Here is a 144,179-nt window from a genome sequence, read left to right as displayed (position 1 = left end):
TTCAGCTACCGCCTCTTTCTACTTAAAAAATTAATTAAACCAGTCTTCCTGGACCAAAAACAAACATTTCACACCAAAGTAGTTGCAAGACGGATCGACCTGAACCAGATATGGAATCTGGAAAATTCATCTGCTTTGCAAGTTTACAAAGATGCATCACAAAGTAGCATTTTATATCTTCCTTTATTTTCAGAGTTACTGATTCTGGGCTATACACTGCTTTCCACATTATTAAGCAAATTACATTTTTCTCTTATTATCCTAAATATTAATGCAAATGACAGTCAGAGTATTTTTCAAGTCATCAGCCATTAGAGCATAATTCAAATGTTTTTGAACAAACTTCATAATGATAACCAATATTTTTTTTTTAATAAAAACCTCAAAATTCACTTTTCCACATTATTAAGCAGACCACAGGTTTCAAGCAATATGAGAAAGAAAGGGATCTCTCTGCTGAAGCAAAGTGTCAAATAGTGTAATGCCGTGGACAAGGAATGAAAACCTTAGATATTTCATGAAAAATTAATCGTGACCATCATACTGTGAAGAAATTAGTGGCTGACAGGTTCGTGCAGATAAAGACATAATGAGGAAGGTTTCTGCCAGACAAATACATGGGATTAAGAGAGCAGATGCTGGCCTGTTAAGATGTTTTTGATTGAAATAGCTTTGATTTCAGTAAATATGACCTCTTAATACTGCAAATTTAACAATTGACTGTTTTCAGTTCTTAACAACCAAGAAAATGTTTTAAAACTCTGTCGTGCTTAATAATGTGGAAAAGTGCATTTTGGGGTTTTTATTTAAAAAAAAATAATAGTTATCATTATGAAGTTTGTTCAAAAACATTTGAATTATACTCTAATGGCTGATGACTTGAAAAATACTCTGACTATCATTTGCATTAATATTTAGGAAAATAAGAGAAAAATGTAATTTGCTTAATAATGTGGAAAGCAGTATAAAGACAGACTGTGAAAAGACGGAGTCAATATATTCAACAGCAGCCGGCTATGTACCGTCACCTAGTTACATAAAAGTACCCTGATACTGCACTTTTGATGCACATTTTGATTCAGTGCTTTGACCCCTTTACCATCTGTTAACATGAAGGAGGCGGAGTTTATGGGCTACAGCCGGTCAGGAGAGAGAGTTAAATGTTCTGGCTTCACTTTTGTGTAGTTTTAATGCTGTTCCTCTTTATATTCAGTCTATTGTTTGCTGAAGCTTACATTCCTCTTCCTCCTGCATGAACACACGAGGTATCATCAGGTATCTTTCCAACCCCTGTCTGGTTCATATACACTACATCTGTCCATTGTTTACTCATAAAATCATCCAGTGGAGCTCCATGATGTTCACAGACGCTGTTGGCAGGAGATTCTCAATGCAGCTGCAGAGTCTCCACAAACTCTGCAGTGAATCCTCACCTTATCACCATCTACCTGACAGGAGCAGAGATTTCCTGCAGTGTTCATGAAGTCACCTCTGATATGATTCTGGCCCTGAGAACAGTCAGATCTTTCCCTCTGCTGGGAAAGCACTACACCAGGTGAACATGGACATTCACATGTGTTTAAGTCATCCTCTGACCTCATGTAGGTGTAAAGTTTCCTGCTGTTAGAGCCAAACACATACATACGGTGAAGATCTCTGCGTCCAGCTGGAGACTATTAGTGTTTCTGCAGCCCACAGGAAGTCGGCCATCATTTCAGCCTGACAGGTACATGGACGGATCTTACCGACTCTCTGCTCTGCTGTTCTGTTCAGACATCAGCTCTGCAAATCTTTACAACATCCTGGCTTTTACTCTCATCATCTGGACCATCAGCGTCCATCATCTCAGCTCTGAGCCTGTAGAGAAGACGGATGATATCAATGCGTTAAAAAACTGGAGCCTAGACATCAGAGCTCCCCCTGCTGACAGGCTGAAGTATAGGTCAAAAGCCTCATCTCCTCCATGTAAACAGATGGGACAAGGGTCAAACTATACTGAGTCAAAGCACGCCTAAGGCGAGGTTTTCTTAGCCTCATCTGACCATATTTTAGTCATGTATTTTTGTGCACATCATTTAGTTACAGTGCCCTTTTATTGATTTTTGCAGTCAATATAGTTTGGCTTTTGGGCCAAAAAATTACAGTAAAACCTCTTTAATGTCAAAGTGAAAACATATTTCTATGAGGTAAAGTCAATTAAATGAAAATATTAAATGTAAAATAAGTGACAGAATAAATATTCACCCACTTTACAGTGACCCCTGTTTCTGGAAGGTCCAGTCACTGGTTAATCAGTATTCTTGGCTACCATTACACCATGAAGACAAAAGAATACTCCAAGCAACTCAGAGAAAAGGTTATTGAAAAGTATAAGTCAGGGGGTGGATACAAAAAAATTTCCAAGGTACTGAACATCCCCCGGAGTTCAGTTAAATCCATCATGAAGAAATGGGAGGAATATGGCACATGTGCAAATCTTCCTAGATCAGGTCGTCCTCTCAAACTGAGAGACCGTGTAAAAAAAGGGGACTAGTGAGAGAGTCCACCAAGACACCTATGACTACTCTGAAGGAGTTTCAAGCTTCAGCTGCTGAGATGGGAGAGACTCTGCATACAACAGCTGTGCCTGGGTTCTTCACCAGTCAAAGCGTTATGGAAGAGAGAGCCACTGTTAGAGAAACTCAGATTAAACTGGACTGGAGTTCAATTAAAGGCATGTGGGAGACTCCATGGTCAAGTGGAAGAAAGTTCTTTGGTCTGATGAGACCAAAATGGTACTTGGTGGACACCAAACACTGCCCATCACCACCATCACCACTGTAAAGCACAGTAGTGGCAGCATCATGCTGTAGGGATGCTTCTCGGCAGCTGACCCTGGAAGGCTTCTACAGGAAGCGGGGGAAATGATTGTGGCAAAATATAGGAAAATCCCAGAGGATAGTCTTAATTCAGTCTGCAAGAGAACTACAGCTATGGAGAAGATTTATTTTCCAGGAAGCCAATGAGCCAAAGCATACAGCAAAAGCTACACAGAAATGGTTTAAAGACAACAAGGTGAATGCTGGAGTCAAAGCCCAGACCTCAGTCCAGTAGGGAAATTGTGGCTGGACTTGAAACTGGCTGTTCATGCACTCCCCATGCAACCTGACAGAGCTTCAGCAGTTTTGCAAAGAAGAATGGAGTAAATTTCAGTGTCCAGATGTGCAAGCCTGATTGAGACCTATCCACTCAGACTCAGTGCTGCAATCGCATCTGCTTAATACTGACTTGAAGGGGGTGAATATTTATGCAGTCACTTATTTCACACTACATATGTAATGTGAGTGGCTGCAGAGTCTGCAAGGTTGAGCAAGACACTTTGTTAAGGCATCCCTGTTCAGTTCCCTAAATCCAACAAATTGGTGTCTCGTTAGGGCAGTAAAGATGAAAAACGTGGCTGTAAATTTTAGTTAAATCAAAGTAACCTGACTTTTTTATTCCCAAAATGTATTTTAGATCCATCTTGGGACAATTTGGAGCTTCTTACTCTGAAATTAAACACTTCAAATCCATCCTTCAACCTCTTCCTTAAGCCTTTTCCCCAGTCATCAATATTTCTTTTTGCTCTCCCTAGAACTTTCTCTTGTAATCCTGTCATGTATGTTTCATGGCGCACACATCCGTTCATCCTTGTTGCATGTACAATCAGTTGCTTTGATCTTTCAGGCAAATACTGCAGCGAGTCTCTGAGGGGAAGAGACGAACATTTGTCTCAAATATCCTGCATGCATCCAAGAGTTTCCTCAGAGGATAAACAACCAATACATCAAATAGCATGTGGAAATGGTTCCTAAATCTGTAAGAAAGTAAGTGAGGTGTCTTTAGAGTTTAAACACATTTTTCTTCCTTCTCTCGCTTTCTATTTTTTTCATCTGTGCTGCTTTACCCTAAAAGGAAAGCAGAAATGTTTTAACCCAGGTCTGATCTACACAAACAAGAGGAAAGAAGCCATGTTGAAGTCATTAGTCAACCTGCACGCTTTGGGCTCTATTTCTCAGCCTCGTGCAGGTAAGATCTCTAGTCAACCCTCGCTGCATACTTGAGATATCTGGCTGCAAGAATGTGAATGTGTGCCGTGCTGCTTTCCATCCTGAGGTGTGTTTTCAGGGTCTCCAGGCTGCATGGAGGTCCCTGCTCCTGGCCTGCTCCACATTAAAGCCACATGTCTCTGTTTTTCTTTCCAACAGGCATGTCATACCTGCAGCTCTCACACACATGCACGCTGCTGTTGTAAGGTAAAAGCCTCACGACTCCACGCTGCTGATCATCACGATTTAACTCCATATGAAAGATTAATTGGTTCACAGTGGTTTGGGGGGATTTTATAGCCAAATGAAACCTTTTTGAACCTTCATGATGAGTCAGAGCTGTGGTGAGGTAACCAGGAGTGGAAAAAATGACAGAATACACTCAGTGCATTTCATGTATTTATTGAGGAACATACCATGAAACACCTGGCAACAAAAATGTTAACCACTGCTATAAAACTACTATTAAAGCTGTTTTTTAGAATCTTATGATTAATGAATGAAAACATAATACCTTTTGGCCTTCCTGGACTCCTGAAAATGAGACATCTCCTCTTGGATAACTCTTTAGAGGTGCATTTGCTGCTTTTTTTATGGATTTGGCCACTAAAGGACAGAAAAAACATATTCCCCCTGCTTTAAAGTTGTTTGGACAAATGTTGGGCGAATTCACGTAAGGCATGAGCGCATTTTCTTCCCCTCTCCCCCACTGCTCTGCTTTCATGGAAGTAACTTTGTTCTCTGCCTGAGCACACTTGCATGTATTCACAGCCTGATACAGTAGTAGGTGTTAGACACATGGGTGGTCTGCAAAAAAACTTCCAGGAAAAAGAAAGAAGAAGCATCCATGACAGCCACTCACATCACCATTTGTTCATGCTCCATGCAAACAGTAGCTGCGTTTCCATCACAGTTTTTCACAAAATAAAAGTGATAAAATTTTGACTATTACTATTCTCATAAATTCTCATCTTGCAAGACTTTACTTCAAGGCTGCTGGACGTACAAAACCTATTGCATGTTGGTACTGTTATGATTACATCTACAGCGGTTGCCTTGACAATTTTGAACAAAAAACAAAGGCAGTTGATAGTTCAGAGGCAGTCTGCATGTATGGCAAAAGCCAAGGATGTTAAAAAAAGTCTCGTCTCTTCTGTCCACATGTACTGCACCATGTTGAACTGGTCATGTGACTCCGTACATTAAATCCTGTGACTTGTAAATGTGGAAAAGGTGTTTCCATCACACTTTTGCGATATATATTTCTATATAAAAATGTCTGAAAAACTTCCTCATGAGAGCTTAAAACTTTTAAGCAATATTTGAGAGGTTTTTTGAAATTCAGGTGTTTCCATTACCAGTTTTTTATTGCGTATTTCTAAGAGTAATGAAAACGCAGCTTGTGACGTCCCTCCTCCAGGCTGCTATGGATTTTTTTTATCACTTTTAAGCTCCGAACAACAATCAGCTGAGCGTCATAAGGTCAACCTTACATATTACATCTGATGTAGCGATGGCCAACTTCTAGGCTCAACTTCACACCAAGTGCACCAAGTGTAGCAAAGAAGTAACTTACAAAGCATGTCATCAGGCAAATGCATCCTGAAAAGCTCCTATCTACAACATTTGTGCCAAACCAAAAAAGGTATGGACCAATTAGTGTCATTTGAGGAGAACGAGGTGGTAACTATGGCGGGGTTAAGTTGTACTGTAGGCCGCTAGCAAAGGCTGCCTCCAGACCAAAGAGCCACACTGGGAGCTTCTCTTAGAGGCAGGTTAGATAATATTTTTTCTTCTCCCTGCTCCTTCATGGACATGGAGTGTTATGAAGTTTTAGGTCTGTGTATTGGCAAGAATCTAGTGATACAATTAGTATCATGATACAGAGGTGCCAGTAACTATATATTGCAATATATTGCAATACAATGAGCAAGGCAATAAATTGCAATATCTTTTATACATACATATTATATTATATTATATTATATTATATTATATTATATTATATTATATTATAGATTATATTTTATTGTGTTATTTTACATACTGCAATATTGCCATTCTATCAAGGGCAAGTTGACATGTTGACATTTTTTATGGCATACATACATATTCAATAATGTATCTTACACTGAACAAAAATATTGACAACACTTGTTTTTGCTCCCATTTTTCACAAACTGAACTCAAATATCCAAGACTTTTTCTATGTACAAAAAAGGCCTATTTCTCTCAAATATTGTTCACAAATCTGTCTAGATCTGTGTTAGTGAGCACTTCTCCTTTGCCAAGATAATCCATCTACCTCACAGGTGTGGCATATCAAGATGCTGATTAGACAGCGTGATTATTGCACAGGTGTGCCTTAGGCTGGCCACAATAAAAGGCCACTCTAAAATGTGCAGTTTTATCACACAGCACAATGCCACAATGACACAGCAAGTTTTGAGGGAGCGTGCAATTGGCATGCTGACTGCAGGAATGTCCACCAGAGCTGTTGCCTGTGAATTGAATGTTCATTTCTCTACCGTAAGCCGTCTCCAAATAACCTGACACACTAAGCGTTTGGGAAAAGGCAGAAGCTTAGAAAAAACTCAAAGTGTGATTGGATGAACGTTCTGTCTGTCACATCTTTCAATAAGGGCAACAAAACACGTGACATAGCCGTGACTGAGAAAGTGTTGCATTTATATTTTTGTTCAGTGTACATAGTGTATAAACATTTTTTATATCTAGGTTCACCAGAGGCTTTCCCGTTTCTCCATTATTCTTAATCTTAAGAATGCTTTGTCAGAGTTTCATCAAATTTAGCAGAAGTTTTAAACACAGGAGTTTCAGTACTTCTTTCTCATCTTCAGTTGCACATTTTAACACACACATAATTGATACAATACAATCTCTTGCACACACATGAACACACACCCTGGGAGTGGGACAGGAAGGGGTTGGGTTTCATGGTTCCTGTGCTCTATTCCCCCGGCTGTTGGCTCACGTCTTGATGTCAAACACTCCCAGTTTCCTGCTGCTCCCAGGTGTGTGCATGTGTGTGTGCTGTTTTTACTAGGAAATCAGAAATCTCCTACTTTCACCTCCGTTTCAGAAGCGACTTGGTTTGGTTTTTCTCTCCATTGCTCTCTCACACATAATCAGCCTTTAAGTTTCATCTCACCCACCCTCACCCTTCTCTGTACAGAAATATTCTGTGTAATTGTTTAAAATATTTATTTAACACTTAAAGTTAATGAATTTATTGCACAGAAGTATGTATTAGATTTGATTTGAAGCTCCAGTGTTATGAATTTCAGATTTTGATTCCTTTGACTCACAGAACAGTTTTCCATTTTGCCTCAGGTGCTCAGTTGACATATATGATTTCTGGAAGTGTCCCTGAGCTCATACAGTCTGTCTTTAATGCAGCGGCCACTAAGGGCCCAAAGATCATGAGCATTCAATAGTGACCTTTAGTCTTGTCCCTTGCACAGAGATTTCTCCAGATTCTCTGAGTCTTTGTTATCATTTTTTGTACTGTCGATGGTGGGATTTTCAAAGTCTTTGCAGTTTTACATTGAGGAACATTTTTCTAGAGTTGTTCCACAATTTCAAAGATGCAGTTTTTCCACAGATTGGTAAACCTCTGCCCAGACTCTGCCTCTCTAATATGCTCCTTTTATACCCACAGAGCTGTTGGCAGTTGACCTGTGGGTCCCTGATAAACCCAGAGAATGGGCCCTCCCCTGTTATGATTGACCAATCAGTGCATGTGTGTTTGATCAGTAGCATCAGTGTTAGCGACCTGGCCAACAGCTACTTCATTCAGGACCTGAAAAATATCAATCTAACGTTGGGTACTGATGTTCACATTAGTTATTTATGCCACTTAAGGCCACTTTTAATCTGTGTTTCCATCCATTTATGCCCTATTTTTATAAAACACATTTTTGCCGGTTTTACCCTTTTTTGCTGTTTTAAAACCCTTTTTCATTAACTCAGAAATCAATTTTTGCATATTTCTGCCCCGTAACCCATTTTGCCACTTTAACCTGTTTTTAAACCCATCTTATAGCCCATTATTCTTCCTTATTGCCTTTCATAGCCCATTTTTGATGCTCTTAACCCATTTTTTCCTTTGTTAACCAGTTTTTGTTTTTGCTACCACTTCAACACTTTAAATCTATTTTTACCCACTTTTTCAATTGCTTAAGATGACTTTTTATTCCACCCATTGCTCTCCCTTTTTGCCTACTTTAGCCAATTTTGACTCTGTCATCGGAATTTTGTCACTTTTAACCCGTTTTGCTTCTCTGTAACAATTTTTTTAACCTATTGTTGTAATTTGAAAACCACTTTTCACAATTTTTCTGCCCATTGCACCCCCTTTTACCTTTCATAGCGTATTTTTGCCACTGTTACCCCATTGTTGTCTCTTGTTAACCATTTTTTTTTGCTACCTTTTGACTCTTTTACACTGTTTTGGACATCCATTTTGCCACTTTTTTCACCAGTCTAAATCATTTTTCATTTTTTTTACATATCTTTACCACTGATTACCCATGTTCCACACTTTTAAACCAGTTTTCACCATTTTTCCACCCATTTTTGACCCTTTTTGTCTTTCTTAGCCAATTTTTGCTACTATTATTCCATTTTTGCCACTTTTAACCTATTTTCATCATTCTGTCACTACTTTTTCACTACCAATTACTGCCACATTTAATCCAGTTTTGCCAGTTTTCAGCAATTCTTTTTGGCCCCTTTTTGAAAAGATTGAATTAATGTTCACTCGAAGTGATTTAATTTCCTTCTCCTTAATTCTCTAGCAGCCTGACGTTTGTGCATATCATGGCTTACCTATGAAGTCTGACATTACTTTCTAAATGGTTTAGTTCAATAATTACATCACTAGAAATAAAGGTATTTCTGTTTTAAGAAATGGGGGGTTTATGTTGTGAAAAGGGTTATTGTACACTACAGCACAAATAAACAAATAAAATTCATTTTTGGTGTTTGCTTATGAGATTTGCAAATCAATGCATTCTGTTTTTATTTACATTTTATAAACCCAACTTTTTGAAACTGGGGTTACATATGTGGAAACAGCCAAATTAAACTTAATCATTTATATTGTGTCTAAATCCCTTCTCAGTGAATATATCCAAAGCTCTCCAAAGTGCTATAGTTCACATTTTTGATTAGAAGATTCTGCACACAATTTAAAGTCGAATAAACTTTGAGTGAATATTTCAGTGCATTTACTCACAATAAACATTAAAGCAATAAAAATTACGAAAGAATTCATTTAACTCAGGTTTTTGCTACTTTCCTAATTTTAAGGCTGCAAGTTGCTTGTGAAATAAAGTCATCTATTTCAGCTCCTGACACTGGAGTGAAGTTTCCTCTGACAATTATGTTGCTCAGCCAAAGATAAAGGAATTCATTTTTTCAGGGTTTATGTGTGCATTGATTTTTCATTCTGTAAATGTACTGACATGGATACTGGTGGATAGGAAAACACATAAAACACTGAACTGAACTTCCTGCTCTATATGGACAATTTGGTCCTTTTGCTGCAGTTTGGCTCAAACATTTTCTTCTGAAACTTGCTTTTTCTTGGTCTCTCTTTCTCCAAACTGTAAGTCTTAAAGATCTTTCCCCTTTTCCCTCCATCTCCTCCTCCGCCTGTCTTTAACTCGGTCCTCTCAGCAGTTTTAATGCTGCTGAGGTGGAGTCGTCCGTCTTTACAACGTGCTGCTTACGATGCCTGCGGGCGCTCCGTCTCCATGTTGCTCCTCTCCTCCAAACAACGCGGAGCTGCTTGGATGTGCACAACATTTGATGGAAGTGTTACATTACAATACCTGCAGTAATGTTGCAGCGTGTAGAGAGGGAGTGTTGATGTAAGGACACTAAAATATATAGTCTCATGGGTGATGCCTGCAAGGCTGGAAACTCAGCAACAAAACTTTAAATGTATTGTTTCACTGAGTGATTCCTGAGGAATTAAACACAAAGGTTGCAGAGTCGATGTTGAGCTTTGCAACTTCAGGCTTCAAGAGTCTGTTCTTGTTTTAATTTGCTGCTGCAGCACTGGCACAATTCAATATCATGTTTTTATAATTAGGAATGAGAATATAATGTCCTCTGAGGCATGTCAGTAATTCTGATAGTATCATAATTAACATTCATCTGTTAGAGGTAATTTACTGCAACCATTGTTTAGTTTCCAATCAGGACAAAGTGCAATGATATTCAGGAGAGAAACCAGAACCAAGCAGGGATTCTCTGACATATCATAAATGTTTGTTTGTATGCAGACAGCTGAATGAACTATGTGGCAATGAACAAAAACATGTTTGTATTTACTATCATAACTCTGATTTAGGTCAGCATATAGAAATACATGTGACATTGATGTAAACCATAATAATGAGTGCAGTCTTTGCCCTTTAGCTATTTAAGACTATTTAGAGAACATGACCACATATAGGCTGAACTCATTAGCCACACATTATTCTAATTTATTATTTTATTTTTTATGTTTTGGTCAGCCTGAGGGAAAATTCAGGTTTACACTCCAATAATGAGAGCCATGTTACTCACATGGACAGGGTTGAAATACACACATGCACAAAGACAACCTATGGACATGCACCACGCTGCCTTGCTCAGTGGCATCTTAGCAGTTAGAGATCCACTTGCACCCCTGGCAATCTGGTCCTCAATCCAAGACTGGACTCAGCTACTGCAACAACAACAAATGTGCTCAGGTCTGAATATTATTTTTTTCTTGTAATGGGACATCAGTGACTTTGCAAAGCAAATGGATTAGCCAGATTCCATGTCTGATATCAGGCAGATCCTTCTTGAAAAGCTTCAAGCTGACAGGCTACTTCCTGGTCAGAGAACGACTGGACCAGTAAGAGCCATTTGAGTGGAAAAAGACACTAGGGAACAGTTTAGTTGTGCTGCAAGCCTGTAAACAATGGCAGCCACTGAGGAGTTAGCGTGGATGTAGCTATGGCAGCAGTTTTCTGACATTTCTTTAATATTGTTAAAAGGTTAGGGCCCAAAAGTTAACCTTGCAAAGCAGATGGATTTGCTCAATCCGTGTCTCTCACTGGCAAATCCATCTTGCCAAGCTCCCGTCTGAACCATTTTGGCCTGGTTAGAAAGTGACAGGACCAATCAGCGACAAGGGGCAGTACTTTCTGGTGCGGCGAAGTCGTGATGTATGCAAGCAAGCAACAAGAGGCCAGTGCAATTATGGCAGAAGACACTAGCGTGGATGCTGCTAGAGCGCCAGATTAATCAAAACTTGATAACATTTCTTCATTAAAAGAAGAACAAAGAACAGCAGTGAGTTGTTTTCTTTTCAGAAAATGACAAAAGTCATGTACTGACATGTCTACAGTAGACATGGTTTGCATTATACAGTTCTCTATGGAGTCTACTCGTTCATCCAGTCACCCTCAGAGTTTTTTTTTCAAAGGCTCTGCCCTTTCCCAAACGATGTCTATGAGTGGTTTACCGGATGGATATGTGAAACAAATCCATCTGGCGGGTCAGGTTACCCAAAAGTAAGACAAAAGTAAGAAAAAAGTCTACACGCACATCCAAACCTAGGTGGGCAGGTGCTGAGCCGAACCTAGGTTACCCAAAAGTACCACAGCATTGCATCATATGATGTACCTCAATTGCCACCCCAGCACACACCATCAGTAGCACATCAACGGTCAAACCCCCACAGAGGCCACTGCTGGACCGGTAGGTTGATACCAGATTGTTTAATTTCTAATTTCATTCGTTCTTTGCATCAGCAGGGAGGACCCACTGAGGCCAGGGGTGCCCTGCGGCAATACAATAAAAGAAAGACAAATACAGAATCAGCAACTAAAAATACCTTGTAATCCCATTTCACTCACTTTCACCAGCACCCAAGGACCCCCATTCATTCTAAACCTCTAACAGAAGATGGCACTAAATTTCTTCAGTGCTCTCAAACAGAGCTGCTACTCTGCAGCCGAGGCGTACAAAACAGCTGTTCTCTCAGGAGATTATTTAGCCTGCTGTGGTTGGCCAGGCTAGATACAGTGGTGATGTAAATCACCTTGGCGTGGCATGTCTAGCATGGTCGGCGTGGGTTGGTACATAAAAAATAATGGGGCTGATTGTTTGGACACACATCATTCTTGAGTGTGAGGAGTGGTCGGTAGGCAGCCATTGGGCTGACATATAAAGACAAACAACCAATCTAGAGATGACAAAGAAGACAATAAATTATAAATCTCTGAGGGGGAAGTTCAACCCTTCACATTCTTTTTTCTGTTGTTTCACCATGCTACACACACAGGCCGGGACTACATGCATGCATTAACAGGGTCCTATGTCGATGCACTTAAGGAAAAACATCTGACTGGGGGGGCTGCACAAGAAAAAGGACCCCAGCAGTTGAGGGTTTGGCACCTAGCTCAAGTGGTCCTTGGCGTCAAACAGACCAATTCCAACTTTGGTTCCCATCAGGATCTGAACCACTGGTCCTTAAAGACTCTGTGGTCTGAGTTGCTAAGCTAACCTAATGATAATGTCGCTGGACAGGACTCAAAGACAGAGCATGTTGGCCCAAAACGTCACTTGTTGCTGCTAAATGAATCCTTAAACAGGAACTTCCTGCTGTGCAGACGTTTTCTACCTCTTCATAATTGTTTGGTTCGGGTTCAGGATGCTCGTCTTATTCTGATTGATAGGGAGCATAAAAACTATAGCATGGGGGTTTTGAACCAGGAATCTTCCTACTGTGAGGCACCAGCACTGATACCCCACAGGAAGATAATAATAAAGTGTGTTTAATTAATGAGTTCTGATTGAGGACATTCTAGTTTTATGACAATGGATTTTGATTTAAACAAATATCTGTATGTAACCCCCAACAAAGTGTATGATCAGTTATTACACCTGGAAATAGTTTTATGTGTCCCCTTATTAAATGTGTGGCACAAACCAGGTTATAACAAATTTACATCTCCACCACCTCAGCATTATTTAGGAGCAGAGCCAGGCATGTTTAAGATCTGGGGCTAAACCCAAACAAAGGACAGTCCAGGGGTGGATGCTCCCCCAGAAAGTTTTTGCTTATCTGACAGTTTCATGCACTTTAAAAAAAAAATTGAATATAAAATGCCATCAAATCCATGCATTTTAAGGCAAAAATGATACCGTTTAACCTGGAAAAATTCTTAATTTATATTAATCTAACTGTGCTAAAAGTGTCATTATCATTCTAAAGTCATGATACATCATGTTGAAGATCAATAATTTTTACTTCTACCTCCTAAAAATGACTAAAAATGTATTTTTTTTAAAGTAACAATGCATAGTTAGGGTAGGAATTTTGTGAAAGTTTACAACGGAAACTTTGGATTTTTAAACAAAGAACATAACAATTTGGGTTAGAGATGTTGATTTATTCACAAACTTGCAAAAAAAAATGTATTTGTTAAAAAAATGTAAAAAGTACTTATTTACACTGCAAACATATTATTGTCATATTGTCATGCATTTTTTATGTATATATATTCTAAGAGAAAATCAGAATTCTGATTTTAAAATTTAAATTCACACTTTTTTCTCAGACTTAAAAAATGCATGCCATTTCTTTTTCTTCTAAAGCAATAAGAAACAACACAAGAGCCACAACCATAGCTAGAACTCTGCCTTTACTAACTTCAACAACAACGCAAAATCAGTTCTACTTTAAATAATCTGGTATCTTCATGTTGTTGAGAGCTTTTTGGTGCCATTCCTCTGTACAGTCTGTTCCTTCACATTTAGTTTGGAGTCAGATGTTTCAGGTAATGGAAACACAGGAGGGGAAAAAACATCCAAGCAATGGAGGAATGGATCCTGGATGGTCTGAATCCTTCAGCCTGCTAAATATAGAAGGAGATGCATGTCTGTCAGCCCCCCTCCCCCCTTCACCGTCCCCTCCAGCCCCTTATCTTAATTATTTCCAGACCTTTCAGGCTGCATGCAAACACAAACACACTCTCACAACAACACACAGCTGATAAAAACAACACTGGCGTTGTGTTTACAGGCTTTCCTGCAGCTCTTTAACTCAGGCCGGGGCGTGACTGTCTCTGTCTGTGTGACAACATGCATTCATGTTTGTTTGTGCATGATTTTCTTAGATCATGTGTAGGAGCATTGATTTGTGTTTGTTTCATTGCAGATCTTTTCCTTTATTTATACAGAATTATGACAGAGAGGCACTGGAAAATATGTAGCTTTTAACAACCATGTAAGCAAGCCTTCATTCACTCATTGGTCACTTTATTAGGTACACCTTGCTAGTTTCAGGTCGGACACCCTTTTGCCTTCAGAACTGCCTTAATTCTTTGTGGCATAGTTTCAACATGGGTTGGGAACTTCCTCAGAGATTTTGGTCCATGTCGACATGATAGCATCAGACAGTTACTGCAGATTTATTGGCTGGACATCCTTGATGAAAATCTCCCGTTCCACCACACCCCAAAGGTGCACTTTTGGATTTAGATTTGGTGACCAGATTGAGATGATTTGAGCTTTGTGACATGGTGGAAGAAGAGTATGAAAGGCATAATTATACAGATTGAATTTGCTTGAAATGCATAAATAAATCCTCATCAGATATTCCCTATCTTTTTCCTTGTAGCCCTCCACCCCCTACAATTGCATGGACAGTGTTTATTATGATGGTCATTGTGGCCTTAGGGTAACAGGAGTGTGTACAGATGGGCCTTTGTGTTTGAAATGATTACATAAAGTCCATTCTTGTGCCTCTTGTTTGCAGAGAGCTTGGAGTAGTTAGGTGCGAGATCCAAACCTGAATCTCCTGAACACCTGAGGAAACATTTCAGCACACCCACTCATCATTTTACAGCACAGACGCTGAGTTATGGCTGCTACTGCTGGGTCAGAATCTCACATCTGCAATCTGGAGACAATCAGCCCTAAACTAAAGTACCTCAGATCTGCAGGGTGCACGCTCAGGAACATGATTTCACATAATTGTCTCTTCACATTTTCTGAATACCTGTTGATTTTTGGGATTGCAAAACGCACCTGAATAGCTTTAGCACCACTCATGGCTGTGTGTGCCTTCAGATCGAGCAATAACACGAGATGAAACTTTAATGATCTCAGAGGGGACATTGGGTTAGAAGAGAAGCAAGAAATAAAGGCACTAAAATATAAAATGAAGTTTTAATAAACATAATATGAAAAACCATGTTTTAAATGCTTTCAATGAACTCTTATAACCCCTAATGGGATCATTATATTTCCGTCTCATATTGAGACAAATTCCCTGACGGCACAGACAACCACCCATCAATAATTCATCCTGTCATTCTGCTAATTGGCAGCTAATTCTGGGAAAACACTCTAAATGTCAGATACAGACAGATTATAAGAGTGTGTTACTGTACAGAGGTGGACCGAGACAATTGAACATGAAAAAAAACAGTTTAGTTCACAAAGAGCATAGATGATTTCAAATAAAATAGGAATGATTTTCTTTAACTAATGCACTAATGAAAAAAACATAAATAAATGAAGTGATTCTGTCTCTATGTACAGACACTGATATCTTAATTCAGTGTGTATTAAGCCGGTGTCAATACCCTCTGAAAGGAGCAAATGTGGACTATCCACAGCTAAAAGTAGACTAAGGAAACACAATGAATAACACCTGCAAAAAAGCTGCAATAACCAGTGTTTTGTGTATTAAGCGCATTTTGATGTATTATATTGTTTCCTGTTTTGCAGGGTGAAGAAGTACTTGACTATCATACTCAGGTAAAAGTACAGTTACTCTGTTTAAAATTTACTTAAGTACAAGTAAAAGTACTATAAATCTACTCAAGTAAAAGTAAAAAGTATTAAATTCAAATTTTACTTCAAGTACTGAGTAGATAGTTACCTGGGGTTGTAGGTGTGGATCTCTCTTCAAAACTTTTAAATGAAGTTTCTCTGCTCTCTCTTTCAGCCCGCTGACTCTCCATCTGTATAAGTTCTTCTTTGTGTATTCCGGTTTCAACAAATATCCTCCTGCATCCACAGTAAACTGCACATCATCATCACTCTCCTTGAAATCACTTGTATTATCTTTCTTTTAGCTTGGTGTGGTGTTGTTAACCACACAGCTGATCAGAGGATATCAGTGCGCTGTGGAAAAATTACAAATTGTCGAAAGCTGCATCGTAAATTAGTGCCTGACTCAGAGGGTTTTTTTTGCGGGGGGAGAAATGATGTGCTTTGTATGTTTTCGATAGAGCGTACAAGCAAGCCGACATATTTTCTCGGCCTATTTTGACATAAAACATTTTCATCTACAGCCGCTATGCCGCGGGTCTCTCTGAGCTCGTAATAAGACCAAGATCAACTTTCACAGAAATCACTGGAGGCTAATGCCACTACTACATATAACCAAGTACCTCATATGACCCAACTTCAAATATACCGAAATATCCCTTTAAAATTTGTTTTTATAATCAGCATCACATTGCCACACCTGATTTGTTGATTATCTTGGTAAAGAATTGATTTAATTAAGTTTAATTAATAGATAACTTCAATTCCAGCAGATGAGAGGGGGTCTGGCTGCAGACCGTCAAACTTAAACGACCCTCCAGCAGACCGCTTATGTGAGACACCGCATGTCTCAGACGAAAGCGAAGTAGCCTACTGGTAATTGAAGAAGGAGGAGGAGGATCCAACCACATATAAATACCAACGAAGAAAAAGAGGAAGTGACGTTGTTAGTCGTAGACTTTTTCACATGTAACGGTTCTAACAAACAGCACACCTCAGACGTAAAACAATGGCTTCAACTGCATTATAAATAGATGTATAGCTAAAACACTTAATCTGGAAGTGTAATCTGGTTTTATTTTGAAAGGTTTGTGTTAATTTCAGCCCTGACAGTGGTAGATTTACAATTTAAACTGATTTTATTTTTGGAGGCTTTAGCGTGGTCTGAGATGCACTGCGTCTCAGATGTGCGGTCTATGACTCGGAGATGAGCGATGAGCGGTCTACAGCCAGACTGTCTTGCAGCAGATGAGATTCAACCTGTAGACAGCACTCTCTAGGTAGACATATCTCTAATACTATTGAGTACCCATATACACGAGTCTTTAGTAGAAATAAGAGGCCTCAGGGTTTAGTTGCTCTTTTACTGAGCTGTATTGTTTGTGCATAAATCCACTAAACGGTGGAGTCATTTAGAAAATATTGCTGTTTTTAGAGACATAGATTTTCAGCCTGTCTTGTCAACTAAGTCTGAGGATGTGCTGTGGTAAACATTTTAAAAGAAGTCCTCTAAACACAGAGGGGTCAGACAGAGCTGTGAAAATGCCCTCTTTCAGAGAAGAAGCTTGGTTTTGTAACCAGAGACTCCATTATTTTCTCTTTTCAAGAAAATTCAGATTTTCCCCCGAGTCAGGACGGGTATTCAGTCTAATCATGAGCTCAACAGGGAAAACTGCATGTTTATTATTCCCTTTATAAAGACTCCAACTCACTGCTGCTTTGCCATTCTTGGTAGTTTTATCCTTCACCTAATTTACTCAAGAACAAAAAATCCCCACTTTCACAGCGAGTGACTCCCTTTGTAGTTCATCCTCCTGCCATGAAAGCGCCTCAGTCATTTGAAGGTGTCATTGCTGTTGTCAGCCCTCATGATGTGATACTTAATGAAACGTTTCCCTCCTGACTCCTCCTCATCCGTCTTTCCTTTCTTCTTATAGGAGTCATTATATAACTGCGGTGCTTCCTCTCTTTCAGCTCTGTCTCGTGGCTGTCACAAGCTCACAAAACGAGGTCAGAGCTTCATCTGATGCACAAACACACGTAAACCTTTTTTTAAATGCAGTTTTATCTCCAGCACAGGACTCATGCTGTGTTTACTGCATTCAAAATCATTTGTAGATATAGTTCTCAAGGAAAAACTTTGAGGATATAAAGCTCACAGCTTTCTGTCTCAGGTGAACATTTTGTTAATTTAATCCAACTTTGTCTGCTGGAGTATTTTGTAAATATGTGTTGCTGTTCCTCCACAATTTTTGAAGAATTAACTCTTATTTATGCTTGAAAGAAGAAAAACTGAGTATTTCTTCTAGGTTAATTCTCTAATTGCACAAATCCTTCTACATTAAGAGTCTTTAGTTTGCTGTTCTCTTCAAAATAAAACTAGAGTCATCATCCTTGTTAAATGGACCACTGATGTTGTCATTGAGCTCAAATTGATTACCTATAGCACCCTCAGGTGGATGTGCATGGTATTATAAAAATTACAGGCACATTTTTACTCCAAAGGGCTGAAGATAGCGCATACACTGAAGTAAATCTCATGTAAACTATGGGGTAAATTCATATATTTTTAATTTGCAGAAAGTCAGAAAGTTTTATGGAAATTTCATCAAAGACAGATAAAACCTGAGTGCCCCTTAATCTCCTGCTTTAATGCATTAATTAGCTGCATAAATATTGAAAGCATTATGACTCAGAAGTGAATAAATAATCTGCACTTTCATGCAGTGTTGACAACTAGAACTCTTTGCAGGACCTCCATGTTTCTGATGCTCAGTGAACCCTCAGAGGTCTAGCTGGGATCTGTTTAAAAGGCTGATCCCGAGGGACAAACAAGCAATTTTTATGCCTTTACCAGAAACATGAAAGCTTTGATCCATTTTTTTTCTAAAGCCAGGCTCACACGATTTTGTCGTCTGCATCTTGGCGAAGGCCCGGGGAACCCTGCCAAACACACGGGCCGCTGCACTGCCGGGGGATTTGAATAAATGTTTCTGGAATGGCTGCTTCCTCTGGTCCTTGTTAAATGAATTTAAAGGAGATGATACGGCTGCTCTGCTTGTTTTGGATGTACGATGCTGAGGGAGAAAGAAGACTGTAAATTAAAGAAGGTTTATAGGTCGCGGTTATGGAAATGAAAAGGTAATTAATGTTGATGTATGAAAACAGTGGTTTCATGCTCCATTTTCTTCATTAACACCATTTATTTATGTAATTTCCTGGCATACTGGATCTTTTACTCATGTGTTGTTATGAACTAAAATCATTCAGAAAACGTTATGGTTTTTCTTTGAAATAAACCACCAACATTGCCAACAACTTTAGTTTGCAGCCAGAAACTTCCAGTCAGTACATCTATATGACATACATTTGTGCTTTTAGCAACCTCAGAGCAGCTTATCCGGATTTTATAGGCCAATATTGTCAGTATGTAATGGGCACAATCACATAAGACTAGTACAGTAATCTTTCCCCAAAGAAATCATTTTTTTGGCTGAGTTAGTGAAAAGATTAGTGTAGATGTAGCTACGGCAGTAGATCCACCAGAAATGGATATTGTAAGAATTCAGTTGTGACCGACAATGGCTGCCTGTCGAGCCTGCGTTATGTATTTTACTTCCCAGCAGAGGTGAATGTCTACTACGTTATATACTGTGCAGAAGGCCTATAATGACAGTTAAGCCCCCTGAGGGAACCACCAGGTGGTAAGGAGGATTGGCATGCCAGATAGACTGTTGCACATATTCCTGGCATGCAAAATACAGTCATGTCATGTGCATAAGTTTCAGGCATCTAGAATGCTTCCTGGGGCTCAACTCAAGTCGACACACATGTATGTCATTCAGCAGCCAAGGCCAAGCTCAACGGCATCTCCTTTGTCTGGGCCTTTTCAGTGATACACCCAGAGACCACAGACCCTTGGGGCATACACAACATGCCCAGGGGCTCGTGGCAACCCTACAACCCACCTGAACAATACCCCAGTAGGCCAGTGTTACTCAACCCTGCTCAACCAAAAAGCTGAATTGTTGAAAAATACCTTTGCAAGAGCTGCAGTCTAAGAGGTGAAAAGTGGCAAAAAAGGGTGGGAGTGGCAATAAGAATAAGTTCAAAGTAAAATGGTCAAAAATTGGCTAAAATGGGTGAAAAGGGGCAAAGTATAACCTGACATACAGATGGATTTGTTTCACACATCCATCTGGAAAACCTCCCATAGACAGCGTTTGGGAAAGGGCAGAGCCTTTGAAAAAAACTCAGAGAGTGATTGGATGAACGTTCTGTCTGTCACATCTTTACGGGCCAATCAGAGCAACAAAACATATGACGACATAGCCCCAAACCGAGGTGCACCGCTAATGATGAGTGAACTCCATAGATCGCTGCATAACGCAAACCATGGCAACTGTAGACATGTCAGTACACAACTTTCATCGTATTTAAAAAGAAAACAACCCAACGCTGTTCCCTGTTCTTCATTTAACAAAGAAATGTTGTCAAGGTCTGATAAAACTGATGCTTTAGCAGCATCCACTCTAATGTCTTCCGCCATAGTTGCACCGGCCCGTTGTTGTTGCTTGCTTACATCACGACTCTGCCGTGCCCGAAAGTACTGCCCCTCGTCGCCTGTTGGTCCTGTCACTGTCTAACTGGGCCCAAATGGTTCAGATGGGAGCTTTGCAAAATGGATTCGCCAGTGAGAAACACGGAAACGGGTGTACCTATCTGCTTTGCATGGTTAGGCGAAGTAGTCATAAAGTGACAAAAAAAGGCAGAGTGGCAAAAATAGATGAGAAGTGACAGAAAAATGAGTTATAGGGGGTTAAAAGGGTCAACCAGTGGCAAAAAATGAGTGAAAAGTGACTTATAAAGGAAAAAGGAGCAAAAAGATGGAAAAATGGGCAAAGAGCTAACCTGACACGCCAATTAATTTGTTTCACGCATCCATCTGGGAAAGCTTCAACAGGAAACGTTTGAGAAAAGACAGAGGCTTTGAAAAAAACTTGGAGTGTGATTGGATGAACGTTCTGTCTGTCACATCTCTACGGGCCAATCAGAGCAACAACACACGTGATGTAGCCACTATCAAGCTGCACATGCGCAGCTACTGAGGAATAACGTGAAACATGGCGACTATAGACATGTAAGTACTCGGCTTTTGTCATTTTTGAAAAGAAAACAACTTCCTGCTGATCTTTGTTCTTCTTTAAAAGAAGAAATGACATCAAGTTCTGATAAAACTTACACTTTAGCAGCATCCATGCTAATCTCTGCCTCTTTAACTGCACCGGCTCTTGCTGCTGCTTGTTTATGTCACGACTCTGCTGTGCCCGAAAGTACTGCCCCTCGTCGCTTTCTAACCGGGCCCAGACAGTTCAGATGGGAGCTTTGCAAGATGGATTTGCCAGTGAAAAACAAGGAAACAGCAAATCCATCTGCTTTGCAAGGTTAGCAAAGAGCAGCATAGACTCGCAAAAACGGGGGTAATGTGGTAGTTGATGGCAAAATGCAGCTAAAACGAGTGAACAATGGCAAAAAAAAGGGTAAAAATTGCAAAAAGCAGGATAAAACAGGCTGAAAATGTTTTAAAAAAAAGGGCAAAAACAGGATAACGTAGCAAAAATGGGCAAAAAGTGTCAATAAGAAGTAGCAAAAGTGGACTTAAAGCAGTAAAATGGATTAAAAGTGGCAGAAAGGAAAAAAAAGGGGGGCAAATATATGCAAATAAGTGCAATCAGTTGACAAAGCCAACTGTGTAACTGTGGGAACCTAACTGAATAATGTGACTTGTAATGGAGGTCAAAGTTTCCCTTTTTTATGTTTTCTGGGGAAACAATATTTCAAATTAAGACATAAAAAGGCTACAAATCTTCACGAAAGAGCCCCATGTGGCTCAAGAGCCACGCGTTGAGTAACACTGCCTAGGCTGTACTTACTCCTCACATTCACCCCTTACTCCGCCCTCAAGGTGTGCTCTTTGTTAATTTTTCAACAGATTATTTTCCCATGCACCTAGTAAAGCCTAAGGACATCCAGAGCATGGCCGGGTTTGTGTCAATCATCTTTCCTATCCAATGTAGCTCTCAGACAGCTTACTCGCCACATCTACACCTTATATAAACCTCAGTTTTTCGCCCAAACATGTCTGAAAGTTCTGCACAGTACCGTTAACTAAAGCCTTCCTCTATCATCACTTAAAATGACACTGAAGGGTACCTCAAACCATTTTTATACCATCTATCCATACTTTACCATTCTGTTGTTGTTAAATCCTGAAAGAAAACTGTATGTGGTCTTTTCTTGTACGCAAAGTCAACTCATCTCAAAGTGACAAAACTTTGGCACCAAACCTGACGAGGACATCTGCAGGACTAAAATATCCAGTCCTGTCTGTTGATGCTGAGAACCAAAATGCAGCCTGAGCTGCTGGAGAAAAGGAGGCTGATGTGTGATGCATTATTGAGCAAAGTGCAAGAGACTCTTCTTAACTTTCAGATAGAAGAATCATGGCTCTCAACGCTTACAGTAGTCTGAATTTAAAGGACAGTTGGGTCTTTTAATGTCACCCTGCCCCATCTTTTCATGCCAACACCTCCTTTAACAGTCAGGAAAACAAGTTACATATCATCAAGACATCATTCATGTTACTGCTTCTCTATTTCATACAGTGAATTGAACTAATGCATAAATCTACTCCAGTCTACTCCCATCTGCTGCTGTCATTAGCCTGCTGAGATAATTACACTCTGTTTACTTCATGTATACAGCCTAATAACACAGGAGGTGACACTAAAGCCTGCTAATTTCCATCAGCTCAAACACATCTTTGCTTCTTTCTTTGTTTTCTACTCCAGCCAACGAGAAAGAAAAGACATGTGGTGTTTTAACTGGTGTATCTGGTTGATGGTGGGATGCTGAGTAAAATAAATGTGGTGGTTTGCAAAACATCAATCCCATATTTAACTGAAAATAGCACAAACGCAAAGAAGTGCAGAAGTCACTAGATTTTGTCATCCTTAAGTTTTACCAGGGTCACACTGATAAAATACAATTTTTCTTTGGAAAAAACAGAATACAATTTAGCTGGATAGCATTTTTTGAGTTTCGTCATTGCTGTTTGCAGATGATACGGTGCTGCTGGGGACCTCCAGTTGACAATGGGACAGTTTGCGGTGGAGTGTGGAGCAGCTGGTATGAGAATAAGCACCTCCAAGTCTGAAGCCATGGTCCTCCGCTAGAAAACAGTTGGTTGCCCCCTCCGCAGAAAAAGTTTAAGTATCACAGGATCTTGTTAACGAGTGAGGGTAGAATGGACCATGAGATTGACATGCAGCATCAGCAGTTTTATAGGCGCTGTACTGTACCGCTGTGGTGAAAAGGCATAGCACTCTTCGCTAAGTATGAATCATGCGGGATGAGGGTCAGCACCTCCAAGTATTCTGCTGGACAATGCTGGATTGCTCCCTCCGGGTGGGGATTGAGTCCTTGCCTCAAGTGAAGGGGTTCAAGTATCTCCTGGTCTTGTTCATGAGGGGGTAGAATGGACTGGAGATTGACAGACGGATTGGTTCAGCGTCTACAGCATTGCAGACGTATCTTACCATTGTGGTGAAGAGGTAGCTGAGCCAGAAGGCAAAGCTCTCAATTTACCTGTCGATCTGTGTTCCCACCCCCATCTATGGTCATGAACTGAGTAATGACTGAAAGAATGAGAGTGCGAGTTCCCAGCCAGCTGAGGAGGATCTGATTAGGATGCCTCCTTGATGCCTCCCTGTGGAGGTCTTCCAGGGATTTCCAACTGGGAGGAGACCAGCTAAAAACTAAAATTCAAGTTACCAGCAAATTTTCTGTCAAATTTCCTCAGTTTCATTATTTCAGGGGTGCTTCGATGAAATTTGGGGATGCTTTGGTACCTGTAAAGGGTCTAAACTTGACTGTACAACCACTGAGTTTCATGTACAGTCGTGTGCATAAGTTTATGATAAGTAGGGTGCTAAGGATTCATCTCAGGGGTTGGGGGGGGGGGCAGGGTCAAGCTCAATGGTACCTCTTGTCCAGACCTTTTAACCCCTGGTAACACACCCAGAGACTGCCTCTGCACCTTTAGGATCTTTATCTCAACCCCCACCTATGGTCATGAACTCTGGGTAATGACTGAAAGAATGAGATCCCGAGTTCAGGCTGTGGACATGAGATTCTTCAGGAAGGTGTCTGGGCTCAGCCTTAGATTTAGGTTGAGGAGCTCGAAGTAGAGCACCTGCTCCTTCGCATCAAGAGGAGCCAGCTGAGGTGGTTCAGGCATCTGATTAGGATGCCTCCTGGATGCCTCCCTGAGGAGCTTCCTCCAACTGGGAGGAGACCCTGGGGTGGACCAAGGGTTTCCTGGAGGTATTATATATCTCATCTGGCCTGGGAATACCTCAGAATCGCCCAGGAAGAGTTGGGAATGTTGCTAGGGAGAGAGATGTCTGGGCTGACTTGCTTAGCCGGTTGCCATCATCACCCAGCCCCAGGTAAACAGAAGAAATAGATGGATAGATGGCTCTGGGTGCTGGTTTAGCTCAGTGGGTAGAGCAGGTGCTCCTATACACAAACTAGAGTCCTTAATGAATCCTTAATGTAAGATTTTTTTTGGTCTTCTGCTAGTCTTTTCCCCTAACCTAAAGTCTTTTAGGTCATTGATGAAAGATTTAATACTTTTGACCAATATGATCTACAGTCCATGCACCAGACAGAATCTTGAATAATCTTTCCTGGGACTCAAAGCCGGGTCAATTCCTGGTCCCATTTAAGTGTGGTAGTTTTCCCTTGATACATAGGTCAGATAGCAGATCTATCACTTTTGAAACCTTGTTATGGAGAGTATATTTTTTTATATGTTTTAGTCTTTATTAGATAGGATAGCCAAAACAGGAAATATGTGGACAAAGACCTGCACCAAACAGTGCCAAGACCAGGTTTCAGTCTTGCAACCAGTACATCAAGGAATGTAGCCTCTGTAACCGGGCCCCTGCTCTACTAACGGATCTTAACCAGCCCCCAGAATGTGTATGTTAGTATTTCTCCTTCATCGCAGCCTCCTGCGCCCTTGTCATTACTACTCATTAAAAATACAGCACTGGTAGCTCCTGACCACACGTTGCCTGCAGCCACAATCACAAATAACAGCATCATGATGGATCTCCTGTTAGAGGAGGACTACCATTTGTTCTCAATCAGAAGAGATACAGCAGAGCTCTTTTGGATTGTAAAAGATTCAACTTTAAATCTTATTTAGTGTCAAACTAAGTCTCTTATGCTTGTACGTCTCTGCAGTGAAGGTACAGTGTAAGAAAAAATAATTCTGCATCTCAGGACCCAGAGGCTGATGGGAGCTCAGTCAAATCAAAATGACAGAAAGGGAGCAGTCAGATACAAAAGCACAAAGACCAGAGGATGGGTGGAGAAAGAGCTTTTCAACAATGCAGCCTAATAAATACAGGGCTGGTGCTGCTATCTTGATAAACTTGCGCTGTAGTGAGCGTGCTCGGACCAATAACGTGTTATCTCTCGTTTCTCAGGAGAGAGCTGCACACAAAGATCAGGGGGAGATAGTGACCCAGAAGTCATGTTTGCTCCCCTCCTCTCATATCCTCTGACTCTTCCTCCATCACGTTTGCCCAAAGTTGTTTCAGGGTGAGGGATGGCTGAGTTTCATTTTTTCTTTCCACTGGTGCAGAAAATGATCTAAACACAGACAAAAAATGAGGGAAAAATATTTCATAGGTGAGCAAAAGCAGTCTGAGTGAGAGGAGAAGGGCTGCAGGAGGAACCTGATGGCAGGATAGAGCTGGAAAATCAAGCTGTTCCTTGCAGTTCCTTCAATGTCCACTTGAGGCTGGCTGTGAAAGTTAAAGGCACCTCATTAAGTTCTGTATTGAACTGCTCATTTTTTACAGCAGCTATTAGAGCTCTTTACAGCATGGTTCATAGATAAATTTGGTATCAATAGCTCATTTCTTGTGCACCAGTGGTTCCAACGTTATTTCAATTGAGCCCCCCCCTTCACATCACTAAGAAGAGCTGAGCCCCCCAGAACCCACACAAAAAAGTGACATACTAGTGTCAAAAATACACTTAAATTTGAACTGTTTTCATCATTTAAAGCCAAACACAATAGCCCAAACCACAAGTGTTATTGGAAAAAGATCTTGGTATGAACCATTTATATGGATTTATCATGATTTTAGGTGGTTTGAGTGAACCTTATTTTAACAACCTCAGCGCAGACGGGCCATTGCACCCCCCTAAGATCTCTGGCACCACCCCAAGGGAGTCCTGGACCCCAGGTTGGGAGCCAAGGATGTACACTATTAAAGAAGAGCTGTTTCAGTATGCTAGTGAAATGTGGTTACAGCAAAATTTAAGGTTTAATTTTAAGCCAAGACCTTTGCTGTTCCCCTCTTTTTTTCTTCCTATTCATTAAAGACCAAAAATAGGCAAAATTTCCCCAGTGAATGTTTAAAAAATAAGGACAAACGTGACTTACAAGAGGTAAAAATGTAGTTGTCTTTCTAATCCTAACTGAAGAAATGCATGCAATGTATTCAAAGGCTTTATTTGCATGAATGTTTTGAAAGTAGGAACAATTCGGTGAAGCATTAAAAGGCCTGCGACATTCTGTCACTGATACATTGACAATGCTCTAAGATCAACTGCACAAATCAATGGAACAGATGGTGCAAAAACAAACATTATAAAAAACAAAAAGTAGAGTATAATTTAACCCCTTAAAGCCTGTTGTATCATACTTTTATGATACCTCTATCTAATCAATATGATCATAAATGACCAAAAGAAACCATCTGGATACAATCTTAAAAATGCTAAAAATGCCTTCAAGTGGATTATCAGATACCAAAAACACCTAATGTATCAAATGAGATACAAAAATATTTATGTTCAATTTTATGGAAAATTGGATTTTTTGGATTTCAGTAGAAAGTGAAATAAACATTTGAGTTCCAAAACATTAGAATTTTCTGGCCATAGTTTGTGTTTTCAGGCTTTAAGGGGTTAAAACAAGGGTAACAGTTTTAGTGGGCCCTAATTACCTAGTATTTTTATATTAAGTGTAATTATCAAGTAATTTCTCAGGAGTAAGGTGGTAATTATCTAGTAATAAGATTGCACATTACCAAGTAATAACTCTGTAATACTGAGAAAGTATTTACCTAATAATAATTTATTAATTGTCAAGAAATCCTCGATGTATAAATATCTTGTATGCTTTGGCAATTCTCTGGTAATTAGATTGTATTTTACCCTGACCCTTGTAATATTGAAGCATTTCTCTGGTAACTGGGTAATATCTCATCAAGTAATTTCTTAGTAAAAAGCTGATAAATTTCCATACAAGTCAATAATTACCCAGTAAAGTGAGGCCAGGGTTCTCCTGCCTATCAGAAAGAACTCCTATTCTACTGTAATCCAAAAAGCAGACAATGTGTTGGACTTGGCTGCAACATTGTTGATTTTAAGGTGACATCAATGAACTGCTCCTCTTCTGCAGCGTTGCATTGCCCCGCCCCCCTGTCATGATACCACGCACCCCTGGAGGGACCATGGCCCACTTTGGGATCCACTGGAACAAGTGTCATCAAACCTGTAATAGTTTGTGTGAGGAATCTTGGAATGATTTACATGATTATGATTATGTTATGGAGCAAAAATGAATTTACACATTTTCTGTATCATTCTAGTTTAATATAACTCCTCTAACATTGAGGGTTTGATCCTAAAATGCTCCAAAATGTTTGCTTCTCTTCCCAGCTTAGTGGTTTTCCATCCCCCACAATAAATGCAAACCGCTGTAGTTTGAACATAAACCACAGTTTATTGTTAAAATTGCTGTTTGTTGTCTTTAAGACTTTGTATTTCTGTCACTCATAGGCACGCTTATTTAGAGGATTACATCGCCATCTAGTGGCTGAAGTGATGGCTGACAAGCTTTTGTAACACACCTTTGCATGAGAATGAAAGTACCAGGTGATATCAAATATGTGGAGGAAGAAAGACAGAGACAAAAAAGAGAAAGATTATAGCAATTTTTAATAAGCTTTTACATGTGCCTTGTGGCATTCATTTTTGATTTCACATGTTTATACTGTCATGTAGACCTGTTCCTATTATTGATTATGGTTTCTGATTTTGACTGTTCCATGTATGGCACAATCAGGCTTTTATTTAACATTTACATTTATGTTAAGGCTCTTATTCAAGTTTGGCTTTATAGATGCTTTCTAATCATTTCATGTTGTTAACATGGGCTAATTTCCCCAAATTTATTTTCCCTACCTGTTGTTGTATAGTAGTATGTTGTGTTAGGTTATGATTTCTTCTGTTTTGATTTTTAAAACATTCAGTGATCAGACATCCAATTAAACATTTATTAGAAAAAAAACACAATTTCACAATATATATGCCATTATTTCTTTTCTTCACATCTTAAGTGAGTCCTGAAGAACTCCTGGACTCTCCTCCACATGTCAACCTCAGCCAATGCATGGGACCGAGGCTCGCCCCCCCACAGGATCCGTTGACCCCAAAGCCCATGATAACTGGACGGGCAGTACGGTCCATAAGGTGGCTCCAGGTAATGCCCCGCTTTAGGGTAACACACACTCTCAAAGTTGTCCTTCCCATGATGCTTCAGTCTCTCCACTAACATGTCCATACAGGTCTTACTGTCCCAGTTCAGATCTTCCTCTGAGGTCAGAAAGAGGAACTTTCCCTTTGCTTTTTCAACAGGAATCAGAGTCGCCTTGTTCTCCTCCAGTTTTGGATTATTCATAGCATATTTGCCAATGCTAGCCCCTGATTCGGTGGGAATTATCCTGCCTGTATCGAACAGTAAAGCAGGGTGGAGCAGGCTCTTCTTATAGTGGAGAGGAAAGATTGTATTTGAACAGTGGCCGTTAATCCACACTGTAGCCTCAACTCCTGAGAGGTAAGTCGAAGCTGAAAGAGCCAGGTCACCACTTTTAGAAAGAGATATGATACCGACTCCTTTACCGCCCACCTGTGGAAGAAAATACAGGCATTTAGCTGCTTTTAAATTAATTTAAAACTGCCCATCTTGGCACCCTCTCAAAGCAGCACTTCTCATCTTTTTGCTGATCTTGTTCTTAATATAATTTATGTTCATTTAACCTTCTATTATAATACACACTATGAATATTTGCCATAGAAACTGGTCAAGAAAAATGGCTGATGCTGCATCTTTGTTCAGTGACTACCTCATAGCAGCAAGAGACATTAAAACCAACTACAATGAAATAATCAGCCTTTTCGCTACTGGTCTTGAATGCTTTTGCAGCTCAAACAAAGGCATCAGGCATATTTATTTTAGTCTGTTTTATAACCAGCGAACATCTCCTCCAAGATTCTTCAACAAATATTTTTAAAATACCAAACTTTTATGCATAAACCAAAATAACACAACCTATTCAATCTATCTTTTACAGAAATAAAATGAAATTCTGCATTTTAAGTTTTTTAAATAAAAAATTACGCTGTGGGAGCAAGTTTAATTCCAATAACTCACCTTGTCTTGTTTTCTCAAAAACTCTATTGCTTCTTCAAAATAATCCAGATTGATTTCTTTAATGTCTTTTGGCATGTCTTCATGGCCGTACAGCGCTACAGTCAGGACAACATATCCTTTGTTGGCCAGCAGAGAGGCTCTTTTCTCTGACAAACCTCCACCGAAAGTGTACAGATCTAACACAGCAGGGAAAGGACCTGGTCCTGAAGAAAAGACAGACAAAATACAACAATTTTATGACACAAAACAGGGAAAAATAATGTAGAAAAGCACAGAGATCATTTAGAATATCAGTGGTAAAAAGTAAGAAATGCTTCTTGCTTGAGAAACAAGCAAGAATGAGAGTTTGAACGATAACAATAAAAGTAATTAAACTAAAAATGTGATACACTGTCACCTTAAAAGTCACACATTATGTAAAATACACTTTTCTGGCTTTTCTAGCAAAAATATGGCCTGTCCATAATCCCCCCAGAAATCAGAAAAATTCCCCACCCCACCCCCTCTCTTTCTTCACCTTTCAGTCCAGGGTGTACCCCACCTCTCGCCCAATGACAGCTGGGATAGGCTCCAGCAAGGACAGTTGCCCCATTGAATGACCCATCGAGCTATGACTGAAGCCCGACTTAGCTGAGCACATGTATGTTCAGACAGATATGGACCTACCTGGAGGAGTAAACATGACTCCACGTATATTCCCATGTTTGACAGGAAGCCTGCTGACCCCGTCTCCAATCAGAAGTCTCTCATTGGTCTCCTCTGCGAGCGTCCTGCCCTCCTCTTCATGAACAGAAAACTTGACCACATGAGGGTTTAATGCGTTGTTCTTTTGAAACCTCTTGTGCAAACTGTCTGCTTTCATGGACCAGAGCAGACCCATTGGTTCAACTCCGACGTAGCTCCCACTGAGTGAGGGGTCTTTGTCCAGGTGGACCTCTCCACTCCCATCAGCTTTGTAGGTCGCAGAGGAGCTGAAGACCATCCCCCTCTCATCGGTGGCTCTGGCCTTCATGGTGACCACTTGTTTGGACCTTAACCCGGCCACCTTCACCTGGATGGGCTCATCAAACAAACATCTGGCATTTGGCAGCAGCCTTAGTCTCACCTGAGAGGCCATCTTGTCCTAAAGTAAAGATCCTTTCCTTAAGAGCTCAGACTTCAATCTGTATAAAAGATGAAAAATAAGAAGAATAAACAAATAAAGGTGGTTAAGGTAGGTTATATAATCCCATCACTTCATATAATTCTCATCAACAAAATTTAACCCATAGTTAGGTTTAACCATTGGATGCTGGTGAGCTAAAAAAAAAAGGAGCAGGCCATCAAGAGGAAGCTCGGCTTTGAGTTTACAAAGTCTGACAGTAGAGAATCTGAGAGACACCTAAATAAACAAAAAAGGTTGCAGTCATTATTATTCTAGTTCACATTGTTGTTTTTTTACTTTGAGGAGGGGGTGACCTTTCTGGATAACTCAGCTCCCCTTATGAACACTGAAAAAACCCTTATGTTAGGACCCACCTAACCACTTTAGAAGAAACTCTCTTTGACATCTTATGCTTTAAATCACCTAACATGCCATGTAGTTGGCAGTTTTCATGTCTGGGTCTGTCTGTATCCGAAGGAGGAAGAACCTTTTGTGAGTATTCCAGAGATCTTGAGGAAAAGCCAAATGCAGGCTGAAGATTCCCAACAAGAAGAGTTGAAACTTGTGACTGCTGGAGTCTCAGCAACACCCTGGAGAGCCTGCCAGTTTACACCATTGCAATAGGAAGGGACTCTGTTCTCAAAGTTTTATCATTTTTGCCTTTAATTTCATTTTTAGGCTGCAAGATTCCTGAATGAGGATGAGTGTGGCAGCACATTTTCACAGCACATATGACACAAATATGCTTTGATAGTTCAGTCTTGTTATGGTTAAGATATCTACTTAAAAACAACATATTATAAAGACAAATACAGTAATTATGGCCATGAATTTCTAATGTAATGGCAAGTATAGCTCTGTATATCCTGCTTACGTGCACAGAAATATACAGGTGACAGGACAGCTTATTATCAGGCTAAAGTTTCCATGTTAGTAGTTTTAAAAAATGGTTGTAATAATTTCCAAAATGTACAGCATGATTTTATCCAATGAAATATTCTACTTGAACAAATACGTGTTTGTGTTTACAGTCTATCAAGACAACAATTTAATTTCTTATTTATCCATATGAAAACTGCAAAAAAAACAAGTGTTAGCAATGTGGCAAACTATCACAAACAACACCATGAGCCAGCCTGATCTAAGCTGTAGTGGCTCAGTTAACACTGCTGCAACTGTCACATGTGACGATCTAAGACAGTCTTCAGGTGAAGGTCTTTAAGCCATACCTACTGTAGAATCAGATCGAAGGCTGGTGAGGGGCCCTTCAGTTACTGTGGTCCTTCTCTCTGGAACTAACTCCCTGCAGACCTGCGGCCTGTTGCACCAGCCACGCGTAAGTTCTGCCTTGAGCTATGATACAAACTCTACACTAAACCCTACATTGACACTAGTTTAATTCTAACTTAAGTTGTGTCATTGTTCAGTTGCAGCACGGAGACCTGGGGTTGATCTTTGCTAGTAGAGATTTACGTCCAACCCAACCAAAATATTGTTGCAGGTATGACGTTTTCTCTCACTTTAACCAACCACTGAAAAGCATTTTTTACCCCCAGTGTTCGCTACAGGTGCCAACAGCTACAAATAACTTATGCTAACTGCTCTTAATCCTCAAACTGCTTCCAGTGTGGATGAAAAATATGACAAGGCATTTTGCATATATGAGTACTGAAGCCTAAACCTAGAGCCAGTATAAAATAACAACACTGATACTGAGTGGTGAAATCGATAATAATAACAAAAGATAATCTCATAGTGGACAGCAGAGATTATCTGCTCATGGAAAACAGTGTTTCTGATCATGGAGAACGCAGTGCTAACATAAAATTGCCAGTAAAATCCAAATCCTCTGGCTGGTTATCCTGTTCCTCAGAGCTATCACTGACAGACATATTCTACGGAGGACTTTAAACCTAGTAGGAAGTAGGTGTAAGATTTAAGTCATAACTTAAGCCAATGTTGAAACTATCTCAGCTGGTGCAATAATTTAAATGTTAGGAGAGTTTTCGAACTAGGCAACATTTGAACTTACACACAGCTGGTGCAACCCATAGATGAGGTCTATCACCACTGTGTCTTTATTTAAAACTAAACTTAAAACCTCTCTATTCACCAAAGCATATAAATACTGTATCTGTGTGTGTTTATGTGGTCCTTGTGTTGTTGCATGCCATTTTTATATTACTTTCCACTGTTGAATTTCTGTCTTGTTTCTGATGTAACCTTTCTCAAAGTGTATTTTTATGATAGTAACAATAATTGTTGATGTTTTTAAACCTACAGTGTAAAGAGCATTGAGCTTTCCTGTAATGAAATGTGCTCTACAAATAAAATTGCTAGCTTGCTAATGTTTTGTCTGAGCAGGACTTAAGGGAAGGAGATGAATAAGTTAAATTCTTGAAAAAACAACTGAAATTTACCCGTTAACACTGTGCATAAATTTCCATGGACGTACACCTACTTAAAGACTTCTGTACATTATGGACTTTTTTGTCGCTATTTTTCCTCCACCAGCTGAGACCAATTATTTTGTCCAGCTGAAGTTGGAAATTGCTAGTTGTGAGTCATTCACATCATCCTGAACACCCTCTGAGGTCAGAGCTCCCCTAAGAAACTACGAAGAACTTAAGTCACCACTTGCTCAAAATCTAATATGCCTGCAAGAACAGTGACTAAAAGCTGTATTTTATTTTTATTTATTAGCATTTTAATATTGTTTTGTGTAATTAAACCTGTCTTCCTAGGGTAAGTTGTATCTGTTGTTAAAAAAATTAATGGGTATGTTGCAGTCATCTGCATATCATAACAACATGAGCTAAAGGCTGAACAGCAGCCAGTATCATTGGTCCATAAAGCGCGACCAACTGTTAACAGCTTCCGACCCATTTTAGGTCGAGCCCCACCCGACGAGAACCACGGATCTGCACGATTTTAGTTGCAAGTAAAAAAATAAATAAATAAAAGCAATGATCTGCGCAATATTGGGAGCATGAAACTTCTATTCATGCTGTGGTATTGGGACCTGTGTCCTATCAAAGTTTAAATTCTGTTACAACAACCCCTCCGTGACCTTTGCTCTACTTTCAGCGTTTCATTTGGTTTCTCGTGCTCTCGTGTTGAGCCAGGGCAACATTAACATGTTTGCACCGTAACGTCAGGTAATGGTAACTGAAACTGATTTTACTGAATAAGTAGACTCTCTGATTTAGCCTAACTGATTTATTTCAGTGTCACACACGTCACTGTACATCTCTTTCCGTTTTCATCATCTGTTGTTGCCAAAACCACAGGCACGTTCTGGTCAAAGTCGTCAGTTAACACGGTCACTCTTTAAACCATTACACCTGCCTAAGGGCTGCTTAGTATGTCAAATGTGAAGTTTTTTGACCAGTTGTGTCGCTCACCTCTGTGCAGCATGACACCTCCAGATATGTAGACGTTGTTGTGTCCCGGTTTAACGTTAGTCCTAGCGGGCTTTTGAAGCTTCCACGTTGTTTTCATTTGGTACAACGCTTAAATTTTCAGTCGCAAACCTGCTCTGCAGTAAAATGTATAAAAGAATGTATGGAAGACCTCATCCTTTCGTTTGTTTTCTAAGGTTGGTAAAAAGCTTCTGAGTGCACGACTGACACCTACTGTTCTGGAGGAAGAACCATAAAGATAGAGCAACTTAGAAAGGAAAATAACTGGCAGTATACAAAATTTTAAAATCTAAAACTGTTAATTTCCATTTATGTCCCGGCTACATTGGAATGGATTGCAAAAAATTAACTACAGTATAGTGCTTGCTTTTACTCCTTGCTACATACTTGAATCTTTATCCCTGTAAATTAAGCACAAACCTACATCTAAATAATTAGTTTATTAACTTATAAATAATCGTATGAACCACTGACAGTTTCTTAATGGTTTGTAATGCATGTTATAGTTTTATTAATAGTGAATCCATTATTCATTTAGTGTGAAAGTAAATTTACTATAGTCATTTATGATCAAGAAAAATGTTAAGGATAAGATGAATGTGTAAAACAATCAACAAACCTTTCAAGAGGGTTTATAAATTGCATTAATGTAGGTATACACAGTAGAAATATCACCTTATAGATCAGTGCTTCCCAAGTTGTGGGCCGGGGCCGTCTGATAGGCAGGTACCCTTGGTGTCATGAGAGGTCATTTACAAAATTAAAAATCATAGAAATAGTGAGGGGAAAAAAAAAATTTTTAAATGATAATAACATATCTGGTTACATGTTGCTATTTTAAGACTAAAAAGAACCAAAACACAGCCAGATGTTTTTAGTCATGTCATCTTTTCATTATGTATTCAAAGTTGTCATGGTTTGACTGGTGTTAGATTAACTGGTTCCCCCCTGGTTAAACATTTGATTCACTTCCTGATTTTAAAAATTTAGCTGTTTTTGGAAAGATTAATGCTGCTCGGGAAGAGTTTGCAGGCCCACAACATACAAATACATTAGAAAAGAAAAATTAAGTGACTGCAGACTCCTGATTAAAACAAAGTAAACTGCAGTGGCTCATTAACTGTACTTTGTGACCCCATAACACTTTGTGAATACTAAAAAAATGCATTCAAATTCACTTTTCCTGAAACAAAAATATGATAAATCAAAAGTAAATATTTGAGTCTCATGTTTTGGTTGTACAAGGGTTTTTGGTGGGCCCCAGAAGATGTCCAGGTCTCAAATGAGGCCATACCAAGCTGAAGTTTAGGAAAGGCTGTTCTAGATTGTCATGGTCTCAATGATCATACTTCTTACTGCAGCACAGACAGATCCACAGTTTACTCATATTCACATTTAATAGCTTATTGTATTCACAGAAGAACAATTTAGACTAGTACAACAAATCTTTAGACATTAGAAAACTCCCTCTTTTTCAAATTTATAACCACAGACTCTACACTCAACATGTTTTTAGATACATTTTCCTGACATTCTTTTTCATTCTGGCACAACTTTTGATTGTCTAGTAATCACAACATAAGCTTATAACTCAACATAATAAAAGTGAAGTTAGGCAATATAAAGTTGTCCCTTTGCTTGTCAACTGTAATTTTGTACCCTGTAGTTCAGCATTATGAGAGTGTTTTTCTTTTTTGCAGCAGAAGACATGATAAGACAAGAAACTGGAGCTATGGTTGACAGAGGAGTATGCTATTGTTACAGGAGTGGTACAGTTTGCACAAGGGTTACTGATTAGATGGATAATCAGGTAGCAGAAGCTTTACATAGCATGAATATACAGAACATAAAAATAACTGGCCCTCTTAATGATATGGAAAGCAGTAATGTTCAAGCAGAGCAAAAGCCAACAACACTCAAGTCCTCTAAGTGAATAATTCAGCACATTTTGAACACAGACCAAGTGAACAAGCCAAAAAAATAGAGCTCAGACGCAATGTGCTGATTAATATCAGTGTCTTGGTGACTAAATCTATCATTGTGTCACAACTATATAAAAAAAGAGTAAGTCAAACATTCAATGGGTTTGTTGTTCTTAGCTTTGTGGTCACACAAATGGAACTTGGCAATACTCACTTCTTGGCTAATGCTCGACTGAACACGCATGTTAAGGTATAGCTATGACCACTCTGTGTAACACTGTGAAAAGTTTAGCCTAGAAGTCTATCATAGCAAAGTCCAACCTAGGAAATAAGACCAACTTTATTCACACCCAGCTGGTGTGTTCAGCTCTCATTAGACTTATTCATACGTGAGGACCACATGTAAAGCTGATATATCAGTGTTTGTCAACGCCAACAGCGCTTTGTAGCAAGAGTTGAATTTAAAAGTTGAATTTAAAACCAGACTTTCCAAACAGATGGAAAGACTATGGGGTCTATACTTCAAAGAAATGGAAACCCAGTCAGCTTTGGGCTCTCTGCCTCTGGCAGGATCAGTCCTACAAATAGCTCACTTGCATCAGAACAGAGGAAAAGGTTGGGGTAGTAGGGAAAGCAGTGCGAGGATGGACAGGGGGAGACATGGGTGAAGAAACAGTTTGTTTTGGCCTAAGAGACTGGCACTAAAGTGCATCATCTTTAAGAAATTCACTTTAAAATTCATATTAAACTTTTAATGTGATTTGAAATAGTGATTTATATAAAAGTTCTTTTCATGCATATTTGTCATAAGTGAAATTAGCAAATCACCTTCAGTATAAAGACTATCAAAACTTTTGATTCGACTGTTAAATAAGTAACAAGGCCTGGCACAGGTAACTGCAGTTAATTGGCTTCTTTGCACTGGCTAAAATCTTCAGCCTCTCGTGTTGCTAACTGCTTTCTCATCAACCTCCTCAGCTTTCTCTCTCTCCTCTTCTATCTATAACTTGGCTGTTGCCTCTGCAGCATTGCAGCTCAGATTGGCTCTGAAAAACTCCTGGATCTTCTGCCACATATGAACTTCAGCAGCCGCATGAATCCTGGGCTCACCCCCCCACAAGACTGTCCTTCGCACAACCCCATGAAAGCTGGAGGGACAGTAGGGCCCATAAGGCGGCTCCAGATAATGCCCTGCTCCAGGGTAACATATACACTCAAAGTTGTCCTTCCCATGATGCTTCAGTCTCTCCACCATCATGTCCACATAACCCTTGCTGTCCCAGTTCAGGTCGTCCTCTGCAGACACAAAGAGAAAACGCCCCTCTGCTTTTTCAACAGGGATCTGGGTGGCTTTGTTCTCCTCTGTGCGGGGATCATGAACTCCATACTTTATAATGCAGGCTCCTGACTCGTGGGGGATTATCTTGTGAAAATCAAACATTAATGGAGGCAGGACCTGCTTCTTCTTATAGTACAGAGGGAATATTGTGTTTGCAGAGTGGCCGTTGATCCATACAATAGCCTTCACACCTGACAGGTAAGAAGCCACTGAAGCAGCAAGGTCTCCACTTTTTGAAAGGGAAATCACACCGACACCATCACTGCCCACCTGTGGAAAAAGAACAAACATTTAGCTGCTCAGACAGCTGCTTTAGCCATACCATGAAGAACATAAATGAGTAAACAGAGTTTAAGCCAGTGTGAGCTTAAACATTTTGCAACAAAACTCTAAGAAATCCTATTAAAAAAAATAACACTTGCAGATTAAAAAAAACTTACAACACAAGTACTAAAAAGGAGTTGAAAAATTCTGTACTGTTTAAGATAACTCACCTTATCATGGTTTCTTAAAAACTCTATTGCTTCCTCGAAATAATCCAAATGCATCTCTGTGATATTCGTTGGCATGTCATCGTGGCCATACAGCGCTATAGTAAGGACAACAAATCCTCGGTTTGCCAGAAGAGAAGCTCTTTTCTCCGACAGACCTCCACCAGAAGTGTACAGATCCAAAACAGCAGGAAAACAACCTTCACCTGGAACAAGACATGAATTCAGACTGAATTAATTTAAAATAATTTATTGCAAGAGTGGCACACAGATTACATTCCTGCTACAGCAGCACAAGCCTTGCACTTTGCTTAAAGTCGAGTTTATCCAAACTTACAAAAGTATTTACTTCTTAACGGCATTAAAAATGTTTTGTTGCTAATTAAACCTCATATAATTTCAGCTTTCATTTTCCAATAGAGCCATTCCTGCAAGCTCGCTCAGACAGGCAACTTGAGCTGCACTGGTTTTACTCTCCTGATAACCACCTGATAAACATACTTCTCTTCTGCTCTGCTATTTCTATTTCTGGCCTACATCAGTGCTTCCTTCCAACTTTCAACTTAGCCACCAATGCCAGCATCCACCTGCTCAAATATTGTGTCATCAGGCTTGAAATTTCAGCGTGGAAAAAAATTGTGAAGAGTGATGAGGCCAGAGCCTATGTGATAAATTAAAATGAAGTTTTTCTGCCAAATAAACATTTGATAATGACTAAAATCACAGAAGAGACACAAACCAACCTGGAGGAATAAACAGGACTCCGCGAATATTTCCCTGTTTGACAGGGATCCTGCTGACTCTGTCTCCTATCAGAAGTCTCTCATTGGTTGCCTCTGCCAGCATCCTGCCTTCCTCTTCCTCCTCATGAACAGAAAACTTCACCACATGGGGATTCAGTGAATTTACTTTTATGAACCTTCTGTGTAAAGTCTCAGGCCTCATGGACCACAGCAGACCCATGGGTTCAACTCCAGTGTAGCTCCCACTGATGGCAGGATCTCTGTCTAGATGGATCTCTCCATTTCCATCAGCCCTGTAGGTTGCAGAGGAAGTGAACACCACCCCCTTGTCATCACTCGATCTGGCTCTCATAGTGACCACCTGTCTGGACTTCAGGCCGGCCACCTTCACCTGGATGGGATCATCAAACAGACATCTGGCACTCGGCAGCAGCCTTATTCTGACTTGAGAGGACATCTCTTCTGATGGTGAGGCTCCTTAATTTATGACCTCAACTTTGAAACTGTAGGACAGAACCAAAAAGACTTATATATTAAGTCATTAATATCTAATCATTATGTGATTTACTTTTCTGCACCAAGCTTTGCCTGGGTTCAACTGCAGCCAAAGGTGGAAAAACTTGGAAGATAATGGTTTAAAGAGGGTTTTACCTGCTGTCTGGTATTAGCAAGTTTGTTTGTTTTTTTTGCAAAAATCCTTCCTTCGTTGTGTTTATATTTGCATGTCTTGCTGAAAATTAAAAAGCATAAAATAATCATTCTCTTCAATACAGCAATTCATTTTGAAATTGTTTAGCATTATTGTTAATTTGGCAAATATTGTGTTCTTTATAAAATAGAATGATTTAATGCTTGTTTGTTTAGAAATACATAAATGAGGAACTTAAAAATAAACTCATAATAAGATTATTTTACCAACTTGTACAACCCTAGTTTTTTTAAATTATTATTATTAATTTGAGTAATGACAGACCGAAAACATTTTTGATTTGACAGTACTGGTGGAGTGACGTATTTTGATCAACTTAACAGATTTAATCGAAAAACCTGATTGGACTAGAGGTATTTCATTGTTCTGATAAAGAATGCAACTTTTAACAATATGTATCACTCCGCCTCATCAAGACGTTTGAAATATTGTAAGTTAATGTAAAAGCAGACGACGTTTGTCCTGATTAATTTACTTCTATAATACCAAAACAGAACCTTGTTGAACTTGCTTTATGTTTAAATACACTAATAACGCTCAAACTGATCTGCGGTAACAATAGTTACAAAAACAAAAGAGTGAACGTGAGAGTTAATTTCGGGGTTGCCTAGAAACAGGTGGGTGTCAGTTACACTGTGGAACTACTTGAATCGGCGAAGTGACAACGTATAAAATCCTATAATTGGTTTCGTCTTCTGTCACAATATGGCGGTTAAACTTTTAAACAAAAAGCAGGGCGAGATGGTCAGGGTACCATTGGACAGTTCGTTTTCCTGTGATTACATGCTGAAAATCACTTCCTACTACTTATTCCGTTGCAAATCCCAGAGAGGCACGCGCACAGGAATGAACCGTTGGACAGTTCCCTGTCATTTGTTTGACCTCGCGCTCGTCACTAATCAGTCATGAAACACGATAAGAAAGTGCTTTGTTTTAGAAGGAATTAATGACATTTGTTTTCAGGGTTAATCTCCCGTGGTAATGGAGAAAAGTTTGTTGGCAGACCTCAGTGTTTCCCTCTGTTTGCCTGGTTCGAACTATACTTCCTGTCCAGTGACGTTACTTACTTCAAGGAGAGGGATTCTTGCCGTCTTCTCTGTTTTCAGGTAGGTTTCGGATAAAGAGGTTTTCTTGTTAGTTCCCCTAAAAGGCGACGTCGACCCAAAATAGGTCTCCGCTGTTTGTGAATTTCAACAACAATAAAAACTATTCCTCTTCTTTTGGGTGTAAGATGGGTGGGCGAACAGTTCCGGGTACTTTACCGTCACCCAGTGGTTAGGAGTGGGAACCCATTCCTACTATTCTATGATTTATTTAACCTACAAAATATAATTTTAGAGAAAGCAGAACCGAAGTTCAAAATGAAGAACCAGATATATTAACAAAAAGGGCAAGCAGATAAATGGATGGGTAGGACATAGAGGTAGGCTTCTTTGTGTTAAAGGTAAAGGAATAATAAAAATTTGACCTGGGCTTTTGGAATGAAACAACACAACAGTAAAATAACGATATTAAAGGCTAAAAACAGCCGTACTCTTGTATTGATAACCCATAATATCTCATTTGGCCTTGATATTAATCATCAAGCTGGATGGGGGCAAATGTTGCTCCAAAACCTTTATTTACTTTTCATCATAGTGATAGTGCCTTTCCAGATGTGTAAGCTGCCCACACCATAGGCACTACAGCAACCCCATATCATCAGAGATGCTTTATAACTGTACGCTGACAACAAGCTGGATGGCCCCTCTTGACCACATCTGTGTTTCCAAAAAGAATTGTAATTGTGATTCATCTGGCCACAGAACTCTCAGTCCATTTTAAATGAGCGCTGGTGTTTCTAGATGGAGCCCACATATGGCTTCTTCTTTGCATGATACAGCTTGAACTTACATTTGTGGATGACATGGTGAACTGTGTGATTTCTGAAAGAGTGCTTGAGCCCATGCAGTGATTTCCAGTAGAGAATCATGCCTGTTTTAATGCAGTGTCACCTGAGGGACAGATGATCACAAGCAGCTGATATTGACCTTTGGCCTTGTCCCTTGCACACAGAGCTTTTACTAGATTCTCTGATTTTTTTTTTTTTTTTTTTTTTTTTTTGATGATATCCTGTAAGATCTTTTCAATTTGAATTTTATTTCAAATCATGTCTGCACAGAAGAGAAGCCACTAATTCATGTTTGCTTTATATATTACAAAAAATAGACCCCGGAAAGAGTAAAGATGTGTATGTTCATCTTACACACCAAAAAAAGAAAACACCAAAGCCGTTATTCTTGGTGAGTGAGAAAAAAAAAAAAAGGTTGGGAATCTGTTTTAAAATGAAACTGATTTAAATCTGCTCTTTTCTCTACTATAACAGTATTTTTATCTATAATTTGGCTTCAGAATTTGTCACTTCACATCACAGATTGGCTTTGAAAAACTTCTGGATCTTCATCCACAGGTGGACCTCAGCTGCTGCGTGGGACTTGGGCTCACCCCCCCACAGGACTGGTTTACCCACAAGCCCATGAAAACTTGAGGGGCAGTATGGCCCGTAAGGCGGCTCCAGGTAATGCCCTGCTCCAGCGTAACACACACTCTCAAAATTATCCCTCCCATGAAGCTTCAGTCTCTCCACCATCATGTCCATGTACATCTTACTGTCCCAGTTCAGGTCATCCTCTGCAGCCACAAAGAGAAAGCGTCCCTTAGCTTTTTCGATTGGGACCAGGGTGGCCTTGTTCTGCTCTAGGAGGGGATCAAGAGTAGCATACTTGGTGTTACAAGCTCCTGACTCCAGGTGAATGATCTTTGTAACATCGAACATTAATGCAGGAAGAATCTGGCTCTTCTTGTAGTAGAGGGGCAGAGCTGTGTTGGCAGAGCAGCCATTGATCCACACCGTGGCCTCAACACCTGGCAGGTAAGAAGCAGCTGAAAGTGCAAGATCTCCACTTTTTGAAAGTGATATCACACCCACTCCTTTACTGCCAACCTGAGACAAAAAGACAAGCTTTTTTTAAGCTTTTTTTATCCAGTGTTTTGTTACACAACACACTTTTGGTGAAGTTATATACTGTATCTCCTCCACTGGTAAACTCACCTTATCCTGCTTTTTTAAAAACGCTATTGCTTCTTCAAAATAATCCAAATGGACCTCAGTGATTTTTCTTGGCATGTCGTCATGGCCATACAGCGCTACAGTCAGGACAACAAATCCTCGACTGGCGAGCAGAGCGGCTCTTTTCTCTGACAGACCTCCACCAAAAGTGTACAGATCCAAAACAGCAGGGAAAGAGCCTTCACCTGGACCAGAAAACACGATTACTGAGTGTAAAAGTCTTGGAATTTATAGAGTAAAACATAAGAAACACAGTAATGCATTTAGTTTTATCAGCTCTGAAGGACAATCTCAGAGCATGACTTATCAACCAACCTGGGGGGATAAAAAGAACTCCACGTATGTCCCCCTCTTTCACAGGGATCCTGCTGACTCCATCTCCAATCAGCAGTCTCTCATTGGTCTCCTCTGCTAACATCCTGCCCTCCTCATCCTCATGAACAGAGAACTTCACCACATGAGGGTTTAGTGCATTTGTTTTTATGAACCTTTTGTGCAAAGTCTCAGGTGTCATAGACCACAGCAGACCCATTGGCTCGACTCCAGTGTAGCTCCCGCTGAGTGAGGGGTCTTTGCTCAAGTCAATCTCTCCATTTTCATCTGCGCTATAGGTCGCTGATGAGCTGAAGACCATCCCCCTCTCATCGGTGGTTTTGGCTCTCATGGTGACCACCTCTCTGGACTTCAGCCCAGCCACCTTCACCTGGACAGGCTCATCAAACAAACACCTGGAGCTCGGCAGCAGACTCAGTCTCACCTGAGAGGACATCTCTTCTAAAGTTCTAATTTTGTTTAGACCTGAAAAAAAAATTTACAGTTACCAAGATTCTTAAAGTCAGAAAATAGGATCTCTTTTGAAGTAAACTCAGTCTTAGAACCACTTTTTTTGGTAATAAAGTTTCTGTCACAAATTTAATTCATATGCTGATGACAATGTTATTTGATGCACTGCTCCTACATAGCATCAGGCTTTAAATCAGTGATCATCAACTGGCGGCCCAGTGGCTTCATCAGGTCCCCATGCCTTCCCATCAGGCCCCAGAACGTAATCAAATTCAAAATTTGTGCACTAGAGGAAAAATGTTGGGGAATTTTTAAATTTATTTTCATTCTTTTTTCTTTAAAATAAACTCCCTATAAATATTGAAACGACTCCAAAAACAACTGAGATTGAAACAACGTTATCACGAATGACTTTGTGTTGAATTTATTTTTCAGAAATCCACCTATAAGCCATAATTAGCAAATATAATGCATGTTATATACGTATTTATCAGTTCATTCTTGATAAAAAAAAAAAAAACTGGCCCTTATTATGGAAACTTTTGGATTGAGGTGTTTTGGGAGTGCAATTTTCCTTCTTTTGCTAAAATATCTCAGTCGCCCCCTTGTGGCTGGCTGCGATATAGGGACTGATCTCGCTGTTGGAGCCTAAAAATTGCATACATTTGAAAGAAAATACAAAATACATAATGAAAAATATACTAACTAGACCATTAAAAAAATTCTTCAGTTTATTTGGAAGTTCAGCCCCCAAAGTGCCTGTTTAGGAAAACACTGGCCCTTGTACAAATGTAGTTGATGACCACTTCTCTAAATGATTACAATAATAATAATTTATTTATATAGCACATTTAAATACAAGTGTTTACAAAGTGCTTTGACATGTGCAGAGAAAACAGAAGAACAAAACCCAACAAAAGACAAACAAGCAACATCAGCAGAACCCAAACAGTTAAAAAAAACAATCAAGATAACAAGCCAACAAAAACATAAGGCATCAGGAACCCAGATGTCATGAGATACAAGAGATCACAGGATATCAGCACAGACGTTCCAAAGTCAAGGAGCCCCGAAGGAAAACGCTCAATCACCTTTGGTTTTAAGTTTCGACTTTGGGACTTTGGGACTGTGTGTTTTGGGTTGCCCATGCAACCTATGAATGGCAACCAGTTGAGAGCTACTGTTTCAAAGTTTCAGTCACATTAAAACCATTGTTTGTGCAACCACAAAGATGTCACATTTTAATAACAAACTTTCCAAAATTTTACAAACATAAATGCAGAAATGACAAAGAAACTTTCTCTCCAAGTGTCATGTTTTCATATCTGCATTATTATTTATTATGTATAATGTATTTTCTCCTCTTTCCTTTAAAGAAATGCTCAACAGAATTAAATTTACTTACTTTAAATTGAAGGAATATTCTCTACACCCTTACTCCCGTCCTTTTGATATATCACGTCCTGTTTGCATGGCACACTCAAGCTAGATTGTAACTCAGATACTTTGACCTTTACCCTCTAGAAAGCTGTTTGAAAAGAAAAGCTGCGATTGGATACCGTACAGTTTAACAGTCACATGCTTTATCTCAGGGACTCTGTGTGAAGGAAAGAGAGAGGAAAGAGTTGCCTTTGGAACGTCATGGACAGGGCTGGGACAAACCACAGCTGATCACTTTATTAGGTACGCCTGTTCAATCGCACATTAACACTATAAGTAGCCAACCTCATGGCAGCAACCAAAGCATTTAGGCATGTAGACCTGGTCAAGAGTACCTGATTAGATATCTGTGTTAATAACTGGCTGCTGAATGTGAAAGAAGACAAAGGATGACACAAGGTTGAAGTTGAGCATTATTGTGATTTAATTCACTATGTCTTATATCACAAAGAAAGTCTTTAAAAATGCAGACTAGAATTTCTGTATATAAACTGTACACAAAAAGCAAGGCACTATACATTCAGATTCATCAAAGCTGCTGATTTTGTCTCGTAAAAGTCAAAGGTTTAAAATTACAACTCTTATATCTCAGTGAGTCAGAGTCGCTTCAGCAGATGAACAAAGTCGAGCAACACGACCCTGTGACGGCATCGAGACACAATTTTTCTCACAACATCTGACGGGACAGGGTTTGTTTTTACATAAATACAAAGTCACAAACGCACCTACACACATTTACACAAATAAACATCACACACACAAACATTATATACAACCGCACACGCATACATACACACCCATAGCATGGCACTCCGACACAAAGCGTCCTAGTGTGCACATTTTTGTTAGCAAGTCCATGATTTCAGTGACTGGAGGAGACTCCAAATACACAAAAACACCTCTTAAATACCAAAGCGAGGCATTTTTACCTTCTTTTATGATGTTTGGATTTAACTTTGTAATGATAAAGATGAAAGGTGAAACATGACTATAAGCAAGGCGAGGGCATCTCCGGTCTCATCCTCTGTGTTTCTTCTCTTTAATTTATATCCAAAATATCCATTAAAACAGGTTAAAGTGACTCTTTCTGCATCTCCATCCTAACAGTCCATGTTTTATTCACTTCACAAACCATCTTTGTTAGAAAACTTGCTTAAAACAGTCCTTTGGCCTTCTTTAAGTTCACTTGCTTCCAACCTGGCAAACGTTCGTATTCCTCTCTCTTCATGTCCAAAGCTTTCTGCAAAAAGAAACAAGAGAACCATGCAGAGCTAGTTAATCTGGAGGAAAATTTTGAGATCATCTGACACAGTCTTTAACTTTGAAAGAGTATTTAATAGGAGGTGACCTGATGTGATTGGTTGGTGTGGCTACTATGGACTATACCAGTGGTTCCCAACCTTTTACTTTGGAGCCATCCAACAAAAGCTGAGCCTCGCAAGACCAACACAAATAACAGTGAGACATTGCTGTCAAAACGCAACATCAGCTTTGACTTTTTTCATTGATAAAATCCTTAAAGAACATGCCCATGTGCACTTGATCTTACCAAATGATATTTGAATCAACTATTCACCATGATTTTTTAACCATTATTGTAGTTTTATTTGCTTAAATTTAATTTGATAACCTCAGACATAGCCCTGAAATCTTTAGGGGTTGGACCCTGGATCAGGAACCAATGGGCTACACAGACCCAGCATTATTTTTTTCTCTGTTTAGCTGCTTTCCTTTAAAATGTGGTAATTTGTGCAAGTTTTTTTTTTTTAGCTTTTATATTCATCAGCCTTTAATACATGTTCCTGAATGTCAAGGGTACAAGCTCAGCAAATATGACATGGACAGGTTTTTTTTAAACACTAAAGTCTTATTTTCTTGTACCCTTGCAAAGCAGATAGATTAGCCAGATTTTTGTCATCAGGTAAACCTATCTTCTATCTTGCAAAGCTCCAGTCTGAAATTATTGTGCCAGGTTTTAAATATCAGGCCAAATCTGGCAATTCAGTTTATTTTAAGAGAACGAGGTGGTAGCTATGGTGTGCTTTAGTTGTACTGGAAGACAATAGCAATGGCTGCCATTGGTATAGCGATAAGCTCAGATGTAGCAAAAATAATACTGAAAATACTTAATATATATTATATATATAATACACTGAAAGTTTTATCAGAACTGAACCACATTTCTTCTCAAAAATGAGCAAAGACGAGCACTGAAAGCTTTTCATGGCATAAAAGATGTCTACGCTCTTCTTCAAACCTGCTTCAGCAATAATTACAGGTAGGATTTTGTTGTACTGTGAGCAGGTACACATTAGGTTCCCCTACTGTAGTGATTAGCTTGGATGTAGCTACATTATATTGCCAAAAGTATTTGCTCACCTGCCTTGACTCACATATGAACTTCAGTGACATCCCATTCTTAATCCATAGCATTTAATATGACGTCAGTCCACCCTTTGCAACTGTAACAGCTTCAACTCTTCTGGGAAGGCTTTCCACAAGGTTTAGGAGTGTTTTTATGGGAGTTTTTGGCCATTCTTCCAGAAGTGCATTTGTGAGGTCACACACTGATGTTGGACGAGAAGGCCTGGCTCTCAGTCTCCGCTCTAATTCATCCCAAAGGTGTTCTAGGGTCATCAGTGTGTGACCTCACAAATGCGCTTCTGGAAGAATGGTCAGAAATTCCCATAAGCACACTGCCGTACCAAGCTGGAATTCACTGAGCTCCTGAGAGTGACCCATTCTTTCACAAATGTTTGTAGAAACAGTCTGCATGCCTAGGTGCTTGATTTTATACACCTGTGGCCATGGAAGTGATTGGAACACCTGATATCAATGATTTGGATATGTGAGTGAATACTTTTGGCAATATAGTGTATAATATAGTGGAAGTTTTATCCAAAATGAGCCACACTCATTATTTAAACAAGAGCAAAACTCCTCTTGCTAGGTAAGATGTTTTTGCACTTCTACTGACTAGCCTAACTTTAATCCACCATCAAAATCCACAGTATACCTGAGTTTTGCAATCCTACTACCTCTTTTTGTCCTTTTCTCTGATTGGCCTGTAATGAAAGTGACAAACAGAAAGTTTATGCAATCACTTTCAGAGATTTTTTTTTTTTTAAGTCCTGCCCTTCCGAAACGCAATGTATAATCTATTATGTATATTATATATCTATATAGCAATCAATTGCATGAATATATTATGTATTAATATACCCATACAGTTGATATATGAAACAGTCTATCTGGTGTGTCAGATTAGCAAGGTCTACAATGTGTCTCATTAAAGATTGCCCTAATGATTTTATAGTGATGGAGGCCAATTTGAAGTTATTTATTTTGTTGATTATAGTCCTATTTACATTATTATAAGATGCAAGTATGATAAGCTACAGATAGGGATAAAACAATACTCCACAATACTATTAAAAAAAATACCAGAAAAAAAAATTTAGTGTTATTATTGTAGGAAAATTTATAAAAGAGTAATTCATCAAAAAAATCCACTTCAGTCTCCACTCTTTCTAATTTAAAACACTGCCAAAAACAATTTTAACTGCCACATGTATGGTAATACAAGCTATCGATACATCCCTAGATATAAAGCAAGATACTTTGCAATGCACATCCAACCTCTTCTAATATAATCGCTTCAGGCATTTTTATGAGGACACAGAGATATCCTTTGTACTTTTTAGGAACACACTAGTAGAGGAAGTAAAGTACCCTTAGCTTGAGACAGTACAAATTATAAAATAAAAGCATAACTAACAGTTTCTTAAGAATATCTCTGAGCTTAATCATTAGCCTTAACTGGGTTTTTTACACAACTAAAGAAGCTAAACTTGAACTCCTGAAAAGTGTAAATGCTGCCACATTTACTAGTGATCATCAGACATCAGTCATTTTTTAAATGCACTCCTACATATTTCTTCATATAGAATATGTTAAACATAGTAACTGAAATTCAGCAAGTATTGCCATTTAAACAATGATCATTTGATAATGATCATTGTCTAATTACTTCAGGTGTTTCCTCTATCTTGTATTAAAGTGCACCACTAACCTTTAAGAGGACACAGAAACCCTGTGAACACACTGAACTCTTCAAATGTTAATTCTTTTATAACACACTTGTTAAATGATAACTGCTGGATGTTCTGTGATCCAGCAGACATGTCAGGTTAATAATTATCTGATCCTCTGTGGGTTGTTATTGTGCACAAAAACACAAGGCAAACCATTAAAGGTTTAGTTTTCAGTGTTCTCATGCCTCCATTTTGTGCTCCGCAGGCAGACAGTGAGTCAGACTGCAGTGTAGCTGATGGTGAATCATGAGTGCGTTTATTTGAACTGAGAGGAGAGACTCTCAGGTGTGTGTGTGTTCATGTGTGTAGTGAAGAGCAGCAGCAGTACAGAGGTGAACAGGAGTGCTGTGTTGTAAAAGGTGTTGAATAGAAACCTTTAAAGAGGAGAAGAAGAAGGAAAAAAACAACAGCTGCACAATTTAACATCCCAATTATCACTGAAGTGTAAATTTCTGATTAAACAGCTGATTTACAGGCTCAGCTGTTAACTTACTAGGGAGGTGTGTTAAAAGCTGTTGATTCTCAGATTTTCACAGAGTGTTTTATGAGAGCCAATCCTGCTGGTGGAAAAAGCTCATGAAATATAAAATCATAGTATTAAAGATAAGGAACTTTTATCGACTGACTAAGGCTGTAAGCAATCAAATGATAAGAGGTCAATAAAATCCACAATGGTTTCATTAGTGCATGATGGTAAAAGCTTGATACTAATGCATTAAACCAAAAACTCACAGACAGCTCAGTGGAGGAGTCAAAAGGAATCGGCACCTTGTGAAATCAAACTTGCTCGCTTTTTTTTGTTCTCTTTAGAATGTTTTCTTTCCCATCCATGGCAAGTTCTTATTTTTTCATGGTTTTCATGGTTAAGCTGTTATATGTTCCAGTCTACAATAAGTTCCTTGTTTTGTTCACAATAAAAGCAGGGTTTTATCCTAACAGGAAGTGAAGTGCACATAACTTAAGGCAGTAGAATTTAAGGTTGTACAAACTTTCAACACTTCAAACCATGTGCTTTGAACAAAGCAATATCTGTCACTTTTATGTTCAATAGTATAGAAAGTATCAAAGGTTAGAAGAAAAAACACATGTATGTTTGTATTTCAACCCAAAGATGTCATGAGTGGATGGAAACAGAGACAACGTGCAGCCATTGGAGATCAAATGACATCAAGTGCCAGTGTCCTGTTCCTAAAACAGAGCACTGATACAGAGAGAGAAGATGTTATTTCCTGATTGTTTCACAGCGATTACGCTCCAAGGAAGTCAGAAACATGCCAACACCTCTGCACAGACATGAGTGAGATTTAGGATTTTGTTTCACTAAAGCTGAAGACTCTTTCTGCCAACTGTGTGCCTTTCTCTGCTTTGACTTGATCACGGCCTCTACCCTCCTGAATGTGCAGATTTCTGAAGGGGTTTGCGACCTATTATCACGTATATTGGCCAAACCCATTCTATTCTCACCAAATATTCTTCTGCTTAATGCCAGCTCTGATTTAGAGCTTTAAATTGAACTGAAACATGTCCTTTTGGCTGGCCTCGCCACTGCCAAAAGACTTACAGCCTGTAGATGGAAACCTCCTCTTAAGGCTTTACTATGAACAACTTCATCACTTTTTCACTCCATCCATGGGGTCCTTGGGGTGGGTGAGTGTTTGGGACAGGAGAGGTAGTGGGTGTGGGTGGGATGTGGTGCATTTTATTTTACTTCTAATGTAGATATTTGTATTGTGATGATCAAGAACAGAGACAGTCCTGTCTTGGTTTTGCTTGCCGTTTCCGTTGGCCTGCCTTCCATCTATTCTTTGTTCGATATTACTGCACATGTGTGCAAACAACCCTTCTCATCTGTATATTGGTATCTAATGTGAAAAACACTACATTTATCCTTATTGGGAACTTTCATGAAAATCATATAAAATTGATTACAAAAACAGACAATGGAAATGTTTGCACTAATCTGATTTATAAAGTCACTGTTCATATTGTCAATTTAGACTCAAAATTTGCTTTAAAGGCAAAATAATTGAATTTAAAAATTAAAAATGTGAACATTTTCAGCAATGAATCACAAAATCTGAAGAAATGATGCTTTGATAGCCCTTATTTGACATATACATAATGGTGCTGCCATTTACAGTTTTGCATTCTATATTTATTTTAAATTGCTAAAGTTAACAATGAACTCATCTGTGAGTTTCTTTGTCTTTTTTCCCCAGCAGGTATGGGATCTAAGTTTGGACTGTCCAATCATATCTGTGTGAAGAAGCTGCAGTGTTCAAAATCTTTTGTGACTGCAGCTGATAAGAAAAGACCTGACTGTTTCGTCCACCAGAGCGATCAGGACGATCTCTTCTGATGTAATTGTGCAGCTGAGCGAGAAATCTTCCCCATCAACCACCACCACAGAGGAGACAGGAGTTAAACAGGAGATAGTCAGCGGTTTTAAAACCACAGAAGGGAAAAACAAAGTGCTGGCGTGCTGGAGAGAAGGAGAGACTCTCTGAATCGCATGAGATGCTCTTCTTACCTGAATCCACCTACAACTTTGTCTGTGAAGTGAGAGTTGGATGGAGTTAGGATGGATGATATGAACAGGGCTAAAAATAACTACATTTAAAAATCTGGTCTTTCTCTATGTGTTTCAAACATCCAGAGTGGAAGTATGACTTTGTATTTTACTCAGTGTTGTCTGCTTGAATGCTGGAAATGTCCTTTAAAAGTCTGATTTCAGGAGAAACTCATGTTAATCCATCCTAAAGAACAGAAACTGGGCAGCAATGTCTGTCATGTAACTGACCTCAAAGTCCTGGTCTGACAGGTAGATCTCCAGCCGCAGCGGGTCAACTCCCTCAGGCAGTGGCCGGGCCTGCAGCTGTTCCAGAGGAAAGGTGTTCTGACAAAGCCGAGCCAACACATCCTCCACTAGGATAATCTGATTGCACACCTCAGCCTCCTGCAGCCAAAACAAACAGAGGTACATCAAGTTCTTTATAATGACAGTGGGGGTATGGATACCAAGCTTACACAAACTGCAGCATTTATATATTATATAAGTAAGAAGACAGGAAAGAGGCTGAGTGTAAAACTAAAGATTAGAAGAATTTTGATGTTTTCTACAGGGGAATTAAGCCTGGGAGTAGACTAGACAGAAGTAAGAAAAGATAAACTAAGAAAATGACAATAAAAATGCATGCATGTGTGTTGCAGACCCTCTCTGTGATCTCTGCCACATCCTCTCTGTGCTCCCAGCTTGGGAACATGTTAGTGAAAGTGAGTGGCTCCAGACCGGCGTGGATAAGGTACGATTTCAGAGGTTTCTTCTCATTCTTCTCTGCAAGAAAAAATCATCACAATGATTAGGACCTAACTGCACAAGAGTTAACAATATTTCTAAAATATTTACTACAAACTGGCAATCAAAATATTAAAATTAAATTTAAAAGTCAGGTTTAATAACTAAAAGAAAGGATATAGGTTCTTTGCAGATTATGTCGCAGACCAGCACAGAACACCAATGGAGGGTGAGATGTGATTTCTGCATTGAGAAACGCTACCAAAAAAGTCATGTTTTGAGCTGTTTATGACTATGCTAAGCATTCAAAGTGCGGAAATAAAAACATTCTTAATTCCTAAGCTACTTTTGTGTCTCGAAAGTAGTGAAATATTCAGGCAAAAGAAAAAAAGTAAAAAAAAAAAAAAAAAAAAAAAAAAGCCTCCTTCTAAAGCCCAGAAAAATGGTGCCAGAGAACGCTCATGTATTGACCCTTTTGTCTCAGTACAGTTCTGCAATGGTTTAGCACATTAAACTCTGATCCTGCCCGTATTTCTTCAGCTGATGTTTCTCCACTCTTGACCATTGTAAAGGGAAATCTGTCTTTTTTAAGAGACCCAGATCATTTGTCTCAGCTCAGTAGAGCTGGTAGTTTGGCTCCCAAACAGCTATTTATTTGGTAACAGTTTGGCTTCTTAAATGCGGATTAAATAACGACAAAGAATGGAGGAAAGGAAATTGGCACTTAAAGGGGAGCTAGCTACAGTGGCTCATATTATAGAGTCGTTTCAAAGCACAGGCTTATTTCTGAACAGCACATCATTACTCGATCACTCACTCCACAAAGTTTATTCAGTTGATAGCACATTATTATTTCAATTAAAAGCATGTTTCTGACAAAATGAGGAATTTTGTAGATGTTAGAGGGGCTCAGCTTGCCTCTTAGCTTAGTTAAAGACTCCTCTAGACTCCTGTCTCCCTTCATCTGGCTCGACAGTGCTTGATTTTAGAAGGTCTGCAAGACTGAGTATTTGGGATATTGCTCGCCAGATAAATCAACTGAACTGTAGGAAGAACATTTTTTGGAAAGTTTAGGGATTGTACTTAACATATATACATTTTTTTTTTGTGATGATTACAGCGTAGAGGTCCATGTAGAGCTGTAAAGTTCTAACTTTCCTCTGTTTCAATTCATTCATAGTGGCTGTGACCCCAATGGGCATTCAAGATACAACAACCTAAGCTGCTGTATCATATGAAATTAATTCTGGCATTTAGCACAGCTAACTGCTGATTGAGAGGTTTAATATTAGACAGAAGATGTGACCTATTGGACAAACTCAGATCTGTTTCTATGATGAAAGATATGAGAAAGCAATAGCATCGAGCTTTCAGTGTGTCCAGACTGTTGCATTTTCAGGTATCTGTCAGTGGCCGGTATATATGATGTAGAAAAGTTTTAATAGTTATTTATTGGAGCTATCACCTTTGTCCATGTTTTGATCATGACCCTTACCTTTGCAGTATTGCAGCACCGTCTCCATGGCACACTTCCTGTCTGCATCCCAGCGTATCCGAGCCGAGCCAGTGCTTTCGCTGTCCTGAGGCCACCAGCCCTGCCACAGGTACACCTCGTGGAAGTTATCCACCAGGAACAATGCTGTAAGAGAGAGAAGCTATGAGGTTGATGTGTTCCATCTTTCAGTATGGATAATTCAGCTCCAGAGCCCTTTTTAATGTAAAAAATCTTGTTTTTTTTTCTATCATTCTAAATGTGTCGAGGCCTCACCAGGCTGTGCTGCATTGTAAAGGTCTTCCTGCAGGAAAGGCATTGAGCTGACCACATCTGGGGCTCTGGATGGGTGGAAGAACTCATTCGCCACAAAATCTCCTGATGTGCTGCTCAGCTGGAAAAGCCGTGGGGTGAAGTTAAATTTCCCCGGATCTGATTAAACAAAAGCATAGGACAAAGGAAATCAAATTCCCCAGGCACTGAGGATAACAATCACAAAAATAGAACTGCAAGGTCTGGATAAGGATATCAATAACATTAAGTTCCCCAAATCTAATTGCACTGTACATCATGCTTTACATTCTAAATAAACAGTTATTCTTACCCTGTTCTTAAATACAAAATGTTTGCAGGGAAGACAGAGATGTTTGCAAATATATTTTGGTCAATGTCATACCTGAGTACAGCAGTGTGAGTACAACTGCTCTAAGGTAGTTTAAAGGTACATAACAAAGTTTCAAAAGACACGATTCTCAAAAAAGTGACAGTGATTACAGTGGTTATTGTTAAGTAATCAAAAAACATAACTTCAGGCAGTACCTTGCAGCATACAGTCGTAGGCCTTCCTGTCTTTCCTCCCTAAAGCCTCCCAGAAGCCTGGAGGCTCCATGCCTTCATCACATTCATTGATGGTGACCTTACTGCTGCTGTGTAGCCCTGCCTCCAGAGGACACCTGAGCAGAATCAAAGGAAGACCGAATATTTACCAAAAGACAAAAACTACCACAGATGAGCTGAAATCTGAATTTCTTTATAAAGTCTCACTGTTCTTTGATCTTTTGTGCTGCTGTGTTTCCCACGCTGCGAGTGTGCAGCTGTGTCTTGCAGCCGTGCCACAGGTAGATCATGGCTTTGTTGACGTTGAGCAGGATCATGGAGGCTCTGGAGCGCAGGCTGCTGCAGTGACACGCAACCTCCAGCAGATGGCCCTCTACTGGCACCTCACCTCTCACACAGTACAGTCGCCACTCACCTGAACACAGACATTCAGGGGGATATAATCAGCAGGGATATAAGAAGGGCTTTATTTTTACATTAAAAATGAAAAAAAAAATGCAGATCATACAGAAATAGAAAAAACTCAGCTGTTTAGTCTGTTTGGTCAGTATATTGCAAAAGACGTTTATAATAGGCTTAATTTTGTTAAAATTGTGATGATTTCATTTTAGACATGACAAATAAATCAAAAAGTCTTTGGACTTTTTTGTCCAATATTCAGTTAGTGCTATGTATTTTATAGAATAATAAGACCTGAGTCCATTTGGACGACCCTGATGAACACTACAAGCTGAAAGGCATCAGTCTAATAAGTTGTTCTCCGAACTACAAGTGTTGATGGAGCTTTCTGTTTAGGTTGTACCAGAATTACCCACTTCAGCTCTACTGAGTCCATTCATGCCATTTTTTGCAGTTTATTTAACCTTTATTTAAAGAGAAGAAAACCTGTTGAGCCTGTCCAAGTCAGCAAGTGCCCATTCTCACCACAAAACCAATGTATTTCAGCTTTTTTCAATTCAAAGACACCCATAGTGACAGCTGCTTTTTTCTGTGTTCACAGCACACTCAGTTTGAAGAAAAAAATTAAACTTTTGGATCGCCACCTCTTGTCTCTATCACTGTGCAATCCAAATTCAGACAAGGTGGGAGTTTTAAATTCAGCTTTGTCAGACACAATGTTGCAAAGATTTCCAAGTCTAAAGCTGCTGATGACGCCAGCACACAAATGTCTAACATTATTATCATGTTTACTTGGTGATATTTACTTGGATAAAGGAAAATATCAAGCACAGAGCTATTAAAAACACACCTGACCTACTGAGGGAGGCAAGAGCTAACTTTTCAAACAAAGCAACAGTAAGTGCCAGTGAGAAGTGCTCATAAACTCTGGCTGAGGGTGATGCCAACAGAAAAAAAAATGATAATGCCCACAGTTCCTAAAACTTGAACTACTTGGTGCACTTTAAGATATACCCTAAAATGTAAAATACTGAAAATGAACAGTTAATGCTAGATTTAAAATATTTATTTCATCCAGTCACTTTCAAGAAAAAATCAAGTGTCTGAAAGGGAGAGAACACTCTGCTTTCTGGCAAAATCGTAAGGTCTTTAGCTATTAAGTCAATTTTGCAACTAGATGTCTAAGTAGAATTAAAATAATTATGTAATCATGTTTACTCTGAGTGTTTTCTTCCTCCTCCTCTCTCTTGCCAGCATGCAGGATCATCCCTCCGTTGAAGCACTGCAGGAAGCATGGAGGCTCTTTTCCCTGCTGCACCTGAACCTGCAAAACACAGACACAGGAAAACAAAAATGTGAGATTTTCTATCAAAATTATCGAGACAATGGGGTAATGACAGAATGTACTTTTAAGGACAAAAGCATTCATAGCATTATCATAGAAAAATTGTATTCCCATAAAAAAGTAGTTATTTCTCATAGAGAGTCTGTAATATGAGGGTAACAGAGTAAAGGAGGGAATTTAGTTTGCAAAATCTGTCAAACATCATTCAAATATGTTACAATTTTATGTTGGTCTTGAGCAGTCTCTCTGTGTCTCTCTGCAAATCTCAACACCTTTCTTGTTATTTTCACACCAGGGACTATTAAACAACACATTTTATACCCTGTTCATTTCATTTGTTGTGTATGAGATGAAAAAGTTCTTTTTCTTACCTGTGCTCCTCTTTCCTCGTCCAGTTCCACCGTCATGAGCGCTGACGTTCCTTTCTCGCTGACGGTGGAGTGTCGACCCTGCCAGAAGAAGTAGCAGCATTTCTCCTTTCCTGGCCCCGTGCTCCTCGCCTCAGGGTTAAGTCTACGACCAACTAGGATAAACACACACAACATGAAATGAACAGAGTACTTCAAACTGTCAAAACTTGTAAAGATAATAAAAGTTTATTCTCCTGTGAAAACTGCAGTCACCTAAGGTAGGCCTGAATGACAGGAGAAAAATATATGATGTGCGAAAACACTGCTCAATCTTAGATAAGGACATGAAGTATATAAATCTGCTGTTCTTCATGTTAGTACACATGACTGGGTTTGCAACACGTCCCTTCGGAATCCAAACTCTACCCAAAAAGCTGTTTTTGCTCAATACTAAATTGGTGCTAATTATTCTGTGGGTAGCTGGGCTTCATCTGACTGCATAGAAAGGTGTGAAGCATGGCTGTTAGACTCAGGCTTCTATCCAACAGCTAAAATGGATGCATGCTGAGGGAGAAAGCATCGCCTTTTTACATAACACAGCCTTTGTTTTGTTTTCTGAGTTGTTTATTGGGGATCCTTATACCCCCCATGATGCTAATAGAGCAACTGTTTGGCAGTCTGCATTTGCAGTAGAAAAGAGTCAAATAGAAAGGAAAATAAACACGTGCAGCTTGTCCTTATAGCAGGCAAGTGTCAGATATTGCAGCGTCCATATGTATGTATTCAAACCTTTATTACATTTATCTAATTTTAAGGCGGTACACAATCAACAGATTAACAACAGGAGATAGGAGTCAATTTGCCAGGAATAGCACAAGAGCTACATTTCTTCTGTAGTCTTGTGTTCATTTTAGTGCAGCGGCTCTAACTGGGACTCTTTAGGGTTCTTTGTTGTAATTTGCCTTTGTAAGTGTTTGAGTTTAATAAGATGGTAACTGACCTGAGGTGCTGACCATGTACTTCCACTTCACTACGTAGGCATCGCCCTCGTGGAACTGTCCGATGCTCTGGCGTGGCAGACGGCTGTAGTCGAACTCAAGGATGTGCCAGACATCCACTGATACTGTGCTGATCTCCTGAAGCCTCATGTGGTCTTCAGTCTCCACTGGGCCGTAACCCCGGCCGACATTTACTCCGTCCAAGATGGTGGCAATGGACGACTCGAGGACAGGGAGCATCAGGGTGGCGTCGTAAGGCTGGCACTCTCTCCCAGGAGCCTCCTGAGAAAACGAAAAAGGTAAAAGGTCAAAAATTCGTAATGAATATACCCTGTGATGTGATATAACTGTTAGACTAAGACACTTTTATATGGTTCAGTTGGTCAAAAATTGTCTCTTTCTTCTCTGTTAACGTTTGTCCAGCATCTACACAAAGGCATATGCTCTCTTATTCTTGTTTTGGCCCCAGTGAGTAACCAACTGTTATTGGCAGTATGAACTGAGACTGAGTGTGTAAGCCATAGTCCAATAAAATAACAGATGGAGAGATAGAGGAAACATATGAAGAGTCTCTGATGAGTCTAACTTTTAAACAATATTTCTCATAAAAGGAGTGTTGGATTTGTACCTTCTGCTCAGGTATGGTCTCGCAGACTTCCTTTGGTGATGGCAGCTTTGCTTCAGTCCAGTCCATGAACTTCTCTTTAAATAAAATCGTCTCATTGTGCTCTGTCAGCCGGCCGAAAATCGCCCAATCAGGACGACCCTGGCCCTTCCTGTCAATGAAACATGACACAGAGAAAAGGAGAATAGATGTCAAGACAAGACTGGGTTCTGTTTCCAGTAGTTCACTTTAAGTCATGTTTATTGGAATATGCATATGTAATTACAGATAATGGAGTGTTTTTAGAAGTTCGGTATAGATTCAGAGTATAAAAATACAAGGAAAATGAAAAAATAACAATGCCAAAGAAACAGCTAAAGGAAAAACTGTGTTTCTGTCTATTATACATTTATTTAAGGAGACAAGCTTTTGTTTTAGACAAAGAGTTAAAATGTTTCCCACAAAAGAAGATATTTGATCGTATCTGGCATTTTAAGAAGGCTATCTGATGTTAGGGAATCATTATAGGAAAAGGTTATGTATGTGTTTGGAGTAGGGGGTTTAGGAGGCTGATTTAGCAGCCGGTGCATTAAATGAAATTAGTTAAAAGTTACTTGCAGTAGTAGTACAACAAAAACTGGACTTTAAAAACATTTGCAAACATATTAGTCCAACTGAAATCATACTTAGTCCAACACATCAAGTTAATTCAAGTGTGGGAGGATTTAGTCTTGTATGTGAACAGCAAAATCAAACCCAAACTGCTCTGACTTTGACCTGAAGGTTTAACAGAATTAATTTGAGAAAAAAGCTGTAAAAGACAGGATGAAAGTATCAACAAATGCTGGATCCCAAAACATGCATCTTTGTACAGAGGTGGAGACATAGTTTTCTTGTGTCAGCTTGAGGACTTAATCATATTCCAGTACTGTACATGAATGGAGGGACTATGCAAAAGGAAAGTGGTAATCTTGATAGTTTGTTTGGAGGAAAGTTAAATGTTAACTAGGCAAGGCAAGTGTATTTGTATAGCACATTTCAGCAACAAGGCAATTCAAAGTGCTTCACATAGGACATTAAAATACAATGATGAAGAGAAAAAAAAAACACAATAGAAACATTTTTAATGATAAATTTTTAAAAAGTAATGAAAACAGCAAATAACATCCACAAAAGATAAAAACAAAGATATTAAAGTAAAAGTTACAGTGCAGAGTTTGAGGTAGAATAGAAAATTTAAAAAATGATAAATTGTTTTAGTCAAAGGCAGCAGTGAACAGGTGTGACTTCAGCCTTGATTTAAAAGATCTCAGACTTTCAGCAGACATGAAGCTTGGTGTAAGTTCAGTCAGGAAGACCATATTCTCTATGCTGGTTTAGTAGTTCATGCCTGCACTATTTCCAACTCTCTCTCAATCATTCTCTGTCACATCATAATCAGCTGTTCAAATCACCTGGTCACACCTATCTAATAGCACTGCTCCACTCCCTCATTGTTGGCCTATAATATCACTGCTGCCCCTTTTAAATATGTGTTTCTCCTCCATCAGTTCATTCATGGCATGATTCCGAGCGACCCTCCACCTCCCCATCACCGCCAAGTCTACAAGTCCATCAACGTTCATATGGACCAAGATGACTTCTTCAGCCATCACCACCACCACCAGTGTTTGGATTCCACATGGGGATTGATCTTTCCGCCGCTCAGGGCAGACACCCTTTGATCACGCTATGACCTTGTGGAGTTCAAGCGCCAAAGAGACTCTGACAATAATTCAATATCACATATATGTTAATAAATATAATTCATCATCACACATGTAAAATGAAATGTTATCTTTAAATCAGTCACTTGTCTCTCCTGATTGAACTGATGTTATCTGGGAGTTTGTTCCAGATACACAGAGCATATAAACTGAATGCTGATTCTCCATGTTTATTTCTGACTCTGGGAACACAGAGCAGAAAGTCTGCATTTTGTTGCCTACAAGTAAAAGCATCAAGTATCATAGAGGTACAATCATCTTACAGTGAGTGTTTGACATTCTGTGCTCTGTTCAGCCCCTGCATTTTGCCTGTGTTTGCTTATATTGTTGTAATTTTGTTTTTCCTTTGCTTTTACTAAAATCGAGAGCTAGGATTCACTTTTAATACCTGTTTTTTTCATCTATAAAAATAGCTACATCCTTAATACTGATGCAACTAATAAACAAGTATAAAATCTGACATCATTACCATGTATACGACTGCCAATGTCAAACATAGCACAAGACCCAATGTGATTGAAAATTGATCCAATTCTTTGTTCATTTCAAGCAGCTGCTGCACTGCTCTGAATGTGATGCATTACAGACCAGACTGGAGGAGGCTGGTGCTACTTTTTAACTGCTTTTCTCCTTAGTTATATGATAATCCTGCACTTAAAGGACATGGGGAGGAAATGAAAGTATTAAACCTTGCAGAGTGATGGATGGATTAAAAAAACTCTTCAGTTTAAGACAAGTGTCTCACGTACAAAGGCAGAGTGACAAAGAGAAGTGCGATATGAGTCTGTCGCACAACAATCACCAAAGGGCAGGCTGGGAGCTTAATTACTGTATTATAGCTAGTAGATGTGAGAACATCTGCAAAAAACCTGCACACTGTGGACTTTACAGATTGAAATTTATCACCCTAGAGGGTAGTTTAAAACTTTTTTTTCCCTTTGGGGGACTCAAAAACAGACTGGAACAACTTGTATTCCAGATTTAATGGTCCTTTCGGGCTGTGTTGTATGGCCACTGGAGGATAAAGTACACCTCACACAGCTAGGTTAAATCCTTGTTTCTGTCTTGCACCCTCACTCATGTGTAAATTTGAGTTTAAAAACTTTTGTATAAGTCTCAAGCGAATAAATTCTAGTAGGTAAAATGTTTCTGCATAGATTTATGAGTTGTGATGTTTGGATGTTGTTTTCCCCACCTGGGTATGAGTGTGTTGCAGCCTCCAGGGTCCAGCGGGTTGACGTCACAGCAGGTGTAGTCGAACATCCCGTTCCAAAGGTGTTTGGCGAGCTGGAAGGCAACTTTCCTCTGAGCCAGAGTCACCTCTTTACCGTGCCACACGTACACCTCGCTGCCAAAGTCAAACACCAACACCTGCAGCATGTAACAGCAAGAACAAGGCAAAAGGAAAGTAAAGGTGAGCATTGTTTTGTTTGCCCATGTTGCTGCCAAAGTTAATCTGTTTAGGATAAATGACCCACAAAGTATCTCACGAAGAACTCTCCCTAATAAGTCATCTCAAGATTATTTAACGTGACTTTTGTATATGTCTTTATATGGTTATGAAAGTAATGCCACGTTAGGATGATTGATGATGACAACAAAGTAAAATATAGAAAATCGAATCATATAAAGAAACTAGAGCAAAGAATCGACACCTGGCCATAATTATTTCCACAGTAGAAGAAGACAAACAAAACACTGGATGTTAAAAATGTTGCAAGTAAAAATGTGTCATCCTTCATCATATAAATTCAAAATAAGCACTGAAACTGCAGTCTCTACTTGAGTGTGACTGTCCTAAACCCATTTAATTTTTGTCAGCAGCGGCAGCAGAGCACAGATGGATGTAGGAGGTTTTTGCCATGGCACCTGCTGTTACTAAGCAACAAATTAAACCAGTTTGAAGCACAGAGCCTCTCAGACAAAAATATTGCGAACATAAATATTCAGCGCTTGATTTCTTGCAAGATACTCCTCAGTCCTACTCTCATTCAGCTGAACAGTACTAGTTAAAAACTGATGCTTGCATTACAAACCTATGTTATTCTGTATGCCTACAGTACAGATATATATTGTTCTAATCCAGGTTAAAAACCATGAAAGTTCACTCTTCATGTTCATATAATGAAATAAATCATACATGCCATGCTGTGAAATAGCAACAGAAAGTCCTACTGACCTCTTTAGAATCCAGCAGGGAGCTGCGAGGAACCTTTCCCCACTCGTCATCATCAGGGACCAGTTTGTCATCAAGCAGCCTGAAGATACAGTTGGTTTCCACAATTGCATTCTCAAACTGTTCGTCCTCTTCTGGTGGGCCTGCCGCTGCAGAAACAGAAATATAAATTCAGTGCAACTGTCTGCATTGATCCAAAAGCCTCTACAAAATCAATCATCGCATCCAGGGTATTTCTACATGCAAGTACACTGAGCTTCATTCACCACTTTCAGTATTTCTTAAATTTACACTCAAAGAAATGCCAATAATAAAACAACATCAAATTCATGACACTTTTTTAAACAGCAGGGCTGGTTGCATGAATGTCATGTCCTCATAAGCTTCAAATTAATGCCAGTTTACAAGTCTTTTCCCGTCTCTCTCTTTCTGCCTCTCCCTTCCCCAACACTGTCTCAGCAAAAGTCAGTTTCACATAAGTCTGGTTCTGTTTGAGGTTTATGTCTGCTAAAAGGGTTTTTTTTCTCACCACTGTAACCTTGCACAATGTTTCTAAGTGTTGTGCTGATGGTGGATTAATGTTGGGTCTCCGTAAATAATGTAGCACAGTCTAGACCTGCTTTTTTCTAAAGTGTCTTGAGATAAAACCTGTTATTAATTGGCAAAACTATAACAAATAAATGTTAACTTGAGACATTAAGAAGGACGCGTGAAGTTCGATGCTCAAAAGGCTTTGACAAAGTTTAACTTTTGAAAAAACAGGAGAATATACACTGATTCATCAATGGCACTGAGGAATAATATTCTGCAGGAGCGGATCAAGACAAGTGTCATTATTTTATTACATTTTTTTCACTTATCTGCCTCCCAAATTCTATACACTGTTATTTTTATTCCTTTTATTTGTTCTCTTTTTTGTTGACTTTTGTGCTCACATTTTTGTTCTTACCTTCTTGTTTAACTTGTCTAGAGCCTCTCTGCTTGACCTGACTCCTGAAGTTAATTTCATTATTCACTTAATTCCTGCCTTTGCTAGAGCTGGTAAAAATCTGATTTTTAAGGTGCTATATAAAAAAGTAAGTACCATTTCTAAGTGATTTATAGAGGATATTTCACTTTTAATTTCCAGACAATTCATGTAATAATCTTTTATATATTGTCCTTCTACTAACTAGTGAGTTATTGATGATTAAATGTCGCTGTTAGCTAATTTGCAAATCGAGTAACTTCATATTAGACAGCATTTTAGCACAAATATGTGTCAGACAGTAGCCACAATTTCTAAAAAAGATATTGGAAAAAAAGTAGAAGTAAAGTTTCATATGTTAAATACAGTTAAAGTTATGATAATCTGATGAAAATATTTCTATTAGCAGCTATCTGACATTTTATATCAACCATCTATGCTGCTGTCACAAACGGCAGACAGCAGAAGATACCGCAGCGATGGCAGCCACCTAAGATGGCAGTGTCCACAAATCTGCCAAAGGCTAGGTCTTGACACAATTCATCAGTAGGAAACAAAGGATTATAAATAGAAATATGAATGAAGTAAGACAAATAATAAGAAATGAGGTAATAAGGACAACAAAAGCAGAGAGTTTTAAGAGTTATCAAAATATACAAAATCACAGTGTTGCACAGCAGAGCTGATGTAGGACTGTTGCACAGTCATCTCAGGATTTAACTAATGTGTTCTCCAAATTCAGATTATTGACTGGATTACTGATGATTAGTAATTTAGCACTCAAGAGCACCATTGAGTTTTCTTTAATTTTGTTTGTGACTGAAAACAAATCCCAGGTAAGAAAATTCATCTGAATCTTATGAAAACAGTTGGGTATTTTTTAAGAGAAAAATATTTTCCTCAGAACATATGATGAATGAGGCTCAGTGTGAGACAATCTACACCATCTACAACCTGTTTTTTCAGCTTACGTTGATAAGGTGTCTGTCCTCCCAGGATTGTCCAGAACTGCTGAGCCTCTGGACTCTGTGGGTTTACCGCCTCCTCGATAGTAGTCAGCTGTGTCGCCCTGCAGCCCATGTCCTTCTTCGTCTGGATGAATGTGGCCAAATCTATCGCCTACAGAAGACGAAAGCAGAGAAGATACAGATTTATTACTGCTGAAGGAAAATCTTGTTGCAGGTTGCTCATACATTACATTACAAAAAAGAAACACAAGGAAACATTAAATGTAAGTGAAATGCAAAAAAACATAAAAACATCAAGTTTATTTTAAGACCACAGATTCACAACAAGATGGGTTAAAACTTGCAGTTATTTGCAATAGTCCACATTCTGAAAGCCTGTCACTTCCCACTGCTACAACTTCGAGAGAAGATTTATCGTTTCCGTGGCAACGGCTCTCTGTGCTTCAGTTTCCACATCCACTTTTCATGCCTGTCTTGTAGCTGCACACAGCTTGTAGAGTATAAAATGAATGAGGACAGTGATGCAGCGGTGGTGAGTGCTTGCAAAAAAGCAACAACATAAAAAAAATGAGAGGAACCAGACTTTGAAGATGCTTCAACAACATATCCTGGGGTATTTAAACTGTGATTGCAATCTTTGGTTGGTTTTGTTAAGATGAATAGGTGTCACCTCTACTGAACAAAGAAAATACCAACTAGGGGGAAAGTTCTTCACCAGGGGAACAGCTGATGATAACGCTGCACTTCTTGATGACAGATGAGCCATACTCATTAATATATATTTGATAAATGTATATGCTGTGCAATGCAATCTATTGCACAAAGCTGGGAAGATAGGGCCTATTTTAGTTTATTTTCTTGACATTGTTGATCATTTTGCAAGAGAAAAGATAGGCCCTCTGGGCTCTTGGTGCTTACATATAAGCTGTTAAAACACCTGAAATGCCATGTATTACAATCAGCTGTTGGTGACTTCACAAACTGAATCACAGGCAATCATCAGCCAGTCTGATTCGAGCTGATCAGCTCAGTTCACGCTGCAGCAACTGTCTCCAGAAATATTGTAAGACGGTCTTGTTGCATTGAGAATCTTTGGTCTGAGCTTGGCTTTTGAGCACTGAATGAATGAGGATTAAACTCACAGAAATTAAGCCTTACAAAAAGATAACAAGAGGCATAAGAAGCCGAGTAATAGAGTAAGGCAGGTACATGGCATTACTGACAGTATTTGTGGTGGCTTAGACACAGACCTTGGCTGTTCATAATATACAACAACATGTTTTGGCTTTGAAAATAGCAGCAAGGATGAAGTCTTTGCACTGTGTCTCTTAAATGTAATGCTAATACAAGTAAATTTGACATTTCTTACTAATCCAGGGATTATATTGTTCCTCAATAGGGACCCAGGCTCAAATCTGAGTTAACTTAACCCCAAAATTTGATTCCATTTAGTTCAGAGTAAATCCAAGTGTACTGTACAGTCTGCTTGAAGAGGTGGGTACAGTACAGATATATGGGAGATGAGAATGCAGCCAAGCTCAAGTACTGGGGATGCATCTGTGAGTTAAGCTGTACAGTCAACTCTAAACAACTGTCTTTTCAAAACACATTGCATTCTTGCAGCAAAGGCCCATTTCATCCTATGTGCTGCACAGTAGATGTGGAAGAGGGAGAAGGTGTGTTGTTGGCATCTTAAAAACAATAAAACCATCTAAGGTAGTCTGGATGATGGACTCCACTCCAATTTTCACGCTTGGGCACGGTATGAAACAACTATGTCTCATGTAAAAACACCCTTCACTTCTTAAATACACAGCTACACACTCAAAGATCTCAAAAACAAACAACTTAATAATTGAGTTGGATACTGAAGCCTAAGTAAGGTGACCATGAAGAAGCATTGGTCATATAAAATCCAAAAAAACCTGAAAACAGCACTGAATAAGGCGGCATAGAGAAACTAATATTTATTGGAAAGTGTCTAGACAAACATCCTTTGGGGAAATGGCAGAGCTGCAGACGAGCCTGAGAGCATGTGTTTGATAAGGAGCACAGATGGGTTTATGTGTCAGTGTGTGTCTGTGTGCCGTCTTAGCATGTGTGTGCATGTATGGGAAAGTGGCAGAGGCAGAATCAACACTGAATCATCTCCGTTCAAATGAAAATATAAAACCAATATTGTCAGCGCTAGGCATCCAGACCACAGCTCTAGTGTATAAGGTACAGTCTATAATAACTCAGGTAGAGAGCTCACCTTTGCCTTCTCGATGACATTTGCAAACTCTCCGATCCAAACGATGCAGTGCTCAGGCGTAACCAACAGGAAACAGTCTCCACTGTTCAGTGAGGAAGCTCTTGGCTCCACCAATCTGGTCTGAACATGACGACGACCTAGAGGGTATAAAGTTTTCAATCCTCTCTGCCACATCTTTCAGTTTCCAGAGAACATATTGCAATCAAATAACAAAAAGAAATTCGATAACAACTTAGCACTTTTCATGACAAATTAATGGGCTTTTTATGCCTTTATCTAGAGAGGAGAGTTTTGGATAGAATTAGAAACAAGGATGAAAGAGTGGGGGAGAGACATGCAGGGAAGGAGCAACAGGCAAAACATGAACACCGGCCATCCACCGCGAGGCCATCTGCACCTCACATCTTAGCACCCTTAAAATGTGTGTTTTCACAATATTGTGGGAAACTCATTGATTATCCAGCTGGAGGTGATTTACGTGATATAATCTACTCAGATTTTTATCCTTAAAAAACAAGGATACCATCAGAAACTGGTTACCCCAGCATAATGTAGCGCAAAAACTGGAAAGAGAAATAAACACACTCCTGGCTCTTTCTGAAGGTAAAAAAAAAAAAATGCTACCCTCAAGTTCCACCATTTCTAAGTTCACTTGCAGCCTCATCCTGTATGTTTAACCCCTTAAAAAAGCTAAAGTGTTAAAAAGAGGATCAGATGGCATAGATGTGCTATTAGTGCTCAGCCCTCGTTTTCCTAATTTCTGGAAAAAAAAATCTTCAATGAACTTGCAACATTCTTTTAACTTTGGTGGAACCTTGAGCTGTTCCTGAACATAATAGATTAGAAACATAATATTTCTAAAAAGGTGAATTTTTCAAAGCCCAAGTCCAGTAGCATCCTTCTTTATCCATTTTAGTAGTGTGATTGACATGTCATGACATGCCCCCTTTATTTGAACTACACTCAACCAACCTAAAGGCCATCGACTTTTGCTATGAGGCTAACTTACCATCTCTTAACTTAAGAAACAACCTTAAGAAAGGGATATGATGATTTCCATCATGTGTTAACAAGAAGCTAACCAACTGAGCTGGCCACACACTAGATTATCTTTAAATCTTGAACTATTTTAAAAACATGGGAGACCCCAGACATTACGATCATTCCAAACAATTTTCATTGTATAGTCCTTTAAACTAGGGGTGATCAACTACATTCATACAAGGGCCAGCTTTTTCCTAATGAGGCACTTTAGGGGGTTGAACTCCCAAATAAATTAAAGAAATTTTTAAAAAATGTTAACACATTTGTGTTTAAATATTTTTATTTTCTATCAAAGGCAACTATTTTTATGCTCAAACTGTGAGATCAGTCCATTTATCGCATCCAGCCACAAGGGGGCGATTGAGATATTTCAGTTGAGTATTTCTGTGGTTGTCATGTTGTCTGTGACTGGGTTTGATGCTGCGTAGTGGTAAGCGTAAAAAAAACCCAAGAAAATGTCAATAAAGAATGGACTGATAAATATGTGTTGAACATGAATTATATTTACATATATATGTAAATATATTTTTATCATAATAATGGCTTACATGTGGATTTCTGAAAAATCAATGAAACAAAGCCATTCCTGATTAAATTGTTTCAATCTCAGTTATTTTGGAGTTGTTTTAATAGCTGTATAGCTGTAGCTCTTTCTCTGCATATTTTGAATTTGATAATGTTCTGGGGCCGGATGGGAAGATGTGGGAGGCCTGATGTGGCTCCCAGGCCACCAGTTGATTATCCCTGCTTTAAACCCACACACTAAATGACACAAGACCACACACCTGCCATGTTAAACAATCTTACTGTGAAGATTCTCCACATGCATAATCAAGCGTAACTGAAGAAGAAAAAAAAAAAAAAACACAAAGGACAATCGAAATCCTCAGCTGGCAGTCCTGACATGTATTTCAGTTGCACCAAAAGTAATAAAAATTAAAAAAAAATAAAAAAGGAAAGGTATAGTTTTGAGTATGTTTGCAAACTGTAAAAGTATGCAAGATCACCTGGTTTGTGACGCCACCTTGTCTGCTTGCTCTCATTTGTTGTTGTGGGTATTCCATAGGGGAATCATAAAAATTAAAACATGCACACTTAGGATTCAAGGTTGGGGAGGCTCAACACAGTAGGACAGTAACTTTTGCAATTAACCTCTGCTCCAATGTCAGAGGGGGCAAATCTGGTCTGAAATTGGGCTTAAAATTGTGGAGTATGGCCAGCTTAAAATCTACAATCTATATTTTGTCCAATCTTATTTTTCTTCCTCTCAAAAATTTAAAGTTAACAAAACAATAACTTCCCGTTTGTTTTATCAACATTTTTACTACACATTTTTTAAAAATAAAATTCAAAAGGCAGCAGCAAATGCTGTGCAAGTAAAACCCATTTTACAGTATGCGTTACATCAGCAGAGTTGTAGAGATTTTTACCTTTGATTTGCATCAGCATGAGGTTCTTGTATGGCACAGCACTGTTGTTGGACATCTGCTCAGAGATGTTGACGCTGCGCAGACTCACGCTGCTGAAGTTCTCTTTACTGGCCAAACCTGCCAGAGCAGCCTCAGAGTACTCTGAGGTTTTATTCACTGGAACGAGAAAGATTTTATAAAATTATAGACCCACAGGCAGCAGAAAAAATGTGCCTCATTAAAATTTAATAGAACTAAATCCCTAATGTAATTACAGCTACAAAAATGGGCCAAAGGAGGCTGCAATCCAATTAGTAGTGTTTACATTAAAAGTGGAGGAGATGAATGTAGCTTGTAGGATGTAAGGAATGATAATGTTTCTAACTTTTCCCCTGGGACTTTTTAGCTAAAACATGATAAACATACACAAACACAAGCCGTCTCTACACTCACTCTTCTCAGCCTTCATCCTCTTGCTCTCCAGCTGAGCCACATTCAGTCTCTGCTCAGTGTACTCGTGTCTGATGTCCTCTCTCGCTGCTAGCATCTTCAGGGGGTTTCTGGAGGCCTGGACGTTTCTGGAGGGACGCACCATTCGCTTATGCTGCACCATGGCCGAAGTCAACCTGCAAAGGATGAAAAGCATGAGAGAGTGCATACTGGTTGAAGACTATGAGATTTAAGCAGCTTTCACTGCTTTTGGAGCATTATTGTTCTCTTACTTTGGACCCTGAGAGCCAAAGATGGAGTCGAAATCCTCGCTGATCTCAATTCTGGTGGGCATGCGAGGAAATTCAGCAACGTGTCGGTAGAACTTGGAGAAGATTTCATCATCAAGCTTCATCACTTCTTTTACAGCTTTCTCTGTCACTGTTAAGGTGGTTTCCTGCAGACCAGCAACTGATAAACAAAGAAAAATGAGAGAACAGCAATTCAAGCAATCGAAACTTTCATAACAACAGTAGAAAAATCAGAATGGTTGACAGAACAGACTTAAAGAGAAGTCAAATAAAACTGTGTTGTTTAAATGTTATAAATAAGTTACATGCTTATCAAATGTCTACCAAAAAACATTTTGCTCATTATGAGGAGGTTAAACGCTGGGAAATAATTTGAAAAACTTCAAGTTAGTTTGAAAATACAAACCTTTGCTATTTATACGTCCCAAAAAGCTCTCCAACTTGTCTAACTTCTTATCCGATTCCATGTTTGGTTTGGCCTCAATCTCTGCAAAAGAGTAATTCATTATCGATAAATTAGATTAAAATTTGGTTTAATTATTTAAACTAGGGAAGAATTTCCAATATCTCATTTTTTTCACTCTGAATTGTTAACAGTAAAGTGTCACTGTTATTGGTTGAGACTCTGACATCAGGGAAAACAACAGATGGACATATAAATTCAAATCAGTCCTTTTCTGTCAACAACAGCAGCTCATATACTCTTTGGAACATTATTTCTTTAGCTTAGGAGGCAGTGCAAGGGACAGGACTTGTATATCCGTCTCACCCTCTTGTGGTTTGTTGACAGCCGGCGTGTTGCTCTTGAGTTTGGTGGAGACCGGTGACAGGATGGGACTGATAACTGAAGGGGCTGCCAGGCCTGGAGACACAAAGAGACAAATTCACACCAGATAGAACAAAATGCCTGAGAATGAGATAAGAATAGAGACCCTGCTGCTAATACTACCTCAATTCCAATACTATCATAATTTGAATTGAATGACAATTGCATAACAATACCGATAATTTTTTTTATGTTAATGCCAATATATAATCACAAGAGATGCATGCCATTATTGGCATGACATTGGTATTAGCATATATTAGATAAAAAGTTGTTCTTTAATAATTATCGTCAGTTGGTATGAACATTTCTAATGATATTTACATCAGATGTGTCCTCTGTAAATATTGCCATGTGTACAAATAAGTCTACAGGACAAAAAGACCTGCCTTGAACTTTAAAGTATGTCTAAAGAGTGACTTAAGTTTTAATGCAGAGCTACATCAATGCACTGGCAATGATTTGAGTATTAACTAAGATCAGTGGTTGCATTTCTAATAATAAATGTGTATTATTATCAAATAAAGCCAACATTAAATTCTCAAAGGTTGTATCAATCAACCAAGACATTCCCTGTTTGTTTCTCTGTTTGAAAGAAAAGGAGAATAGCACTCAGACTAACCCAACTCCAAAAAGAAAGCAATAATCAAAACATTATTATTTATCAGGTTTTTTTGTGGCACTGTGTAAGGACGCGAGTTTGAACTTATTTAATTATTTTTTTCTATATTTAATTTTGGCAGCTACTTTGTATTTTAGTCTTAAGGCCTTAGCACATTGATTGTTTTTTTTTTTTGTAAAAAAAAAAAAACAAAAAAAAAAAACAAAAAACAGGTAGTTGACTAACATTTTTAGTCATAGTTTTAGTCAGCAAAATTAGCACTGCAACATGTATTACTAATTAAAAGTGCCAAATCATACCCTTCCTCGACCTTTTAACACAGTCCCCTGTGGTCTAGGTGAAACATCTCTGCCACTTGCCAAATTATAATATGGCTCAAACACCAGAGGAGGTTTTTGACCCCATCTAAATTGTCTGACCCGGTCAAAACAGACTTTTTTGGTGTGTGTGTCCCTTTATATGTAAATGAGCTCTTTCTCACTCAGCTCTTGTCTTCTTTGGGGGAGTGCCCACAGGAAAAAAGTGTGTGCTTTCATTGCTATGGGTGGGGATACCAGATGCGGGGCAGGTATCATTTTATTGACTTGTCCTGACATCATGATATGAGCATTTTCTGAATAGACTGTCAGATTTTGCGTTTTTAGACATAGGTGGACCAGAAGAAAAGGACTCGATTGGCTTACTGCACATGTTGTGGGTCAGCAGAGACTCCGCTTGTATATGCATGTGCAATGTACCAAAAAAGGGACTTTTTAATGACATTTTCCCTTGAATGTTTTACTTAAAATGGCTTGTCTCTTTTGAATTAACACAAACATTTGCAGCTCAAGACAGCCACTAGCTACTAACTCTTCTAGTGCAGGAAACATTTTCCAAAAATTAATACATTTGGCACTAAAATTCAAACAAATCTCTGTCATTTGTTAGGAGAAGTGCAAAGAGCAAATGCATTAGATATTGTAGGCCTTTAGAATCTGGTAAAAATGGAAAATTATGTTTTAAAAAAGTGTGCACCTCAGTGGAAACAGCTAAGTAAAAACATGTCAGTGCACTGACCTTTCTTGACCATACGTCCAGCTACGGTGTACTGAGTGGAGTCATTGGCTGCTCCCTGACCCTTTGTCTTCCAGGCATCCTCACGAACGGAAATCATCTGTTTTCTTTCCTCTATGGTCATCTGAGCCTCGATTTCCTCTCCCATTTTCTGCACAGACAAGAGGAAATCACAGAATTGACCCAATAAGAAAGATTATTAAGTCAGAGGCAAATCTTGCATGCCAAGCAATAACCTGTGCAGAACCAGGCTGACTGACAGCTGTAATTTAAACATTATTCCAGCAATGTTGGAATAATTTTTTTTCAGAGATGCAATAAAACAACTGAGTCATACAAGCTTCAATGACCACCCCCCATAAAATGCATCCCCCCTCACATAGCTTTACTTAAGCTTTGTAAGATGCCACCCCTCCCTTTGGAGTGAATATAAACAAAGCCACAGCATCAAACCAAGCATATATAAAGATTTGATGTAGTCAAGTAGCTAGATGGGTGTCCTTTCTTGCCTGTATATCCTTTACTCCACAACAGAATTGATGCTAATATACAGAGATGTACTCATGCAGTAAGAACCAAATGAAACCCAACAACACCCAAAGCATCCTTTGCAACAGTAGTTACAAATGAAGCAGGAAAGCTAAAACTACAAAGCATTTCGCGCACTCAAGCGTTCTAGGTGCACAACCTTACCTGACTCTGATGTTCAATATACTGACACTTTTGGCCGAGGGGGATAGGAGGAGAGTAGGTGGAAGAGAAGACAGGCTCCTGAGGATGAAGAGTTTAATGGAAAAGTGAAAGAAAGGAAGGAAGAGATGGATGGGAAAAGATGAGCATGCAGGTGAAGGAAGACAAGGGACGGAAGAAGGCAAGAAACTAGGAATGCAACTTTACTGTCCAATTTTTTTTTACTCATTATGAACTTTTAGACCTAATCAAAAGGCTGATAATACAAGATTAAGACCAGGCAAAAACTGTGGGATTTTTAGGCAATTCTGACCCGATTTTAAGTCTAAAGCTGATTTTAAAGTAAGAACTAAAATCTGTCAATCAGCTGCTCCTGGTTGGATGCATTTCTGGCATGTTTGCTTTCTTGGTCATACAAATGCACACATTTGCACATTAAGAGCTAAACTATCACCTGATTTCCCAACCTCAGGGCTTTTTTTACAGATTGCACCTGTGCAAACTGTTGGTTTGCCCTGATGTAACTTGTGTGAGCATTCAGAACATGTTCAGCCATCACATTGTACAGCCAGTAAAGCCAACCATCCAGCTCACCTTGACATAGCTCTCTTGAATAGTGGTGCTGGCTGCCAGCATGAGGAGGAAAACTTAATTCTATCATTTGAATTGTGTGTTTGACAGTTTAACTCAACTCAACTCAAACTTTATTTATAAAGCACGTTTAAAAGATCTGGGGTTGACTAAAGTGCTGTACAGATCAAAAGCAGCACAGATACAATACCAAGATACATAAACACAGTGGGATTATAAAGAAGAAAAAAAAAAGTTAAAAATTTAGTTAAGATTTTGCCAGATGTCCACTCAACCTGGATTAAAAGCCAGGGAGAAGAGGTGTGTCTTTAGAGATGATTTAAAGACCTAAGTTAATCCCGTGGAGCGGATATGCCAAGGTAAGTTGTTCCAGAGTCGAGGGGCAGCCGCCACAAAGGCTTGGTCACCTTTGGTTTTATACCTCATTTTGGGGGTGACCAACAACAACTGGCTAGACGATCTCAGTGTGCTGACAGGGACATGGTAACGGAGAAGCTCGGTCAGGTACTGGGGAGCTAGGCCATTAAGAGCTTTAAAGACAAACAATAAAATTTTAAAATATATTCTAAAAGCAACTGGGAGCCAGTGCAGCGAAGCTAGGACAGGGGATATGTGGTCACACTTGACCTTGCCAGTGAGGAGACGGACAGCTGCGTTTTGTACCAGCTGCAGGCAGTGCAAGAGTGAGTGGTCCAGGCCAATATATAGTGAGTTGCAGTAATCAAGTCGTGTGTTAGTAAAAGCATGGATTACAGTCTCAAGATCTCTGTATGGCAGGTAACCCTTTACTTTCGATAAAATCCTAAAATGGTAAAAGCTGTTCTTAACGACTGAGCTAACTGGACGCAAAAATTTCAGCCTATCAAATATTACACCGAGATTCTTTACTGATGACCGGATGTTTGGTGCAAGGGGCCCCAGAAAACCAGCTGAAAAATCTGCTGGACCACATTCAAACATTATGATTTCTGTCTTTTTTTCATTTAAGTGCAAAAAGTTTGCGGCCATCCAGAACTTAACATCATTTAGGCAGTCAAGCAGTGTTCTTAAAGAATCATTGGATTTTGAAGTTAAATGCAGGTAAATCTGGACATTTAGCTATATGCCAGAAATCTGAAATCAGATTTTAATACTTTTAAGACCTTTTTCAAGACTGTCTTTGGGCTTTTTAAAAGGATATTTCAGTATTTTGAAGTTGGTCCATATGAGGTAACTCATACAGTAGAAGTGGCTTTAGCTTCCAGTGATTTCAATGAGCAGATTTTTTTTAAGAAGGACTCACTGGTTGGACCAGACAGGAAGCTAGGCTATACAGTGTAACAAATGGGTACAGTGAAGCTGTTGTTCCAAACAGCTGGAGTTGGAGAAGGGTGGACTTGTTTGGATTTGTCTCTTTTTTTTTCCCTTTCATTTGACTTTTTGAGATTTTACCATGGGTATGAAACCTATACAGAAATAAATGTACTTAATCAATTTACTATGATTTGTCTGAGATGTACAATTTAAATAAACTTGATTTATTCTTCTTGACTCTCTAAACTGGTGACCTCAGGCTCGGTTACACCCCATTATGACGTTTTGGCAATCTGGCATTGGTACAAAGTACATTATTCTGAAATTAAACTGGACATACTAATTTGGTTTTGGGGAAACTTCCTGCTGATGCGCAGTGGTCCAGCATCCAGCAAAAACAGAAGTCCTGCATATCCACTGCAGAGGGAACCTGGCTGCTGGAGCAATTATGAGCAGAGACACAACTCAGCGGAGCTGGTGAGAGTAGTCTAATTAACCAAAACCTATTAGCTCTGTTGCCATGACACAGCAGAGACAGACTGAACACATATCTGGTGGAAGTCAGGAGCTAGTGGGATTCTTTGCTCTTCCTTTAATAAAGAAATGCTGTCCAGTTCTAATGAATGTGCTGCTGTCGCTGCATCAGTGCTGATCTCTTCATTGGCTACTAGTGTTCAAAGCCTTGCAGTACAACTAAGTCACACTTACATCTACCAATTCTTTCACTGCACATGCTGCTGATTGGTCTATTCATCTTCTGGCTAGAAACACGTGTTTCAGCTTGAAGCTTTGCAAGATGGATTTGCCTAAAGCCAGAGATGGGTCCGACCAATCCATCTCCTCTGCAAAGTTTTACACTAATTATTTCTTGACTGATCACCATTAAGCTGAAGGAACCTCTAAATTTGTTTATCATGTGCTGTTCTTTGTGGGGCTTTTTATGTCTGTGCAATTTATGTTTTCGTGTTCAATTCTTTAAGTGCAGGGCTGACTCCCCTTGGGGCAATAGAAGCTTCAATCATTCACTCATTCATTCAAAGGCAGCGGCATCAGCAGCTTTGCAAGTATCCCACCAGTAAAGCAGCATTCAAGACTGCAAGTGCAGAGCAACCAAAGCCCGACAGAGTCAGGAGCAGAAATCACAGAAAATCCACACAGAGCCGAGATTAGACCACACAGATCCCACACACAGGCTGATTGTGAGTTGGTACAGAGCTGGAGTGTAACTGCCAACGGATCTTACCCACAGCTGTTCAGACACAGATACAGCGGAGTAGTCTTGAACGCCCACCCCTTCCTCCTGAGGGGTTAAACACAGGGGAAGTACTCGGTCAGAGGGAGGGGAAAAGGGGAAGACCATTGTTGCTTTAATGGGTTTAGGGGTGAGGCTGCCTGAAGGGTTACCATCGAGGGTTTGAGCAGGCTGTTTCACCCAACAGAATACTAATGAGAAGTAGATGAGACACATGGTGAATGTCAGTCCTAAGGAAGAGGTTCTTTGGGCCAATAAATTGAATTGTAGCTGCTCTTTATACCAACATAGACTCATACTAGAGGTTTAGCAAACCGAATGCTAAACATCTTTCCTGAGAAGTTCTTAAAACTTGGGTTGGAGCTTATCCAAATCTGTTCTTGTTTAAAAAGAAAATGGGAATTGATCCCTAAACCCCTGGGCTGCCAATTCTACAAGCAGACGATCCCATATGCTTCCTGGTTTACAGTCTACTGGGGGCTGGATGCTGCACTGGTCTGGACCACTGAGCTCAAACAACAGATGGACTAAAAGAGGAAATGAAAGGGCCACTTAGCTAAAAGACCAGAGACAGGAGCTGGCATGGTAACCAGGAAGGACAGGGGATGAAATGTGGCTCTTGTTTTTAGTACGGCTGATGTAGAAACCCCTATTCAGAAAATTAAACCCACTTTCATGGCCATTGCTTCTAACTGTATTAAAATATAACCTGATGTAAACAAAACATCTTTATTATCACAACCAAAAGAGCAAACAGCACAAGTTAGCAACCCTTACATCACTTATACCAAGGTCTTTTTTAATTGCTTACATAAAAGCCAAAAACTAAATGGGAAATCCTGATGTCAAATACTGAATATTTGAAAAGGAAGAAAAACATCTGAGCATCCCATGGGATAGTGTTGTATTGAGATAGGTGCTGCTGCCATGTCACAGTTCTTAAATTGTAAAATGTTGCAAATATGACTGTTAGCAAACTATGCATGTTTCAGGTATTGCACTATAAGTTTCTATAATTGCTCCTGTGCATATAATTTGAGCTTATTCATATTTATGCAGGTGTTTACATCAGACTGACCTTCTTTTGGCCGGTCTGCTCATTCTCTTTCAGTGTTGCTGGCTGCTCTGTGGACACTGCCTTTACCACCTCCTGTTTCTTGTTGATCCTGTTCTTCCAGTCCTCCTCACCGCTCTTCTTCAGCAGTGCCACCCTGACACAGAACAAAATATACAATTTAATGAGACACAACTGAGCTAACTTGACACCAGGGAACAGATGAAAAAACAAACCCTGAAAAAAAATTCTGCATAGAACTGAACCTCGACTCCAAAGATCCAATAGGTCACTCTTAACGGTATCAGTTTTTCAGCCAATCAAGGCTTAGACACTCTGTATTTTAAATCATGTCTGGCTTAAGTTTCATTTTTTGTTTAAAATACCAAACAAGTGAAATACTTTAAAATAGATGGAAGACATGAACCATTAAGTGGAATTTCCTTCTGAAAGTAGGTTGCAAGCACATCAAAACATCAGGGAGTGCATTAAGGTACTAAATCTTCAGTTTTTATACAAAACACAGCATGCACAATGGAGCTTGAGTAATTCAGCAACGGATCCACTGTGTCCCATTACATCACTTTGTGACAAAATATGCAGTAAATGTGGTGTGTTTTCGTTAAAAAGGAAGCTATCACAAGTTTGCAGTTATAACATCTTGAATTTTTCAGACAGTCTGCCCCAAAATCTGCCTATGTTCAGCCTGGTTTTACCATAGCTGTGCTGTTGTTGCCTGAGACAATGTGAGCACTGCATACTTGTGCAATAGTGTGCCCATGTTGCTCTGCAAAACTCCACCGAAGCGCTACACAGCAGTAGTAGCAGTAGTTTCCAACTTTTTTTTCCTTTGAGCCCCACCCCCCTTCCGCTTGTATCTAACAGAAGAAAGAAATTTGAGCCTCTCCAAGACTAACACAAAAAATAGGGATACACTGTGGTCAAAATTAACATCAATTTTATATATTTTTTTGTTAGCCCTAAACACAAATTCTCTTACCCAAAGACCATTGCATGGATTATTCATAAGTGATCATGATTTTGGTTAATATGTGCAAATTCAATTTTTAAAACCTGAGAGTAGACAGAGCCTCGTGCCCCCCACAGGTTGAGAACCAAAGGCATAGAGGAAATCATAGCAACTGCAACCAACTGTATTTGAGTTAGAGCTGATGAATGTTAATTCCTCTGCATTGTTGCAAAGAAGAAAATAGAGGAGACCTTGAAGGAGATCACATGTTTGTCTGCCAAACCAGTTGAGGCATGGGGACAGGGATTTTTTTGTGGTATTTCCACCTCTTGTGGGATGCAAATGATGAAATGCACATCTGATATCTTTGGATGCCATCAAGCAAGTAGATTTGATGGATTGTGTCCTTGTTTGCAGCCATTTGTCACACTCTAGACTGCACACAATATGCCTGCAGACATTCTCAGAGATTGGTGGTGCCCCAGTGCTACCTAACAGACCAATCACAGGGGTTACAGTCTGCGTCTGTAGGACATATGGCTACATGTTTGTAGAGGTGCATAATGGCAGCATGCATAGGCTTCAGAATAGAGTTTAGGTGACCTACAGTGTATGCTAGAATTTTGATTTGACACAGAAATATGAGACAAGCTTTGCTTGCCCTTATTTGTATCTCACATCAGTAGATTTTCCCTGTCAGACAGGAGGAGGTGATCTCTTTACACTGGACCTTCACAGAGAAGATTTGCTTAAGCTGGGGTGGAAAATGCTGCCACTTGCCTTCACACATGAAGCTTACCCTGAAAATTTCAGAGTATTTACAGGATTTTGTTTCTATGAAAAGAACAGTTTTTTATTCCAGTCAGTAATATCCAGCTGTCCTTACTAAACACATTTTTCATAGGTATGACTGCAGATCATTCTAATTTCACAGTTCACAATCCATCTATTTTCTCTTGCCTAACCAGGTCACAGTGGCTGCAGGCTAAGCCAAAGCATCCCTCTCCCCAGCAACATTTTCCAGCTTCTTATGAGGGATTCCCAGGCCAGATGGGATATATAATCCAGGAAGCATCACAATCCCAAACCACCTACACTGAAACAGCAGCTCTCTGTGGATGTCCCAGCTCTCCACCCTATCTCCAAAGCCAAGCCCAGTCACCCTCCAGAGGAATCTCATTTCAGCTGCTTGTATCTGCAGTCTAATTCTTTCAGTCACTTCCTAAAGCTTAATACCATAGGTGAGGGTTAGAACAAAGATTGACTGGTAAATGGAAAGCTTTGCCTTCCAGCTCAGCTCCCTCATCCCCCCAACAGACCAGTACAATGCCTGTTATTCAGCAGACAACCAGTAAAGTTAAGTGTGAATATTATAGTCTTCCACATCATGACCTCGACATTTCATCCAATAGATTTCTGTGAGAGTTTTTATTATTAATAGCGAATTAATTCTTGAAAAGCAGCCAAAATGTGTTTTGTATGGACAGCATAAGTTTGGCCTCTAACCTTAAAACATAAGAATCATATCAGTTTTGTCGTTCAGTCCAAGTGGGCGTGTGTGCTAGCGGAAAGAAATCACCTTCAGGCATTCATGAAATGTAGCACACATGACCTGAAAACATAAATTTTCCTGTCTGGCTGTCGTTGGTGGAGAGGTATAAAACTCCTTCAAGGGTGAAAAACCAGGTCAGAGATTTCTGCAACACAGCCAGCGAACGTGACTGTAAAAAAGCTCTATACAGCACTGATAACGGATGGCTGAGGGGTTACAGAAAGTATGTCATCGCTGCTGCCTGAGTGTGGACAGGGCAGAAATGAGGGCATTGGGAGGAATCTACTAAACCTCAGAGGATTCATACAGAACGCACAAGCCCTCTGCAGAAACACAACGTTACTAAAATTAAATCTGTCACCTTCAAATATAAAACAGGGTGGGAACAACCTATATACTAGACCATCAAGCAGACAGTGACTCCTACCTGAGTCTGCCACACAATGGGAATTCATGAAGTCCTTTGACTAAAGCAGGTGAAATATCTCTGTAAGTGACTAATCTTTGCTGACATAACAGTTTTTCATGTTGCAGAGAGCTAAGGTCTGATTGGATCCTGGATCTGTGAATGGAATTAAGGTTGACTTGTGCCTGCAGCTTTACTCTGCGTCAGGACTTAAGGAGCACTTTAACCCAGCTTCTCCATTCAGGACCAGCCATTTTTATGCCACACAAGCATTAACTTGAGCTCCTTCATGATGATGCAGTGCAAACTGAGTTTTTGTAGCTTTAAGGAACTTAAGTGTCCAAGAAAGTAAGAGTGCAAATCCATGTGCCGTGTGTCTTTTTAGCAGAAATAGCTGGCTTTTTAAAATGTTCTCTCTCCTAAACAGCTCACATCAATGCAAAATTGCTCTATGTCACCACTTTAAGACCAAAAAATTTCCTACGATTTGCTTTAGAGAGGTATTTTTTGAAAGGTAAAGCCAAGTCAGGTTGGGTGGAGTCAACTATACATATTTCTGAGCATTTAAACATTTTTAAAAGACAAACTACAGCCTTTATATGGACCATTTTGTTTCAGACCTGCACAGACAGCTGGCAGTTGTCGAGATAACAATTCTCCATATCATATTAGAGCACACTGTAGAAGACAAAGTCAGACAAAGAGTCAAAGATTAACTTGTTTTGCAAATAAAAATGCTTTTTCGCAAATTCTTTTTTTTATTTATCCTTAAAAAATAAATTATGACTTAGCCAAAGCCTTGAAAACCCTTCAGTTTGTATGAAAACAGAAAGAAAGAAAAAGAAAGACAACGAGGGGATGAGGGAGAGGATTTTTGTGTCCATATACGTTGGAAATAGGGGAGTGGTAACTTTGCATAGAGTTTAATCAAAATCATTTAAAACCAGCAAGTTGTCTTTGATTAGCGCAATCCACTGACTTTATGATTAAATACCCTCACCTTCATTAGCTGGAAGCAGGATTACTGGTCAGTTAAATCAGTTATATATGTCTAGAATGATGGGTAAATGTTGTTTCCAAAGAACAGTATACATACTGTGTATGTGTAAGTCTGACAAAAAATACCAAATTTTCACTCTGATTTGACCTATCTACCCCCTCATGAATTTCCCGTGCAAAGTCAGGCTAAGCTGATGTGAAACTACAGGAGGAAACAGTCCAGACAATAAACTGTGAGCGAGTAGGAAGAGAGGACGTGTATGTCCTGCTACCAGTGCAACCATAGATATCACTACAACACTTGCAATATCCATGCACATAAAGCCAAATTCAGACCAAAGTTTCACCATGAGACGAGTTGCAATTTGCATCTACTTGCTTAGGGATACACTGCAACATTCTGAAAGCCTGTAAGCTCACACCACTGCAACTGAGAGAGACAATTTTTATAGCAACAATGCTCCCATTCATTAAATTTAAAGTGACTCATTTCTTAAGTTTCTGTGCTATAAATCTGTCTCTACAGTGACAGTACAGCACATTCACTGTTTTGCTCTGTATGTTAATTACTATAATGCATAACATTACAGCGCCATTTAGAATTGCTGTCAATTTTATTACAATACTGTTTAAAATAGCGATACAATATGCAGTTTGGTTCAGAGCAATGTTTATGCCCAACTTTAACCATTTCCTGAGTGATGACACATCTTTAGACTAGTCAACTTGTCTGAATATAAATTTGCATTTCATCAACTGATACCATAGTTCCAAGGAATCTTCCTAATTCAAAATAAGTAGATTTGAATAGTCAGGTTCTGGATACCAAGTTTGCCTCCACTTTCTTTTAATCAAAAGGAAATTAGTTGCTAGGAACATGCAATACCTGGCCATGACAGTGACTACAGTAAGAAGTTATAAAAGCCTTTTGAACAGGATGTGCTATTTTTAGAGAGAGAACTAAAATGTAGCCAAGATTTCTTTTACAAATTTTATTTTTCAGCTTTTTCTGCCAGATTTCTGTGATTTTCTGGGACTCTTTAAGAAATGTTTCTAGCTCGAGCACTGGTCTGCAGTAGAGTTGCATAACACAATCACAGACAAGCGAGCATTACACCATCTAAATTAGATTAATTACTCCATGGGATCAAATAAAATCTCTCTAATTATGTACATGTGTTGCAAGCTGCAAAATGAGAAGCTTTTGTGACTGTATTAGAAAACTGTATGCAGGTTATGTTTTGGAAACATTGCACTGATTTGTAATGTTGAAATGATGTTAAATCTGTTTTTCTAGCAGCCTTCACCGGTCCTTGACATGCACTCAAACTCACTTGTAGGAACCTTAGGGTTAATCTGTTCTGCAGTTAAACGCTTTAAAACCCTGAGGTGTCACTCACCTCTCCTTGATGGACATCTGTTTGGTGGACATCCCGTCAGACAGTTGCTCTCCAGACTCTGTGGGGGACAGTAGATCTCCAGAATGGACGCTGTGTCTGCTGTAGTCCTCTATGTGGTCCAGGGGCATGGACTGGGACTTGACCAGTGATTGAGGGAAGGACTGAGGTTTGGGTGGTGTCTGTGGAGGAACCTGAGGTTTGGGTGGTGTAGGAGGGGGGATGTGTGAGAAAGGCTTCGGCAGAGTCTGGATGAATCCCTGAGGTTTGGGCTGTGTTTGAAGGGATTGGGTGAAAGGTTTAGGGTAAGTCGGTGGAGGCTGGGAGAGCTGCTGAGGTTGGACGTCTGGTGATGGTTTTGGTGGGGCTGGAGGAGGCTGCTGTGTGAAGGTTTTAGGAAGAGTTGGAGGTGGCTGGATATGTGTTTGCTGTTGGCTGCTGGAAACGTGAGAAACTGTTCTGGATGAAACTTTGGCTACCAGGGGTCTGAGTGGAGCAGGAGGATCTGGCAAGTCTGAAAGAAAAAATTACAATAAATTATGGTTAGGTTTTGATGACTGAGACACTATTTATTACTGGACCCAGAAGAATATTGGTACCTGCTTTTTTTTTGCCTATAATGGATGGGCGGATGAATAGAGACAGGAAATAAGGGGAGAAAGAGTGGGGAAAGACATGCACTAAACATACCCTAGAACCAGGATTCAATTCTGAGATCAGTGCTTAAAGACTGTAGTCTTTGTATACATCTACTAACAGAACAAAACCTGGGGTTTATGTTTAGCTGCTTTCTCTGCGTCATTAACCGACTTAAGGTAAACAATTAGGCCAAGAGATTTTCTCAAGAAACTGTTGATTTACATTGTGTTAAATGGTAATTAGCTGTCTGACTCCGCTCCTGACCACAACCCTCTCAGGAAATGAATGCAGCACTTCTGATGTTACAAACACTCTTATCCAAAGTTTAGGACTTGAACTATCAATCTCCCATACCATAGCCAACAGGATAACCCACTGAGCTATCCAGCATCTCAGCTGGTAGCTGAGAGGAAGATCAGTAGAGGAAGGCGGGACTTTCCTTCCAGTGGGGGAGGGCCAACCAAACCTGGGGGCGTGTACTTACGCCCCATGTGAGGTCACTAGGTGTAAAATCTGAGAATGGCTTGTTTCAGCACACATTTTCTGAGGTGGAGAAAGAGAGAGGGAGAGGGAATGGATTTTTCTGGTACTTGAGGGGATTGTGGACAGGCCAGGGGCATATATTTGTATTACAAAAGCCGGAAAAAGTGATTTTTGCATATGTCCCCTTTAAAGTTCAAGGAATGACGATGCACAAAGAAAAGACTTTAGCTGGAGCAGGTCTGTTTGTGCTGCCTAAAACCCCTGAAACATATTCATACATACGGCCGATATTTACAGCAGATATATCCTTTTCCATCAGGGCCTTTTCTATCAGGACCCCTCGGCTTTGGAACAACCTACCTGAGGAGATAAGGCTTGTAGAAACAGTCACTGCTTTTAAATCACTTCTTTAAACTCATTTTTATATATTTGCTGTCATGTGATGTTGTCTCCTACTCCTTTTTATTCCTTTTCTCATCGTTCAACCTTATCTTCACTTTGTAACCATTACTGCTACTTTTGCTATTTTACTGTTATTACTATTATTATTATTATTATTATTATTTCATTACCACTTCTGATCTTTAGCTTGTTTTTATATCCTTTATTCTCCTTAATCGTGTTTTAATATCTCTTACTCCTCTTATAGTTTTGATTTCTTATATCCATGATCTTGAGTTTTAATTTAGGCAGTTCTTACTGGTTTTTACTTTCACCCTCTTAATGCTTGTATCATTTTAGCGTTTTCCTTCCCAAGACTTATTCTTTTACATTTGTTTTTACTTTAGGATTTTACCTTTCTTAATTTTTTTTAGTTCCTATTGCTTCTCTCTCACTTGCCTTTTAAAACTTCAGTCCCCTTGGTTTCAGGTTTTTTTCAGGCCGGGTACTAGTGGGTTCTTACGATGTCTTGTGATTTCCTAGTTCCTGTGATATCTCAGGATGTCTTGTTCTAATGATGTCTTAGGTTTCTCAGTTCTGATGATGTCATGGGATATCAATACTCATATGATTTCTTTGAATATTTAGTTCTAATAATGTCTCATGCTGGCTCAGTAATAATGTTGTTTGGGTTGAATATGTAGCCTGGGGTTTGATCTTGTTTAGGTTCTGTTACCTTGAGTGTTCTCTTGTGTTAATGTTTTGCTGTCCTTTTCTCTTGTTGGGTTTTGCTGCTTGTTTTTCTGCATGTCAAAGCACTTTGTAAACCCTTGTTTTTAAAAGTGTTATATAAATAAAGTTATCATTATTATTATTATTATATCAGTTGAGAATAAATGTTCATATCAGTTGATACTGATCATCAACTTCTTTAGGTATTTTCTGCTAATACTGATTTCATACCATTAATATTGTGCATCCTCAGTACCAAGCTGCTGCCCTGCAATATAGCTTAACTACAGAATGCCTAAAATTATACAATAATTCATCTGTTATAATAAATGCAATTAAAAATAGTACGTAAGTTCAGACCTGAATCTTATCATGCTACAAGTCTACAAGGGGCAAAAATATACTCATGTGGTCACATTTTGGGGGCTATATGTGGGGCAAAATACTGGTCTGCACAAGACAAGCCACAATGAAATAGGCTAAAGGCTGTTTTTTTTTCCTAAGGTCAGGGCATAGGTTGATGTTAGGCATGTAGTGGTTAAGTCCCAGGGGAATTAGTCTAAATTAAAGCAAGTCTTTAAGCCTCATGATACGAGGATAGTATTGTGAAGATCAACCCATGCAGAACTAAATAAGAGTACAGCCTGCAGACAAGGCTCCCATTGTATCCTTCCAGTTCTCTACCTGCTTCATATAAGTGCTAGCCAATTGTTCTGCACCCACACTCTCACTGAGTGCTTTCATGTTTCTGTGTGCAGTTTGTGTGCATGCATGGGAAAAGACCACCCTTGGATCCAGTCTGCATTAGCACATAAAAACAGGTCAGGTCCTTTATTCTGTAGCATGAGCTTGGCTAAACCCCACAGGCGTAATGTGGTGCAGGGAGACCGCAGCCCCTTTAAAGGAGATGACAGTGAGCACACACAGCTCGATTTTTAAAACGTTTGACGTCTCTGAGGTGACAAACCGCCCATCAGGAGTGGGCTTCCTCTTTCCAGACAAAGAGAGCCATGAGGCAAATGCATGGAAAATTATGCTAATTACATGCAGCCTCAGACGACTGTCTCTCTTTCACACACGCTCCGGCTCTCTGTATCAGCCAAATCAAACACCCCCAGCTGGGACAAGTGTGTGTGCGGCCAGCAGAAGGCGATTGCGCGTGGGAGTAGGGGTGGGCGACATGGATGAGAAATCCTATCTGGATATTTTTAAGCTAAAGCGCCGTGTACAACATACACCAGCATATACCTACACGTTTGATACCACAACAACAAAAGTAAGTCTTACGTACTCAATGTAGGACAATTGTTTTTTTAATCAATCGTAGACCAACTCCTACTTACTATCTAGACTGTACTTAACCACTGGTCACATATCTGTATATTCAGATCATCAACTTCTTCTGTACTCTGAATACCATGTGTTTCAAAAGGATAAAATATTATTACTGAAAAGTACAGAAACATTGTTGTATTTTTCATCAAAAGACAGGCAGCACTGTTTAAGATGCACAAATACAATGGTAGTGTTGTATTTTGAAAAGTTGGAGGCACCGTTCCAGTTCCACCCACTTTTAAAATATTACCCATGTATTTGTGCAATTAAGACAGTGCTATCTCTCCTTTGAGGAAAAATTAGACATTTTCAAACGTTTGTATACCACTGACATCAAAATAATGGAGATTTTATCATTTTTAAAACACATAAGACACAGTTTAGTACATAAAATACTTAACTTTGCAAAGCTGAGAGAATGGCCAGATTACATGTTTGTCATTAGGTAGATTTATCTTGCAAAGCTCCATTCTGAAACAGCATATTCTGTTTTATTTGAGGACAGTGGCCAGCAGTGAGAGAGGCAGTGACTATGGGCGGGTTTAGTTGTACTGCAGGCTGGTAAATAATGGAAACTGGCGTAGGTCAGATGAAACCAGGGCTGGACTGGTACTCTGGCATACAGAGCATTTTGGGCTGGTATGATTTTATATTTTCTTTTATCTCTTTTTTGTATCATCATGGTCACCTCTGACAGCAGGGCAGTCAGTGACAGAGTGAATGCACATTTTTTTTGTTTACATCATGTTTTCTAAGTTTTGTAGGGATAATGGACCACATTTTTTTCCTGGTCCAGCTCTGTAGCTGGACCTCTGTAGCTATAGCATTCTGGCAGTTTTATGAGAACAGGACCACATTTCTTTGTTAAAAGAAGAGCAAAGAACCATACTGGGGCTCTTCTTGGTGGAAAAGATGTTTTTGCTGTCTTCAGCATGAGTTTTCAATCGTTACTGGTGGGGTTTAGTTGCACTGCAAGTCCGTAAACAATGGCAACAAGAGCTTGGATATAGCTACAGTGGCAGATTCAACAGACCTGGAAAACATTTATGTCTGAACAGAAGAGCAAAGAACCACACTATAAGAAGTTTTTGCTCCTCTCAAAACTGACTTTGTATGTTTCCAACTGGCTCCACTAACAGTTCGTAATGATAGTTGCTACTGTGGATGGACATGAGTTGCACCTAATCACCCTCTACGGTTTGCTTTTCAGAGTTTTTGCCCTTCCCAAACACAGACTGCAGGTGGTGGGCTGGATGAATGTGAAATAAGGTTGAGTGATTTTTTTTAAGGGAACTTCTTGCAATTATTTTAACTCATATTGCAAATGCAATATGAACTGTTGCATTAAAGGGAATGATCATTTTTATGTCATTCTCATTTTTAAAAGAAAAACAAATGCAAAGTAAACAACTGAATGCTTGCATGATGTGTAGAACGAAACATCTCTGTAGCAAAAATTGCATTAACTGTTGTTTTGACCCATTTAGGTTAAGGAAAAACTGCATAATTCAATGACATATTTCGATTTAATTTAAATCTGGATTAATTTTGCAGTCTTTATGTAAAACAAATCCCATGCAATTGAATGGGAAACAGTATATCTGGCGTGTATCAAACAGGTATCAATATCATTTCATTTCAACAAATATAAATCATCTCATTCTAATAACATAAATACTCTTACATAAAATAAAACAAAACACTAATCCCCTATTTAGATTAAGTAACTCAAATCAATTATCTTGCAGTCAATGAACATTTTACCATAGTGGTTCTGACTGTAAATATCATTTTACAGAGCATTAGGCCGGGTTTCTATTTTTTCTGCAGAAGCATCATAATTTCAAAATTATCAATATTTTCTTGCCCTACATCTCATTTTAAAATACACTGATATATCTTAAAAACTCGCTTCATTGCCCAGCCCTATGTGGGAGCATGCTGCATAAGACAATGAGACTGATGAGAACAGGTCCTTCACTACACTTTGCCTCCTCTTTTTTGTCTCTCTCTCTTTTCATCCATCCTTTACTCACTGGTATATTTTACTCTTGCCCTGAATCCTCTCCACCTCTTTTCTCTTTAAGCTTCCTACCTGAGATGTCAGCCTGGCTCCTGCCGCTGCTTCTCTCTGGCTCCTGTGTGGAGGCGATGTGAGCTGTGTCTCTCAGGTAGCCTCTTCCTCTTCCTCCACCCTCTGTTCTGTCTCTATGCTCCTGGGAGTCTCCGTCTGTGGCTCTCCAGCTGGGCAGAGGCTCTGACTCTCCCCTCCAGTGCTGAAGCTGGGGATGCTGCTGCCGCTGCTTGCCTTCCCAGTCCTTGTTGGGGGAGTGGAGCTTTTCCTTAATAGTACCGTCTTGGCTCTCTTCTCTGGCTCCTCCCTGCTGTCTCCCCCGCGCCTCCTCCTCCGCTGTCTCCCCCTGCTGCCTGTGACTAGGAGAGGAGGTGGGTGCGAGAGGAGCCCCCACTCTCTCCCTGCTGTCAGGGAGGAGGGAGGAGGAGTTCAGCTCAGCCTCTGGGTGGGCAGGGTCCCCACTCTGGTTCATAGAGAAATATCTTAACGCCCTCTCCTGGTGGCTTGTGGTGTTTGACGCCTGTTGTTGGGCAGGGATGTAGGAGGCAGCAGTCGACTTTCCCAGATGGAGACTGTCATCTTCCACAATGCCACTGCTGCCTAGCGTGGTTGTAACCGTAGTGACAGAGGCTTGGGAGGTGACGGCTGCAACGGATCTGACCAGGGAGACTGACAGCGGCTCCAGTTTGATCTCATCTCCATTTTTCAGCTGCACAAACAGCAGGAATATGGTGAGAAGGTAAACAGAGACACTTCAAAGTAACTCTGCCTCTCATAAAATGGCAGAAGAAAGCACAAACTTTGCATGAATAAATCTTAAAAATAAAAACAGAGAGAACTCACATTTACCCACTCATACTGCAGAACAGTTGTCAACTCACTTTAAGATTATCAAAAGATATAAAATATGCCCTACTGCAGGGATACTCTATGGTTGCCCTGAGGTAACTTGTAAAAAAAAAATCTAAATGCAAAAAGATTTCAGTAGATACAAAGAAACATTATTTGAAAGGCAAAAAAGTAAGATTAAATGCAAAATTATTACACAAAATCTAGAAATATTTATTAAAGAAGGAAAGTAAAAACTTTTCATTAGATTAATAAATGCATAATAAATGCATTTATATTACAGCACCCTCTCTGTTCACAGTTACCCTCAAACACTTCTTTGTCTGTTGAGCATTAACAAGTTCCCTAAGTTTTTAGCAGCCATATGAAAATCTCTGGATTACAGTTTGATATGTTTCTTCTTTTTTTTTTTTTACCCTACAAAGATTAACGATAGTCAGTAGTGTTGATTGCAAGTCTACTCTCCCTGATGACAGAAATGCCCAGCTAATGCTAGAACTACTTTTACGCTTTTTATTTTTGTAGTGAGAAAAATGTTCACAGAGTTTGAATTGAGATGTTTTCTGCAGAGGTTGACTGCATACATTACCACTAAAACTGTACAGTGTTTAAAGGTATAACAAGTACTGAGGAGGCTATGTTGCATGAGATTTTGATTTGAGATTTTGGCAGGTGTGTCTTGGAGAAAAAAGGGAAACTACTAATTCATACCTTTATGAAACACAAGGTTTTGGTGCGAAAAGAAACTAACAAAAAATGTGTTTCATGCTGTCAAATTTTTGTGGAAAAAAAATGTGATTGTAAAGTGTTCATACCATGAGCTGGCTTGTCTTGTTTTTTGTGTACTTTAGATAGAGCGCAGGACTTTGGTGACAAATTTTGGCATTTAATAAGAAATTAACCAATCTTGTGTCTGTGTCCACATCTGTGTCTTTTTGAGCTGGCAGCACTGTTTCAATACAAAACTAAATGTGGCATGTCGGCTGTCTTCAGCATCGGCTGGTATATACTGATGCGCTCACAGTGCTCTTAGTTAGAAAATAGCAAAACTTTTGGAACATTAATGTCACTTCTCCCTCACTGATCAATCAAAATCAAGAATGGGATGGGATTAATGACACCAGATTTGTCAACAACAATGTCGGAAAAGAAATTCAGGTGAGTCATTTATTAAAGGGTAAAGTATCCAGGTCTGCAGTTCCTGCAAATGCAAGAAAACGATTCATTTACATTGCTTTCTTATTTTCTTTGCAGTATTGTCTGTAATAAAGGAAAATATAAAACATAAGGAGCTGTTTAAAATGATGTTACAGGAAAAACAGGTCAAAATTCTTAACCTATCACCAAAAAAAAAATGCTGAGAATTTTTCTAAAACTGATTTTGTGGGTGCTGCCAGCGCAGTGAAATTGGGGCTGTGGACACAGACTCATTAGATACCTAGAAGCTCCATTATTGCTGCCATGGTATTAAAGCTAGGCAGCTAGCAAGTCATTTTTGTTTTAATTGTATGAAGGTCTAAATAGGTTGCATGGTGAAAAATTTATTATGATATATGTGTAACGTTGTCCTTCCATCAAGATAATTATTAGGATAATTGAAGGCCCTCAGGTATTTACAGTATTCAGGCACAGGCAACAAAAATGTACCTTAGGAAATTTCATTACAAAGCTTTTACAAACCTAAAGGCACCAAAGGATGAGAAGTGGTATAGCTAACTATTTACAAAAAAGACATCTTCAGTAAAATCTTCTTCTTCTTCAAACTCCAGTTGTTCTTTGTTAAGTTTCTGAAAATTCCCTCCTTAAATCAAGTCAACTGATTTTTTTTAAATGCATGGTCATATATTGACCCTCATCCATATCTGCACACAGCCACTATCAAAGACGTAAATGCATAATACATTCTCCTCGATACGTACTTGTTTTGCTGGTTTATTCAGGTTTTGAAAGGACTCCTGAACAAACTAGCATGCATCACTTACACTCAAATAATCCCATGCTTGTTATGCAATGAGCAAGCATGTAACAGAAGCTGCTTACATCTAAAAATAAGGAGCTACAAAACACATACAAGGCACCTTGAACTTTTCAACTGATCCCACATAACAAAGCATTTCTACACATACTAATATCAAGGAGCAGAAACACTGAAGTGCACATACAGTCTCTACTCAGCTCAGTCCAGCTACTAAAAATGCAACTGCCATAACAAGACGACACTAATCACCAGCTGGACTTCTAATATTGATCAAAAGCAGGTCAATTCAACGAATCTGGACAGGCAGCACAGGTCTTACATGTCCTCCCTGGTTGGCCACTAAGTCACCGTTACACACCTCAGAGGTAACCGGCAGCTCAGATTCCTGTGTGGACAGCAGGGATTGCCCAGGGCCAGTGTTAGGATCAGGGTGGAAGTGATGCTAAAACATCACAGAGTATCTGACACTTGGAGGAAAATTTGTTTTTTGGGACAATATGCTTAGGATTCAGTGTAGATGGAGGAGTCATCTCTTTTTTAGATACAGGTAAAAAGAGCATAAGGAGTAAGTGATGCTGCGTAAGGTGGTAGCAGCATTTACAGCATTATTAACAGCACTCAAATGAGTTACTTTTTGCAGGATCCTTCTGCATGCTCAGTTCCTGACTGACAACATGTATTACTGTTCTGTATTCGAGTTGTTGGTTATCTGTAAAGTCTAGCAAGCATGACAGCAAAACACAAAATAAACTTAGTAACCTCTGCTCTCTTTGCAGTATCTAAGAGTCTACCAGCTGCAAAGGGAACAATGCCATGCATCCATTACGCTCCAGAAGAAACTGGTGTACCGCAAAACCCTCACTGCAGTGTAAGTGACCTGGAAGTGACTCGTCTGCTGCTTGAGGCCAGGTCTGAGATTCAAATAAACATTATACTCATTATCCTTAATTTGAATAAGCCTATGAAGTATTCTGCACAGCTGGTCTACTACTGTATGGCTAGGTTTTGTCAAAATGTGTGTATTTGGGATATGATGTCCTTTGTTTCTGCATCTCCAATTAAAAAAATCTTTCTGCAAACTTTCTACTATTAGAAACAAACAACTCTTCTTCATCTTCACTTTATTTACACTAATTGGGCAGATCTCATATACTTTATCATCACTCTAAGACCCCAAATTCCTTTACAACATGAGGTTAAGTTGTTTTTTACCTGCTCTACCTCCTCCAAGGTAATGGGTTGAGTCTGAAACCGGTTCTGAGCTCTGCGCTGCCGAGTCTCTCCTCGAGCCCCCTCAGCGGGCTTGCCTGTGGTCTGAGAGAGCCGGTTGAAGAGGGCCATCTTCTCAGTCAAGCTGAGGGAGGAGAGGTCAGGCTCATCTGAGACAGGCTCCAGTCCATCTCCGTCCACCCCTGCACTGGAAGCATGAGCTGGTTTCTGCTGCTCCTGAGTCTCCTTCTCCTGATCCTGGACCATTGAGCCTGGCTGGGAGGACGCCTGAAGGCTGGGAAGTGACAGAAGGATATTAGCAGGTAAGATGTGGATGTAAGTGTTGTGTGTGAATTTGCTCATATATATGGTGAAAACCAGTGCTCATTTTTGTATACAAAACATCCAATCAAGAATGATTGTTTTCCCCAAACATGATAGCCCAGTTATTTAACAAAGCTTTTACTAAAAATGGGGCCTTAAGCAATCACAACCCAGTTTGTTTGTTTGTTTCATGAAGAAATGAGGATGCAAAATAGTACAAGCATGATGTCTGTGTCAGCAGATATTAGCATATTAACTTAATTATTTTGACTAAAAAATGTCTTCAAATATTACAGCCAGTATATCAACTGTAAAATCTGGCCTTGATTGGTATTGGCCAAAATGTATTTGTAAAGATCAGCATGTCAGAATTGGCAAAATTTCATTATCATCAATCCCATTAAGAAATGTACACATTTAAATCCTTGCCAGCAGTTTACTAGTGGTGAAAGTGCTATCAGAGTACCAGCACAGCAACAGAGATAATCATATAATACAGTTAAATGTTTGGAGGGGATACTGAGATCATCAGGAGGTGTGCGGAGCTAAACCAGGGTTGGTAAACAAACCACAGGACACGTGAACCAAACCATGCAGAGGGCTTTAACTGGTCTCAGCCCCTGACCTTTTCATAAGATATGTCACCTATTTCTTCACTGAAACATGTGAGCTGCTGTTGATACACACTGCTAACAGGAATGTTTGGAAAGTGGACATGGAGAGTACTCGATGAGCTATTGTGTAAACATCAACTTTCTTTCCCTATAAGGTGCACACAGCTAAGACACGGCACACGAGGGGGCCGAAATAACAAGGTAACATGAGCTGGAGGAGCAGAACAGCACTGCAACCAGCAGAGGGAGACACAGGGTGAAATATCTCTGAGGCACATTTACACTGTTAAGTAGAAAGGTTGAATCAAGTTCATTGAAAGAAACGCTGAGGGTCATTTTTGCATTTAAACAGTTATGGCATTGGATTTTTACAGAAACTCTTTTTAGCGTCTTCGTTTTTCTAAAAACAGACAGCTTTATGCGCATGCATTGCAATTCCACTTCACTCTTTCCATTATCAAACAGCCCATATAGAGCTAATATTTCTATTAAAGTGAGATCCAAAAGATGAGAGTTCACTACTGTGCACTTAAGTATCATACAACAGGGATACACACAGCATATTTGAAGCAGAAAATGCACATACAAATACACAAAGCACATATACATATGTAAATGGCCTAGCTTAGCCGTACCTTATACTGGTGCTGACACCAGTGGGGCTTGGGGCACGGTTTGCATTAGTGTTGGAGGCCAAAGGTTGTGAAGATGAAGCAGGGTCACTTAAAAGTGCAAAAAGGAATGTAAAGATGGAAAAAGTGAAATAAAGGTGATGCAATGTGAAGAAATGGGAAAACATGAAAAGGTAAAGAGTCTGAGATGCAATTAAGAGGATGGTGAAGAGAAAAGCTACAGTAAAAACAGATACAAGTATGCCATCAGTGAATGGTGAGATGCAAAAAGCAGCCAAATAAAGCAGAAATCAAAGGCCTACCTTGAAGCATTGACAACCTCCTTGTTGGTAACAGGTTGTGTGTGTGAGCGGTCCTGAACTCTTCTCAGACGTCGTTCTACAGCAGCGTTTCGAGAGCGAGGTTTGGGAACACCTCCCTCTGATGTTCTTTCCAGCTCCTGCAAATAAGTTCAGGAAAATATCAGTTTGTTGGTGTTAATCACATCAAGCTAGCACATCACATTTCATTATGTTTGGGTAGACTAACAAATATGTTGAGCTAAATCCATGCCAAAAGTTTTGTTAATTTGAAAAAAAATTAATTTGAAACTGAAAGTTGATGGTTTTAACCTTGAATTAAAAAAAAAAGACAAACACTGAACTTAAACTGAAAATCAGCATAAGCAAAACATTTTTTCAATTCAAATAAACTTTTGATTCAGCTCTGTTAATATTTTAATAAAATCATTTATTTTTATTTTTTACTCTTAAATATATTTTCACATTTAAAGTGGTTTTTTTTTTCAATCGCAGGTTTAATGATTTCAAATCTATTTTTGTCACACTCAAAACTTCGATTTTTGGTTTGAGATATTTTTTCACTTTCAGATCATTTTTTTTCAGGTTCAGACACTTGGCCCTGTTCTGGCATGGGGGCATGGCTTCGATTGAGAAGGGTTTGGAATTGTGAGTGACAGCATACCAAAGAAGGCTCAGAGCCTCCTCCAATCATGTTGCCTTCAGGAAATGTGGGTACTTTGAGAGACATGACTCACTTTCAATACACTGTATTCACCTAATTAGCTGTAAATAAAGGGATGCTGAGGACAAAGTTTGCTTTTACAAGCTGTTTCAGACAGCTCTTAGTAATTATTAACCAAAAAACCAAACCATAAACTTCAAATTTATCATTTTCAATTTTTTTTTCCAATTAACAAAACTTTTGGCATGAATTGAGCTCTACACAAATACAGTATAGTACAGTAAATACAGTGTGTTTGTTTAAAGTCTTCCATCAAGTGTAGTCTTGCCCAGCACCTCTTTCTTCATACCTCATCACATCGCTCACAATGGTTGATTTCGTGTAATCTGTCATGTCTGTTGGCTTTTATCTGACTTGTAACAGACAACAATTGTGAGGACTGACCTCGGCTTTACCAAGCCTTGTGTCTGTTTGCCACTTACTGCTGGTGAGCTACAACTTAAGCCTGGAGCAGACCTGTAAGTCTACCCTGTGCTTTCTGACTGCAGGGACTTCTAACTCCTTTATTTGCAGCATGGAAGGCGAAATCTTCCCAGTGTTTTAGGTATGTTCTAGGACACTGTGGTGTTACATCAGCCACTGCCATTGTGTTATGTTTTGATTTACTGTCGCTCCATGGTTGCTGTTTGCTGACACTGCACTCAGCAGAGGTAGTAAGGATGTGAGATAGCTCACTTGACAGTAAACTCTGCTCTAAAAAAGATGTTATGTCCGCACCGTAGACTGTAAATAAAGTCCATTACAACACAGCATGATGAGGTAACAAACACATCTCCCACAAATTTGTCAGCAACTGGTTTTGTCATTGAATTTTGTCAACAACATAAATACATTTCTTCACCTCTGATGTTGCCTGACATTAAACTAATGTGACTTTACTGTATCTCAAGAAAATCTATCAGTTTGGTTTTGGAATTAGGGGTTGAAGGGTTAATCAGCCATTAAAACAAAGAATACAAATCATATTTTTTAGGTTAAAATGCACATAAAGTAGGAGGATTACCCTGAAGAGAGACCTCTTGGCAGCCACACTCATCTTGGCTCTATCATCCAGTTTTTCTTCATCTGATGGGAGAAAACAGAGGAATTAGTTGTATAGCATTAATTCTGAACAAAAACTAAGTCTTACATTTGGACTCTCAAAGAGAAATCACTTACATCCTCTTAAATTATCTAAAAATATGTGTATAGATTTGTTATACTTTGTGAATATGTGTGAACTTACCCTCAGGATCCTGCAGCTGTGTTGGGCTTAAACGAGACCTGCAGAAACCATGAGAGCACAGATCTTTATAATCTTGGATTACTCAGTAATCAGATTCATCATACTCATCTTAGAAATGAAATGTTCCTGAAGCACTAAAGAGAGGCTTTCTCTTACCTATCTGACTCCAGCCGCTCTGCAGAGGTGATTGGCTGGGTCCTAAACCTCTCTGACATGCGATTGTCTCCTGGAGTGATGTAGCGTCGAGGCCTTCGAGCACCCTTGTCCCGATCACTGCCACTGGCTGGATCTACCTCCATGGCTGAAAGATCTACCTTTGTAGTCTCACTACAAGTATGATGTATGGATTTAAAAGATTGACAAGGGGAAGAAACAGAAAGCAAACGTTAGAAAGTATCCATTAAAAGAAGAGGGTTTGATTTAGCGTTACCGATGCACACACAAAGCACAGTTTAACTGCAAAATAGCTGTAAGGAGCCATTTCTTATTGTTCACATGCAGCAGCACAACACAACCAACGTGTTACTCACAAGAACAGAAGTTCACTCAAAAAATAGGTCCTTTACAGGGCTAATAAAGAAACCTTGAATTTTTAACCATGAGCTCCCAAACATTCAGTGGCTAGGACTTCTATTTTTGTTGCTTGTCAAAACAAGTATCAATATTTTATTTCGTTTCCTAGAATGATAATTTAAAAAAAATCCAGGAACTACACAATCTCATTTATTTGACTTTTAACTTGTATTAAGCACAACCTGAGCACAGCTCATGCACAGTTAGACAGAGACATAGTTAGTGACATTACACAGAGACCATGCCAGTGGACCTACAACTCAGGTTTCCGGTTTGCATTCTCCAGATAAGAGTGTCGAAGCTGAGCTACAGAAACTCTGGTGTCCAGGGTTCCCATCTCCCCGTTAGCCACCCCTGAGGGAGGCGCTGCCCTCGCTGCTTCCCTGCTGGCCGCTGCCCTCTCCATACGGTACATTGTAGAATGCTGGCTAAGACCGATATCTGACATGGAGCGGGTACGTATCTTGGGTTTGAGACTTCCAGCCGTCTCCATGCCTCTTTGTTTAGCCTGAGGCAAAGAAGGACCCTTCTGGAGGTAGACAGCAGAGTCAACTCTATGATGTACTACTGGATCCTGCTGCTGCTGCTGCCTTTGAGGCACAAAATCGTCACTTATCTGGGGTTCATGTGGTTTTCTCTGGGAGTCCTGCTGTTGATTTTGGGGCTCCTGTCTTTGTACATCATATAGTTGCTGTCTTTGTGACTGCTGTTGTCTTTGAGCCTCTTGAGGCTGTCTTGTTTGTTGGTACTGATGCTGCCTCTGAGGATCTTGCTGTTGTATTTGGGCGTCAGTTTGTCTCCTCCTGGGTTCATACTGTTGTTGTTTTGGGGGCTCTTGCTGTTGAATTTGGGGCTCATGATGATACACAGGCTCTGATGGTTGGTGCTGCCTTGGCTGTTGTTGTACGGAGGATTGGGAAGGCTGCAAAGATCTAAATACTCTCTCCTCTTGGTTCTCATGGCTAGCTAAATGCTCTCGCCCCCTGCTTCTGATCCTCTCCACATTTCTCTCCCTCCCTCTCTCCCTCGGCCTCTCCCGATCCCAGTCTTCCTCACCTCGGCTCACCCTTCTCCTTTCTGGGCTGTAGTTCTGCCAGTCCATGTCATCATGATGGCCCCTTTGGGGGTCATCCACACTCTTTTCCCTTTTGCGGATCTCTGAAGGCAACACGGCTTTCCTGCTTTTGAGCAGACCTTCTGTATGAGCCTCTTCTTTAAGGACCTGCCTAGCCTCTAATCTTGCCTCCTTGTGGGCGGCATAGATTTGGTCAGCACTCACTCTCCTTCGTGGTTGTACCTCTGGAGGTCCTGACAATCTAGCAGTGGCCACCGGTGCAGAGACAGCAGTGTAGGGCTGAGAGTCAACAGCAGGACCAGGGTGTTTGTACTCGGAAGCAGAGGGAACAACAGCTGTTTGGCCATGGGCAGGATGGTGGCCGGGGCTTGGCTGTGGCTGGGGAACAGTCCTTTGCTGGTTGGGCTCTGAGCGCTGTGGTGCATACTGAGTACTGATCCCTTGAGTACGGCGTCTGTTAGCTTGGTGCCGGTCTGGACTCCAGTCAGGAGGCCTCTGGGCAGTTTCATCCCTTGACAATCGTTCCCTTACACGGATTCTTGGAAGAAGGAATGAATAAGGGTCACTGAGATTCTAGTGTAATTCAACTGTTAAAAGACTTTCTGAATCCTTAATTCACCTCAAACAAGGGGTGCTATAAAGGCATATACCACCTTTTCATGGAATAACTGGTATATGATAAATAAAACCTGACAGAATTTAACCAGACACTTTTTATTGAGACTTTTATTTTAAAATAATTGCTGCCTTTTTCTAGGTGGCAATCAGGAAAGACAATTTTTAATTCCTAACTGTTCAAGAAAAATCTACATAGTATGAGTAAGGGATGTTCTTAGTACCCAATTTGAGGAAACAAAAATATAGACTAGTCAACTGGTCTAAGACTAAGAAAACACTCAGAATTAAGGGCAAACAATATTGGGAAAGGTGACATTGTAAAACAATTTCTATTTGGATGTGCATATGTATATATCAACTGCAATACGAACAAAATACAGGAAGTTATTCAAAATAAATGCAGTGAGTTTCTGCATAATACATATTGTGCAGTTGACATTCTAATCTTATGATTACAGTTCAACTATTTGAGACTTTCAGGCTGTATTAACCCTGGGCCCTAATATGATTTTAAACCATATAGGCTCTAGCTATGGCTATTTGCAAAATGTTTCCTCATAAACACAAATAATTAATATGAAGGCTAGCTGTAGTCTCAGTTAAATGCATGAAAATGGTGTGAGAGTGTGTAAAATTTAGGCATGCAAAGAGAGAAAGCATTGTCTGTCTGTTTCCATAAAATAACTTTTCTTATTTGTTGCAATAAATTTAGACCTTTACAATGCATGTATTGTGAAAGGTGAGAGAGCACTAATGAGAGCACTGCCATTTACTGTGCAGCCCTTCTCAAAATACAGTCAAAATTCAGCACCATTTATTTATGAATATGAATATAAGAAATAGGTTTCCTGAATGTGGCTGACGATAGAGGTACTAGCACTGACGTCCACATCCTGAACGACCACTAAACTAAAGAACTCATTGCTTTGGTGACACTGTCAACAAAATTGTATTTCATTTTTATTTGGCCAAATTACTGCTCAGCTATGAGATGCTATCCATTCACTCTGCTTGTTTACACCTGGGCTGTAATGATTGCAGAATGGCACTTGCTATTAACCAGAGCTGCGGTGGCTACTAGTGGCAGGAGGCTGTGTTACGGGAGGCTCCAGACATGGTTATACCAGATTACTGCGTCACAGCCAACATATAACTTTATCTCCAGTTTTTAGGTCAAAATACTGCAAGACACCATTCATCCACTGTGCTGGTTTACATCTGGGTAGAAGAGCATTGTGGCAGTTACCACTGACTAGATATACAGTGCTTGCTAGTGGAAGGTAGCTACTTAAGCTTGGTTTATGCCTTGTTGTCAAATCTGGACTGTAGCTACTCCAGAATGGCCAATGCTGATGTGAGCACCACCTACATGGTTCTTGATGTGTCTATCACTCTACAATACTCCACCCAAATGCTTTCCAGCAGTGCAAACCAGTTATCAGTTGCTGTTGCCTTCTTTCCTGCTTGCTTGTGTACAAAAAACAGGGCAAATCAAACAGAGTGAATTATATTGGTGCCGGAGTTGTTAAACATTGAGCAGCTGTTGATTATACTGCAGTATTTGCAAAGAAAAAAGAGAGAAACATCAGAGGAGATGGAAAACATGGCCACTGAATCAGCTGAGAAAGAAGACACAGGGTTTTTTTTTTGTACTCATTCAGCTACTGAGAAAAACAGACAAGGAAATACTTGATATTTTCTGATGGTGGTAAGTACATTTGACAAACAGTATTACTGTCTGCAGCCACTTTTCTCATAAAGTGCATACAATATGCCTACAACACAGAGACTGGCAGTCATCATTGCCAACCAGTGAGCCAATCACAGTGCTGAGATTCTGCGTCTTTTTGATGCATGGTAACACTTTGGAAGACACTGCAGATGCCTCTGCAGATGGCTACAAGCAGCTACGGTGCTGGCTATGGCGTCGCAGCGCCACATCATAAATCAGGCTTTAGACACAACAACTGAACATCATAGGGGGCCTTAATAAAACCTAAAAGATATAATATAGATATAATATTTAGTTTAACTGGTTATTTCTGTGGCTGACTGATGGTTACAATGTTAAATCGTTTAATCAGCTAACTGCATTTCAACAGAAGAGTCTGGCAGATTCACAGAATTTTAGATGAAGAATCTCAATAACAGAACTGAAAAATGCAAAATATTTCATTGCACTAAAACGAATGAGATTATAAAACTTGAGATCCCAAACCCATTAAGTAAGAGTGCAACAAGGTCAAGTCATATGGTTATGCCCTCAGTTTAAATTTGAGCTTTGGTTCAAACAACTCTCTCTCTCTCTCTCTCTCTCTCTCTGATGTCTGCGTGCCAAAAAAGTAACCGATGCAGAACTATTTACATCCACAACACTCTGACCTCTGGTAGCCGAAGGTTGCCTTAATCTCATTGTAGACCACTAAGCCAGACATAATTGAAGAGCCTTTGCTCGATCTGACACGCCATGTAGGACTTGCACAGTGCTTTTGGTACAATACTAAATGACATTAGCAGCTGCTTAGTACTAGTTTCAGACATTTGGCATTCATCCTGGCAAAAAGAGATCAGGTTGTGCTTTTTTTTTTAAGACATCCAAGAGAAAAATAACTGAAAGTGCATCAGTTCCCTTTCACTGAGAAGCTATATTTACTACTTTTTCACGTAAATGAAGCATCAAAGAGAAGCTCTTTTTGTGTGTAAATAATTAATCTCTATTAACACTCCCTAGAAAAGTCCATCTGACCAAGCAAGACGTATCTTTATGAAGTTCACCTGTCCTAACAGCTCAAAAGCAGGCCATGCACCCTCATCCTTTCACAGGGTATCATTCAGTCTACTATGTCATGTATCTGGGCCATCGCCCGCCACCGTTACCCAGAAATACACCTACACCCAAGGACCTTAAACTTTAACACCCCCAAACCCCTCAAAGAATATCGAAGCTGTCGTGTAATCTCTCTCTATATTGCTTTCAGTGCCAAATCATATGAGGAAAAGGGTTAATGCATGTCTTATGCAACCACATTGTCAGAGTCATTGATGGTACAGGACTCAGATGTAATTTCATAGGTGAGAATCTGAGGAGGGGGATGTGAGTGCAGTCTCAGCTGCTGAGCTGGTGGGTCTAGGACTGACCGGGTCAGGGTATGGAGCTGACTAATGTTGTCACCCCATCAACTCTGGTCCACTAACACCACTCAACTGCTTGTGAAACTTAGGCCACCCACTAATTCAACAAAGGTCTAGTTGCAGGAGATGTTTTAGTTCTTTGGGAGAAACTCTCAGTCTCATAGAGCTCTGAGTTTAAATGTTTGTTTAGAGATAACGATCCATGTATGTGACAGAAGATTTGCAATGCTCAAGGGGATCAAGTTTGAAGTTTTCTTGTTATATTTTTGCAAGGTGATTCAGGACGAAGTACAGAGTTAGCACAGACTCTTCTGACTCTGATCTCATAAAGTTCATTTACGCCTTTTTGTGTGGTTCAACGTGACTGTGGCTGTTAGGTCTGTTTGAAATAGCTCTGTGTGCTAAAGTTTTCATCTTTTCAAGGAAAAATCACCAAGAAAACGTGAAAGTAATGTAAAGGAATCCTGTCCTGGCATTAGCAGCTTTACACCTACACACTGTAACCCTAAAAAGAAGAGTCGGCCTCTCTGAAGACATCCAAGATGGCTAGTGACTGAGCGCCATGCTCAAAATGGCTGTTGACTTGTTTTTTTTTCCACTGAGGAATCTTTTCAATAAAAACTGAAATCCATAAGGTGTAGTTATTATACGGTGAAACGTGTTTCTATTTTGTGGATAAATTTAAAGTATCATAGACGAAAAGATGTTTAAAGATACAACATGTAGAATTTCTGTAGTGAAATGTCTATGAATAAAATAAGTGCTTATTCCTATGTATTTTTTTCAGTTGAGGTCTTACAGTATCACAAATATTTCCTAAAATTTTCAAAGACAGAAAAATTAAGTTTTAGATTTGTAATGGGAGTGTCTTTTTATGGAGGCTACCATGGGTTGCGACTTCAATCACCTACACTCACTTCTGTGACATGGAACCCCCCCAGACTTGGCATTTCCCTTAAGTTAAGACCAGCACTGCTCAGTGTCACAGACCTACTTCTCAAACTACTTATTGTTTTAAATTTAGAGCTCTGTTCATCAAAAAAACAGCACATCATAAGGCATGTTCACTAAACAGTCAACTGACAATCTGTTCTCATTCATAAATGTTAGGTGACACAAGGTGAAGATCAGTGGTTCTCAACTGGGTCAGGACCCAAAAGTGGGTCGTGAAGGTCTTTCTAGTGGGTCACGAATGTGTGCCAGGGGAAAAATATGACAAAAACTCTATCCACAGAAGCTCTTAGTGGACATACAGTAATTTCATACATGTAATTTTTTAGGTTTTCCTATGATAACAAGTAAAATTCTGTATTTTTCTCAGGAATTCTACCTATTTATCTCCCTTTTGCTTGGAAATAAAGCTGGTTAAGCCAAGTTAACAAGGAAACTTCCATACTATCTCTGGAAAATGGAGTAAAATAAGATGTGCTTATGGGAACCCTTCTGTCATGAGGTGCTTTTCTAACATGTTTGTTTTGTCCTGTCTCTTTGTTCAGTAAGTTTTTTTTATTTAGGGTCCAAACATGAACATTTTTTGGAAAGTTCTTTTGTCTACATGGTGTAATGGTAGCGAAGAATACTGATTAAGGAGGAGGAGGTGGTGGGCTTTTGATTTGTCCACTGAGCTGTCTGTGAGGTTTTGAAAGTGAAATGAGACATTAAGGAGGAACAGCGGACTGATTTTACATCACTGTGGCTGCAGGGAGACTGTACAAAATAATGTGTTTATTGTGAACCTTAGTATATTGTATTTAATTATGACAGCCCTTCTTATTAGTTAATACACCACACATTATGGAGTGCCGTTTGATTGAAAAGACTCCTGAATGTAGAAAAGGCAAAGAGAGTAATGGAGGCTGGTGGAACTAAGCAGCCCATCTTGGGTGCCTTCAGTGGGGCAAAACCATTAGATTAGTGCATCCTCTATCTTTGTTGTTGACAAAATTGAAATTAGAATCCCTTTCTCTTTTCCCCCTACTCCTCACTTATAAATCAGAGCAAGAGAAGCAGCGCACACACTGTGCTGTAAAGAAAGTAAGGGTATGCTCTATTTACCACATGACAAAACCTGTATGGCAAAATTATCATATGAACATGATAAGCAACACACATCCACCCTACTCCCCTGCAACCTTTCTCCCAATGAGCTGCCCAGAATGCTGCTCTATGTGAAACTGGAGCAGGACAAGTGTGACACAGCTGGACCTACACTTTAGAAAGATCTTCATGGGGGGACACTGGTCAAGGCTGCAGACAAACTAACTTAGCAACCAAGCTACAACTGCACCAACACAGGAATGATGAAAATTTCCAAAAAGATGTGTCACATAAATTGGAAAGCAATGATACAAAACCAGTGGATCGGTATAAATACCAACGGGAAAAAAGGGGTTCATGTAGAAACACTCTCTGAGACTACCAGTAGACTAAAAATAGAGACAGGCAGCAACCCACAGTAGAAAGAACAACCTAGAGAGGAATTTAATGGCTTGTAATAATGATCTAGGCTATTTTGGTACTAAAGATGAGCTTCTGTTATGCACAAGTGATCTGCAAAGAGCACAACCTACGCTTAGATAGGAGTTTATAATGTGGTGCAAAAGACACTGGTGTAAGAATCTACACTAAAACATGTGTAAACATACATATCTATAACCAGAACAGAGTAAGGGGGAAAGTTTTCTTGGGCCCTGCCACCAAATTCTTAACATTTTATATCAAAAAAGGACTGCCTGTTTTGTAAATTATACTTAGTGATGTGTAGTCAGAAGTACAAGCCCCCTATTTAAAATATATATATATATATATTTTTTTTCAAGTTCATAATCAGAATTTTAAAATGTCTGAACTGAATCATGGGTGGAACAATCATGACCTTGACTACACAGCTGCATATGGGAAGCCATGCAAAAAACAAGCACACCACAAAAGGCATAAAACAATCAAACGTGTTGATCTGTGTTGTTGCGTAGGTGCCTATCAGCCCCCCTTTGATAGTAATGCTGAGGTCCGACTACACATTATTTAGCACAACTATAGCCCAATCTGGCAGATGTAGAGTCTTAGAGAAGTGGAGTCTTATCCTATGTATTGTCACATTCAACAACAATTAAGGCCATATCTGAGACAATTTAGACAGAAACTTTAGCATGCTTGATTTTTTTCTGCCTCCTACAATTCGTTCCAACACATCAGTGAAGCTGAACAATGTGGGTGCAAAAATCCTGAGCAAAAACAATCAAAATGGGGAAGCAGAGGAGAAATAATGAAGTTGAGAAATCATGCTGGTATAGTATTGATTATATGCAACATATCAACACTGGTGACCGATATTTTTTCACTCTACATAATTTGCTTGGAAAACAGGCCAATATTAGCCAGTACTGATGCGATGTAGCTAGCAGCTATATCGCATTCAAAATTACAATGCAAATTGGATTTTATTGTCATAAACATTAAATTTTTTGTTTTTCAATTAAACTCAGGGATGGTATTGTGTCTCAGGGCTCTTTGGATCACTGAAATTAATCTCAGACACCTGTGATAATTGGTTTGCCCAATTAAAGGGAAACTACTTAAGAAGGATGTTCCTCATTATTAAGCAGGCCACAGGTTTCAAGCAATACGGGAAATAAAAAGGATCTCTTCGCTGGTGAAAATCGTCAAATAGCGCAATGTCTTGGACAAGGAATGCAAACATTAGATAGATAGACAGTTGGTAGACCCTTTTGGGTTCCTGAAGGTGTGAAAATCACCTCGGCAAAGTAAATAGAGTTTCTAACTCACCACTTTCTTCCATGGTACAAAATAAGAGCAGTGCCTTCAGTAGAAAAATTATCTTCATGCATGACAATGCATCATCTCATGCTGCGAAGAATACCTCTGTGTCATTGGCTGCTACCAACATAAAAGGAGAGAAACTCATGGTGTGGCCACCCATCCTTCATTGAAGACTTCATTGATTGCAGAGTGTTGGCTATTTTCAAGACAGCTGCAGTTTGAATATTTTGATTATACTTTTTTGGATTAACTGCTTTTCTATTACTCATGTAACCATTCTTTCACAAGATAAACTAAGCAAAGCAAACCCAAAGTTTCCAAAGAGCACCCTAATGTGACACTACAAAGACCCAGCAGCGCTTCCACTCTTAAGTCTTCAAATCCAGCATCAACATGTTTTTGTTGTAGAGCGTGTTAACAAGAGCTGGAGTATGACTTGATCTGCAAAAGTCAGGTACGGGAAAGGTCAATAAATGGACAATTCAAAAGTCTGAACCACTTCTCTAGATACATGCCTTTTCCTGTATCTATAGTCTCCTATATGAACTGTGAAGGTACAGTAGATAAGGCCCTTGAACCTTGACAGTGTAGCTGAGGAAGTACCTTAAACCTCTATTCTTTTAAAGGCCAGTAGAGGGCGACCCCATTTTGTGTTAAAAAAAACAAAAAACAAAAGAGTGTGTCTGGATTTGAAGGCTGTGGCCTGCAAAAGACCTAACCTCAATTGTCTATGCAGCCTGCTTCAATCTAACTGAAATGAGACAGCTGAGCCTAAGGAGGATTTCACATTTGTGTAACTAGCAGGCACACCCTGATCATCCCATTTCTAAGCACCACCATCGCCTCGAAGCTTGGACAGCTGCAACATAACACACTGATTTACAAAACCCTTACAAAAACCCCAAACAATCCAGCCACAAATATAGATTCAAAACAGCAGACCACTAATGTCAATATAATTATGTAAGAGCTATAAAAAAAAAAAATTAAGAAAACACTGAAATAAGTTCTAAGTCTATCAGCTAAATTTCTTAATTCCTGATCAAACTTCTGCCTCAGTTTTGTTCTACATTTTCTTTTTTTTAACTCCCTTTTGTTGTGTTTTATTTCATTTATTAACTCATGCCTCCAGAGTGTAATTTCATGCTGTATGCCGGTTCATAATTGTAATGTACGACTGTGATTCTAAAGTTTACAAAAACGATGCACATTGTATCTTGGGATATGTTGAGCCCCAAAGGATTAACCAGATGGACCATCATTGGATGGGGTGAGAAGGCCGTCTTTGGAGGAACCTTTACAACGAGACAGCCTTGAATTCTCTGCTGAGACGTAACAGGCCTTTAAATGCACACTCTACCGCCAGCAGCATCCTGAATTGGGCATACTTAAAATCTGACAGTACATTGTTTGCAGTCATATGATCTGAACGTCCACTGGGGCTTAAGAAGTGGGAAACAGCCACTAGGAATGAATGAGCGTCACCTGGCCAGATGAAGGGAAACTAGAGTCTTTAGGAGTCTTGTACTGGGCTGAGAAGCTAGCTGACTACTTTTTGATATATACTAAGAAATCATAATTTTGTCACAAACATGCTTTTAATTGAAAAGGAGGAAAGATATGCCAATCATGAACAAGCCTGTGCTACAAAACGCCTCTTTAATGTGAGCCACTGTAGCTAGCTCCCTTCAGAGTGCCAGTTTTTTCCCCACCATCCTTTGTCATTATTTAATTCACATTTAAAAAGCCAAACTGAATGAAGAACTGTTTGGGTGCCAAACAGCCATCTCTACTGACCTGAGCCAAAAGAACTGGATCTTCCTTCACAACAAGAGAGGCTGAAGCTTGGTAAGACAGACATCAGCTAAAGAAATATGGGTAAGCTCAGAGTTTAATGTGCTAAACCATGGAAAAACTGTACTCAACCAAAGTGGACCATTTTGTGGGCCATACATGTTGCCTCTGTTTGCTTGGCATAGTCATAAACAGCTCAAAACATGGTCTTTTTGGTAGCATTTCTCTTTGAGAAACCATCTCTATCCTTCATTTGGAGTTCTCTGCTGCTGCATGATGTCATCTGCAAAGAACCCATATGAGGTCCCATACAACAGTCCACAAACCTAAAGGTTATGTGCAGTACAATCTGATTTTATTGTACCAGAAAGAAACTGAAAAGTCTCACATCTTTGATAAATTTGGCAAATGTGTATCTTGGGGAAGAATCTCCAAAGTTTAAGAGCCATGGAGTTTTGCTGGATCCTAAGTCATACTTCCTGTATTTACTAAAAGAACAAAAAGTGTTTTATTAACTCACCCCTGCCTGTTGAGGATGCTCTGTGCCTGCTGCTCTATGAATAAATCCCCGGGTGAGATACCATAGCGAGTAGAGGGGAGGGAGGCTCTACGGGCGGTTCGCGGGGAGCTGGGCACTGCTGCAATACTGTAATCCCTGGTGGAGGCGGGGCTTGTCTCCTGGTGGGCTGAGTCCTGATGGTGGGGGACTCGCTGCTGCTGCTGCTGTTGTTGTTGGGCTGGCAGAGGGTGATACTCCTGGGTTCTACTTCTGGCTGGGCGTTCTTGAGCCCCACCGCGTCGGTAGTTCTCCATGTTCATGACCCTCTCCTTCTCCGAGAACCCCCTTGGTCTTTCTTGTGTTGGGGGAGCGGCCTGGGCTGAGTGAGCGGGACTTGAGGTGGAAACGGGAACAGGTTCTGGGTGAGTCCTCATGTAAACCCTGCCAACTCCAGATCGATACGGCACCCTTTGCTCCTGTCCTTGTCCCTCTGCTTCCTGTTTTTCTTTGTCTTGTCTGACAGCTGTTTGTTGGTCAGCAGGGTCTGGATCACGCCGTGTACGGTAGCGTGGTTTGTAATCTATGTCCAACTCCTGATCCAGTTGGATGCCGTAACGCTCTGACAGCTGCCGGCGGCGCTCAGCTTTGTAGCGTGCGATGCGTTCGGCCTTAGAGCTCAGGCTTGTGGAGTCTGCGGGGCCAGATGTGGTTGTAGAAGTGGTGGATAATGAGACTGGGTCAACATAGACCAACACTGGCTCTGCACGTGCATTGCCAATACCACTTTTCCTCTGTGGGGATCTGTCTTGATGTGCTGACTGCTTCTTGGGGGAATCCAGCTCCTCTCGACTGTAGCGCCTCACTGTGTTAAAACAAAGAAATATTTATCAATAGCAATTCTTTACGATTAATGCTGCATCTGTGTCATGCAGGAGCCAGTTTGTTTATTGGAGTTCTGGTTAGTATCAGGCTCATATTTAAAAACCTCTTGGGGCAAAACAAAGAGCTTTAAAAGGTTAAGAAGCATGGATGGCTTTTATCAGCTACAGCAATGTTCAACCTAATTAACTTAAGTGATGTGTTATGTGGACAATGCATCAGTTTTTAGCACTCAGGGCCTGTATCAAATAACAGCCTTTATCCAATAGCAGCAATGTTTAGCTGGCAGTGGCTACTTTCAATACAAAACAATTTTCATCCCACAGCATCACAAGCACCAAAATGCCCTGGACATCAGCTTTCTGAGTATTAAAAAAGTTCAAAGTTTGGAACAAATGATATAAATGTCATCTCTTCCTTACTGACCAATCACGATCAAGACGAAGAGATCTTCCAGTACTTGACTTTAACTACAACTGCACAGGAGAAATTTTTTTTTTTTTTCATGATTTATCTCATGCACCCATCCCCCCCCCCCCAAGAATGTGTGAACTTGCACACACAGTCATGGAGACAGTGGTGATGTCAGCCTACGATGAGCGGTCAGGATCACTCTTGTAGTTTAGCCACTTACCAACAACTAAGTGACAGTGTCAACACACACTTCATAAATGATGATAAATAGGATGCATTGTTTTAAGCTCTTCCCATTTTAATGTGCTTTTTAACATTGTATTTGTTTTACCATTCTGAATGAGGAGATGAGGCTATTCATTTCTATACTGCTTTTAATTTTGCTTTTTTTGTTCTGTCTTTTTTTGTCACATGTTTATTCACAGGCTGCAGTAACTGTCACAGGCAGCTCTTAATAACACCTGATGGAAAAAAAAACTCTAAGCCTCACTACTGTCAGTTAAGAGTAATGCATGAAGGAAACCCAAATAAATATTAATTCTGGACTTCTTGTTGCTTTTTACCAGATAAACTGGACCCGTACTGATCAGTAACCCCACAACCTAGGAATGATCTGAACTGTGACCTCTGTGAGCCATTACACAGAAAGTCACTACAAAAGGAAGCAAAAGCTCTGCGACTTCCACTTTAGAAACCTGACCAATTCCAAACTCCACACTCATGGAATCACAGACTTTGAGTGTCTGAGTGCTTGGTGCTGTCCCACTGTGATATCAGTAGTGTACTGTGGTGTGGGCTTGTCAATGGCAAATTAATAACTTTCTTCAAGTCTGCCTATCTCCAGACTTTCTAGTGGACTTGCTCAGAATTTATTCCAAATTTGTGAAGGATATCACTGTCCACCATCCCACTAAATGTAAAAAGACAGGCTACACTGACACAGTATCCAATAAATTTTGAACAAAAAGATGTAAAATAAAGTTCAAATGCAAATATATTACTTTTGTTGCTATCTATAGCACCTTTCAAGATTTCTTTGAGTTTTTTGGAGTTATATTTAACAAAGCACATTTTTCATAGTTCTTTACTTTTGATAGTATGATGAAACAGATAAATCCTGTGATGGAAAAAATACAAATACATTCATGAAGTGAGCTTTTTTTTCATTATTTAATGTCGCATCCTTTTTCCAGGCTATATGTAATGCCATGATTGTGTGACCCATTCTAATATTTTTTATACAGTCTCAAGCCTTTGTGGATGCACAAACTAACACACTGCACTCCTGACACCATTATAGCCCATTAAGTTCAGTGCTTAAGCTTTAGGATGGAGAATGGGATCAGGCCAGTAAGCACCAGTGAGAAGCACCCTGACAATGACATCTGGGGCACTGCCAACACGAAATGAAGTTAGTGGACACAAGCCCTGACACAATAAACTTGCAGCATTTCAAAATGATGTAAAGGATTTCTGCCTTTAATCATACATTACACAAATATGAAGTGATTCCAATGAAACACATCACAAACTTCTTGCAAAATGCAACAACATGCAAAATATACTCCTCGCAGTGTCTCTTTTATCAAAACTTTTTCCCAGCTGCCTAGTATGACCACAGATTTCAACAGTTTAAATGGAAGGTCACTCTAGGCAGCATCACAAACATAATTCTCGCAGTGCAACGTGCCATGCTTACCCATCACACATGGCTCACAGTTATCTGAGGCGCGGGTGTATCGTGGAGGATCCTCCTCTAGCATCCTGTTGGCTACCAAACCACCAGGCACCAGTGCAGGCGGAGCATCGCTTTCAATCCCCTCCAGCCGCCGGGCTATCCTCTCCTTCCTGTCAGAAACAAAAGATGGAGGGCAGAGTGAGCAGCTGATCATCATGAGTTAATGTCTCCATTAACATCTAGACTGTTCAGGTTGAATACAGCGTGATGAGCCATGATGTTACCTGTTCATTCCCAGATCTTGTGTGACAGGCGCCTCAAAGTATTTCTTTAACTCTGAAACTGAAAGTCAAAATGGAGAATGCACATTTAGAAGGTTAAAATGTGTGAAAAAATGCAAAAAAATGGTTTTTGAAATGCATGCACACCCTTTGGAAGAGCTGCCAGATATTTGGCATCTGTGGCTGAAACACTCTTGACCAAGGCGGTCTTGTCACCCACAGAAAAGTCGCTCTGAAAACTGAAGAGGAAAAGAAGTCACAAACTAAACTGAACATATGAAAATCCCTTTGTTTAAAGATAGAAAGGTAAATATTTAGTTGAAGCTGCTTATCAAAATTCCTGCTACAAAATGCATTTATAACAGGACCATGTGCTTTTTCAATGTATTGTTCCTTGACTCATTCAGATAAAGCGAACATTGACTGCTAAGCCAACAGCTCCGTCTCAAACACCCCGTCTTAAGAAGGTGATGGCAGGTAAAGGTGAGGCTCAGCTGGTGTCACCGCCAGCGGGATCCTGCTTAAGAACTGTGTCATTAAGTCCTGATTCTCCTCCAAGTGGAAAGAGACAATCAAGCTCTTCCTCTAATGCCTTATGTAACAGTCAGCAGAGAGCAAAAGGGTAAATAAACAAGCCTGTCTTTTCTTTTCAAAAGCTTTAAAAAAAAACTCTACACCCTAAACAGATTTGTAGTTTAAACACAGCTGATGATTTCTCGGATTATACATTTTTTTCAATTCTTATTTCCTTATAAATCAACTTTTTGAATTTAAAAAGCTGTTTGGAAATACTTTAGAAAAGAGTTTGAAACTTCTAAACAAGATAACCCTTATGGTTTAATACAAGACTGAACTGAGCTGTTGGTTTTTACAGGCAAATATCCAGAGCTGATTAATGTAGCAAGTCATTTAAAACTTCAAGAGTTTAAGTAACAAAGTTCTAAAAAGTTGGATTTCGACAGCATTGAGCACAGTAAGACTCTTTCTATGCATTGTTTGAAATGCTCATATTTTTGTCCTTTATATTACATATTTGCATGCATTCTGTTTCCTGTTTGAAACAGCTGACGTAGAAAAATGTACAAAATTGCATTGTGTAACAGGATTTCTTGGTTTTGCAGGTGTGAAGGTCATTTACTTACAATGCAAAAGTCTAATACTACACAACCAGAGTGGCACAGTAAACCACTGCAAAGGGGTCTTTGTGCTCCTGTGGGAGGTATTATGACCATAATGTCATGTGAACAAAACATGTCTTAAGATAAGCTGTAACAGCCATCTCCTTTAATGCTTACACTGCATGCTAAACTAAAGCACTCTACTGTGCTGCTGTACTACTTCAGTACCTATGGCCTTTAATAGCCACACTGTCATGACAAACAAGAGAAGGATGTAAATGCTTTGTTATATGGAATGCTGTAGCTCTACTTTTTGTGCTCAAGCAACATAAAAACTAAAACTGGTGATCTATGTGAGAAATATCTAACAATCAAATAATAAAGGAATAAATAATTGTTTTTCTGCTCTGTTTGATTCATGTATGTCTGTGCAAAACAAACTCACCTTAAAGTTTCTGTAGGTAGAGAGACAGAGCTGCAGAGTTTGGTAGGAGCTTCTGATTCAAATCCTAAGATTTGAAGAAAGAGGCACAAGAATTAGTCTTGATTTAACAAACTATGGAGCAAAATCAGTTTCTGCAAGGTTCATTTTTAAAACCCCATAAATCACAAACACTTTATGTTATAAACTCATGGATTTCATAGGTTCTGTGGCATAAAGTCATTTTTATAACTGATACAAAAACACAGAACAGTTCTTGGCAAGGGGAACACTAGTCTGCATGCTGCGGTAGAATGCAACCTCATCATTCTGGCTTTAGCGGCTGCAGGAAAGTTATACTCTTCATCTGCTCAGATCAGCAGTGAAGTGTTCCCAGACTTTGTAGCAAGTCCATCCATCCATCCATTTTCCATTCCAGTCGGGGGTGGGCTGGAGCCTATCCCAGCTGTCATTGGGCGGGAGGCGGGGTACACCCTGGACTGGTCGCCAGTCAATTGCAGGGCTGACATATAGAGACAGACAACCAGACACGCTCACGTTCACACCTACGGCCAATTTAGAGTGATCAATTAACCTAATGAGCATGTTTTTGGTGGTGGGAGGAAGCCGGAGTACCCAGAGAGAACCCACACGTGCATGGGGAGAACATGCAAACTCCGCACAGAAAGTCCTGTTCGGGAAGCGAACCAGCAACCTTCTTGCTGTAAGGGAACAGCGCTAACCACTGCGCCGCTGCCATGATGGATGGAATCATGACCTTTTTAACTTTTTAGCACAAATTTACTCAGCTTACAGTTCTGCTTAACAAAAAGAGTTGTTTTGACTTTCCACAAACAACAGAAAAGAGTCTACAGTGGCATCAATAGACAGAGATCAATAAGGAGTATCAATAAGGGTATCAATATTAATAGAAAACAACATTCTGAACGATCAGATTTTCAATCTTTGCTGGATTCTAGTAATAGTCAAATACATGGATGCCTGTTTTGTTGACAGCAACAAAATATAAGTCCTGGGTAACCAATATCGAATATTTTCTTGTTAATTTTCAAAACATGAAGACAAATCCCGTACACTGTCAAAGTTACACATTTATGTTGGCTAATGTTTATGTTAAATTGAGACGGTACCTTTGTCTCTTTCTCTAGTGTCAACTTTCTGTTAAAATAAGACTGAAGGACTGCAGGTTTTTGTGACACCATTGATCATGAAAACTACAAATGTTGCTTTGTTTTTAACTTGTGATTAAAAGTAACAGATCACTGAAAACTTTGACAACCCTATATATCAAAGATATTTACCACTTTTAGATAGTATGCCTTTTCAGACAATAGAAATATTAAAACACACTGTTTTTTTTTCAAAATTAATTTTCCATTTCAGGCATATTTGAAGGCTTGCCTCAACATCTGAGAATAAAACATTTTTATCCTTAAACCACAGATTAACGACACACGTTGTCATATTGTAGCTGCTCACATAAATGTAGAGTCTGTGTTAACAAGGGGTTAAAAACAGAAGTCTTAGATCTGTGTCACCTGTCTGCAAGAATAACATAATCCCAATGTGGAAGCCCACGACAAATGCACCTAATTAACCTGTTTTTACAGAAACACAATGCAATACCACCCCAAACACCACCAAGTTGGCATGAACATGAAACGCAAAATTGCTGTTTACTTTGCAAATTGCCAAGATGGAGGATAAAATGACTGTTGCTGAGACTTGTAAAATCCTGTCTAATAGCATTATAAACTGCTGTGCTGTGTTTGGGAATTTAATTAGCCTTTAAACTCAGAGATGTGTTACCCAAACTGGGCCTCTTTAATCTTATTTCACTGACTTGCTGTCAGTGATTCAGCCTGCTGTGGCTCTGATATCTACATGTAACGCAACATTACAAAGCAGCACTACACAGCTCAGTTTTTGTTTTCCTGCTTCTGATTTAAAATTATCCTTTTTACCATAGATGCACAAATTGTGAAAATGAGGGTCGATACTCATGTTTTGTCCTTATCTCTTTTGATGTCAAACTCCCTCTAAGCAAGTCTTTTCTCTCATTTTTGACCATGAAAACTAATCTGAGTTTCTAACACGTCACTGCTTCTGCCCAGTGAAAAAAAAAAATCTCTGATTCAGAAATGAGCTGTTCTATATACCGACACAACTTTTAACTTTTAACTCACTGACATTATTCGCTGATGGGCTGAACTTCTGCTGTGCATGGGACAAACTGGACAAATTGATAGTTAATGTGGAGACCATACTAGCATCAGTTATTAAAGTCAGGATTTTCCTGCATAGGTCCTGATGATGCTCAATGGCCACAGTGTTTAGTTTGCAGAGATGTACAAGCTAATGACAGCTTGAGGCTGTGTAGATCCTGTGGTCATATTGAGACAAAAGCACTAAGCACAAAGTCTAAAGACCAAACCAGGGAAATTTTTTGGTAAGAAGTGAAAGGAATTTCAGTCATTGAAGGTAACAGACATTTAGCAGCATGACACTAAGACAGACACTGCAGGCTTAGGTTTGTGGCACAGACAATGATCAAAAGCGAGTTCCAGGCAAGGCTGAAGGTGGAGGATGATCTGCTGTTATGCAATCCTGCATTAACTGCATAGATGCAAACTCATAGTTCCTACTAAACTAGAGCGCAGATCTGAATAATTAGGTTGTATTGGCATTAAGTTCATCACTGAAAGCAAATAACTGATAGCCTGGAAAAGATGGATGTTTAAATCAAAACACCAAAAATATGAAAACGTTACAATAGAAATGCTTAAAGATGAAACACAAATGTTTGAAAATATAGTTGTTTAAATCATAGTTTTAATGAGGATGGAGGTCTCTTGATTAAATTATTTTCTCTTGGGGGAGTCTCACTCTCCCACACTTTGAAAACCCCTACTTCAGGTTATTTCAAGCTTCATCTCAGACTCTGATTTATATCGACATTTCACTGGTGACTGTTCTCACTCTAGTGCGCTTCAATGGATTTTCCTCAGTTTTTCAAAATACTTTGTTGTCTATCTTTAAACTGCCTCATAATTTGACCCCCATCATTGTAAACAAGGGTTGCCCCTCTTAATGATCTTACATGTCTAAATGAAGGTTAACTCATTGATTGATTGATAGATAGATTGATTGATTGATTACATGGTGGAAACTGGCAACCTCTCAACAGTCTGGCCTTTTGAAACCTTTTAATAAAAGTCATTGTTCTTTGTTGTGATTCGTTTTTATATATATCCTTACAGTCTGCAATAAATGTCATTAATGCAAATCTACTGTAATGAGGTCAGTAGAAAAATTTTACCATCGTTTTTACCGATCCCCGTTTTTCAACTCAATCGTTTATCTAAAGACTTCGGTCAAGTACTGTCTTTTTGTTGTCAGTGCTGGGGGTTATGTGTTAAAGTTATTCGTTACAGTACTCAGATTACTTTTTTGATATAATAAGTAACATTACACAGCAGTTTTACAGTCAGTACAATTTCATAGTTGGCTAATTCAACTAGTTAGGTCAGATAGAAACGCATTTACTTTGTTGAAATGCCCCCATTATGCTGAATCTTGGAAAATTATGAAACATAAGTTCAGGAGCCCATGTTGTAATGCTGCATTGAAATTGTCTAAAGCTAAGGACACACTACAAGAGATTTTGCTAGATTTTACCCACGATTTCCAATTGGGCAAAGAATGCACCAGTCTGCACTAGTTGCACTAGCATGGCTAGTGTGTGAGGGGTGAAGACACAAATCTGTAATTTGTGAGGGGAACAGACCCGACCCGACCTCAGTTGCAGTCAATTAAACATGTTTGGGTTTTATTAACTGAATCTGGACAGAATCAGGAAGTGTGAACTGATTACCCACCCAACTGCAAACATGTGTTGCCGACAGCCAATGAAAAAAAGAGGGTTGGAAACAGGAAATAGCATCAGAAGACAACAGGAAGTAGCAATAACAACAATGGTGAACAGTGATAGAGGGAGAGTAGTGACAAAGCAAACTTTGACAACAGAAATGGAGGAGAGATTGATGTCTTTAAATTGTCGCCCTCGCGAGAGTTTGATGTGTTCGGTTGGTTTTAGTTGGTTTGACAAATGAAGTAGTCTCTGATTCCTCATCAGGCACAGTTTTCAAGTGTGTGATCCCCAGTTTTTCAGTCTGAAACCAGTCAAGTTAGTGTGAACTTCTAGTCTTTTCAAAATCTGTGAAGACTGTGAAAGTTGTGTAATGTGTCCCCAGCATAATACTGCCTCTTCCCAGTTCACTGAAGGATTTTTAGCACAATAAATAGCAGCGACTGTCATTACATCAGTTTCTGTTATTAAGCAGCAGAGTTACAGACTATGGGCAATCATTCTGTGCAAGGACGCAGCGTCAATTAGTGCTGCACTGTTTGGTAATAATGTCTGATTGCTATTACAGTGGACAATGTTGGGATTTGTAATTGTGATTATGATGCATTAAAGGTATCATGAGTCTACTTGCTTGGTTATCAACGAAAATGCAGAGAATAATGACAGTTTTTAAGTGTGTATTTCTCTATTTAGAGCATTCAGATATGAAGATGTACAAAAGTACATAACCTGATTTTTTTGTGCTGCTTTCAAAGTAACTTGATATTTTCCAGTTACTCCTACAAAGTGCAATAGCGGCACTATCGTTTACTTAATGGCTTTTCTGCAGACATTTCAAGTACTACTAAATACAAAATAATTACAGCTTTTTATGCAACTACACAGCCTGACATCACAAATACAATTGCAATTAGCTTGATTGAGCAGCCTTATATTTTTTGGACAAACAATGTTTACTCTCTTAGCATGCCTTAATTTTACACACTCTCACACCTTTTTGATGAAGCTAGTTAAGGCTCCAACTCACTATCATTAAGCCTCAGATTAATTGTTGCATTGCGTTACAATAATGCTTGATCTAGTGTGTATTCATGACAAACAAGATGCAAATAGCCATAGCTAGAAAGGGGTTCTTAAGTTCTAGTTTATCCCAGTTTATATCATTAAAACAAAATAAAAATCACATTTTGGGCCCAAGGTAAGTACAGACTGAAATTCCAAAACCATTAAATTACAGTTGTACAATTAAAATGTTAATATCCAGAAATTAAGTCTATAGAAACTAACTGTATGTGTTTGGTTGTTTTATGCACACGGTCTGCTATGAGCCATCCGGACAACATCACTGCACTCTAATGCATTACTCTTCTCAATGTAACATAGTAACATCACAAAATATTTTTTACTGGCAGTAATCTTGTAAAGATACTTTAAAAGAAACATTACCAACACTGGTTGTTTTTAGACTGACTTCCAGTCTAAAATATAAACTAGAAGGGTCACTTTTCCTATGTCAAAGTAAATATCAACAAAGTTCCTGAAGGTTCTGGAAGGAGACTTCCAGTCTTAGCATGAGTCACTTTTCAGAAAAAGATTGCTCAGAAAGTTCACGTCCAGTTCCCAGCTGATAACTGACCCTCTCACGCTCACGTCACAGCAGCAGCAGCAGCAGCAGCAGCAGCAGCCTGTTGTAAAGTTGTATCCCAGTATAGGAGACAGATCTTGTTACCGCTCCAGACGCCTTCAGAACACCTCCTTCTTATTTTGGCGTCTGAAGACTGTGTGGCAATAAAGCAAGAACTTTTGGCAGGACAGACAGTGAGGAAGTGAAAGGTGTGGCGGTAGAAAGACACTGGTAATACTCTCCTAATTAAGTTCAAGGGCTTCACAGTGCTTTGTGAAGGGAAACTGGGAAACTAAAGGATTCAAATGGGAGGTTTTTATGGGATGCATGAAACAAGTCAGGCATATGTGGGACTATAAATCTGTGTTGGACATCATTATTTTAACTACTATGCCATGTATTTCTCTGGTTTGAGTTCCCTCTGATGTAAAGGGTTGATCCTAGATAGCAGCAACTTTGACTCTCTATATTCATAAACTAAATCCACAAGGCCATGTTACTGAAGACTGTGGGACCCTTTATGTGAACACTTATTCTATCATTCTATTTTTCTTTCTGGAAACCCCCTTGCGCAGGAGTCGGTTTGGCTATCCTTGGAAACGCCTGCAGGTTGTAAACAAAACAAGCAGTATACAAGGCTGAAGGCTGGCAGTGCCAGAGAGCAGCTTAGCCTGCTGACGGACCCAAAGTGAGCGTGGTGAGGAAAGGGATTTTCTATAAATATTCAGAGGTGCAAAATAGACTCTAGCCTTCACTTGCACACAATCTGTTTTGAAGGGCTGCAGCTCTTCTTCATCCCAACAGGAGATGACAGAGGTACAACATCAAAGTGGAGGAAACAGGGACATGCATAACTGCACACCTGTTGAATATGCAGCATCAAACAGTGTGTTAACATCTTTTACTCCTCAGCCACTGACACTCATGCTCATAATCGTAATTAAATGTTTAAATCTGCTTAAACTCTTCACTCAATCTCCAAATCCTTGCATACTTCCAGTAATGCTTACAATCTTATGTCATGAATCCTTCTTACAATCAATCCAACTAAGTAAACAAAAGCAAAGTAAAAAGTCCACCATGAACTTTAAGTGCAACATTCTCCAGGCAGAATAACCTTCTTACTGCAGCACTGACAGCCACCAAATTCTGTCATTTATCTCATAAAGGACCTAAATTGCACAAGTGAAGTCAACCAAACAGTCCCTAGAGTTAAGGGTGCTCAGTGGGTTGTAATTCCTCCTACAGCCAAAGCAAAACCATCCCTCTTCCAGGCCTTACCTTGGCCACAGGGCTGCACATGGTTCACATGGAAACTAGAGATCCATGGGTTTCGAAACATGTTTGGGAAGAACAACAGAAGGATGCCCCGCTGCTAGACTCTCCTCTGGTCACAGCCGATGATGATGATGGTGGTGAAAAGGCAGCGGTGGAGGCAAGGGCTGCTACCAGCAAACAGCAGACAGACAGGAAAGGATGAAGGTGGTGGCACAACCCCACAGACACAAACACAACGCCACAGCAGAGTGACTGCCACAGCTACACAGCAAGCTCCAGCCTGCAAACACTAGCTGTCATACAGTATATGTGTGTGTCGATGTGCATGTCACTGTGTGTGTGTGTGTGTGTGCACGCAAAGGGAGCTGAGGGAGAGAGACAGCACAGCAGGGTGCTAAAGCAGCTCAGAGCCCTAATCAGATTACAGGCAGAAATTAGCCTTGATGATAAAAACGCTGGGACAGGATTGGAGGAAGGTGCCAGCAGGGCTGCAGGGGGTGGTATAGGGTCCAGACCAAGGCTACAGGAAGTCAGACGGTGTTGTGAACACGAACACGCACATCAGGAACTCATCAAACTTCACAAAACTACATCCACACTTCCATGAATATCAGCACTGTTATCCAATGCTATGAAATTTTTTTCCTACCCAGTAAAGGCAGGACTAGAGTCCACTAGATCATTAAATCCAGAATAACAAAGAGCAAATGGCTATTATGGTGAGCTTTGTCTAGATGGCAGATAAGCCAGTAAGGTGGGCTTCATTAGGGGGTTGAATGTAATGCGTTTTGCATAGACTATGCCCAACTTGGGTATAGGCTGTGTCCAAAATTACAAACTTTCATAATATTCATACTAAATTGTCATCAAGTTTTGTATCTAGAAGTGCTGCACAATTTGGTAATGATTTTCAATAGCAATTATACTGGACAATACTGAAATTTGCAATAGGGATTATGATATAATTCCATAGATCAGTGGTTCTCAACTGGTTGATTCATGGGACCCACGATCAACTCCTCAAGGAGAATTGCGACCCAAATTTTGGAGGTTTTTTAGTCAATCAGATATATTCAATAAAAATAGTAGAGCGTGGGCCTAAGAAAGTCCAAAAGGTTTACAAAATAATGAAACAGGACAAAACATACATGCTTTACAAAGTCTCATTGACAATTTGGAGCACTTTATATCTCCAGGAACACATCCGTGACCCACTGAAAAAGGGCTTCGCGACCCACTTTTGGGTCCTGACCTACCAGTTGAGAATCACTGCCATAGATGGTATCATGAGTGTACTTGAGGTGTGTATTTCTCATATAACACACAAACATTAAGCGGCATGAAAGTTTTTACAGTGTGGAATTTCAATACGACCTAATATTTATCAAAAGATAAAAGTTTTTCCTTCTTTCAAAAAAATAAAGTACTTCTACAAAGTGAAAATGCAGTGACACTATTGTGAACTTATGGGCCTTTCTGCAGGCATTTTTGTAAAAGTTTCAAGTTCTACTTTATGCAAAAATAACCGCAGCCTTTTATATGACTATGTAATTGCACTGCCTGACATTGCAATAGTGAAAAGGTTAATTGCGTAGCACTAGTATGGCGTACGATCCAAATCAACGTTATGCAACTTTGTGCAAAATGTATGGCTTTTAGACCAATTAATGGCAGAATTCACATGCCAGCAAACAAGCAGTGTGAAATATAAAAGTAACTTTATTGTAATATGTTTGAAAATTCAAATAGTACTCCAATTACTATGTTTATCGTTGGTAAATCGCGCTAGCAGTGTACAGTATGCAATATACACCATATGAGTATGTAGCAGTATGCTAATACGTAGTTTGGACACACCCATAGTTTCAGTGATATTGCTAACTAGTTTCTGAAGCAGTGTTTGGAGCCAAAAAACAACAGTTGTGATTCTGGCTACAACAAACAGCTTGAATGAGCCCACTTGTTACTCCAATAAGCCAAGGCTTCAATCATGCACGATCATATTAGCCTTAATATGACCAACCCTTAAGAGTTATCTAATATGTTTTTAAAGACAGACTGTAAAATTAATACTGCTGTGAAAATGTGCATTTTAACATGGCTGTTATTGAAACTTCAGGGTCTTCTGCAGCCAGCTTCAAGTGGACATTTGAGGAGTTTTTCCTACAAAGGAGGTTTTCTCTTGTGTGGTAGAATTGTACCCATAATTTCCTGTGATATCCAGATTTCTTGCATTACAACAAGTTAGCAAGGCTTTTCAGACAAAAATATTGAACAAAACTTTAAAAAATGACTGGCCTAAATATGACAGATATAGCTTCAGATGGTTTTATTTCTGGCCTTACTAAACATTTTATGTCTCACTGTCTTCCTTGTACTTCCTCCTCTTTAAACACTTAGATAATTCACACTCTGTCACAGGCTGGCTCAGATCCAGAGGTACAGACACAATCACACAGAGTGGGTGCAGACGGGTGTTATCCAATAGAGGATAAATCCCACTTGTCTCAGTCATCACATGAGGTAGTGTGATTATTGGAGTCAGACGAGGAGGCATCGGAGGTAACAGAGTCTGCTGATAAAAAAGTCACATGATCAATCAGTACATCATTGTCTCTTTGACTTTTGCAGTGAGATAAACAAGCAACCACCTGCTGAGAGGAAAAAGACAGAAAAGAAGTGTCTTTTTGTAATGTGTCTTGTTCTTTAAAAATTTGCACAATGAACCCCTCCATCCAACCCTTCATTTTGTGTCTTACTTACAAAAATAAATGTATATTATGGTGATAACCTGGAGGACAAAGGCAATTTTCTGTAAATGACACAGCATGTCATATAAATTAACAAAAGGTGCAAATGTGCACAGGGGTGAAACAAGGGTCTTCTGCCAAGAATTATAGACACGTTTAATAAGGTTGTCAACATTTTTAGTATGATATTATGTGTTTTAAAACAATACAATTGCTGTTATTTTGACGATTGATGGTATCAAAAATCTAAAGACAATTACACATTTTCAGTTGTATCAAGCAAAAAGGCGGTTGCAGATAAACTGCAAAGCTTTGGTGTAGAAATGTTGCCTTTACATGTGTGCAAGTTAAGCAGCGACGTCATGACTTCAGCCGCAATTTTCAGTAATTAAAAACAAAAAAAATACCAAACACTGGATGCCTAGGGTTTGTATTGTGCTTCACAGGTGCAGAAACAGTAATCAAGATCATTGGATATTTACCTGCATAATGCTAAATATAAAAATCTGGGCTTAAAACAAATGTTATAATTGCATGTTTATAACTGACTTCACACACATTTGCATGGAAACAAAATGTAGTTTTAGATGTACTGTTGCAATTAAGAAATTATTAATGGTACGAAAAGTAAGATATTGGTTCTACTGCCTCATGTTGGCATCAGCAGCCTTAAATAATAATCAAAAACAAAGTGTCTAGTTGTCAATTCATGAATATTTGTGTTTGTGCAAATGTAAAGATAAACCTGTCAAGTCAAAGTCATTGATTATCAGGGGTGGGAATCATTAGTGGCCCCACAATATGATATTATCATGACACTTATGCCACAATTTGATATTATTACGATTTTAAACATTTTACAATGCACAGAGTATTGTGATACCATATGTTGCGATATATTGCTATCTGTAGAATTTTTTCAAATGTTTAGCTGCTTAGCATTAGTCTTGCCTTCATTTTTATCATATTACCACAGAATTCTAACCTGACCCGCCAGATGGATGTGTTTCACACATCCATCTGGTAAAGCTTCAATAGGAAATGTTTGAGAAAAGGCAGAGGCTTGAAATAACTTGGAGAGTGATTGGATGAATGTTCTGTCTGTCACATCTCTATGGGCCAATAAGAGCAACAAAACACATGACGTAGCCGCTATCGAGCTGCATGTGCGCAGCTAGTGAGGAATAACGCGAAACATGGCGACTATAGACATGTAAGTACTCGACTTTTGTCATTTTTGAAAAGAAAACAACTCACTGCTGTTCTTTGTTCTTCTTTTAACAAAGAAATGTTGTCAAGTTCTGATAAAACTGCTGCTTTAGCAGCATCCAGGTTAATCTCTTCCTCCATAACTGCACCAGCTCTAGCTGCTGCTTGTTTACATCACGACTCTGCTGCGCCTGAAAGTACTGCCCCTCGTAGCTAATTGGTCCTGTCACTTTCTAACTGGGCCCAAATAGTTCAGATGGGAGCTTTGCAAGATGGATTCGCCAGTGAGAAACAAGGAATCGGGCGTATCCATCTGCTTTGCAAGGTTAACAGAATTCTATTTTTATGCAGAACTCCTTGCAAACCCCAACAGAATTCAATCCTTCCTCATTTGTGCTCTCCCTGCATTCCTAATGTCCTTTCCCTGGTGCCGCCATATTGGTTGCACTAACTTTCTGCTGTATGACCATCACCTCTGCTGACCTCACTGCCAAATCAATACTTGGCTGAAGATACGGTACAATATATTGCCAAGCAAAATATCGCGATACTATGTTGTATCGATTTTTTCTCTCACCCCTTTTGATATTGTCTGTTAATAATAATGATTCTAATGCACATGGATAAGCTTTGAGCTGTTGGAGGTATAACCTCATTTTAGGGATGTTTAATAATATAATAGTATAATGTATAATAACAATCAATACTGCATTATAACATCATTTTAACTCAGGATTAAATTACTTTTACTGGAATAAAAGTTAATTTGACTAAAGAAGAAGTTAGTACAGGATAAAAGAAGACAACGACAGCAGGATAATGTTGGACAGCAGTGAAATAGAAGACCAGAGATAAAGCAGGATAAGAGGGGAATCTGGTGTAATACTGCTGTAAATAAATACACTAATCCTGCATTTTAACTTCTCGGGGCATTTTATATTGTTTAGTCCTGTAATTTATGATCATTGCAGAATTTCTGGATTACATTATACTTAACATGGTTTATGTATCAAGTATCTATGTTTCATATCATAATGGAAGTCACTTTGCAATATCCACCACTACATCAGCGTGCATCACCCTGGAAATGATAAATCAATCCATAGTTTTTCTTGGCATCCATCACATAAAAACATGCATGAAAAGTAAACCTACATCTTGAGCTTCTTTCCTTAGATACCTTCATTGTCTTTCATTATCTTATCAGCAAATGAGAGCACAAAAAGTCCATTTCTGGTATTGGCAGGTGTGAACAATTCTGCTGATATTTACAACCAATATAAAGGCTGTGCATATTAGATGAATATACTTTTAAGTGTGTAGTTTGAAGCAGAATAAACAGGTCTGTACCCCAGCTGATATACTTTGTGTATTATCCTCATTTGTCAAACTTTGAAGTGTATTCCAATAACTGCGTTGTCACAGTGACTGGTGAGAGAAAAGTGATCCGTACAGGATAAATAACCTGACAATAAACAGCCACATTTTTTACTAGTTGCACACTTTTGAACTGTCTCGGTCTCACTTACTTGCATGCTTATTCACTTCATCTGTCTGATGCTCTCCTCACCCTTACACACACACACAAACTCCCCCCACCTCCTCTATCCTGCCTCTGCTCCCTGTAGACAACCCTAATAAGGCAACAAGTGTTGTGAGTGGCTGCTGTGGGAAGAGGTCACCCTGTCAGGCAGCCGGCCGTGTTTACCAAGGGACCGACTCCACGCCTGCTCGCTGCTTGCTGTCTTGTTTTTCTTCTCACTCCTTCTACTTTTCATTTTGCAGATTTGTCATCCCTTGTATCTATCTATCTAGCTCCTCCCCCAACATTTACTCCAACACTCTTTCTGCTCCTTCTGTCTTTCTTTAATCTTGAATATTTCTCCCTTTAATATTTTTTTCCATTTCATCACCAGTATCTCTCTGTTCCTCTTTTTTATGTCATTGTTTACCCCTCTGTTCCTCTGTAACGCCCATGCCAGCTTCTACAGCAACAAACATGATACATCCTGTCATCCCCTCTCTGTCTCGCTGGTTGCACCCATTTTACAAAATCAAAACAAGTCACAGACACTCACGAGTGAAGCCACATTGAGTTTATTTATAAGGCACATTTCATACGACCAGCTTAGACTCCATAAAGCTTTTCTTAGAAGTTAACTAAGCTGGCATAAGAAAATACTTTCATGCAACCCAGCTGCAGCAAACCACAGGGGATCTATGAAAACACAGCAACTTGTGTCACACATCGTGAGCGGAATACAGGTTTAACAACTGGATATTAGCCCTTCATTATTACCTATCGACAAGCATTCCTTGTCAGAAATTCTCCTTAAATTAAGGGTAATTAATTCAAAAGATTCAATGCTCCTTAATGCATTTTCTTACTTTCATATTCGACACATAAGCTCTCACAGATTTCAACTAGGGCTGCAGAATGAATCACAGCTTTACCATTATCAGTATATGAGCTTTTGCGATAATCACACCCAAAAAGTCACCTCTCTGCCAGATTGCTTTTGTGTTTTGCCTTAAACTGAGGTCAGACTTTTCGGCATGATTGTAGACAATTAAAGCACAATTGTTGGCCCCGAAAATCTGTTGTTCCATCTTGTGAAGTGCACAACATTTAAGAACAAGTCCCAACAGAAAGTGTAGCACGTGTGATTTTTACTCTGCCTATGAAGATTTTTCAGTGACGTTGAGTATAAAGTGCACAGAGCGCTCTGCACGTGCGGCAGTCACAAATGTAAACAAACCAAATGACAAAGCTAAAGAAGAGTGATGAAACTGGTGCTGTGAGATTGAGCTATGAGACAGAGGAAAAGTTTGTCAAGCTTTGACAGCAGTATCACAGCTTTTGATGTGTCCAAAAGAAAAACTGTCAAGACTGAAAAAGAGAGATGTTGGAGAGAAAAAAGCAACCAGACTGCCGTCATTGGCATCGAGCTAACATATCATTCATTCTAACATTCGGAGAGGGTTCAAGTGTAGCATTTTAAATGTAGTATTTTTGATGTCTTCCCTATGGGTGAAAAGAAGTCCAGCCCTTCTTTGTCCTAATGGCATCATATTTTGAAAGACTGACCACAAACCTCTGTCTGTCATGTCTATTGGTCAAGTCATATCAGGAATTTATGGATCTGCAATCGCTGAATGTGCCACAGACTTGAACATAACTGACAAAAAGTCATGTTGTATGTCTTTGGTTTTTCAGCCTGCTTTCCAACTATTTTTTTGACCAAAGAAGAGACAATCTGGATAATCTGAGCCTATCCCTATGGACTCTGTGTGCCTGCCTGCATTTATATCCCTGTATCATTTTTCCTGTTGTGTGAATTAAAGTCTGATGGGCACCTCAGTGGGTTTATCTTGCTATTGAACTGTCACTTTGCACTGTTTTCATGCAATCAGATGAATCTCAAGCTAGCTTTAAGTCACTCTCAGAGAAACTGTTGCACATGTATTTGTTAAAAAGCTTGATAATTGAGATTTTTTGGAGGATTTAGTTTTATTCAGTTGAAAAATAGGATTTTGCATCATATTTGTTCTAATGCAATGCACGTAGATCCCAACACACTTAAACAGTGACTGCAGGATTCAACTTTTGCCTACAGTTACGCCTATAGAAACTTACTGCATTTATTTGAAACAATTTCATTTGCTCTTTCAACTGTTTTTTTGCAGAAAAAGAAGCTATCCCAGTGTCAATTTTCCCATCATGTTTGGCCCTACTTTAAATCATCACTATAAAGAGAGAAATCAAAGAAAATCTTGAGTCGATCCATCATATTATTCAACAAACTTAAAAGATGTGCCAAATGTCTACCCCTCTCTGTCAGTATATGCATGCAGTCTGTTCATTCCTAAGTTGTAATAATCACTACCTCAGCTTCTCGGCCTATTTCCCACTGTAAAATGAGGAATTGTTTTCAGATCTCAACACGTCACCAGCTTCAAAAAAAAAAACCCCTGCAGCAATGAGACCACTCAGCTGGATTTGCTCTGACTCTAATCGTCCCTTGGGGTCAAAGACCCAATTATAGTTTGAAACTCAGCTCAACAGTTTCATCTTGCAACACAGGATGTCTTAGAGCCATGACATCACGTAAACACCACGAGTCAGTACCTCAACAAATCCCAGAGTGACTCAACATCAAAGCATCTCTTTGCTAATCAAACTTTAAGCTGTGAAGCTTAACAGCGTACCGGTCATACAGGGGTTTCAACTAAGGATGAACTTTTCCCTGTGGAAACCTACACCACGTGATGCTTTGTTTCAGGGAGTCTATATACAGTGTTAGATTTAGAGAGCTTAAGGCTTTATGTGATGTACATTACGACTTACTCAAGTTGAGCACAGACTTCCTTTTAATGTGCTAAACTTTTGCTAACAAGGAAGTCTTTTGGTTTGAGATTCCCCTGTAAAGTTGGTGACACACTAGATGATTTTAGGCCCGATTTTGGCGCCCCATAGTCAAGGTGGTGTTGCCAAATTCAAGACAAGAAACAAACTTATTTCTCCAAATACTAGGATTATTCTACTACTCACATTTAATATGTTAATGTGTTTTATACTCACAATGTTAGATTTGGATGCCTCTGATGCAACAGCTGATGAGAGCAAGTAGACTGGGACGGGAAGTCTTACCAACCAGATGTTGGTTACATCTCACAAATTTATGGTTATAAAAATCTACCTATATCATCTGCAAATACTGGCAGCACAAACAAGTTGGGGGAGTTTTTAAATTTTAGGTCTGAACTACATTTAAATATTGGTATATGTCAACTTTAACGTTTGATATCACTACTTTTACATTACATTGGATTTATATTAAAGGTGTAAGCTTTTATCACTTATCCATTCTGTTTTGTCATATTTTGCATATACTCCCTTGCATTTTTTAGGATAAATGACAGTTAACAGAATTTATTTTCAGTTGTTAACCTCTCAAGAGTCAATAAGGAAAAGAGGCAGCATTGTATAAACACTGCACTTTGAAAAGTGCTTCTTCCTGAACAGTCAAAGGAAGTACAACCATTTCTGCAATGATACTTTGGCTAGTTTGGACATAACTCTCCACTAGTTAAGATGTACCTTGTGTCTCCTCAGTGCAATCATGCAATGATGCAACTTAAGAGTGCATTGCAAGAAAAGTTCATTCAGTGCTCATGCTCAGAGCAGAGAATTTCTTATGTCAACAGTAATGACATTTTTTAAGATCTCAGTTTGACCCCTCTGTTAGGAATCAAACCTGCATTTTCCATGAACCGTCTACTTTAAATTCCACATAAATTGTTTATAAAACTGTCTTTATAAAAGCATGCGCACACACTGAAAGGTTACATGAGTCAAACACTCTCTCACACAAACACACACATGGGTCAAGTGGGAGCCCGTGGTTCCAGAGCAGCAACCTTTCTCCTTTCTTAAACATTTACTCTGGCAGTTCACTCTTTAGATGCAGATCTGCATTCCTGTCTGCTGCCTTGCATCAATTCTGCCTGACACTCTGTGCAGAAATCTGCCTGCTCTGCTCTTATAAGGATATCAATGAGCTCGGAGCTTAAGGAGGAGAGACACTGAAGAAGTTCTGCAACTCTTAAACAGAGCAGCAGCGGGACGAAAAGGAGAGGGTGATAGACAGTGAATGTAATAGAAGGTGGAGGACAAGGGGGATTTGAAGCTAGAAATGATTATTAGAGGATTTTGGCTGTCTTCTCTTTGAATTACATCATCCAGGAACGTCTTCAGTCTCTTCACTTTCTTATTATGTAACATGATGAGGTAATGAGAAGTAACACATGACAAGAGCCATCATGATTTATGAATTAAGATGATACAACACCACATTCATCATCTGATATTGCAAGCCTCAGATTAATCAAAGTTTATTTCTGCAGCTTTGCTACTTTGGGAGACAGAAAGCTAATACGACAGACAAAAGATGACGTGCAGAATGATCTGCTTTAAAATTATCACAGTTGCATAAGTGCATATCTTTACACTGATGTTATTTCATACTAACCTACACACGACAACGCCAAAACAAATATTAGGAGTAGTGAGTACACCGTGGTAACTCTATTTGTTATTGATGAGAATCATCTTTATACTTTCATTTCCTATATTTTTAATAAATAATATCTGTTTACAAAATGGATTCAGATAAAATTAGAATTATTTCATTTGATTTTAATACCAGTGGTTCCAAAAATGTTTGCCACTGCACATTAATGTACATTAAGGGTTCCGTGGTGAATTTTACACAAACCATACATTATTGTTTCAGCCATACTGTGAGTAAAGATGCTGCAACATGTTGTTAAAGTAGCTACTTTGTATGGATACAGCATAGCCTGAGATTCTGGCTTCATCTTAGACGTGCCTTGGCCAAACAGGTTTTGAAAACCACAGTACAACTATACCAGTATGGAAGTGTGGTGCAAAAATTATCAATGCATTTGTCTACAGCCATATTTGTTATATGATACTTTATTAATTTTCTCATGTACTAATGTTTTTAGAGGCATAGAGTACTTAGGAACATTATTTACTCATGCATCAATGATCAACACAAAAATAGTGTTATGCGTCGAAACTCGCAGTGACAAAATACAAATGCAAATATCACTATAATGAATGCATTTACTATTACCATTTCAAGAATCAAGATTTCCTTTTAGAATTCATCAAGAGAAAAATTCAGGGAGCTCAATCTGAACAATTAAAGTGCCTTTATTTTCACAGCTTGGACACATAGCTAATAAAAACACCCTTTGACCCATTTCTCCTTCTACCTTTGATCTAAAAGTCAAAGAAAACATTTTGATTTCATTTTCTTTGACTTCCTAATGAAAGCTGAATGTCAATGTCATGGTTTACATGACCACGCCATAAAAATAAAGGCTTTTAAATGTTAAAAGACAGTGCTTTGTCTAATTCTAGAACTGCATGAATCCTGTGCTAAAGACCACCTCCAACACACTCCTTTTTGAGTCCAGAGAGCACAACTTTTCACAATATTTTAGATTTCCTGTCTAAGGTTCTTTTCTTGGTTTGTTTCCTTTACTTACAGGACAGCTGAAGAAGGACAGGAAATACAGGGCAAGAGAGGAAGACATGCACCAAACAGCAACAAGACTGAAAATCAATCCTACAACCAAAGCTTTGAGAACTGTCTCTGTATGGGCGCCTGCCCCCCCATCGCAGCTGAAACAGCACCCTACATCTTTATACCAAGACAGTTAGTCAATAACATTAACATTTCCACAGTGTATCCCCTCACTCACATTATGGTATGGTAATATATCGCAATATATTGGATTGTAACTCTTTCTTTCCTGTTTATAAGGCTTTTAAAATTTGGGATGCTTCAATACTTTTGATTCCATTATCTTAATGTGCAGAAGCTTCAAACAAACTTCAGATCTTCAGTCACAAAAGCTGCCATGAGCAAAGATGGACTCCCAACGTGTCTGCATAATTTAGACAATGTGTAGGGGTCTGGATTGCATTTTTTGGTAATTAAAAACAAAAATGACCCAACATTGTATGACTTCCAATAGGTGCCAGATGTCAGGGAAACAGCTGACTACTCACTAAATTAAAGCCATCTACTTTTTTTTCCCATAACTGACTTAAAAAACAAATTTAGTTTGACTAACATGTTACATCCCCTTTTCCTGTACAATCTTGATTTATTTTAACCAGGTACAAATTTAAAATCACATATGATGAAATTAAAAATGGTCCTTTGCAACATATTAAATTTTTACTTAAAATGATTGCTTAAAATATTTTCAAATTGCAAGAAACTGAGGGTTGGATGTTCAAAATTCAAAATTTTCCAGAAGAGGACCCCAAACCCTCTGAAACTTGTGCTTTATTCTTTAGCAAGGTTGGCTACTTCTCCCACAGGCTGGCTGCTTCATATTCCTGTTGTATTGGGTGCTTACGACCTGTACCAGTATAATTAAGTCTGCACTTGAGTTTAAATATTTGATAATTACTTAACACTATCAGCAGCAATAACAACATTTTGGTTTTCTTGTATTACTTTTAGAACCATAATAATACCTGCAAACTCATTATGACACATATACTTTCATTTTAGATTTACTTCCAATGCTATGTTCTCATGTCCACAGTATAATAAGAATAAAATTTGATCAATGTTGCTATGTTTTTCAGATACCACATTAAGTAAATTGTTGTTATATTATAGCTCCTGCATGTCCACGCTTTCTCCTTTATCCATGCTTCCTGTTTTATTTTGTAAACCATCCTATCATCTAGTTTCAAATGCTTTACTTCCTCCTATTGTGTTTTTCTGCCTTTGTTTGTGTGCCCTGCCCTGATTGCTCACACCTGAGCCTGATTAGCCTCATTATCCCAGTGTAATTTGTCTCCCCCTTATCTCAGTGCCTGTCCTTGTGTGATTTTTGGACCCTTTGTTCTCTCTGACCTTCCCTATTGCTGGATCTTTTTATTTCCCCTGGATTGGTTCGCCTGCGTTGGACTGATTTCCTGATGTCAGTCCTTCATCAAAATACATTGTAAGTTTTTGTCTTTCCACTGTCTCCTTGAAGTTACTGCCACCATCAGGAAAGGCAACTTTGTCTTTATGCTCGACTTTTCACCTGTTGCAAAAGCATTACTTCCCATTATTTTAGATTAAAAATGGCTATATCTTGTTGAATGCATTTGCTAAATAGGTTCTCATTAAATCATATAAAAGGAGTAAGAATAGGATAAGTCGTTATACTAATAATACAAAAGGCATCTTAAATCCATTTAGACGTATAGCTATAGAGGCCATCATCACTGATTCATGTCATGTGTAATCCAAACAGCAGTTACACATGCTGAACGAGGTCAGCATATTAGCAGGCCGACAGACGCCTGCAGACAGCTCTCTGCTTTCTGACATACTAAGTGCTGACAGTGGCCGCAGACAGCAGGGACAATCAGAGATGGTGCTGAGTACTAACTATAAGCTAACTGGTGCACAAGGCCATATTCAACAGATGAAACACGTGATGAATACATTATTAGGGGAGCTCTTTTAGTCAGTTAATGAAGACTATGCTGCTCCTATGTAAAGGAGATGATGAAATTGTGTTTAAAAAAATCTGACTGCAGTCTTTTCTTGGCTTCATACTGGGGCACATCAAGAAGACTTCACAGTGCTTTCTTTGCACAAATAAGCTAAACTTTGTTCAATATACACTGCTGGTTAAAAAAAAAAAAAAAATTAAATAAGACTTTTAAAATGGAGCTAATTGTTTTCATCCAGAGCGACTTGAAATTGTTCCAGGAAAGTTGATCATCAAACAAGCTAAAAAATTCTGCATTTAAGATTTTGCATATGATTTTTAACATAAATTCAAATTACTTCAATGAATAAAGTAGGCCTTAAATAAATCAAAAGCATGTGTAACAGCATGTGACAACAGAAAAATATTAAATCTATCCTTTAAACCTGTTACCCAGTATGTATACTAACTGAATCCAGTTACATAAGACCAAGTATGGGGCTTGCCAGTAAACCTGCCTATTCATTTTGATGTGAGCAGCAGGTGCAAAGCACCAAGCAACTGCTGCACAAGTCACACGCACTCACACACATGCTATAAAAACAAAACCATGGAGAAATGACGCCTGTCCAGAGTTGGAACAACACAGCAGTCCAACACATTGCCGGTAGATCAGCTGCACCCACACATGCCACCATACAGCCACAATCTGGAGTCTGGAATGCTAATACCCCTGAGGTTACTTGAGACAGGGCTATGTAGCAAGAGGGAGGCTTGGTTGGGACGCTACATTCAGTCCTCAAGGGGGGACTTAAAACAGAGACCATTACTGTTGAGTTTTGGCTCCTACGTTTGCTGACACTACTGGGAACTTTGTGGTAAAAATAATGAGGAATGATGAAAGAAGTTTGGAAAGTTACAGTCGTAAAACTAAATAGGGCTGGGAAATATGTTGAGTTTTTAAGATATATGGTACATTTTCAAACAAGATATAGGGTAAGTCAACACTGCTTCAATCAGAGTGTTGATTTGAAAAAGAAAAATAAAGATGGCAGCATAATGCTTATGAAGGTTTGTTTACAGTAAAAATCAGACACTAGAAGGCGTTTTGATCACAGGATAATCTATTTGAAGTGATTAATCAAAATGAGAAATTATCATTTCATTTCATTTGAGGAGCATTTTGCAAAATAAAGCTCTTTATTTTTTACAATCAGCTAGTTAACTTTCATGCCTTTTTGTACATGTTGACACTGTGCAGCTGGCTCTTAATAAAAGGGCGGCATTTCACATTTGGCTCATGTAAATTCGACTGAGTTTTTGGTTTTTTTTGAAGGGGGAAAAAATTAGATATACCACTCAGCTATTAAGTGTCAATCTAAATTTTGGGTTCATATTGGCCAGCCCGATAACTGCCTATCAAAACAGAAATCTCTCGTGTACTCTGACACTGTAGAAAAAAATGTCAATGCCCTGAAATTTTGCTCCAATTATTTTATCCAAGATCTTGCAGGTTAGATCTTTCTTTAACTGCCATGCACCTTACAAATGAAGTTATTTTAACAAGTTAACTGTTCTCCCACTTTAAAAAATGACTAATTGCAACAAAACTCCGCTACCATTACCATACCATGAACATATGATATATTAAATGCATTATAAATCTATATATACCTCAAGAGAGCAACCTTAATAAACAATTAACTTAACAGATGCTTAGCCTTCTCTTTTAATTTAAAGCTATTATTCAGTGAGGGACAGCTTCATAGAATTAGTTTAGATTTGTTTTATTAATGTAACATGCAGCTAGTGTCTCATGAGAAAATAAAGAAATTATGTAGTCTTAATAACTAATCACTTTTTAGTCTACCTGGCATGTATTCTACAATCTTTAAACCGTTTTAATTCAATATTTGATTGAAAGATTGTTAAACTCACTGTTGACAACTATCTTACTCCCCATCATCATCAGCACCTATAAGATTAAACAGAAAAGAGAAAACAATACTTACAATGCTTTGGTTCTTTACAGGTGAAGTCCATTTATCCTGACAATGAAGAAACAATACTACAGGAGGATTTCACTGGCTCCTTAGACAAATTAAGGTAGATGCTGAGGAGGCAGGAGGCGCAGGTGTGAGCAGGTAAACCCAAACAGAGAATCCGGAGTCATCACCATGAAGCAGGTCCAACCTCAGCAGCTGACAAATATAGCCGGGTGCTTTCCCACCAGCTCTGCTGCACGGTGAAAAATAAATCAGTCCAGGAACGGCAGAGCAAAGAAGAAAGAGAAGAAGGGAGAGGGAGAGAGAACCAGAGGGAGTGGGGTTTGCAGGAAAGAAGTGAGGGAGACAGAGATGGGGGCGAAGCAGAGAAAAGTGTACAAACTCAAATAAGCTCCTACAATAAGTGGTTCTTCAAACTTATTAAAAAGTCAGAAATGTGGTTCTTTAGATATCCATTCTTGTAAGCCAGGTTCAGGGATCCTGGTGTGATAGTTTAGACTAACAGTGAAAGTCAACACAACAGTCTGCTGGAGGGGTTTGGGGTGTGCGGGCCAAAATCGGCGTGGTAACCTCATCCCACGGCAACCATGTATGGAGTGAAGAGAGCGGACTCGTTGTAGGGGCATCTGCCATAAATAGCCAGGAAGCATTGGGCTAACAGCACAGGGGATCGAATCAGCTGTTAAACTACAATCCAGCAGCACAGAGTGATTTAGACTCTGCAGAGTCTTGTCTACAGCACAAAGGGACTAAATAATCATTCAATACATTTTTTTTTTGCTTTGAGCAATGCATGTTTTATCTACATCTTAGCAATGCATTGAAATGCACATGCCTCAAGTTTTGCAAGTATTACCTCAGCTGAAATGCACTGACTGGCATTTGAGTCTTGCTATTTCTAATTCAGTCTAAAAGTGCAATCTGCGGTATCTGAGCTTATTAATTATTGGCTTCTTATCACTATCATTGCCGGATAACAAGAGCAAAATGTGATAGGAACAAAAACTGATCTTTCCAGTGCTTTTCAAGGTGTTTTGATGAGCTAAACAAGCACAATTTTGCATCAGATTATAAATATTTGTGACAATGTTTGTACCTTTGGTCAGCTCCAAAAATGGAAATGTGAACAGAGCATGTCAACAGTTTATGAAACGCAATCTCCTTTTACGAAGGACAAAAAATGTAAATAAAATTTAAGTTAAGATTAGGGATTGATTTCATTAAAAGAAAAAAAAGCTAAACTGGCATGTAAAGGAATTATCTTCCAAAACATCTCCCTATGGAAATAAAGTTTGATCTGTTTAGGGTTGCTTTTAATACAATATTATTATAGTGTGGCGCCATCTTGTGGACATAAGAGGAAAAGACGGCCAAAGTATGTGGCATATTCCCGTTTTGGATGTTAACATTAAACAATAAGATATAAAAGAAGTCATCTCCTCTTTGTGCCTAACCCCCTGAACTATATTTGGGAGAGTTATGTGTGGACTGTTATATGTTAAAGTTGGGAATGCAGCCTTTACTGTGGAATTACTGATAGTCCAAAACACCAGAGGTCAGCATATTTGACAGGTGTGCAGTAATGACAAATATGTAGTTTGCTTACCTTGTTTTTGCTGGGAGATTGAGGCAACTATGAAGGGACACCTTGAGATTTACGGCTATACGGTGACAGAGGGACTTATTAATTTTGAAGACGTCACATCTCCACTGTTAAAGCAACATGACAAGATGTTAAAAACTATCATTAGATACGGTGGAATTTTATCTATGTTCAAATTTAATTACATTTACATTAATTTGGCAAACATTAAATATTGAAATTAAATTTTTCACAAGTAGTAGAGACGCAGTCAGATTATAGCCATGGCTATTTTGTTGCAGAAAATTAGAATAAGTCGTTTAACTACAGTTATTCTTCTTATGATTATATTCATATGGCATTTTGCAGTTTAATTCTACTTTTCTGAGTTGGACGTTACCTGAGGACGACTGTTATCAACCGTTAAAAGCCAAGACGCCATGTTAGCTAACTTTAAAAGCTTCTCTCGCGGTAGACGTACTTTCACGGGAAATTCGACATTGTGGTGAAAAGCTATTTAAGTTTAAAAAAAATTCCGAGTTAAGGCTCTCACCACAGGTAAGAGAAATACAGCTCATTCTTTCAACTTTTCGGAATGAAAACACGGTGTAAAATAAGTCTGGAAAAAGGACGCCCTATTTGTAGACTAACCGTTGGCTAGCAGTGAGCTTAACTAGCTAAAGTTAATTTTGAGCTAGGTGCTGCAGTTAACCAGTATGTGAGTTACAGTCTCCCGTTTATAAAATTAAACTGGTGTAAGAAAGCTGAATTTAAGTTTCTTAGCAGTCATATTGTTCTTTATCTCTTACAACAAGCTTCAGAAATAGTTAGTCCAGTTAGCTAGCTACAAGTTATAATGATTAGATAAAATATCATATAAAATATAACATAACTTATTAACTAACATATTTCCTGTGTCTGTGTTTTATATGATTGATAATAGGGATGATTGTTTTTCTCCACACCGCATCTGACCCACACAGCCTTTCGAGGGAAGGTAAATAATTACAGGATTTTTTTTTTTTTTTCAGTATAGCATAATCAAAGTAAAATGTTGGCACAAATATCAATCATGTGCCACGATATCGCTAAATTTGGCAGGTCAAGTGAAGCCAAAGTGGTACTAAATAAAGAGCCATCTTGGAGCTGAAAGGGTTGGATCTTCTTGCAGACCTTGAATCTTGAAGACCCAGATCCCTAAGAAGAGCCTGAATTCCCATCACCACTAGCTACAGTTTTAGGCTGGTTCTGGCATTGTAAACAAAGACAACACTTGTTATGTGCACGTATTTCTTAATTAATATGAGACTAGTGAAAATGGTACCAACCTGCTATTTGAATGAATATTTATAGCAATATATTGCAGTTTATCAGAGGCAGAATCAATTCATATTTCTAAAGAAGCCAATCATGAAAGCAATGTAAAATCCACTTTACTATGGCCCAACCATGTGTGTTCACAATCAAAATTTAACATATATGCCAAAAGTGTATATGGATAATATAAAATGCTAATCAAAATGCAACAAATTGCAACATCTCCATTGACAGTTGATTTTTCTTATTATATCATATACAGTCATGGACGAAAATATTGGCACCCCTGGAATTTTTCCAGAAAACGTATGACCACGTATGGTTCCAGCTGACACTTTTGCACCCTGAGTCTGCAGGACAGCCTGAATTTGTGTGGAAGTTGACTGAGGATGTTTATCCACCATTCCAACTATCCTGCCTTGCATTCATTTGGCAATTTTTCTCTTCCGTCCACGTCCAGGGAGATTAGCCACAGTTCCATGGGTTATAAACTTCTTGATTATACTTCACACAGTGGAAAAAGGAATCTCAAGATCTCTGGAGATAGTCTTGTAACCTTGAGATTGTTCATATTTTTCCACTATTTCTCTTCTTAAGTCCTCAGACAACTCTGGGCTCTTCTTTCTCTCCTCCATGCTTGGTGTGACACACTCAGGCACACAACACAAAGGTTGAGTCAACTTTTATACATTCTAACTGGCTTCAGGTGTGATTTCTAGCTTGCCAGCACCTGTTACTGCCACAGGTGAGTTTAAATGAGCATCACCTGCTTGAAATAAAATGATTTACCCACAGTTTTAAAAGGGTGCCAATAACTTTGTCCAGTCCATTTTTTGAGTTTGTGTAAAATTATGTCAATTTTTTCTTTTTTCTTCAGATTTTTTTTGTTGTTCCAATGCATATAAAGGCAATAAACATGTGTAAACCAAAAACATTTGTAATTGCAACAATTTCTAGGAGAAATGGTGTATTTTCTGGAAAAATTCCAGGGGTGCCAATATTTTCGGCCATGACTGTATATAGCATATATATTTTTAACCACTATTTTTTTCCTAATATTTTGTGTACTTTTGATATAAAAACACATATCACTTGAATTGACAGATTCTAGATGCAGATATTGTGACAGCCAAAAATGTTATACCTCTATATAGCTCACTCTTAACCCAGACCTCCTGCTGTCTCAACAGCAAAATACTAGGATGTCAGTGAAAAGAAAGCTTACCTATATATGGATCAATAATGCATCACATCAGAGGAAGTGCTAATCTTACTTCTCACTCTCCTTGAAAAGGCATGGCACAAAGAGGTATTTGAACAGGGTATGAAGATGGATGACATCCAAACGTCAGCGAGTGTGCCGGGAGGTTTTTACAAGGTTCAATGTGAGTATTGTCTTTGCTAACACTTTTGATCGAGCAAGTGGAGCTCGGTGTGACAGTCTGGCAGGGTAATTGGGCAGAAATTGCCTTAACATGAGTGTTAAAAGACACATAATGTGCACACATGTTCTCTTGCCTTGACTCAAGAACTGAAGTCTAAGGGGAAGCTATTCTAAAAATATTTTTGCTTTTATAAAGCTGACAATTTTGCAGCAAGAAAGTGGCATATTAAAAAAAAGGCTCTGCTAAAACATCAAAAATATTACATTTATAGTTGGATGACCATAATCAAACAGTATATGAAACAATTATATATTATTCCTTGGCAATTGATCACAAACACAGTGTTCATGCAAAGAGTTTATTTATGAATCAGACTGCAGTATCATACAACAGTAGCACAATCATGACTATGGATTATGCTCATATTTATAGATACAAAGATAAAGGCATGTTTTAAAGGAAAAAATGAATGAGTTCTCTTCTGATTTACTCTAAAAATAGCATTTAAATACTTGGCATAGTCTTGTAAATTAAATTATGAAACATAATGTTTTGCCCACCGGTTTAACTATTGGAGTACCAAATGCAAATATACTTTATGAAAAACATTTTTTTTCCTCCTTTCTCTTGCATTTCATGCAAGGAAGAAAAAAAGATGTCAGTGAGTACAAAAAGCACTTAAATCTCATATGAAAATAGAAAATATTACAAGTGTGCATAATTACTTCATGTTGCACGTAACCTGCAGTACAAAAATTCAATGACACAATGTTCAAGTGTACCTGACATGCCAATTATTTTGAGGGGGGCATATGTACTGAAATAGGTCGTTAAATGTTGTTAGGGGCAGTTTACACACAAGACCAAGGCAGGGCCTGTCAGTCTGTACGATGAATTGAAAATGAGATGTGTTAGTAATTATGGGCGTGCCAGCTTGTCCTCCCTGTGATGCTGACAATGGACCTGTCGTTAACCACTGAATCTCGTGCTGTACTTTTAAGAGTAAGCTTATTCATTTATTTGAAGTTCACAGTTTTGATTGAATGTTCCTACAGATAACCAACATGAAGAGCAGAAACTATCCACAATGCTACTGAACCCCTCCAGCTGGAGGCATGGCAGAACAGTAAGTTGTTTGTAAAAACCTAAGGTATGAAACAGTGCTTAGCATCTTAGTATTTGGCATTGCCTGGAGTATAATGTAAAGCACACAGAATAAGGCGATATGATTTTTCCAAATTTACAAGAAATGTCTGAAATGCTAAGACAGAGTTCTGAGTTGATAAAATGCTACAACTGTAAAATGCTACATAACATTAAGTGATACTTGATGAGTGATTTATTCCTACAAATCTTTTTTTTATACTTTTGATCAATGCAGCGCTGCGATCATGGAAAAAAACATGTAAGTGCAAACTTGTTTATCCAAAAAAAAAAAAAATCTTTCTAGCGGTTATTTTTTAGGTTTTCATTTTAGATTTATTAAAAACCCCTGTATTTGAAGAAAAATATTTTTCACACCGTTGCACATACGTGTTTTTGAGCCAAAAAAGCATACTGCATCACATCCTTTAGTGCAATAAGTGTTAGGGACAGCAGAACAATTTTTTTTTTCCCCAAATGGACGCACTGTTAAAAGAAAGGGCATAGAAAAGAGGAAGTTAAGAGGAAAATATAGAAAGAAGAAAGGAAAGGTGGAAGCAAAATAAATAAAAAAAATCCCAATTTTATTTCTAATCGTATCTCAAGGAACCAACAACAGAACAACACATGACTGAATTGGAAGACATACAAAGACAAAATAAGACACAGGTCATATCTGACCACCAACAGAGGAAATACAGCTGGGATGAATTGATGTATGGAATATCACATGGAGTGCAAACATTGACTCTGTTAGCTTATGAAAAAGCACTATCAAAGAGGAAATTATGGCACAATCAAAAAGCTTCCATCACGTCTACTCAAGCAATGATGAACCCTGTGTCTTACTGAAACCGAATTGTGTGATCAAGGCACACCACAGGGCCATCCCTTCTTGAATCGCTCTGTAAGATTTTAAAGCACTAGAAAATTATGTATAATTTAATATGATACTTTACAGACATATGACACTTTCAGCTAGATATAAGTGTGGAGAAATAAAATTTCATGGTTAAATACAAAATATCTCTTAAAATATTTAAAATATACTTTATTTTGTACAGTATGCAAACTGATTAACAATTTGATGATAACAAAAATAAATATTCAGTGAAATGTTGCCTCTTTGCGATACAGATGTATGAACATAGATATACAGTATATCATGAAGTAAAGCACCCACCCCATTAAGCGCCCAGATACCCTGACACAATTCCATTTCCCTGTAATATGATTTTGAATGACACGTTCACATTAAAACTCCTGAAAATGGTTCCTACAGGTAGCTCCACTACACCACGTAGCTGTTTGTACAACAATATTGCTCTACGTTTCTCTTTTTTTGTTCTATTTCTCGATAGCTATCTTTAATTTTAATCAAAGTTGCCAACAATCTCTTCAATTCAATCCGTGCCTTTATTGCTTCCTGAAATTACCTGGAAATGGGAGCTATACATCGGATTGATTAGGGGGGCTAACATATCTTGTTAAAGAAGACAACTCTCCCTCCTCAGCGTAGAACCAATGTATCGTACAATAGGTAACTGATCTATCATGTCTAGTGGTGCAGAGTTACTCTTCATTGAAGAGCCGTATGGTTTATGGTTGCAGTGTGTACAAAAGCAATGAGTCAGGGCACAATGTTATTTAATCTTAAAAAAGAAAGGCTGATTAATCTCATCAGAAAATCAAAACAGTTCTTAAGCCAGTGACAGTGATGTCCAGTTCTAAAACAGCTGTCGCCTCACCACGACAATCAGATACAAAGTTTATTTTGGTGTAGTTTAAATGCAACAGAACAGGTTTGTGACAATAACCCTTCTATGTCTACATTAGCTTAAACATAAATGCTTACATTCATATCCTTTAGAGCTTGCCCATAAACAAACAGACTTTTTCAGTTTGCAGAAAATCCCTCGACTGTATTCACTACGGACTTTTCAAAGTTCTAGTATGCATGACAGAATTGCATAATGTCTGCCAATGAGAAAAGCATAGGGAGGATAGAATAGAAAGGACAAGCCGCTACGAGAAGACTAATAGTAGAAACCCTAAAAGAGGATGGGCTTGGGGATGGAGGACAGATGGGGTAGTGGGAAGTCAGTTTGGGAAGGCAGGGGAGGGACTCGGGTTGGAAGTTGCCCCACAAGTTAAAAGGGCACCTCCCTTTGGCAGTGGAACAGCACTCTTAGAAGTCAACGCAGCGCCAAGGGTGAGGGTGTACACAATGCTCTTGTCGGACAAGAAGGCCATTTCAGTGTCAAGATGAGATGAAGGCATTCTAGTAGGCAGCCAGGTCACAGTGTTGGAGCTAAAAACCTCAGATGGAGATGATGGGCGCAGTCTTTCTACACTGTCTCCTCTTGGCTGGGATCATGGTGTTCTGGGACATGAAGAGGAAAGGCATTTAATACAAAAGGGGAATTTTATTATTTATCTAGTATTTTTTGTATTGTTTAAAATTATTGTTGAAATAAAAAACCCTATAAGGCATTATCTATCACAGTCGAGCATAATGCCTTTTTGATAGGACAGAGAAACATTCACAAGTATGCTTTGCATTTGTTCTGTTGTATCAATGATGTAAATTTTAGAGATTTTCCTTTAAAGACTGGCATTCTCAAAGGGTGGTGGAGGACTTTCACAACCTTGAGGCAAGGGCAACATATCATGGAGACATCTAACACCAAGGCCAGCTTGAGGTCAGTGAATCAATCTGAGAGTTACAAAACTGAAGTAGTTGCAGATTGCAGATGGATCCCCAGTTAATAGCAAGATCACAAGGGAGCAGCTTAACACAAATGTCATCAGGCTTATGTCCATGCATGATACATTTCATATTTGCAGCACTCCTTTTCAATACAGAACCAATAAAGTCCAGCATTTGGTCAGCAGTTAAAACAGTACGACACTTGTCAATAAAACTACTCTTTCAGTTGCCAATCAAAATCAAAAAGGGGCTGGACTTTTACAATATATTTATTGTTTTTGTCTCTTTGAGGGTAAAATTTCCAGCTCTAGAGCTGTCGCTAATGCCCAGACAGGATTCCTTTTCAATGTTTTCATGTTTCTTGGTGACATTTCCTTGAGTAATAGAAAATATTAAGCATACAGTTGTTAAAAAACATCTTTCAAATACAGCCAAGGATAGAAAGAGCTACTTTTTGTAACCTAGCAAGTACCGTCTATGGATACAGGCCTTAAGTCAGTCAGTGAAGACATAGAGCTTGTATTTTCAAGAACATAGCCCAAATCCAGCAGAGAGGGACATGTAGAAGACTGTCAGGTCCACATGTTTTCTTTCTTTTTTTTTTTAGAGATTTAAACTCCTTCTACATATGTATTTTATTGATGTAAGAAAACACCCACAAAGCATTAAAAAGGTAAAAGCAATTTTTTGTAACACAGTTTGAAGTCTGATTTACAGCATTAAACTTGAAGCCCAATTTCTGGAAAATGGTCACAATGAAGAATTAAATTCATTAGTCATTTGGCAATACATATCTACACTGATATCTAAAATCATAGGGATGCACAATACTGTATGCATGATATCGCTATCAGCTTATATTAGCTTGAAAATTTAAATACAAGTATGTGAAATTTCAATATCTGCAGATATGAACACTTCTGCCAGTTTTTAAAAACAACATATCTTATATACAGTACTGTGCAGAACTTTTAGGCAATGTTTTGGTCAAAAATTGAGGCTGAAGTAGATGGGACGAGTAAGCCTGCCTGAGGGCACCATCAGGAGAACTGACACAACCCCAGTCATGCTCTGGATGTCTGCATATGACCAGGGGCATATAATGTGTAAAAAAAAAACAAAAAAAAAAACAAAAAAACAACAACAAAAATGAGGTCCACTCCTTTTGGGTGGAGTAAGGCATAGATATGGAGAGTAAGCCCCACCCCCTAGCCCCTGGTAGGGGCACATCAGGCCCCATGATGAATCCTTAGTGCCCTACATGCCTAAAACTTATGCACAGGACTGTAAATATAGGCATTTACTTACATTAAATTTTAGCCAATTCTAAAAAATAAGTTTGTGGATTTTCTGGGCAGGACCAACAGACCTACTCCAGCTGAAGTCTTCTTCTTTGTGTATCATCATACCTTAAACTTTAGTTTGTTCTTAGAACTCAAGTTTGTTTCTTTGTTCATCATTAAATTTTTTAAATGTATTTTAAGAGCTTAAGTTTTAGGTCTGAGCAACATTTCTAAAGGATAGGATATCAGCAAAAATCAAATATTGTGCATCCCTGTAAAATAAGGAACTATTCAGTAATGCATGACCATTTGTCTGCATAAGAACAGAATAATCACTTGTCATTGTGGTTGAATCTGAAGCATGAATAATAATCTGTGGATAGAGACGGTGGCTGTGTCTGAAATAACACACTGCTCACTATATAGTGCTATAGGGCATACGCCATTTTGTAGTGCTGTCCAAATTCTGAGTGAGCATTGTTATGCTCCATATAGTGGACTCAGTATATGCACTGTATTGCCAAGAGCAGTGCACAGCCGATGGTCACTCACCCAGCATTATATACCATCACACACTGTGCTGCAGAGCTTTAACAAGTGGAAAGTGATGTTTGACTGCTTTCATGCATGACTAACAGATAAGTGAAGCACAACCAGCATGAATACAGAAATACAGTACAGTTAATATTTTGAGTTTTCCACTGAAATCCTAAAGGATTTGCAATGGAGTATGCTTTTACTCATGTTGATCAAAGGCATGAGATCATATGCACAAATTCAGGAGTTGTTGCAAAAAATACAATAAGTTTGGTATTAGCAATGTGTGAAATTCTACTGTTATGATCTCAGGCCTTTCTGGTTGGTTTTATATTGTGCCAGTAAGTGCACTACATAGTCCACTGCAGAGAGCTCCCTATGTAGGGAATAGTGAGTTAGGGAGTGTTTGTTTTCAGACACAACCAAGAAAAGTATGCATTGGTGCATTGAACAAAATATTTAATGTTGATAATTCACTTTTCTTTTGTGATTTTGTAGTTTTCTAATTCTGTGAGGACCACAAACTACACTGGAAATGAATGACTCTCTTGTTCTATGTAGTTAGATATTCAAAAGCTGTAAAGAAGTTGTCCCTGCCTGATTAATATGTTTATCCACAAGGA

The 144,179-nt window shown here is 39.1% G+C and overlaps 4 protein-coding genes and 1 long non-coding RNA gene across 16 annotated transcripts; 1 reads left to right on the top strand and 4 right to left on the bottom strand.

Moving 5' to 3' along the window:
- Nucleotides 1–28,030: 28,030 nt before the first annotated feature.
- LOC121520363 (acyl-coenzyme A thioesterase 2, mitochondrial-like) lies at nt 28,031–34,220 on the bottom strand. Its single transcript, XM_041803768.1, has 4 exons — nt 34,045–34,220; nt 30,163–30,659; nt 29,497–29,699; nt 28,031–28,971 (listed from the first exon to the last, which is right to left on the bottom strand). Exons 2-4 carry the CDS (start codon nt 30,611–30,613, stop codon nt 28,378–28,380), a joined length of 1,248 nt encoding a protein of 415 aa, XP_041659702.1. The 5' UTR covers nt 30,614–30,659; nt 34,045–34,220; the 3' UTR covers nt 28,031–28,377.
- A 532-nt stretch (nt 34,221–34,752) lies between these two features.
- On the bottom strand, nt 34,753–40,660 carry LOC121519809 (acyl-coenzyme A thioesterase 1-like). Its single transcript, XM_041802786.1, has 4 exons — nt 40,334–40,660; nt 38,558–39,060; nt 37,818–38,020; nt 34,753–37,593 (listed from the first exon to the last, which is right to left on the bottom strand). The coding sequence occupies exons 2-4, from the start codon at nt 39,012–39,014 to the stop codon at nt 36,985–36,987; spliced, it is 1,269 nt and encodes a 422-aa protein (XP_041658720.1). The 5' UTR covers nt 39,015–39,060; nt 40,334–40,660; the 3' UTR covers nt 34,753–36,984.
- LOC121519811 lies at nt 39,303–43,090 on the top strand. Of its 2 annotated transcripts, none has more exons than XR_005992742.1 (3): nt 39,303–40,372; nt 41,716–41,823; nt 42,987–43,090. It is a non-coding gene; the product is annotated as an uncharacterized LOC121519811 (long non-coding RNA). The 2 variants fall into 2 exon arrangements; XR_005992741.1 differs by lacking the exon at nt 42,987–43,090 and adding an exon at nt 41,924–42,054.
- LOC121519810 (acyl-coenzyme A thioesterase 1-like) lies at nt 41,565–44,849 on the bottom strand. Of its 2 annotated transcripts, XM_041802789.1 has the most exons (4): nt 44,564–44,849; nt 42,691–43,173; nt 42,358–42,560; nt 41,565–42,249 (listed from the first exon to the last, which is right to left on the bottom strand). In XM_041802789.1, exons 2-4 carry the CDS (start codon nt 43,142–43,144, stop codon nt 41,674–41,676), a joined length of 1,233 nt encoding a protein of 410 aa, XP_041658723.1. In that variant the 5' UTR covers nt 43,145–43,173; nt 44,564–44,849; the 3' UTR covers nt 41,565–41,673. The 2 variants fall into 2 exon arrangements, with proteins under 2 accessions (XP_041658723.1, XP_041658722.1); XM_041802788.1 differs by having other exon boundaries at nt 42,691–44,849.
- Nucleotides 44,850–44,998: 149 nt separating this feature from the next.
- Nucleotides 44,999–134,133, bottom strand: LOC121519808 (supervillin-like). Of its 10 annotated transcripts, XM_041802780.1 has the most exons (41): nt 118,596–118,858; nt 111,826–111,889; nt 110,410–110,501; nt 110,266–110,323; nt 110,003–110,151; nt 107,032–107,872; nt 96,370–97,725; nt 95,696–95,866; nt 95,540–95,577; nt 95,318–95,379; nt 93,594–93,730; nt 93,295–93,381; nt 91,725–92,016; nt 90,832–90,897; nt 87,707–88,394; nt 82,045–82,555; nt 76,742–76,874; nt 75,655–75,711; nt 72,531–72,608; nt 71,841–71,988; nt 70,106–70,198; nt 69,743–69,823; nt 69,319–69,496; nt 69,050–69,222; nt 68,618–68,773; nt 66,144–66,280; nt 63,893–64,040; nt 61,958–62,103; nt 60,974–61,149; nt 58,037–58,184; nt 57,411–57,690; nt 56,432–56,583; nt 55,934–56,039; nt 54,524–54,731; nt 54,299–54,432; nt 53,756–53,911; nt 53,483–53,626; nt 51,905–52,026; nt 51,493–51,648; nt 51,223–51,244; nt 44,999–45,838 (listed from the first exon to the last, which is right to left on the bottom strand). In XM_041802780.1, exons 1-40 carry the CDS (start codon nt 118,654–118,656, stop codon nt 51,233–51,235), a joined length of 7,995 nt encoding a protein of 2,664 aa, XP_041658714.1. In that variant the 5' UTR covers nt 118,657–118,858; the 3' UTR covers nt 44,999–45,838; nt 51,223–51,232. The 10 variants fall into 10 exon arrangements, with proteins under 10 accessions (XP_041658714.1, XP_041658718.1, XP_041658709.1 ...); XM_041802784.1 differs by lacking the exons at nt 51,223–51,244; nt 118,596–118,858 and adding an exon at nt 133,606–134,133; XM_041802775.1 differs by lacking the exon at nt 51,223–51,244.
- Nucleotides 134,134–144,179: the final 10,046 nt, after the last annotated feature.

This window comes from Cheilinus undulatus, linkage group 13 (assembly GCF_018320785.1).
Source record: "Cheilinus undulatus linkage group 13, ASM1832078v1, whole genome shotgun sequence".
Lineage (NCBI taxonomy): Eukaryota > Metazoa > Chordata > Actinopteri > Labriformes > Labridae > Cheilinus > Cheilinus undulatus.
Note: the sequence above shows the minus strand (reverse complement) of the source record. Positions and strands in the feature narration are given on the sequence as shown.

What these genes read in the sequence shown, in the direction of transcription:
- LOC121520363 (XM_041803768.1), bottom strand. Translation starts at nt 30,613, where the DNA reads ATGGCCTCTCAGGTGAGACTAAGGCTGCTGCCAAATGCCAGATGTTTG. An exon ending in AGTCATGTTTACTCCTCCAG is followed by an intron (nt 29,700 to 30,162) that starts GTAGGTCCATAT and finishes TCTTTTCTTCAG; the next exon opens with GACCAGGTCCTTTCCCTGCT. An exon ending in TTTTGAGAAAACAAGACAAG is followed by an intron (nt 28,972 to 29,496) that starts GTGAGTTATTGG and finishes TTTCTTCCACAG; the next exon opens with GTGGGCGGTAAAGGAGTCGG.
- LOC121519809 (XM_041802786.1), bottom strand. Translation starts at nt 39,014, where the DNA reads ATGTCCTCTCAAGTCAGAATAAGGCTGCTGCCGAGTGCCAGATGTCTG. An exon ending in AGTCCTGTTTATTCCTCCAG is followed by an intron (nt 38,021 to 38,557) that starts GTTGGTTTGTGT and finishes GTCTTGTTCCAG; the next exon opens with GTGAAGGTTGTTTTCCTGCT. An exon ending in TTTTAAGAAACCATGATAAG is followed by an intron (nt 37,594 to 37,817) that starts GTGAGTTATCTT and finishes CTTTTTCCACAG; the next exon opens with GTGGGCAGTGATGGTGTCGG.
- LOC121519810 (XM_041802788.1), bottom strand. Translation starts at nt 43,144, where the DNA reads ATGTCCTCTCAGGTGAGACTGAGTCTGCTGCCGAGCTCCAGGTGTTTG. An exon ending in AGTTCTTTTTATCCCCCCAG is followed by an intron (nt 42,561 to 42,690) that starts GTTGGTTGATAA and finishes TTTCTGGTCCAG; the next exon opens with GTGAAGGCTCTTTCCCTGCT. An exon ending in TTTTAAAAAAGCAGGATAAG is followed by an intron (nt 42,250 to 42,357) that starts GTGAGTTTACCA and finishes TTTTTGTCTCAG; the next exon opens with GTTGGCAGTAAAGGAGTGGG.
- LOC121519808 (XM_041802775.1), bottom strand. Translation starts at nt 118,656, where the DNA reads ATGTTTCGAAACCCATGGATCTCTAGTTTCCATGTGAACCATGTGCAG. An exon ending in CTGTGTCTGAACAGCTGTGG is followed by an intron (nt 72,609 to 75,654) that starts GTAAGATCCGTT and finishes CTTCATCCTCAG; the next exon opens with GAGCCTGTCTTCTCTTCCAC. An exon ending in CCCTGCTGGATTCTAAAGAG is followed by an intron (nt 61,150 to 61,957) that starts GTCAGTAGGACT and finishes TACATGCTGCAG; the next exon opens with GTGTTGGTGTTTGACTTTGG.